Here is a 138252-nt window from a genome sequence, read left to right as displayed (position 1 = left end):
GGAGTTATCCACAGGAGCCTTCCACAGGAGTTATCCACAGGGGCCTTCCACAGGAGCCTTCCACAGGTGCCTTCCACAGGAGTTATCCACAGGTGCCTTCCACAGGAGCCTTCCACAAGGGCCTTCCACAGGAGTTATCCACAGGAGCCTTCCACAGGAGCCTTCCACAGGAGTTATCCACAGGTGCCTTCCACAGGTGCCTTCCACAGGAGCCGTCCACAGGAGTCATCCACAGGTGCCTTCCACAGGTGCCGTCCACGGGAGTCATCCACAGGAGCCGTCCACAGGAGTCAGCCTTCCACAGGAGTTATCCACAGGGGCCTTCCACGGGAACCTTCCACAGGAGCCTTCCACAGGAGACTTCCACGGGAACCTTCCACAGGAGCCTTCCACAGGAGCCGTCCACAGGAGTCATCCACAGGAGTTATCCACAGGAGCCTTCCACAGAAGCCTTCCACGGGAGCCTTCCACAGGAGCCATTCACAGGAGCCTTCCACAGGAGTCATCCACAGGAGTCATCCACAGGAGCCTTCCACAGGAGCCTTCCACAGAAGTCATCCACAGGAGTTATCCACAGGAGTTATCCACAGGAGTCATCCACAGGAGCCTTCCACAAGAGTTATCCACAGGAGTCATCCACGGGAGCCATCCACAGGAGTTATCCACAGGAGCCTTCCACAGGAGTCATCCACAGGAGTTATCCACAGGAGCCTTCCACAGGGGCCTTCCACAGGAGTTATCCACGGGAGTCATCCACAGGAGCCTTCCACAGGAGCCATCCACGGGAGTCATCCACAGGAGCCATCCACAGGAGTCATCCACGGGAGTCATCCACAGGAGCCTTCCACAGGAGTTATCCACAGGAGTCATCCACGGGAGCCATCCACGGGAGCCATCCACGGGAGTCATCCACAGGAGCCTTCCACAGGAGTTATCCACAGGAGTCATCCACGGGAGTCATCCACGGGAGTCATCCACAGGAGCCATCCACAGGAGTCTTCCACAGGAGTTATCCACAGGAGCCATCCACAGGAGTCTTCCACAGGAGTTATCCACAGGAGCCTTCCACGGGAGTTATCCACGGGAGTCATCCACAGGAGCCTTCCACATGAGTTATCCACAGGAGCCTTCCACAGGAGTTATCCACAGGAGTCATCCACGGGAGCCATCCACAGGAGTTATCCACAGGAGCCTTCCACAGGAGTCATCCACAGGAGTTATCCACAGGAGCCTTCAACAGGGGCCTTCCACGGGAGTTGTCCACAGGAGTCACCCACAGGAGTCACCCACAGGAGTCATCCACAGGAGTCACCCACAGGAGTCATCCACAGGAGCCATCCACAGGAGTCTTCCACAGGAGTTATCCACAGGAGCCTTCCACGGGAGTTATCCACGGGAGTCATCCACAGGAGCCTTCCACAGGAGTTATCCACAGGAGCCTTCCACAGGAGTTATCCACAGGAGTCATCCACGGGAGCCATCCACAGGAGTTATCCACAGGAGCCTTCCACAGGAGTCATCCACAGGAGTTATCCACAGGAGCCTTCAACAGGGGCCTTCCACGGGAGTTGTCCACAGGAGTCACCCACAGGAGTCACCCACAGGAGTCATCCACAGGAGCCATCCACAGGAGTCTTCCACAGGAGTTATCCACAGGAGCCTTCCACGGGAGTTATCCACGGGAGTCATCCACAGGAGCCTTCCACAGGAGTTATCCACAGGAGCCTTCCACAGGAGTCATCCACAGGAGTCACCCACAGGAGCCTTCCACAGGGGCCTTCCACGGGAGCCATCCACAGGTGCCAATTACAGGAGCCATTCACAGGAGCCATCCACAGGAGCCATTCACACCCTTCAGATCTAATGTCACTTCTAAAATTACTTTTAATTACTTGTCACGTGAAGCAGAAAATCTTCGGATGAGTCATTGAACAATTTAAAATTTTACCAGATAACTTCCACGTAATTTGCATGCCAACTATATTTGTGCACTGTGTTGGCCGATTTAAGACCGCGATTCTCGTTTGTAATATGCTGACCGATCATGTCTAATCAGCCATTAAAGTGAACTGCACTTTTGGGAGGAAACGTACAAAAATCATGTGATATTGCAGAACTAAGACCCCATCATAGCGCGCGTTGTGGTATAAACAGAATAGATCATAATATGGTGTTTAGTGAGTGTATGGTATGAAGAGAGTGAGTGAGTGAGGTTACACACCCTTTTTACGATCATTCCAGCCATATCGATCGAGGGGGGTGTGGGTGTGTGTGTGTGTGTGTGTGTGTGTGTGTGTGTGTGTACAATTTGTACCGACGTGGGGTACAAGCCAATGCTTTCACAAAGAGGCTACCCAACATTACCCAGTAAGATTCGATTGCAGCTCATGTGGTGGTATAAAAAGAATGGAGCTTTGCTTGAGTGAGTGAGTGAGTGAGTGAGTGAGTGAGTGAGTGTAAGTGTAAGTATATACAAATCCAATACGGCTCGTTTGTCAAGAAACCTAAAACAAGACCATAGGTATTATTAGCAAAAGATGTGGAAGATAAAAGGACACGACCATTGGTATGGGTGATATGACAAAAGTGTCCATTGATGTTGGTGATATGACAATAGTTTTACGACCATTGATGTGGAGGATATGACAGTAGTGTCACGACCATTGATGTGGGTGATATGACAAAAGTGTCACGACCATTAATGTGGGTGATATGACAATAGTCTCATGACCATTGATGTGAGTGATATGACAAAAGTGTCACGACCATTGATATGGGTGATATGACAACAGTGTCACGACCATTGATGCGGGTGATATGACAATAGTGTCTATTGATGTCGGTGATATGACAATAGTGTAACGACCATTGATATGGGTGATATGACAACAGTGTCAGGACCATTGATGTGAGTGATATGACAATAGTGTCACGACCATTGGTGTGAGTGATATGACAACAGTGTCACGACCATTTGTGTGAGTGATATGACAATAGTGTTAGGACCATGGATGTAGGTGATATGACAACAGTGTCACGACCATTGATGTGGGTGATATGAAAATAGTGTCCATTGATGTGGGTGATATGATAAGAGTGTCACGGCCATTGATGTGGGTGATATGAAAATAGTGTTACGACCATTGATGTGGGTGATATGACAATAGTGTTACGACCATTGGTGTGAGTGATATGACAAAAGTAGTGTCACGACCATTGATGTGGGTGATATGACAATAGAGTTACGACCATTGATGTGAGTGATATGAAAATAGTGTCCATTGATGTGGGTGATATGACAATAGTGTCACGACCATTGATGTGGGTGATATGACAATAGTGTCACGACCATTGGTGTGAGTGATATGACAAAAGTGTCACGACCGTTGATGTGGGTGATATGACAATAGTGTCACGACCATTGATGTGGGTGATATGACAATAGTGTTACGACCATTGGTGTGAGTGATATGACAAAAGTAGTGTCACGACCATTGATGTGGGTGATATGACAATAGAGTTACGACCATTGATGTGAGTGATATGAAAATAGTGTCCATTGATGTGGGTGATATGACAATAGTGTCACGACCATTGATGTGGGTGATATGAAAAGTGTCCATGGATGTGGGTGATATGACAATAGTGTCACGACCATTGATATGGGTGATATGACAATAGTGTCGCGACCATTGATGTGGGTGATATGACAATAGTGTCACGACCATTGATGTGGGTGATATGACAATAGTGCCACGACCATTGATGTGGGTGATATGACAATAGTGTCACGACCATTGATGTGGGTGATATGACAATAGTGTCACGACCATTGATGTGGGTGATATGACAATAGTGTCACGACTATTGATGTGGGTGATATGACAATAGTGTTACGATCATCTATTTTTTTTTAACATGAACAATTTCCACTAATGAGCTGTAAGGATTTAGCTTCAAACTTCGTTAATAAACATGGCAAATGTAGCCTGCTCGTTTCACCATTCGTAAACATTGTTGGACACCTGTAGCCAACTTAAATGTTGCTGTCTGCTGTATAGGTATGTAACCTCCACCCAATAAGTATACCACATGACGTGCTACTCAATGTATTACTCTGTAATATCATATACTGAATTGAATAAAAAGAAATATGACAATAGTGTCCATTGATGTGGAGGATATGACAATATTGACCACTGACGTGGATAATATGACAACAGTGCTACGACCATTGACGTGGGTGACATGACAATATTGTAGTGGACGTATATGTAACTTACAGTCTCTTGTTTCTGGGTCGACATTAAGCATTAACCCTTACCCGGACATACTCGAGGCATATCTTGTACCGGAAGTACGCCCAGTTTCGGTAGTCGCGCCGGAAGTCAGCCAGCAGCCAGCAGACTTAACGTCCCCTTGTTATGGACAGTTTGGCTGAGAACTTATAAATATTTAACAGCCAAGTGTGTCTTATGAGTGCCTGTTGATGTACATAAAAACGACACAACCATCTCCATAATCATAAGAAATAGCTGCTGAAGCAGAGTCAGTTGTAGGATGCTGACTATATCATGAGCATGTGTTTATGAATCACTTTCAAATAGTGATGAAACCAGGTGTTCGCGAGAAGGTGAGTGTATCCTGCCCAGTCGGTGGTATTCGTGACATGAATATGCAAAGATAACGGATACTCTCACTCCATTAAAAAAAACTATCCCAAAATACCCCAATGAAAGAAAACATAAACATACACTGCTTACGTGTATCGACTAGGAGGGGGGAGGTTGTTAAACAACATAATTTGGGGACTGATTGATTGTGATTGTTTGTTGTTTAACGCCGCACTCAGCAATATTCCAGATATATGACAACGGTCTGTAAATAATCGTGTGTCGACCAGACAATCCAGTGATAGACACCATGAGCATCGATCCACTCAATTGGAATATGATGACATGCATCAACCATGTCAGCGAGCCTGACCACCCAACCCGTCAGTCGCCTTTTACGACAAGCATGGGTTGCTGAAGACCTATTCTAACCCGGATCTTCACGGGTCAACTTGGGGAGTCACAGACATCAATGTACCAGCGTGAAGGCGTGTTCACAATAATGCCAGAGCCTTGGTCAAGCAACCTCATGGTTCTAAGCATTATCAGCGCTACATTCGGGAAGTAATGATAACAGTCCCTCGACTGTAGTGTGGATTCGAACCCGATTGGAACTCTACTATATATGTTATGAAGAGACGGAGCCCAGTTTAGAATAAGTGTAACCTTTAGCAAGTGTTATTCCTACGCGGAGGCGTCTCATTTTTCGTGACCCAATCACGACCCTTAACATTTATAGTCATCCGAGCGGAGGAGTCAGCTGACATTTCCAACAATGAGGTCGTACGCTGAAATAACTGATGGATATTGATTGTGATGCCGTGTATCTCCAAACTGACGCTCATTAAAGATTTAATGAAACACGAACAATATACGTTCTTCACGTGCAACCCTACACCATCACAGATCGGTCAAGGTCGTATGTAGATCGCCTCACCTCAGTGTCTTGGGGGTCTTTTGATGTGAAATACACTACCGGGCAAAAGAAAGCATACACTTGAAATTGCATTTGACCAAAACATTCATAGTGAGTGAGTGAGTGAGTGAGTATGGTTTTATGCCGCTTTTAGCAATATTCCAGCAATATCACGGCGGGGGACACCACAAATGGGCTTCACACATTGTACCCATGTCGGGAATCGAAACCGGGTATTCGACTGGACGAGCGAACGCTTTAACCACCAGGCTACCCGACCGCCCAAAGCATTCATAGAGTGAGGGCCTACATATGTAACTGTATGAACGGAGTTTGCTTACATGAAGTCCAAGACGTCAAAATGGCCGATGCGATAAACGTGACGGGAGAGATTTCCGAAGTCTCCAAGTCGCTACGGTAGTTTGAATGCGCTTTTCTTCGTTTTGTTTTCTAAGATGAGTTCTAGCGATGATATCCTTGAACGGACATGCAATCAAACACTCTGACTTATCTCAACGTATGCCAAAACGCTGAGTTCAAGATTAAAGGCTCTAAATGATCAGAAACGACGCTTCTGTATGTATGAATGTGGAAGTAGTCCGTCAGTGTTTACGTCATTTCAAAAACACGGTCTCGTAAAAAACGTATGAACGTCAAATTGTGTCGTTCATACACGTATGAACGTCAACTTCGCGGTCATGTGACCGACCTCTCGTCCAATGGTAAAAAACCCTCTATATCGTGTAAACTTCAAATTAAAGAAAATATTTGATTTTAGCCATCTTCAAAAATGGATGTATACTTTCCATTTCCCGACAGTGAATAACAACGAAAGTCGACAAAAGTGAGAGACTTCTATCGAGTGTGGATATATTTGATATCAAAGACATGAAAGTGAGATTCTAATTGTCATCCAAAGTAATTCTTCCAACTTTCTCAGATTGTAAACAGCCTTGATTGTAACAAAGTACAGTAACCAGCTTCAGTAGCAGTGAAATTAGTGATGTTATTTGATTGTGACGTCATAGTGACGATGACGTCACAATGGCCTGCAAAGTATGGTGATGCAAGTTATTGGCTTGGAGGGTCCGTGTTTTATATATAAACTGTGAATGGACACGCATAATCTACATTGTGCGACACGTTTGATAGTTTGAATCATGAAAGCTATTCACAGCAGTTGACTGAATGTTACATATTACTCACATTTTCTTTATTTTGATAGGGGCGGTCGGGTAGCCTAGTGGTTAAAGCGTTCGCTCGTCACGCCAAAGACCCGGGTTCGATTCTCGACATGGGTACAATGTGTGAAGCCCATTTCTGGTGTCCCCCGCCGTGATATTGCTGGAATATTGCTAAAAGCGGCGTAAAACCATACTCACTCACTCACTCAAGATACACTACAACGCAAACGTTTGTTTTCGTGTTGTGCAGTTCATACAATTGCGAATAAACCGTGTAGAAATATGAAAGTATTTAATTTATTACTTGCCGTTGATAAAAAAACCCAAATAAATCGTGTGTTAATAGACGGACATGAACGTGATCCACACCTTATTCCAATTGAATTTACCAGAATAATTAGCACGTCAAATACTTACTAATTTAATACCATAAAACGACCAACCTTTAGAATTCAGGGGAATTCACAGACTTACGACTGTCGTTACGCTGCGAATACCCTTTGACGTTTTTTTGTGAATTTTGTTGCAAGATTCACCGGCGAAACAATGCCATGTGGCGTCATCCTAGCAACAGGGTTGCTGGGGTCATCGAGTGTGCATAAGCTCCTCTCAGTGATCTATCATCTCTACACGCAATGTCATGGAATCATACAGCTGTATATTTATTAACTGATAGATCTCAACACGGTAAAGAAATAAGTTGCAAACAATTTACGAATAATCCGCGAATTTCTGAAAAGCTGATTTATTTGTTAGTAAAGGACAATGACATGGTCGACGCGTGTAGGGCCATGGCAATAATCTCTATTAATATCAGGCAGAAATCTTAAGATATGAAGGTACAATGTGCTGCAAGTTATTCGAGCACCATGCAGAGTATCACAACCAGACAGACGTCCAGTACGGAAGCTAAATGCCTTGTGTTTATTGTTTAATAAACGTGTTATGTACACCAACTGCCCTCAGTGCATCCGAGTAGTTTCCATCACCTGGACATATGCTTTTCACTATCCTGCTTGGTCACATGTGACAACACGCATTGTTATGACTCAGCTACTTGATGAGGATTTGTTTTGTGTATGCAAATATATCTTTCAAGATTTTCCCTATTTGCTGGGCGCCATATGGTGAAGTTCGTTCAATGACTAGACGACCCAGGTCCACAAACAGTCACGAACAAGTGGTTCAATGTGGATAATTCTAGACGGAATTTGAAACCAGGATCGTATCGAAGCTCGTAGGCTAAATCCTGTATTGTTTTAGGTCGTTCATATCACATGACATATTTCATATATTGTCTATTAAGCTGTATACAAAGGTCAGATAAACAATCGGTGTGTTTTCTCTAGATATTAAACAGAACATCCAAGTAATGTTTTCGAGAGCGTGTGGGGTTGTAGGCTAACCTATCAGTTGATGCATTATCTTGTCACGTTAAGATTCGGTTTGATGTCCCATATTAATACAATGTGAACCTGTAATCTGGTGTATTTATTACTTACGAGGGCCTATATTACTATCTCACTCCACCCGTGAAGACCCGGGGTAGAATAGATCTTCAGCAACCGATGCTTGCCGTAAAAGGCGACTATGCTTGTCGTAAGAGGCGACTAACGGGATCGGGTGGTCAGGCTCGCTGACTTGGTTGATGCATGTCATCGTATCCCAATTGCGTGGATCGATGCTCATGATGTCAATCACTGGATTGTCTGGTCCAGACTCGATTATTTACAGACCGCCGTAATATAGCTAGAATATTGCTGAGTGCGGCGTTAAACAAAAAACAAACACTATATAACACAGAAACAAAACGCTGTATGACAAACAGTTTTTAAAAAGAAGTTTAATGTTTAAAATACTCACTTCAGTCTGGCAAAAAACAACACAATGTATATGTACAACCCTAAAACGAAAATAACTGAATATAGGTTTAAGTAACTTTTGAGAGTTTGTTTATGATTATTAATGAACCCAGTTTGATTGTTCTCACGCTTGGTGTTTACGTAAAGTGTATACGAGAATCTTACATAGAGTTATTACACTCTAGTGAACAATCGAAACTTTCGCAATTCCCCGTTTATAAATTTCCATGTTGAGATAAGCCATTGAAGTCGTTTTTGGCTTCAGTTATCATCAGCTTCCTTATTCTGAATATTTGATATCCTACATTTTGCATCGTGTCAGGGTTTGTTACGAATTATGTCGATCATAATCATACGTAACCGAGTTCCACACAAATGCGACAGCAACCTCCATTTACACAGGGGGTTTGGTTTTATCCTGTGTAGAACGTTACACTAAAGGCATTATACTCGTGTACACGGTCATGTTTGGATGCAGGATAGTCCAATTAACATCAGTGAGAGAGTGAGTGAAACGATTCCAGGTGCAATGGTGTGGTATTATCAATAAAACTAAAATAGGAATAGTGAAAAACATTCAAAAGTTAATCATATACCATATTTTAACGACAAGGGATAGAACATGATATCCTCAACGCCTCTTGCACCGACGCCCGAGAACCATAAAAATAATTAGCACCATAAAAGGGGCAATATTATCGCAAATATCCGCGGGTAGTCCGCAGTAGTTCTACATTGTATTTGCGTAGCTGCGCGGGAATTTAAAAGACCTATTGGCAGAGGGGCAGAATGGTTATCTTCAGTACAAGAAGTAGATGGGGTTATTTAAATATTTTAATCTCAGTTGTAAAAAACATGAAATCGGCGAATCTCGAAAAAATCGTGTGTTACATCGGTGCAATAAAGCCTTCGACCGAGTAGATCGAGATTGTCTTTGGTATAAGCTATTCAGACTGAGAGTAAACAGGAAAATTGTTAAACCTAAAATGTGGAATCGATATTGACAAAACCATTATAAGTCTACTGTTGTATGCCGAGGATATCGCTCTTTCAGAAGAAATGGCGGTCATAATTTGGTTCAACCTATTTTATCATATGGTTCGACAATCTGGGATACCAAAGAATTAGATGGATTAACGCTATGCAGAACAGAGCGTGTCGTTTCTTTTTGAAAGCGTACAATAAAACTCTAAATTTGTTAGTAAGGGGTGAAATGGGTTGGTTATCTAGTGTAACAAAACAACAAAGAATTGAAATTTCCCGATATTGGAAAAAAGGTCTGTAGCTGATGAAAACAGGTTAATTAATTTTGTACAACATGGGGCAATATTTATATCTTGGGAGCGTACAGTTGTAAAACATTTTAATAAATTACAGCTAAATATTGTTAATGTTTTACCAGGTTTTTAAAATGTAAACAGTAGACGTGTTAATATAGGTGAGGAGACATGGTTTAGAAAACTGTGGTATGACGTGGGATTTATTAATGGTCTTAAATAAAGACATGTCGATTGTTTAAATCCTCTTTGAGTGTTTTTATGAGTGTAAGAGTACTGACAGTACTCTGGTAACAGTTACATGTGGCACACTACCTCTTAAAATTGAACGCGGTCGTTTCTCAAAGCCAAACACTCCCCCATCAAGACGTTCATGTAAATCCTGTATGCTCAAAATTGAAGACGAAGAGCATTTTCTGCTGAGGTGTAATTACTATTCGGACTTAAGAACATATCATTTGAACCGCGCCTCGTCTATTAACCCAGACTGCCCCCAGGACCAGACTAGGGCTGGGACGGGTAACTCGTTTCCTCGGGGCGGGTGGGTACTGAGATGGACCCGGGTACCCACAGGACTACCCGGACCCGTGGTTAAACACGTGATATATTGTAAATGACAAGAATTATCTAAAACTCTATGGTTACATTACAAGTCAATAAATGTTCGCATTTCTTTCTTACTATGCATCCATTCCTTCTGACTTAAATATGTTTCAATAAAGATAAAACTTCATGCAGTAAACTTCAGTGTTTGCATGACCAGATCGTTTTATACGTGTATCTAAATACATTTTGCCAGGGCAGACTTTTCCCAATCGGACATTTTGTACCTATCTCTTGAGGCCTACAGTAGGTACCCGGGCAGGGTCGAGTAATAGGGGGTTGTATAATGGTGTGTGGCGTATATCGACCATATCATTTGGCGCTGAAAAATGAACTCTCTCTCTCTCTCTCTCTCTCTCTCTCTCTCTCTCTCTCTCACGTTAAATCTCTGACAAACGGAAGTGTTATTTTGTCAAATAAGCCTGAAATGAACTTCTTGGTTGCGACTACAGTAAACTACGGTTATAACGAACACGCTTATAACGAACTAACGGATATAACGAACTAACTTTTAGTCCCGACTATATGTTGTAGTTATGCTGTATATATACTTATAACGAATTACGGTTATAACGAACTAAAATTAGTAGTCCTATTGAGTTCGTTATAACCGTAGTTTACTGTATATCTAATTAACTGGGCACGAGGAGTAGTCACCTGGGGAGCCTTTACTTAATCCAGTAGCATTCTAGGCACCCATCAGGTACAGACCGTATGTAGATGTAGACATGGAGATGTTGAGGGAGGGTTGTTTCTACTGACATTACGAGAAGCCTGTGGTCTCCTGTGGTCTCCTGTGGTCACGGGAGGCTCAGTCGTCTAAGGCGCCAGTGTTCGCTGTGCAGAGATTCGTCCCTTGGGCACGCCCAATATCGTGGGTTCGAATCCTGGTTCGCCCAGATTTTGCTTCTAGATTTGTCAGCATCATACCCATGCTCGTGGGTTTCACCAAAGATGTTAACGTCTGAGACCTGCATCACTTCGGGCTTTCCTCCCACATTAAGCTGACACGCCGCGATATAACTGGAATACTGTTATAAACGACATTAAACCCAAATCACTCCAAGTTGTTCAGTACCGGCTTGTGGACAGCATCAGTGTTACTTTGTCTTCCCAACTCAAAATTATTATTCTTTTCAACGTTTCCTTGTGGCCTTTGATGGTGCAGCTAGAGTCCCACAGATCCAAACAGTATCCAGCCCTCATCAATATGGTTTGGTGATTGACCCTGTCGGGTAAACACTTGGTGACTGCTCCATACTCAGTATTGTCCATGCATAGCTAAAGGGCAGGATACCTAAGAAACGAAATCAATGCTCAACACTGGATTGAAGCACGCCAAGTTGGAAAAAGAGGAATAAAAAAAACAGGTCAATATTAACATATGTAACTCCACTTTTTACAGGGATATTTTTTATCTTTCCATGATACACAGAACTGATTCTTAAAATATTTCAAGTTTAAATATAGTTGATTAAGTGTGTATTTAAATAGGATGACACAGCTGATTATCCCTATCAAAAGTTGAACAGTATATGGAAGTATAGCAACAACCTTGTAATGTCAGGATCAAAGCATTTCAGCTGTTTCAGATGACACGGGTGATCCAGTGATTGATATTTCTTTTGGGGGCACGGGTGATCCAGTGATTGATATTTATGTCAGGGGCACGGGTGATCCAGTGATTGATATTTCTGTCAGGAGCACGGGTGGTCCAGTGATTGATATTTCTGTCGGGGGCATGGGTGATCCGGTCATTGATATTTCTGTCGGGGGCACTGGTGATCCAGTGATTGATATTTCTGTCAGGGGCACGGGTGATCCAGTGATTGATATTTCTGTCGGGGGCATGGGTTGTCCAGTGATTGATATTTCTGTCGGGGGCGTGGGTGGTCCAGTGATTGATATTTCTGTCGGGGGCACTGGTGATCCAGTGATTGATATTTCTGTCGGGGGCATGGGTGATCCGTTGATTGATATTTCTGTCGGGGGCACGGGTTATCCGGTGATTGATATTTCTGTCGGGGGCACGGGTGATCCAGTGATTGATATTTCTGTCGGGGGCATGGGTTGTCCAGTGATTGATATTTCTGTCGGGGGCATGTGTGGTCCAGTGATTGATATATCTGTCAGGGGCATGGATGATCCGGTGATTGATATTTCTGTCAGGGGCACGGGTGATCCGGTGATTGATATTTCTGTCAGGGGCACAGGTGATCCAGTGATTGGTATTTCTGTCAGGGGGACAGGTGATCCAGTGATTAATAATTCTGTCAGGGGAACGGGTGATCCAGTAATTGCAATTTCACTTAGAAGCCCGGATGATCTAGTGATTGATATTTCACTTTAGAGCATGTGTGTGTGGGGGGGGGGGCACCTGTAACTCATCTGGGTAGAATGACATACGACTGGACACTTTTTCCGTCTTCCTTTTCAAACATTAACTTTTTCAAAGTGCTTTCCCAGACACAATCCTATGAATCAATACCACAAGAATGTCAAATCACCCCGATACGAACATTCAGCAGTTTTCCCAACTGTCGACGCTCCCAAAACAATTAATAGCTGTGTCTCTTTGCAAGTTGACACCCGTTGGATATCTGTATTGTGGGTCATCTCAAACCAGTACAGTCCTTGTATACAAATGACTCAAGTGAGTTACTCGAACATTCTTATCTATTGTAAAAGACAGAAGGCGCTCCTGGAATATTGTACTGTCTGTAAACTGATGGTAATCACTGAGTCGGGGCGTCACAGAAATTCTGCCATGTGAGTGAATGTTGTTTAAGGCAACTGTCTGCAATATTTTGTGGGTGCGTGTCTATGTTCGTGCGTGAATGCCTGTCTGACTGTCAGTCAGTCAGTCAGTCACAATGAGTGAGTGAGTATAAGTTAACGCCGCTTTTAGCAATATTCCAGCAATATCAAGCAGGGGACACCAGAGTGAGTGAGTGAGTATGGTTTTACGCCGCTTTTAGCAATATTCCAGCAATATCACGGCGGGGCACACCAGAAATGGGCTTCACACATTGTACCCATGTCGGGATGAACCGGGGGCTCTTCGGCGTGACGAGCGAACGCTTTAACCACTAGGCTACCCGACCGCACCCAGTCAGTCACAAAGCCAGACTTACGCCACAAGCATGAAGTACTGGGGGCTTGCCATAGCATGGAATACCCACCTATCTTTGCAATATCTACAAACCAAAAAACAATTTATATGGATTAATAATATTTATAAAAATATATCTTTTCACATTTTGTTAAACTTTTGTACAAAGATGCAACATTTCATTGATGTACAACTTCGCACCACCCGAGCTTATAAATATAACATTTCATTGCAGCAAAATACAAAATTTAATTCTTTCCAAGTCGTATTCTGACACCACACTCCCTTTCACTTACATTTCACATAAGACGCGAGCATTCAGCACCACGGAAAGAAAAATATAGAAAAGGAGCCTTTTTAAGTCTAGCTCCATCTCCTGCCTAATGGTGAAGGTTAACAGAGCTAGACTTTAGACAGGCTTCTGTGGATGTGTACACCTACTTTTATTAACAATAACAAAGGCTGACATTACCATCTCATCCTACCGGGTACCCATTCACTGCTGGGTGAACAGAGGCATACTCTCGGGAGTCAAACTGCCGACCACGGTCACCCATCCAACTACTCTCCGTAACCAAAGTGTCTTATCTTTGTATGATTTGTGGTCTGTGCGCTATGCAAGGCACCACATGCCACTACATAGTAACAGATTATTTTTAATTTTTTGAAACAGCTATTATTATTATTATTATTATTATTAGAGCATGTTTGCTCTGCACTTTATAACATTCCACAATTCTATGATTCCTTATCTCAGAGGCCACTATGAAACAAAGGTTAAAAAATAACATGTACATGGCAGAACGTTCACATCATAAACAAAACATCAAAACACAATGTCCAAATGCACAAGATTGCTGTTTTGCACTTCTCATGATAGAGATGTGGATTCTTGCACTAAACACAATGTCATCAATCTTAAACATGTCGCAAAACCTTCCTTCCATAATGTTTGAGCATTTGTAATGAAAAATAATAATTATTATCAAAGGTAACTTTTTTAATTGTCTACTCAGAGAAAGAGGGAACCAAGTGAGTGAATATGGGTGGTGCAATAAATCAACCACACTAGGACCAAGGACATCAAGAGGAGAATTGAACCCAGACCACCGGAGCCCATCAAGCTAACAGAGCGTCCCATGAAATCAAATAACCTTATGATAATTCTGCATAGAAGTTCAGCAAGTCGAAGATATGAACAGAACGACTGAGGACCAATTCTACCTCGGAACCCACCGGCTTCCCTTGTAATAACCCACAATTTGTTTACACAGATCTCCATGGATACCGTGCTGCCACCTAACTCTCCTCAGACCTGACGATCATTACCCATTTAGTGAAATGTGGTTAGAATAGGGAATTCCCATAACACGATAATCATTGTAATACTTAAAGAGACTCAATGAAATCCAAGCATTAAGTCACATTTAACATTCATAACCATCAATACCCATTTCTAGCTGTTCCCCCTGCGAGTTTATTCAGCATCAAAGAAGTTATTTACACATGCAGATTGTGAGGCACACATGATTCCCATAAACTCACTGCTCCTGTCACAGAGCGATCAATACCAATTACCTCCCCTTGACTGAGCGATCACAAGCTCCTCACAGCGATAGTACGTTCACGGAGCTCGCGATGTTACCGAGAGTGTAACAAAGGTGTCACGCGCTGGGAAGGAGCTTGGAGCGATCAATACCAATTACCTCCCCTTGATTCCCTGCCTCATTTCCATAGCGAGCTGATGCTCTCGTCTCAGTCAGCTCACAGTGGTGACGATGTCATATCATATGTTTTGCAAAAATAACTCTAAGAGCTGTGTTACAGATAGATCAGCATGTTGACATACAGTGAGTATGATTGAGTGAGTATGGTTTTACGCAGCTTTAGCAATATTACAGCAATATCATGCGGGGGACACCAGAAATGGGCTTCACACATTGTACTCATGTCGGGAATTGAACCCGGGTCTTCGGCGTGACGAGCGAACGCTTTAACCACCAGGCTACCCGACCGCCCCATGTTGACATACAGACAATCTCACCCGAGTGTCTTTTGTATCAAGTATATCAACGTAAGTCGATAAAAGTTTAAACTATTATTAATGAGTATTGATACAATTAATAGCAACAGAAATGAGGTGAGATTCTGTCCATCATCCAAAATCAGTCTTTCAACTTTTAACTTTTAAGAGAAAAAAATTACATAAAAAATTTAAAAAACAAAACAATTTTTTTTAACTTTGTGACCAGTATTAACCAGTGTCTTGAAAGTAAAAAGTAGAGCTGACCAGCTTCAGTGGCAGAGAGATCAGGGATGTGACGTCATGGTAACCGTTGCATCACAATGGTCTGGAAAGCATTGTGATGCCATTTCATTGAAAACCAGAGCCTGATCGCACACAAGCACTATCTCTGGGGTAGCCAGTTTGGGATGATATATAATACATGACAAGAAATGGTTTCAACAAATCTTAAATAATTCCATGAAATTTACAGAAAAATTTCCAGTACACAACACAAATTTCTGTAGAAATAAACCGATTAATATGGTAAGAGCGATGCAATATGTGATACAGAGCGCTGGTTTCTCAAAGGAGATTTCTGGAGTGGTATCATAAGAATATATTGCACCATAACACATGCAGTTTTCACTATTGCTGCTAAACCACATGAAAAACTGCATGAAAACAATTCATTTACAATAACAAATTGTGAAGGCTGCCATAATAACTGGAACTTAGTGTTTAACTCCTTACGGCCTTTCAAAACTATTGGGACGATGGAATATACATAATATACCACTGTTTTATAGCCTCAACCGTATACATCATATTGGGACGATAGAATATACATAATATACCACTGTTTTATAGCCTCTACCTTATACATCATATTGGGACGATAGAATATACATAATATACCACTGTTTTATAGCCTCTACCTTATACATCATATTGGGACAATAGAATATACATAATATACCACTGTTTCAAAGCCTCTACCTTATACATCATATAGTATCCCACACTTTGTCATGCAATACTTACACCTATGTACGAATGATATGTGTTAATGAGTGAGTGAGTGAGTGAATGAGGTATACACTGATATGGACCGTATTTCAGCCATACCAACAATCATGAAGTAATTAGTATTTATTGTTGAATATTTGTGCGGAGTGAGTGAGCATGTTTTTCAAGCTTTTAGCAATATTCCAGCAATATTTAAAAAAAATAATACCAGAGTTCAGAACATAAAGATGCTAAGAAGACGTACAACTTTGTGGATAACAACTTCTGGTTTATTGTCTACAGCGACGTTTCGATGTAGATCTTACACCGTTATCAACTGGAGTGACAACAACCAAGTGATGAGAGGTATCTATGCATGACATGGTGTGATAAGCAGCAGATTAACATTGACAACAACAGGTGATAGATAACAAGTAGCCTACAGATAGCTGGATGAAGCCAAATGTGCAGTCAGAATAACGAACAGAACACAGGTGATGAAGCCAGATGTACAGTAAGAATGACAAACAGAACACAGGTGATTAAGCCAAATGTGCAGTCAGAATAACGAACAGAACACAGGTGATGAAGCCAGATGTACAGTCAGAATAACGAACAGAACACAGGTGATGAAGCCAGATGTACAGTAAGAATGACAAACAGAACACAGGTGATTAAGCCAAATGTGCAGTCAGAATAACGAACAGAACACAGGTGATGAAGCCAGATGTACAGTCAGAATAACGAACAGAACACAGGTGATGAAGCCAGATGTACAGTAAGAATGACAAACAGAACACAGGTGATTAAGCCAAATGTGCAGTCAGAATAACGAACAGAACACAGGTGATGAAGCCAGATGTACAGTCAGAATAACGAACAGAACACAGGTGATGAAGCCAGATGTACAGTAAGAATGACAAACAGAACACAGGTGATTAAGCCAAATGTGCAGTCAGAATAACGAACAGAACACAGGTGATGAAGCCAGATGTACAGTCAGAATAACGAACAGAACACAGGTGATGAAGCCAGATGTACAGTAAGAATGACAAACAGAACACAGGTGATTAAGCCAAATGTGCAGTCAGAATAACGAACAGAACACAGGTGATGAAGCCAGATGTACAGTAAGAATAACGAACAGAACACAGGTGATGAAGCCAGATGTACAGTAAGAATGACAAACAGAACACAGGTGATTAAGCCAAATGTTCAGAAAGGATAGTGAGTGAGTGAGTTGGGTTTAACGCCGCTTTTAACAGTATTCCAGTTATATCATGGCGTGTCAGCTTAATGTGGGAGGAAAGCCCGAAGTGATGCAGGTCTCGGACGTTTACCCCTTCGGTGAAACCCACGACCACGGGTATGGTGCTGACAATCCTAGAAACATAATCAGGGTGAACCGGGATTCGAACCCACAATCATAGGTTTCTGGCATGCCCAAGGGACGCAACTCTGCAGCAAATAGCAGCGCCATAGACGACTGGGCCACCCGTGCCCCCCAGATGTACAGAAAGGATAACAAACAGAACCCAGGCAATGAAGCACACGGGATATGAAGCCAGATGTTCAGAAAGGATAAGGATTAAAAGGATTAAACAGTTGATTGGATACTAACCGTTAATACCGTATTCGACGTAATAAGCGCCCCACTCTGATAAGCGCCCATGGCAATATTTGCTAATATGATGGCTAGTGAACAATCCCAATTAACACCCCTTTGGATTGATCAATGTACACAAAACATTTTTATTCGTGTATAATACGCACTCGTGTGTTATATGCACCCTTAATTATGGCCAATTTAATTCTGGAAAATATATCTATCATGTATAATACGCACAGGCCTTTCTTTTGTATCATTTCAGGCTGTCAGCATAAACCACGAAATTTACAAGCTTTCAACTCTGTTTTTTTTTCAACAAAATAATATTCTAATAAGGGCCCCCTATTTTTAATTTTGTGAGGGCCCTGTGGGCTTATTACGTCGAATACGGTAGTCTATTGCTTGATTAGATCTTCATAGGCAGACAAGTTGTCATACCCTTGATCACTGCTGATCAAAGGTTTGTAGCGGCGAAGTTGTTTTCCATACAGTTGTACGTTTTCTTACCGACTCCCCAACTTCTAGAACGCCAATCAAACAGTTATACAGAATTCTCTCCATAAACTGCATCCATATCATAACATTGATCATTGGTGATATGTGATACACATCTGTACCCAAAGCGTGAGTATTGTTTTATACCACATCAAGATTCTCGCAACACCAAGATGCAATCAACCCGAAGAAGACTTCATACATTGAACCATGTAGGGAATCGAACCCAGGGAGGCAAGACAAGTAAACACTTTAACTACAAGGCTACCCATCTTTAGTTAAACGACAATATAAGATTTATATGCCAGAAAGAGTGAGTGAGTGTGGTTGTACGCCGCTTTTAGCAATATTCCAGCAATATCACAGGGGACAACAGAAATGGGCTTCACACATTGTACCCATGTCGGGATTCGAACCCGGATCTTCAGAGTGACGAGCGAACGCTTTAACCACTGGGCTACCAGACTGCCCCTATGCCAGAAAGAAGAGCTATCGTATTAAAATCAGACCTTAGCGCTGGCTACCGCTAAGCAGAGCACACAAAGTAGAGGCAGCGAGCACTGAGATCTGATGATAATAAGACTGGAAAGACGATTAATCTGTCTCATACAAGGTCCAACAGTAGTTCAACATTCAGCCACAATCCTGTCAGTCCTCTTTCACCAAACAAAATGAAATAAGGCCATTGTATATTAATTACTAGACTCCATCATTTGTCTTGGCTTGTTTCATCACTTGATAACATACACCATATCCGTAGTCCAAGCAAACACTCCTGTGAATCACATACATCCACAATTTATGTACACATTCCTTGAAAGGTTTGCTAAAATAAAATACACCTATTCCTCCATGTCAAACATGTGGATGAAAATCTAATAATACATTTATTGTGGCCAAAGGCATTGGCTGTGGCCTAGGGCGAGTACTGGGAAACACTTATCAAATCAGACAATGCAATGACATTTGACTAGAATAATATATATACACTGATAAGGATATACAACATCTACAACGATATATACATTTATAACACTGATATATACAAGATACGAGTCATGACAAAATGGAGTATATCACAATATGAGTGAGTGAGTGAGTATGGTTTAACGCCGCTTTGAGCAATATTCCAGCAATATCACGGCGGGGTACACCAGAAATAGGCTTCACACGTTGTACCCATGTTGGGAATCGAAATCGGGTCTTCGGCGTGACGAGCGAACACTTTAACCACTAGGCTACCCGACCGCCCCTATCACAATATGAGGCATGACACAAGGTTTAAATACTCCCATGGGTTCACAGATGATCAAATTGTCATATTTAGTGAAACAATTTTAACATAGTGAGGCCTGTTAATCAGGACAGTAAACTGTCCGGAATACTAAGTTTCCCTGGTAACAAAGTGTCTTCTGATATGAAATATATCAATCGATATGAGTTGATAAAAGTTTATAGCCATGAGTGTGAGATTCTATTTATCATTCAAAATCATTCTACCATCTTTCTCAGTCTTAAAACTCAAGAACCTTGAGTGTAAAATGTACGACCAACCAGATTCAGTGATATTAGAGATATGGCAGAGATATTGAGGTGGCATTTGTTTCTGACGTCATGGTCACTAATGACATCACAATGGTCTGCAAGGCATTGTGATGCATTTGAGATATCTCCTGTGAAAGCCAGTTTGGGATGATAAACAGGATTTCAACATGTGTAATATATTAAAATCAATGCAAATATTCATTCAATCAAAAACTTTCAACATAAAAACCTGGTTGTTGTTCCAGCGACCTACTGAACATCTGTGTAGAGATAAACAATAAAATTAATTTTCTTAACACACATTTCATTAACTCTATATTTGACCTTCCGTATAACCACAAAAACTTGTCTTCGAAAAAACCCCGTTGCCTAGCAACATAATTTCTATATTTTTTTTAGGTTTCTTCTGTATAATGTGGTAATATCCCAACAGATGTTAGGAAACAATAGACTAGATACACACTGGTCTTTTTTTATTTATGGATTATAAGAAGGATTCATGTGGATATTATATTCTTTCAGATATCAGAATTTTATAAAAATGATATATTGCCAACATGAAGCGAGTGAAACCATTCTTTATGCAACACAGGCCTTTCAATGTTTCACATACCTTGAAACCTACTCCTCAATTCAAGGAAGTACAGCACATATAAATATACAACAGTAGAGAGCTGTCAGGTTAGATACATCTTCCCGAGCAAGGGATTTAACTGATTGAAAAAGTCCATTGTCCACCCTTGCCGAACTTGCTGGAATTTCTGGGCTCGATCGTAGAGAACAAGTGGCTATTACGAGTATTTCCCTCCTATTGACCAATCAGAATCCACCTCTCCTATCACTTGCAATTGTTTCAAATATAATGGCGTTGATCAGCGAAGACGATCTGATCGATAGTCAAGATCCATATTGTAATCAAAACAGGTCCTATTTCAATTTGGAAACTATCTGTTGATGCTAAGCTGTTGGTGCACATGTTTTGCAAATCCTGCAATTGACCGAAATCTGCACGGCAGTTTATGAACCAGATGTTGATTTTGTTTTGAGATTTTGAGTGGACTATGCATAGACTCATAAGTCCAGCCAAAATGTAAGTCCATAATATCAGCCCAGTTCGGCAAGGGTGGAAGCTGGACTTTACAGTCAGTTAACTCCCTTGCCTTAGGAAGATGGGTTAGATACCCGTCACCAACTTACAACATTGACACAAAACACCGTAATGACGTTAACTTGAAGGAGTTACCTCCCCTGTATATACACAAAACACCTTAATGACATTAAATTGAAGGAGTTACCTCCCCTGTATATACACAAAACTCCTTAATGACATAAACTTGAAGGAGTTACCTCCCCTGTATATACAAACCACCTTAAACATCATGAACATTGGAATACACTGCATCAGGAGTCATTGTTCGGATTACCATCAAATAGTTTCCAAAACCACTTATCCCACATCTTGTTCGTCTTGTATCCTTGCCCAATGTCATACAAGCAAAGATTCCATCGGGACTAGCATGTTACAGGAAACATCTGCGGTACCATGCGATAGATAGGGAGTTATTTATAGTTTCAAAGAAATGGAGTTCTGACCAAATTGTAGAAAGGTTTGTTTGTTGTTAATGCGACAGCAATATTCCAGGTGTGTGACAGCAGCCGGCAAATAACAAGTCAGAAACAATAGCGATTGACATCAAGGACAAAGTCCCCTGTATCGGGGTAGGATGCCATGCATCATCTAGTCCATCCATCTACTTGGTCGTCTTGTAAGACAAGCCGAGTTGCTTGGGAACAATTCTAACCTGGAATCACACAAACAGGGGATCCGCCAGGGTCAACACACGATGGAGCTCCTTTTTCTTCAAGCATAAATAGATTTAAATAGAGTTCCAGTAACACTGTTTCAAATCAAATCTGAAATCCAAATTGCACATTAGATTGCACATGTATTTTGTAAAGCATCCGTTACCATGGTTACTAAAAATTAAAGCAAATATATCAGGATATTTATGTAGCAGGGCGTGGAGTCATCCCACAGATGACATCCTTACCTTGTCAGCTTGGATCAGAAGGTCCGTGGTTCCAATCCACAAAAGATCTCTGTTTTCAATCCTATTACCGGTAAAAACATGTGATGAAGAAAGAACCCATCGGGTTAACTATCATCTCCCGTCATCACACTCCTAGCACCATAGTTAACACCGAAAATCAAAAGAAATGTTATTTACCTGGGTGCCGTTGTACAAAGCGATCTTAGCGCTAAGGTGATCGTAACTCCAATACCTTAACACAGACTTACGACAGTCGTAGCGCTAAGGTTGTTTTGTACAACGGTACCCTGCTACGGAAGTAAACATGGCTTTGTTATGATTATTGCTTGGGTATCAGCAGAGGCTCGGTGTAAATATACTTTAGAAGCAACAGTATTTCAGGGCCTCGTTCCACAAAGCGATCGTAGCGCTATGCCTGTCGTAAGCCTATGATAAAGAATGGGAGTTACGATCATCTTAGCGCTACGATTGCTTTGTGGAACAGGGCCCTGAAGTTGACTGATATAAAACTGAATAACCAGAAAAGCTACTCATTGTCCTGTATTTTCCCTGGGGTAGTATTTGAATCTTGTAGGGATCCGTATTGGAGGCTTAAAGTGTATCACAATATTTTACAATGCACAAGGTCACATTGTGATGTGTATCACGATATATTGCATAATTCTAAATTTGAATTCAGAAGCAGCTTGAAACACCAGTGTATGAATTGAAGTTTATAAATGGAATAAAGCAAAATGCTGTTTACTCATTCACTAAATACGGGTTTTTGGCAAGTTTATACCCTGAAACAAATGATAAAAATTGCTATTTGAAATCACCTAGTATACTAAGCATTATAAAATGATATTGTGACAGGTATCTTGGAAAGAATGAACCTCAATTTACTGACATACCGATATTACCATGCACCCTTATTATCTGGTATGTCGAAGCACACCCTAACACAGTGAGTGAGTTTCTGTTTAACGCCACACTCAGCAATATTCCAGCGTTATGACGGCGGTCTGTAAATAATCGAGTCTGGACCAGACAATCCAGTGATTAACATCATGAGCATCGATCCACACAATTGGGATACGATGACGTGCATCAACCAAGTCAGCTGGCCTGACAACCCGATCACGTTGGTTCTTAAAAACTGACAGTTGACATGGTCTCCATAACACTGACAGGAATATTTGTATCAGAAGTTAAGTACTACATGTTTGTAAAATCATCCAGTTGGATGATTTTGTGACGTTTCTCTCTCATTCTCTGTTTATGTTTCTTGTTCGTTTCCTCTTCTCTGTTTCCTCTCCTCACTGTTCACAGTACGCTGATGTCACCCTTGCAGTGGGCGCAGCAGTTGACGGTCAGGTTGTCGTAGCGAGCGTCGGGATGGAACCTCTGAACACGGGATCCTGTTCCAGGTCCGGGTCCAAACAGGTGCCCTGACACAGACTTCTGTACCGGATCCAACTTGGTTTGTCTTGCAACCAGCTGAAAAAGACAAGCAGGCAAAGATGACATATTTTTCTCTTTATAATTTACATTGATGTAATAAAACAAGAAAAATAAATTTTGTTGTCGAGGAACAAATTATTCTGATTAAGAAAATACAGTTTTTGAGGGTTATCTCCCCTTCCCTAAAAGTTTACAGTTGCTGTGTGGTGAGAGATTGTGCTGTACTTAATGTTACATCAAGATTTTTGTTAATCACGACACGCCAGACTCATAGGGAAAGAAAGACCAGAAGCAGAGTGAGGCTGACCAAAGGGACATAATCAGGTGATGAGAAATAGGGTTTAACATCGCTTGTGCATGTTACATGAATACACCACTGAGACACAATATACTGACTCTCATCAAACCAATAGTATCACAAGAGTGAGTGAGTGAGTGAATGAGTGAGTGAGTGAGTGAGCGAGCGAGCAAGCAAGCGAGGTTTTACGCCACTTTTAGCCACATCAGGATTCTCACAACACCACGATGCAATCAACCAGATTGGGCTTCACACATTGTACCCATGTCAGGAATCGAACCCAGGTCTTTGGCGCGACAAGCAAACGCTTTAACCACAAGGCTACCTGACCACCCGCATGAGTGAGTTGTGTTTAACTCGATGTGGGAGGAAAGCCTGAAGTCGTGCAAGTCTTAGAGTTTACCACTTTTGGTTTAAGCACGGGTATGGTGCTAGCAAACTAGAAACATAATCGGGGCGAACCGGGATTCAAACCCACAATCATAAGTTTCTAGAGTGCCCAGGGGACGCAACTCTGCACAGCGAATTGCGGCCCCTTAGACAACTGGGCCACCCGTGCTCCGTATCGCAATAGTGACACCGAGACATGAGACATCCTGGCTACAGTCCAAGAATGATCCATGTCTCTCGGAGAGCCGTATCCAGACTGACCTGGTGTGCGAAGCTCTCTGCATGTGTCATGGAGTTCTCCAGTTGGTCCTCGATGTTGATGGTGGTCTGGATGCTGAGTTTGCCGGGGAGGAGGCGGTACCGGATTGCCTCCGACAGCTGCTGGGACATCCTGGCCAGGTCGATGACGTTTGTGGACGGCAGGCTTGTCGACTTGTGGGCATTCAGGGGATCGAAGGCCCCTTTCACTTGCTGTAGACACCTGGAGAGAGGAGTGAGTGAGTGAGTGAGTTTGGTTTTACGCCGCTTTTAGCAATATTCCAGCAATATCACGGCGGGGGACACCAGAAATGGGCTTCACACATTGTACCCATGTCGGGAATCGAACCCGGGTCTTCGGCGTGACGAGCGAACGCTTTAACCACTAGGCTACCCGACCGCCCCGGAGAGAGGAGTGAACGAGGTTAGGCACAATTTCAGTCAAATCAGATTTTAGTTCTCACTACCACTGAACAAAGATCTGAGGACATCTCATTACGGGTCAGGCCAGAATGACCTTTCTTTTGACCAATCAGAGCATCGCTTATCAGATCATGAAAGTGACAGTTGGAATGTGATTTTTGATCATGCAACCTCAAAAAAACCCACACAGGGTATTCCGAACGACAGTTATGGGCTTTCTGTCTGTATTCATACAATCTAGACCACCTATTAGCCATTCCAGAATGTTTTTTGTTCAGTTTTTAATTTTTTAATCGAGTATATGTTAAAAAAAACTTGTACCATAAAGCTTGATTAAGCTGCCTTCTGATTGGGCATTGTCGACTTCTTGTTAGTCATTCTATTGGTCGGTCAAAGTTTGCGAAAGGTCGATCTGACGTGACCCGTAAAGGGATGTCCTCAGATCTTTGTTTAGTGGTAGTGAGAACTAAGATCTGATTTTAATGAGATTGGGTTAGGCATAGTGGCATAATGATACAACATACCTCAAATTCGGCATAATTGCGAAAAAGGTACAGAATAACCCACCATTACCCACTTCAGTTTGAGTTGCTTGCATACTTATACAAGGCCTGTCAGGATTCACCGATACCTACAATATCATTGATACTTAGGTACACACGATACTTGAACCATCAGTTTGTGAGATCACGATACACCATAAATACATGAAATAGAACAGGACCTAATAGAGTAACCTACCATAATGGCAGAAGTAGCACAGCGCCACCTGTAAGCAGTTTTTCAGATAAATAAATAAATAAATAAATAAATAAATAAATAAATAAATAAATAAATAAATAAAGAAAATTTAGAGCTGTATTTCAGTGATTTCATCATTTCTTACTATTTGATGTGTATCATGACACCAGCAGTATCATCAGTCTGTATGGTTATATGAATCGTATTGCAAGAAACTTGGCGATACTCAGTTCTTGCAAACTCGCATTTAAACTTTAAAAACTCCACCAGTGTACATGGTATATGAACACTGTGTGTAATTACCCTAAGTAGCACCTGTATTTCTACAAAGATGTCTATTTACAGATTGAATGCAGGCACCACACATGCATGGACATACAAAAGGCGCGACATCTCACTTTCTGTTAATGATGAGACATTTACTGTAAATCAATGCAATTGCTGACCCCTTGCAAAAAATATGACTCAATATCAATGCGACTCCCCCAACCCCATTCCTAGTGGAATGATACATATCCTTACCCTAATCCAATCAAACAGCAAACAGCACCACATATTAGCACTGAGTAGAGCACTCCGTAATAACAATAAACAGTGTTTTCCTAAAAACAACACACAGTTTATGTGTTTACTCTGTTGACTGGCATGAAGGAAGTTCAAAGGCAATTAAATAACAGTTCACTGACTGTATGGTCAGTGATGCCTACAGGTAGTCTGACACAAGAGGGTAGAACTCTTGACCTCAGCAGTGATAACTCACTGGTTGCCTATTGTGTAATTCTTATTCTTTGAATGACAACATTATATACTTAATACAACAGCTAGCTCAATAAACTGTGTTTGCATATATATTTATATTCAAGTTGGTATTTCCGCTATCCAAAGTGTGCAGTGCGTCCGTCTTATTGTTGATAGTCATTTTTGCGACATAAATGCAAAGTTTCATTAATGCGAACAAAGACCACTTGCATTATTCTAATCTAATTCATGCTCACGTTAATTTCAAGATTTACAGTATATCGCAGTTATGATACACAAACAGATATATATATTAGAATTTATCTTAAACAGCATTACTAGCTGAACTATTTTTCAAAAGGGAGTGCTCATTTGTGTATAGTACCTAAAGACTGGCCCCAAGAAAGTAAACATGTACGGAATACCCAGAGAAACTTCTCAATAGCCTATGATAGTAAATACAGCTAAAACAGTCTTCCGGAACCCTGGTACCTCGACAGCGTTGACAATTGCTCATAATATCAACCACTGTCTTGACCCGATTAGACACAGGCAGCTGTCATCTAGCTGAAATATTGCTGAGTGTTAATCAACAAACAACAAAACATTAAAGGGAGATAACTTACTTCATGGCCTCAAGCAAATTTGCTCGTAGCTCATGCCTCTCCGTGAGGAGCTGTTGCAATGCATCCTGGGACTCTTGGTACTGAAGCGAGTAGAATGCTCGGGCACTGGCCAGCTCGTCAATCATCACTCTGGCAAAGAGGAATATTGTGATCAACACATACAGAGTGTACATGATAACTGACCCGCCTTCTACAACACACCTTGATCTGCCCTAGTCTGTCAGTCATCATTACCAGGACTCCTGGCTGTATGTTATTTGATGCTTCAGCCTTACTGAAGCAGCGGTCATCAGAGTGGAGGCCAATCATTACTGATTCAGACAGGACACATTGTAATCATCATCTGACCCACTTCCTGACGGCTTTCTGTGTTTTCGATGTTTCAGATGTCTAAAGTAGGGCTTATCTAGGTGTTCTGAGACAATGTCAGTGTCGATGTTTCATATGTCTAAAGTAGGGCTTATCGAGGTGTTCTGAGACAATGTCTGTGTCGATGTTTCACATGTCTAAAGTAGGGCGTATCTAGGTGTTCTGAGACAATGTCTGTGTCAATGTTTCACATGTCTGTGTCGATGTTTCACATGTCTAAAGTAGGGCTTATCTAGGTGTTCTGAGACAATATCTGTGTCGATGTTTCACATGTCTAAAGTAGGGCGTATCTAGGTGTTCTGAGACAATGTCTGTGTCAATGTTTCATATGTCTGTGTCGATGTTTCACATGTCTAAAGTAGGGCTTATCTAGGTGTTCTGAGACAAATGTCTGTGTCGATGTTTCACATGTCTAAAGTAGGGCTTATCTAGGTGTTCTGAGACAATGTCTGTGTCAATGTTTCACATGTCTGTGTCAATGTTTCACATGTCTAAAGTAGGGCTTATCTAGGTGTTCTGAGACAATGTCAGTGTCGATGTTTCACATGTCTAAAGTAGGGCTTATCTTGGTGTTCTGAGACAATGTCTGTGTCGATGTTTCACATGTCTAAAGTAAGGCTTATCTAGGTGTTCTGAGACAATGTCTGTGTCGATGTTTCACATGTCTGTGTCGATGTTTCACATGTCTAAAGTAGGGCTTATCTAGGTGTTCTGAGACAATGTCTGTGTCAATGTTTCACATGTCTGTGTCGATGTTTCACATGTCTAAAGTAGGGCTTATCTAGGTGTTCTGAGACAATGTCTGTGTCAATGTTTCACATGTCTGTGTCGATGTTTCACATGACTAAAGTAGGGCTTATCTAGGTGTTCTGAGACAATGTCTGTGTCGATGTTGTACATGACTAAAGTAGAGCTTATCTAGGTGTTCTGAGACAAATGTCTGTGTCGATGTTTCACATGTCTAAAGTAGGGCTTATCTAGGTGTTCTGAGACAAATGTCTGTGTCAATGTTTCACATGACTAAAGTAGGGCTTATCTAGGTGTTCTGAGACAAATGTCAGTGTCGATGTTTCACATGTCTAAAGTAGGGCTTATCTAGGTGTTCTGAGACAAATGTCTGTGTCAATGTTTCACATGACTAAAGTAGGGCTTATCTAGGTGTTCTGAGACAATGTCTGTGTCGATGTTTCACATGACTAAAGTAGGGCTTATCTAGGTGTTCTGAGATGTCTGTGTCGATGTTTCACATGTCTAAAGTAGGGCTTATCCAGGTGTTCTGAGACAATGTCTGTGTAGATGTTTCACATGACTAAAGTGGGGCTTATCTAGGTGTTCTGAGACAATGTCTGTGTCAATGTTTCACATGTCTAAAGTAGGGCTTATCTAGGTGTTCTGAGACAAATGTCTGTGTCGATGTTTCATATATCTATAGTAGGGCTTAACTAGGTGTTCTGAGACAATGTCTGTGTCGATGTTTCACATGTCTGTGTCGATGTTTCACATGTCTGTGTCGATGTTTCACATGTCGGTGTCGATGTTTCACATTTCGGTGTTGATGTTTCACATGTCTTAAGTAGGGATTGCCTGTTACATCAGAGCAACACCCTGTAACCATGGTAACACACCTGCTGGCCAGGAACTTGGTGCGCCACATGTCTGCCTGGATAGACACCTTGTCCAGATTCTCGTAGTCCTCCGTCACCTTCCTGGTGTATCCACCGACCTCCATGGACAACTCCGCCTTGTCCCTGCGGACCAGGAAAACACTCCGTTAATACATCTGACACTTTCACCCCAGGTACATTCCCTTGTTGGGGAAGATCACAGATATGATACAGAAAATGAAGCTCGCAGTTCATGTCTGCGTGATGTGAGGTGAAATTGGGCTTTGCGTCGTGTCCAAGATTATTGCACTTATATAGCGATGTGCATGCACGTGTGAGTGTGGCGCTGTTTGTACTAGTCAAGAATAATGCTGCTTAGTGCTAGCCCACTGAGATTCCATGCCGCAGTTTAATATGAATACCCCACTCGGACACAATATATCGACTCCCAACTGACCAGTCCTCGTTTTGGACCCTTAATGCCGAGCACCAGGCAGGGTAACAAGAAGAAACATCTTTTAACATCTTTTGGTGTGATATGCCTGGGAGTCGAACCCCGGACGTCCGCTCTGTGGGCAAGAGGCTCTACCACTAGACCACGGAGGCGTTCGTATGTGTGATGTCTACATCTTAATCCGCAAATAATGATTTGTGAAGACATAAAGGTACGCAATCTGAAAAAGCTACTTTAGATACTTAATTTGATTAATTATAAAGATTTTCCGGTGTGTTTGTATTCCAGCAACTCAAATTAAATTGGGTCATGGCGATTTATTTTGCATATTTGCCTCAAGGAAAGTTCAGGCAGGAACTCCAATGTCAGTGTCCATAGTTTCTAAATATGTATTTTAACCAAATAGTAAAATGGCTCCTTAGAATTGGGTAAATGACACCCTTTTTTAGAAAGTTTGATTTACTTTTATCACTATTCCTATACCATGTATATGTTCTAGTACAGCATATTTTACACTTTCGACTGTTCAAGCCACTCCACTGATACAATAGCCAAGGCGTGGAAGGTTAGATGTGAAAATTCTCAATGTATTGCAGCACTTGGAACGTTAACTTGTGTCCATAGTGGATAATTGGAACATTCATAATAATGATAGATAAAATCTATCATCTTTCACAATGTTGGACTGATTTAGACCGCCATTTTACATGCATCCTGGAGCGTGTTCCAGGCGCCATGCTCTCACCGTGCCAGCCTCTCCACTCGTCTCTCCAGGTCTTCTCCCACAGACGCAATCAGCAGCTTTTTCAGTTCAGTATTCACCTGCAAGAAACACAACACATTCCAGTGATCGATGTTATGAGCAACGATCCACGCCATCGGGGTAGGATGACAAACTATCAACCAAGTCACAGAGATCGATCCATTTATTAGCTACCTCTTGACGACCGTGACCTGGAATTCCCACAGGGAGTACAATATTCATGTCTTTGACGACATGGGAAGTTAGAGTGAGTGAGTGAGTTAGGTTTAACACCGCTTTTAACATTATTCCAGTTATATCATGCCATATCAGCTTAATGTGGGAGGAAAGCCCGAAGTGATGCAGGTCTCAGACGTTTACCACTTCGGTGAAACCCACGAGCATGGGTATGGTGCCGACAAACCTAGAAACATAATTGGGGCGAACCGGGATTCGAACCCACAATCATAGGTTTCTTGCAGGCCCAAGGGACGCAATTCTGCACAGCAAATTGCGCCGCCTTAGATGACTGGGCCACCCATGCTTTTGGGAAGTTAGACATGATTAAAGGCAGTATTGTGGTAATGTCGATGTCATCACGTGGGAGGTCATCTCAAAGTGATGCAGGTCCGACCCTTAGAGACATTACCCCCTTGATGTGAATCTTGGTACAGGAAACTTCCGCAACCTAGGTTTGTTGTAAGAGGCGACTAACGGGATCGGGTGGTCAGGCTGGTTGATGCATGTCATTGTATCCCAATTGCATAGATCGATGCTCATGATGTCAATCAATGAATAGTCTGGTCCAGACTCAATTATTTATAGACCGTCGTCATATAGCTGGAATATTTCTGATTGTTGCGTCAAACACCATACAACGTTATATAAACACACCAGCTTGGTAGCTAACTGATAACATAAGCATTACTCAACATGATCAACGCAATCTCGCATGAACATAAACAGTTGAGATACACAATATCATGAACATTCACGACAATAGCTGTATTGGAAATGTACAATCACTGGTGTATACTAGTCTCAAATAAGGTACTAAGATCAGCTTAGTCTTTGCGAATGTTAAAACCAACCAGTTTAGCATTCAGCAAAAGATTAAAACCAAATACCTTCAAGATATTCCCACATCAGAAACTGAAATACTGTTCAGAGCAGCGTTAAAACCAACTCACTCACCATTGAATACCCCATGACATAAAAACCTTGAACATGTATAAAGTATATTGCCGTGTATAAAGCGACCCCACTTATAAGACGACCCCCCTGTACACGCCTTCAAAATCGACCCCAAATCATATACTTCGTGCATAAAGCGACCTGGAATGAAGCACATCACAAGTGCGCACACAAACCTTATATACGCAATAAAAATATGTTTATCTTGCGTTGTTTTTTCTACAATGATTGGTCGCGTGTGTAACTCCAGCACATGTTGCCATTTTGTGTTTACACGGTACGACACCAAATTGGTGCCCGTAAAATAAAATTAATTTACGAAATGCGAAGTTTCATTCACAAATGCTTGGTTGGCTATTGGACACCGGTTGACATTGCCAGTGGAAGCTGAAAGGGAAACAACTGGAAAAAAATGTGAGATCTTCGACTCTGTGTATAAGACAACCCCCCTTCTTAATCCCCTCATTTTAGGTACGAAAAACTCGCCTTATACACAGCGATATACGGTAAATTACGGACCCAAAAAGTACAGGAAATCTGTTCAACATCATCATGATTATCATGATCACAGTATATATGTATAACTGTCCAAAATTACCAGCATCTAGGCGCACTACACATCTTATGACCATGAACAGCCTGTGACAAAAACTGTTCAATCTACCAGCCCAAGCTAGTCCTTCCTCACGTTGGTAGATTTTACTCCTTTCATGTTTACAGAAATAAAATTTAGCAACATCTACTTGCAAAGCATACAAAAGCTGCAAGCTGTTAAATAATTCAGAAATAAAGTGATGCTCCAACCTTATGTTGTACATCTAGATCCTGTTTCAGATGCTTATTTTCCTGCCTCAGTCGTTCATGTTCATCCTTGCTGGGCCTGACCAATCCTAGTTCCTGTTCCAGTTGGAGAATTGTGGCGGAGGGGTTGGGCACAGGTACGTGACTCTCTCTGGGCTGTGGCGTACATCCCTGCACGGGTGTTATCACCTGTATTGGTTTCTGGGGCAGCTGGATAGTCTGACCTGTACTCTGCACAGCCGGTAACTGTGTGGCTGCACTTACAACTGATACTGGCCTCACAACACCAGCAGTCTTAGTTTTAAAGTCATGCTCGGCAAAATATTGTACTTGTTGTTGGTTGTTAGATGACACGTTTGGCTGAGTTTCTATTGTCTGTGTGGGAGGTGGTAGGGAGCTGACTTGATTCGATTCTGGTTTGGATGTTTGGGGTTTACTTGTTTTTTTGTTGAGTTTTTTTCCTTGGAAATCATACTTGGGTTTTGCATGTCTCAGCAACACAGTTTCTTGTGGGGAGGTCTTCTTTTGGGCAGCTTGCATGTTCCTGTTGAATATCTGGAACAAATGTGTCCGGTAACTGAACATGGTGAAATGTGTGGAAATGGCATTTGAGAATCAGCCACAGGTTCGACTGTTGTCTTTTTTAAATAAGGCTCATCATTACCATGTTAGCTCTGAAATCCTTTGTGTGGATCTAGAAGTACATCAGGGATCCAAGGTCATTCTCTTACTTACTTGTTGAAAACTAAGTAAATATAGTAAATCACTGGCCAAAATGAAATTTAAGTGGCCATGCGAATTGACACTACCTAATATGGGCACATAACTTTAACTATTATCGTGATGAATAAAAGATGATGTTAATTTGAAACCTATTTCTTATTTATTTGTTAATGCCATTTCTTCCTTACCAATACAACATGCAGTATTGAATTTAATCTTCAGTTCATCTACATATTTTTCATCACTTTCGTATCTACTGCATGAAATTTAGCTAAATGATATGGGCGTTTTTTTGTCTGTTGCATAAATTGTAGACTCTAAACTTTTTATGTCTGCGAGATACACCATGCGCTTTAATATTTTCTCAGTTAAACTTCTGACTGCCTTTAACCATGTTAATGAAATCATTATTTCCAGGAATAGATCACAAAACAGTGTGTCTGATGATTTGTGGTATCGCAACCAGTCAAATTCTAGCAACCATGACTCCTTAAATACACATGATGGAGCCTCCTCAACTTTCGGTTTCTTTTCTTGGTAGATAGATTTATAAGTTTCACTTGCATCAACTTGAAAAGATGATGTAATAATTTGTTTCCTTTGGAATTTCCTTTCAAATTGACAGGAGTTGCCATGTTTACGTGTCTGCTATACAAGGGCTTGTGGGAGTCTTTTCATCAATACTATTGAACTACATTGCGAGGTTGGATAACATGAAATCAACTAAAGTTACTTCTCTTAGAAGGATTGATAAACAGGGTATACATCGCTAAAAGTTTTGCCGATAATCATAAGTAACTACATTTCTAACGGAGCTCAAAAATAATTACCGACAGTAATATAACTGATTGCAGTTTTAATTAATGATTTTTCTACACTCACCATGAGACAAGTGTTTTAAAATGCTTTGTTGCATTTCTCAAACTTCACTCGAAAATGCGACCAATTCACTCACAGCTCAGTTTTCATACAGATCTATAGAGAGCAAACTGCAGCACTTTTTGCATGTGTTCTGTATAATATTCACATTTTCAAGGACACTTCAGCATGCTTAGGAAGAATATAAGGTACTTGCTCAAGCCAACCCCCCCCCCCCCCCCCCCCCATGTAATTATGCTAAATATGACAAATTACATATCCATCATCATCATCATCATCATCATCATATTTTTGATAGTTTGCCTATATCAAATTGATCAGCGTACAGCTTATAATCGATCTCTAATAATAAAGACAAAAGCCGAGTCAATTTCGATGATGTTGCTTATGGAGTCTATAAATATTCTGAAAAGAGCAACAGTAGTTGAAGTAGAAAAAGTTTGTGTTTTCTGTTTCATCATGTTCATTAGGCCTACTCTAAACCATGTTAACGTTGATAACAAATCATATCCATATTGAATCATTATCTGGTGTTCTCTGGCATAATCATAATTTTGATTACGATGAGAATCCGTGATAATTATTCAGAAGCTGGGTAATTGACAATCTAGCCAATAAAAAATAAACGAATAATCTACGTTACAACTTTCTTTAGCATGTTTAGTGCTGGAAAACTATCATTTTAGAGTCTGACAGCGATGGTAGAGTTTCGTGTTCACTTCAGAAGGTAAAGGAGACCTCTTATGAAAAGAAAAACTAAGACAAACAGTAATCCTTTATCCTAAAATGATATCCTCACAAAATACCATGGAAATTAATCTTAAGTTTACAACAATAACAAATTCAAGTTTACCTTTACGTGAACCACCCAAATTCCGGAAGTTAAACACCGGATATGACATTCGTATTTCCTTTACAGCAGAGTAACCAATCACGTTTCGCCTTTCAAATGGCAACGACCTGACGTGTTGCTACAACAACGGTAGACGCGGTGATCTGAAGGGATAACTTACAGTTTGACGACGGTCTGCAACGGATTTTGTCTGTGATATTCGGGATAATTATGGTAAGTTGAACATGGAATGTTTGTGTAACGGAAGAAACTCTCACCTGTTTGCATTTTTGCTATCATTTATTCTTCAGTATGAGCGACATTTGCAATTATTTCCAACATGAAACCGCATATTTCCATCAGTATTGCCCACAAGAACACAAACTGGTTGATTACGCTTTGTAACAAACTAAAGAAATATTCATTTGAAGTTTATTAATACTTAAAAGACATTTCATGCCCGTGTGTAACGTGTATAGCAACAGGTGAATGCAATGGTAGCGTTTATTCACACGAACAGACATAGTTGTTATGGAGGGAACATGTCAAAAGGGCCACACACCCTAGTCAAAAGGGTTACACCAAAAAACCAAAAGTGCCACAAACCCTAGTTAGAGTGGCAACAAAAAAAAAAGTCAAAAGGGCCACATGAAAAAATATCTAATGTAAAGTGTATATAGTAATTGTTTCTATTTGTTAGCTCTACTTATTTCATTAATCCAAAGCATTCACAATAAACTTTGATCAATATTGAAGCCTGTGTGTGTTGTCTTTACTAACCTTTGTAATATTGACTGTGTTGACTGACCACACTGATTGGTAAGAGTGATGAGTATAAACATGGCTGTTAAGTGTGTAAAGTCAAAAGGGCCACACGTCAAAACTACAACAAAGACATCAATGGTGAACACAGCCACAAAATAGATAAAAGAGGTCCTACCCAAAACTGTTCTGAAGAATCAGTATGCTCTTGACTCCAGAAAGCAATGGACTCATCAGACCTGCGACACAGGAATGAGCATAGCCTGTCTCACAGTCCCCGACCCGTATTATTTTCCCTTAAGCCCAGTCCTGACTGTAATCATATAGCCCTACGTGAAGCAAGTCTAGATTTTCCTCAGGTTCTGAATCTCCCATCTCACTTAGGCTGTTTTCAATTTAAAGGGAGTTGTTTATTTCTATAAATATTGTAAATTGTCAGGGACTGAGTGTTAGTCCAGAATGAGCAGTGTTCAACAAGTCTTCAACAATGAAGATGTACTTTGTGATGCTGATGTATGCCTTTACTGTTAAATATATTTGTTAGGAAAAATGTGTAGCGTATTTTCATATTTATGTCGATACTTTTGGTTTGTGTCCCTTTTGACATTTTAGTGTGGACCTTTTTTTATCTGTTTTCTGGCTGTATTGACATTGTATTGACTATTGATGTGTTTGTGGCAGTTATGGCGCATGGCCCTTTTGACTATAACCCAGTTTTGACACACAAATAATCCCTAATAGAAAATCGTTCTACAACTTTGTAGAAGATGTACTACCCTGCAAATCGCAAATAAGCTTGCATGTTTACTTCTAATACACTTTTGCATAACTTATATCTTTATCCTTTTAACTCTAGTACATATTTTCTTCATGGGACAACAAACTAGCCTACCTTTAGAATACAGTACCATAAACCTTTCGTGACAATACCCTATGACGTAATTTGTTGTATTTTGTTGTATTCATTGAGTGTGCATGTGCTCCTCCAAGTGATCTATCATCTCTACACACAATGTCATTGAATATACCCAGCGATGTTGAGAGTTTTGAATATTTGTTTACTAAATATATACTGTGGCGGCGCATTTTATAGCAAGCGCTAAATTATGAAAGCACCTTTATTTTTAATATATTTTTTATTTATTTTTTATTTATTTTTATTTGTAATTCAAGTGCCTAAGATGATGATAAATGGGAACTAATATACATATATTTTTTCATTTTATTAATTTTCATTTTTATGCACAGGAATGCAGTTTATTAGGTAAATTGTTTTGGCGCTGAACACATCCAAATAGTGATAGTGCATGTTTGATAACTTCCAAGGTGAGAATGTAATTTACTGTATACCTTCAGCCATTTTGGTAAAGGATGTCAACAAACTCCATAGTATTGGTTGATAAGCTTTTTAAACAGCACAGGTTTTGTCAAAAGCATCGAACAAAGATGGTGGATACATGTCCAGTAAGATGCATGCTTGTGTACTACTTCCTACATTGGTAATACTAGTCAACCCACAGTCAACCCACAATCAACCCACAATCAACCCACAGTCAACCCACAGTCAACCCACAGTCAACCCACAATCAACCAACAATCAACCCACAGTCAACCCACAGTCAACCCACAGTCAACCCACAGTCAACCCACAATGATCCAAATGCTACAAATGAATATTGTTCTTGTTTTCGTCTTTCCCTAGTTGTACTTTATCTAATTCAGAAACATTTGTCTCAGTTAACACAGTTTAGTGTGTTGTGTGTTTCAGGCAGACCAAGACAGGTTTTGTTTCCTGGTGGAGTGGTACGAGGAGCAGGCAGCTCGCATCAGACAGTTTCTCTTCACATACTATGTCAGCACAAAGGGGATTGAAATGGTAAGTCATCCTTTTGCTTATCAATAATTATTGTCCTGTCTGAAATATGCTTGCCGTAAAAGGCGGCTATGCTTGTTGTAAGAGGCGACTAACAGGATCGGGTGGTCAGGTTTGCTGACTTGGTTGATGCATGTCATTGTATCCAAATTATGTGGATAGATCTCATGATATCAATCACTGGATTGTCTGGTCCAGACTTGATTATTTACAGATCGCCATCATATAGCTGGAATATTGCTGAGTGTGGCGTTAAACAAAAAACAAACAAACAAAATAACCCTTTAAATATCTTATTCTTACTCTTGACTCTAAATAGCAGTTTATGCAAAAGACGTTTGCGTCCACTAACCTGAACTTGGCTCTTAGCATTTTTTTCAGTCCATTTTAGTATTATCGTAAGGCATTTTATTAGCTGATCTTATAGCCCCGATGGAATTTTACTAGACTCGGGCTTCGGACGAGTGGCTACGGTTGCACTGAAATAGTGGTCAAAATTAAGGATGTATTCAAGGGTTTTAAAATAAAATAATAAAGACATATTTGAAAACACGAAGAACCATGAGACTGTTTGATTCTACTACTGGTGAACCTAACCCTCCTGGTGTTCCTTGTTCCAAAACATATTTAAGACGTGCTTCTCCAGAGTTTCGACTCCCAGGGGCTAATTATATATTCAAATATAAAAAAAACTCTCTCATTAAAATCAGCTTTTTACTCAGATCTGATAGCTCTCTGCATGAAGATTTGCCAGTCCCTCCATAGGAAGTTGTGAAGTCCGTTACATTAAATTAGCAGTGATGGTTGAGGGGGGTCATCATTTATTGATTGAGGACCACAGTTATCAGAAAGGAAAACCTAACAACTTGCTATACAGAGTTATGTCCCTTTGTTGCCCGAATCCGCTGGTCACAGTACTAAAGGACTTAACAGTCTCAGGACTAAACCTTTGTTTTGTTGACAACACTTATTGATGTTTACTGTTTACTATTTACATCTTAAGTTGGCATCAATGTAATGTCATCAGGTTAGGTCAGTTGTGATACATCAACAGTCTGAGTTATCCCCAAATTGTGTTGTTTTCCCAGTATTGCATCAAGACACGCAAGACTTACCTCAAAACCAGTCTCAAGGATAGCCCCATTGAGCTGACGGACCTGTACATCGGCAGCACGCTCAACATCCTTGGCCGACAGATCGTCATCAAGGACTACGGCGACGTCTACACCAGGAACAGACTCTCCAGCAAGAAGGAGAAGTATGTGTATCTGGGTTTGCTCAGATGCCAACCATTGCACTTTTGGCATAATAATTACGATTTGGGACCTAAAAGTTAAAAACAGTAAATTGTCACATGATGAATTTTATGAATGTAGAGCTTTGACGATGTGTTTCAGTTATGTCTAGGCCGAACGAAAATGTTGAAGTTAAAACCTGCACTTGTTTTTACGGGGCACGGGTTGCCCAGTCGTCTAAGGCACGGTGGTTTGCTGTGCAGAGTTGCGTCCCTTGGGCACGCCAGAAACCTATGATTGTGGGTTCCAATCCTGGTTTGCCCCGATTATGTTTCTAGGTTTGTCAGCACCATACCCGTGCCCGTGGGTTTCACCGAAGTGGTAAACGTCTGATTAAGCTGACACGCCGTGATATAACTGGAAAACTGTTAGAATGGGCGTGAACCCCAACTCACTCACTCACTTGTGTTTACGTGACATACACAGATTACTCCAAAGCTTCGACCAGGGTTGGCATCTCTGGATGTAGGTGAACAGCAGGCATAGTCTTCAAAGATGTTTCATCAAAGTGATAAACAGCTTAGACCTGCATCACCAGGCTGACACCATGATATCACTAAAATACTGTCCCAAGCAGCAGTAAAACCAGTTCACTCACTCACTCTTGAATACCTCTTTCTGATGGAAAACTACAGATCTAAAACCTACAGGAAATCTAGTCTTATCTGTCAATACACAATGCCATTTAGAAAGTGGTTAAATGGTCATATTTGGGATTACAATTTCTTAGTAAAGTACAGATTCTAGTACTTTTTGGGTTGTATCCCATCCAGGATTCGAGCCCACACTGCCGGGGTGAGGCACCTAATCGCCAGCACCCAAAGTCAGCGATCTAACCCACTCAGCCACCGAGGCTTCCACAAAATTAGTCTGACAACTGGTAGTCTAGATCACATACTTTGTGTACCCCTCTGACAAGTGTAATTTTGCACAGCTCCCATGGCCAAAAGCTATGAATACACCTAATCTTTGTGTGCTGGCGATAAGGTGCCTCACTCTGGCAGTGTGGGTTTGAATCCCGGACGGGACTCAACCCAAAAAAGTGTGAGAATCTGGAAGAAAGTGTTATCCCAAATATAACATTTTCTATATTCTTATCTGGAAATGATTTTGTTTCTAAAACACAAAAGGTGTGTATTTATTGGCATCAGTTATATATTTTGTAGTATTTATGATTGAGAGGTTAACAGATTTCAATTTGTTTTCCAAGGACCCTGGGAGTGGTTAAGCCAGATGCTGTCAACAAGGCTGGACAGATTCTAGACAACATCTACCGCAATGGGTTCCAGATCTCACAGATGAAGATGTGTCGACTTGACCGTAACGAGGCATTCGAGTTTTACCAGGAACACAAAGGAAAACCATTTTTAGAGTGAGTATATTGACAGACCAGTTGTGTGCATGTTCCAGACACCAGACACCAGATATGACTACACAGAGGGCACCCATGATACAGCTCTACTGCTGTTGTGTTTTCTCTCTCTAGTCTCAGTGGACTGCCTCCGTGGTCTAGTTGAAGAGCATCCGCCCGCAGAGCGGAAGGTCCGGGGTTTGAGACCCCGGACCTGTCATACCAAAAGACGTTAAGAGATGGTACTTGTTTCCCTGCCTGGCGCTCGGCATTAAAGGACTAAAACAAAGACTGGTCGGCTCGGAGTCAGTATGCTCTGTGGGGTATTCATGTTAAACTGCAGCATGGTATCTCAGTGGGCTGGCACTATAAAATTGGCATTAGTCCAGACTAGTACAAGCAGCCACACACACATGCATGTCGTTTTTAGTGCAATAATCTTGGACGCGACGTTAAACCCCCTCTACTGCTGATATCTTCAATTTACCATATAATGGACAGTTGTTATCGATATGATAAACCTACCCATGAACTCGGTATTACAATCTGATAGGTACCTGTGCAACTGACGTCACCGAGCAAGAACTACTGTTTTCGTGATCATTAAATTATAGTCTGATGTTCCCAATAAGTTCACTCAAACATTGTCATCTTCACGAGGCAAGAGAGTTAAGTCCAGTTTCCACCCTTGCTGAACTATGCTGGAATTCCTGGGCTCGATCGTAGCACCACCAGTGGCTATTATGAGTTATGTCCCTTCTTTGCCTCTCCTATGGACCAATCAGATTCCACCTCTCGTATCATCACTTGTATTTGCTTCAAACAAAATGGTGGCGCCCAGTTAAGGCGATCTGATCGATAATCAAGATCTATATTGTGATAAAAGGGGTCTTACATCGCGAAGTGCATCAAATCACATGGGCACCTTGATTAAAAGCATGAAAAGATTTGGCAAATAGCTGGTGGTGCACATGCTTTGCAAATCCTGCAATTGATAGAAATGTGCATGAACCAGATTTCGATTCTGTTGCGCGATTTTGATTCGACTATGCATAGACTTGTTAATCCAGCCAAAATGTAATTCCATAATTCCAGCCTAGTTCGGCAAAGGTGGAAACTGGACTTTTATAGTCAGTTAACTCTCTTGCCTCGGGAAGATGAAACATTGTGTACATACAGTTTTTAAATATTGGCAAAATCGTCTACGGCGCCGTGATTAGCTGTGTTGTGTTGTGCCTGTTGGGCACGCCAGAAACCTATGATTTTTGTGTTCGAATCCCGGTTAGCCCCGATAATGTTTCTAGGTTTGTCAGCACCCTACCCGTGCTCGTGGGTTGCACCGAAGTTGTAAACGTCTGAGACCTGCATCACTTCGGGCTTTCCTCCCACATTAAGCTGACACGCCATGATATAACTGGAATACTGTTTAAAGCGGCGTTAAACCCAACTCACTCACTGTGATATAACTGGAATACTGTTCAAAGTGGCATTAAACCAAACTACCTCACTCACTGTTTTTCATGTCAACTAACATGTTTATCTCAATGGGTCGCCTGTCAAAAGTTGATATGTTCATGTGTTATATGTTATTAATAATTCAAGTGAAGATCACATGTATGTGCATACAGTAACTAGAACCGTATGTACAGTATGTTTGCCTTGATCACATTCCAGTGCTCTGCTGAACTACGTAACCAGTGGTCCTGTCATCGCCCTAGAGCTGGTGGGGGAGAATGCTATACAGAGATGGAGGGACGCTATCGGACCTACCGACCCCACCGTGGCCCGCAGCGAGGCACCCAACAGCATCAGGTCGCAGTATGGCACAGGTAGGGGAATTGTCAACAGTATCAGGTCGCAGTAGGGCACAGGTAGGGGAATTGTCAACAGTATCAGGTCGCAGTATGGCACAGGTAGGAGAATTTTCAACAGTATCAGGTCGCAGTATGGCACAGGTAGGGGAATTGTCAACAGTATCAGGTCGCAGTATGGCACAGGTAGGGTAATTGTCAACAGTATCAGGTCGCAGTATGGCACAGGTAGGGGAATTGTCAGCAGTATCAGGTCGCAGTATGGCACAGGTAGGAGAATTGTCAACAGGATCAGGTCGCAGTATGGCACAGGTAGGGGAATTGTCAACAGTATCAGGTCGCAGTATGGCACAGGTAGGGTAATTGTCAACAGTATCAGGTCGCAGTATGGCACAGGTAGGGGAATTGTCAGCAGTATCAGGTCGCAGTATGGCACAGGTAGGAGAATTGTCAACAGGATCAGGTCGCAGTATGGCACAGGTAAGAGAATTGTCAACAGCATCAGGTCGCAGTAGGGCACAGGTAGGGGAATTGTCAACAGTATCAGGTCACAGTATGGCACAGGTAGGGGAATTGTCAACAGTATCAGGTCGCAGCATGGCACAGGTAGGGGAATTGTCAACAGTATCAGGTCATGGTATGGCACAGGTAGGGGAATTGTCAACAGTATCAGGTCGCAGTATGGCACAGGTAGGGGAATTGTCAACAGTATCAGGTCGCAGTATGGCACAGGTAGGGGAATTGTCAACAGTATCAGGTCACAGTATGGAACAGGAAGGGGAATTGTCAACAGTATCAGGTCGCAGTATGGCACAGGTATGGGAATTGTCAACAGTATCAGGTATCAGTATGGCACAAGAAGGGGAATTGTCAACATCAGGGGTCAGTATGGCACAGGTAAGGTAATTGTCAACAGTATCAGGTCGCAGTATGGCACAGGTAGGGGAATTGTCAACAGTATCAGGTCGCAGTATGGCACAGGTAGGGTAATTGTCAACAGTATTTGGTCGCATTATCGCACAAGTAGGGGAATTGTCAACAGTATCAGGTGGCAGCATGGCACAGGTAGGGGAATTGTCAACAGTATTAGGTCGCAGGATGGCACAAAGTAGGGGAATTGTCAACAGTATCAGGTATCAGTATACTGATATTGCATGACAGAATTCATGTTTAACTTGTGCTGAGGAAAAACATTAACGGTCAGGTCAAAATGACACACATGCCAAGCTTATAATCTCTTTGTCTGACTGTCTCTAAATCCCTGAGATCATATGTCATGCAATGTCTCTGTTTCAGACAAGACAATGAATGCTTGCCATGGGTCTGACAGTCCCTCATCATCTGCTCGTGAGCTGGAGTTCTTCTTCCCATCGTCCGGCCCCACCCGACGGAACACCGCCGTATTTCAGGACAGCACCTGCTGCATCATCAAGCCCCACGCGGTCAAGTCAGGTACCCACAATCCTGCTGTCAACTCACACGCTATCTGAGGGAGACACACACTTAACCGACGTCATCTCTCAGCAAGTCCTCACATATCAGTCACATGCTCAGCAGCCACAATTATTTTTTCTTCTGACATTTGGGTCAAGAAGTTTCCACGAAAAATATCGCGCTACGTATTATAACGTGACCTATGTATTGTGATACGTATCCTATGGTGACCTTCCTTATGATACAGGAAGGTCACCATGGGATATGAATCACGATACATAGGTCGCAATAGAATACGTACCCCGATACATGTCCTATCATGACCTTCCTGTATCGTTTCACCCCTGGACACAGTCTTAAACCCAACTCACTCTTCCCAATCCTGACTTGCAGGTGTTGCTGGGAAGGTGATCAGTGGCATCACCGATGCAGGGTTTGACGTGACGGCCATCGAGATGTTCCACATGCAGAAGGCGAACGCGGAGGAGTTCTACGAGGTGTACAAGGGTGTTGTCCAGGAGTACAATGGCATGGTGGCCGAGCTGACATCAGGACCCTGCATCGCACTGGAAGTTCGGGCTCAGGATGCAGCCAAAACATTCCGAGAGATGGCTGGACCAGCAGATCCTGTGAGTTGCACCTCGCTTTCTTTCAGTTGAAAATGTTCCTCTCACAGCTTTCACGGTGTGATTGGGATCTAGTTTGTCCCATGAATCTCAAGGAGTGTTCCATACCTTTCAGGGGATGAGATAATTGGTCTAATTCTCTGCCATCAGCTCGAACTAAGTAAGTTCACTGTGTGCAGTCGCTTGTCCTGCTTGTATGCGCCAGAATTCCTTGTTATCATCACCTTCGGCATCTTGAAACATGGATGCAGTCGGTGGGCCAGTCATCTAAGATGCAGCTATGTGCTGTGCCAAGTTGTGTCCCTTCCATATTCCAGGATCCTTTGATCATAGCTTCAAAAGTCCTGATTTGCCTTGATAATATTGATGGTTTGTCAGCCCTATACATATAAATGTCCAAGACCTGGGCCCCATTCCACAAGCGGATCTTAGCGCTCCGACTGTTGTCAGACTATGTTGAAGTATGGGAGTTCTGATCATCTTAGCACTCTGACTGCTATAAGTCTATGTTAAAATATGGGAGTTCTGATCATCTTAGCACTCTGACTGCTGTCAGTCTATGTTAAAGTATGGTAGTTCTGATCATCTGAGCACTCCGGCTGCTGTCAGTCTATGTTAAAGTATGGTAGTTCTGATCATCTGAGCACTCCGGCTGCTGTCAGTCTATGTCAAAGTATGGGAGTTCTGATCATCTTGGCACTCTGACTGCTGTAAGTCTATGTTAAAGTATGGGAGCTCTGATCATCTTGGCACTCCGACTGTTGTAAGTCTATGTCAAAGTATGGGAGTTCTGATCATCTTGGCACTTCGACTGCTGTAAGTCTATGTCAAAGTATGGGAGTTCTGATCATCTTAGCGCTCTGACTGCTGTAAGTCTATGTTAAAATATGGGAGTTCTGATCATCTTAGCGCTCTGACTGCTGTAAGTCTATGTTAAAATATGGGAGTTCTGATCATCTTAGCGCTCTGACTGTTGTCAGTCTATGTTAAAGTATGGGAGTTCTGATCATCTTAGCACTCTGACTGCTGTCAGTCTATGTTAAAGTATGGGAGTTCTGATCATCTTAGCATTCTGACTGTTGTCAGTCTATGTTAAAGTATGGGAGTTCTGATCATCTTAGCACTCTGACTGCTGTCAGTCTATGTTAAAGTATGGGAGTTCTGATCATCTTAGCACTCTGACTGCTGTCAGTCTATGTTAAAGTATGGGAGTTCTGATCATCTTAGCATTCTGACTGTTGTCAGTCTATGTTAAAGTATGGGAGTTCTGATCATCTTAGCACTCTGACTGCTGTCAGTCTATGTTAAAGTATGGGAGTTCTGATCATCTTAGCATTCTGACTGTTGTCAGTCTATGTTAAAGTATGGGAGTTCTGATCATCTTAGCGCTCTGACTGTTGTCAGTCCATGTTAAAGTATGGGAGTTCTGATCATCTTGGCACTCTGACTGCTGTAAGTCTATGTTAAAGTATGGGAGCTCTGATCATCTTAGCACTCCGACTGCTGTAAGTCTATGTTAAAGTATGGGAGTTCTGATCATCTTAGCGCTATGATCGCTTGTGGAACGGGGCCCTGCTCTTTAGCCTCTCCTTCCACATTAAGCTGCTGCTGTTCACATGCCCTACCTACTCAACAGAATATATTTACAGTTTTGAAATTACACACAGTTGGACCAGGTAACAATGATACGATGGAGACCTTCCTGGGTTCTTTCTAGACCTGCTCAGAGGCTGATATTCAGCCCCAAGTCTGAAGCAAATGTCTGTAAAATTTCCCCAATTGGAATTAAATGTTCAAGTCATGTTATAGCTTATGCTTTGGCTCTGCCGAGGTGACTTGCATTTCACTGACAACAGGACCAATAAACAAGAAGATGCTGTAATATTGGTCACGGAATGAAAGATTAAAATTCCCCTGAATTTCACATTTAAGAAAATCCAAATTTTAAACGTAGTTACTTTTTTTCCAAATTTGTCAGCCAAGAGCACTTAGTTTGGTACCTAGATAAATACCTATACAAGATAGTCACGAGCACATCCAGGTAACTCACTGAATGTGTAACACGGTGTCATGTTTTCCCAGGAGATTGCTCGACACCTGCGACCACGGACACTACGGGCGCTGTTTGGGACAGACAAAGTACGCAATGCTGTCCACTGTACAGACTTGCCTGAAGATGGCCTCCTTGAGGTGAGTTGCTTCCAAGTTATTGTTGGATTGAATTCAAGCTGCCATCATCTGAGAGTTGTTCATACAAATAGTATGTGTTACAACATACGTGGGGTTTGTAGGTTAGAATAGGTTCTCGGACCGCCTCTGTGGTCTAGTGTTAGAGCGTCCGCCCAGAGAGCGGAAGGTCTGTGGTTCAATCCCCGGCCGCAGCATACTAAAAGATGTTAAGATGATACTTGTTGTTACCCTGTCTGGCGCTCGGCATTAAAGGGCTAAATCAAGGACTGGTCGGCTCGGAGTCAGTAAACTGTGTCTGAGTGGGGTATTCCTGTTAAACTGCGGCATGGTATCTCAGTGGGCTAGCGCTATAAATCGGCATAAGTCCGGAATAGTACAAGCAGCCACACACACACACACGTGCATGCACGTCCCTATATAAGTGAAATAATCTTGGATGCGACGTTAAACCCAATTTCACCTCACCTAGAATAGGTTCTCAGCAACCTTTACTTGTAGTACAAGATGGCTGAGTTGACGGTGGTCACAGTTGACTCAGTGACCTGGTTGATAGTGTGTCAGTGTGTGCCGATAGGGTGGGTCATTGCTTATAATATAAACTTGATTGTTTGGTCCAGACTTGATTATTTACAGGCTGCCGTCGTATACCTGGAATATTTTGCTGTGGCATTAAACAAATGTGACATCATAAACAGTGATTGTTGTTGCCTACCAGTTGATTGGTTGATAATATTCATCATCAAAGACTGGCTTCCAGGAGAGATCTCTTTGCTGAGATCAAGTGAGATATCACTGCCTTGAAATTCCATTATGATGCTTTGCAGTCCAGTTACCATGATATCACAATCTAATGATATCACTAGTCTTGGCCACTGAAACTGGTTGGCTGTAATTTTGCACTTAAGACATTACGTATAACTGTTATGAATTGAAGAAGTTGCAAGAATGGTTTTGGATGATAAATTAAATCCTACCCTTGTGTCTTTTGATATCAAATTTATCAACACCAGTCAATAAAAGGTTGAAACTTTTATCAACTAATTGTGATATATTTGATATCCAAAGACCCTCGGGTGAAATTCCCGATACTGGTGTGTGCAGTGAAACCCTTTAGTTAGGACACCCGTGGTGAGGTGAGGTGAAATGGGGTTTAACGTCGCGTCCAAGATTATTGCACTTATATAGCGACGTGCAAGTACGTGTGTGTGTTTGTGTGGCTGCTTGTACTAGTCCGGACTGATGCCGATTTATAGTGCTAGCTCACTGAGATACCATGCAGCAGTTTAACATGAATACCCCACTCAGACACAGTATACTGACTCTGAGCCGACCAGTCCTTGTTTTAACCCGTTAATGCCGAGCGCCAGACAGGGTAACAACAAGTACCATCTTTTAACGTCTATTGTTATGACGCGGTCGGGGATCAAACCCCGGACCTTCCGCTCTCCGGGCGGACGCTCTACCACTAGACCACGGAGGCGGTACGTATATTAGTGGTGTGTAAAGAGTCAATGTTATGGACTTAAAATGCAGAAAATAGTTTACAAAGTATTACAAATGTAACATTGTATTTCATCATAAGTAGGTTATTTTTATCTTTCTGACGCTTGTTCTTTTCAGGTGGAATATTTCTTCAAGATCCTGGGCCGTTAATCATCCCATACGATGCCAAAAATCATCCTGAAGAGTTTTGTACATAGACCCTGTGATATATGTTTACTGTGTAATCTCAATGTGTAAATTCATAAATTATTTACATTATTTAGAAACTTGAAATACAAAACATTCAATTCAAGCAGTAGCCTCTTCATCGTTTTAATGTCAGCGTTTTGGAAGTGAATATACCTGAAGGTATTTGACATGTTGGAAACTATGTGATGGACAAGGTATACCTGGTAATCCTCCTGATTGAGACGCTTACCTCTTTCAAACATAGGCTTAGTCATCACATTAACATACTGCTTTTATTTATTGTATATGTATCTGCAGATGTTTTACAATTCCAGGTGTTTTTAGATAAATTTCAACATGAAGTACCTGTACATTTGTAATGAAGACAATACAGAATTTATAGAAAATGTGTGTTTGGTTCTGATTTTGTGGAGTTGGAGTTCAAGGGCATCCCTATACCTTGACCTGTTTGACTTGGGACTATCCCTATCTCTTGACCTGTTTGACTTGGGACTATCACTATCTCTTAACCTGGTTGACTATAGTGCATCCCTATCCATGGACATGCTTGATTCAAGGTCAACCCTTTCCATGGACCTGCTTGACTCAAGGTCACTCCTTTCCCTAGACCTGCTTGACTCAAGGTCATCCCTTTCCATGGACCTGCTTGATTCAATGTCAACCCTTTCCATTGACATGCTTGACTCAAGGTCATCCCTATCCATGGACATGCTTGACTCAAGGTCAACCCTTTCCATGGACATGCTTGACTCAATGTCAGCCCTTTCCATTGGCCTGCTTAATTCAAGGTCAACCCTTTCCATGGACCTGCTTGATTCAATGTCAACCCTTTCCATGGACATGCTTGACTCAATGTCAACCCCTTACATGGACATGCTGGCCCGTGAAGATCCGGGGTAGAATAGGTCTTCAGCAACCCATGCTTGCCGTAAAAGGTGACTATACTTGTCATAAAAGGCGACTAACGGGATCGGGTGGTCAGGCTCACTGACTTGGTTGATGCATGTCATCGTATTCCAATTGCGTGGATCGCTGCTCATGATGTCAGTCACTGGATTGTCTGGTCCAGACTCGATTATTTACAGACCGCCGTCATATAGCTGGAATATTGCTGAGTGCGGCGTTAAACAACAAACCAAAAACCAAAAACATGGACATGCTTGATTCAATGTCAACCCTTTCCCTAGACCTGCTTGATTCAATATCAACCCTTTCCCTAGACCTGCTTGATTCAAGGTACAATGTGTGAAGCCCATTTCTGGTGTCCCCAACCGTGATATTGTTGGAATATTGCTTAAGATCACAATGAGGGACTGATTATGGTTCTACTCCGCTTTTAGCTATCAATGTGATTTTGTATATTTCCAACTTGCTTGGCACTATGTGTGTGAAAGTAACCACATTAAAGAATGTATTGGGGAATTACAAGTTTGTTCAGTGACACACCAAGACGTCTACCAAACCAATGTTATATTGTGCAACGCCGTGATATAACTGAAATAATGTTTAAAGCAGCATTAAACCCTACTCACTCACTGTATTGTGCAAGCAATGCTTCTTTGTGAAGTAATCATGCATTCTGTTGATAAATTATGTTTACCATACTCTAATGATGGCACTTGTGTTCACAATCCCGTTTGGTTACAACTTGAGGAAAATCCCAAGGTTCAGAAGTCATGAAATATGCTGATGAAATGATGTCATTACAGGTGTTTTAGCAAGTTGACAAATGCAGGTCCATCAACACGTATATGGGGGTGCTCAGCTCATATAAACCAGTGTCCAAAAGAAACGATTACAACTTATTTTCAAAATTGTTTTTTACTAAGTGAATTGTCAAGTATGAAAACATGCCAATTCGTATTGCACATCCCAAACACAGCATAGTCGATAAAAAATACTGGGAACACGTGATCACTTCCGGGAAAAAACGTAAATTTCGTGAAAGTGACATTTCCCTCTCTAGCATGTTCTGCACGTGCAGAAAAACTGTATAAAACGGCTGATCAGACACGTTGATATCACAGCAACAAAAAGAACACGTTTGACAGCCATCGAGAGAGAGAGAGCCGTTGGAATGGTCCAACAAGGAGCGTCACACGTCGACGTCGCCAGAAGGTTGGGCTGCGCACGCATCACTATCACCAGGTTGATGCAGCGGTTACGTCAGACAGGTCAGACGTCAGACAGGCCCAGGAGTGGAAGTCCACGAGTAACCACGCCCCGTGGAGATCGTTACATCCGGGTATTACACCTGAGGAACCGCACCGTAACAGCGACGTCCACGGCGGCTACAGCACTGGGACACAGGATCAGTCGACAGACCGTCTACAGGAGACTACGGCAGTATGGTATCCGGCCACGTCATCCCTACCGCGGACCGCTCCTGACGCCTCGACACCGGAACAACAGACTGATCTGGGCCAGGCGAGTTCGACGTTGGAAACGGCGGGACTGGGCACGTGTTATGTTCTCCGATGAGAGCAGATTCCTCATCTTCAGAAACGATGGACGGCAGCTTGTATACCGACGATTTGGTGAACGTTTGGCGCCTAACTGTATCCAATAGGTCCGGCCGTTTGGAGGTGGAGGGTTAATGGTTTGGGGTGGCATATGTGGTGACGTCAAAACGATGCTTGTCGTAATTCGTGGAAACCTGAATGCACAGCGTTATCTTGATGACATCCTACGGCCTGTTGTGGTGCCCTTTATTCAGCAACAGCCTCGTGGACTCCTTTTCCAACATGACAATGCAAGGCCACACACAGCAAGATTGACACAGAACTTCCTTGCCAACGCCAACGTACAGGTTTTGCCATGGCCCGCATGTTCACCGGACATGAATCCCATCGAGCACTTATGGGACCACCTCGATCGGCAAATCCGACGTCGCCGTGTGCCTCCAGTCAACGTCCAGGACTTGGAACGATGTCTCCTCGAGGAATGGCAACGCATCACTCCCAACGTCATCAGACGTTTGACGTCATCAGTCCGTAGGCGTGTTCTGGCATGTATTGATGCTCACGGTGGACATACCCCCTACTGACTTGACTTTGAGACGTGTGGTGTGACATTTCCCGTTGTTTCTGTGATCAGTGCTCTAACGAAATGTTCATTTTTCGACCCCACCCATCTTTCAAGGCTTGTCATATTGGTTGTACAGATTTTATTGAAATGAAACTTTTGTACAGATGTTGCGAAAGGATTTCTCAAAAGCATAACACCAATCCTAAACTTCTGCATTGTTTAGTTTTTCTTTTATGTCGTTGCAAACAGGTGGTATCGTTTCTTTTGGACACTAGTTTATAATGTAATTATCAACGGCAGTTTTAACTTCACTGTGACGACACTTTAAGAAATAATGCGATACTATTACAACACAGGTACCACTAGGTCCGACATATAGGACAATGTTTATCGAGATCATTATTTCAAATTGTTCGAATTTAATAAATGCACAATAACCAAACTCCCAACAACTTGAATTTTCGGTGCCTTACAAACTCCATGTAAATCACTCCCCTTGATGCTTTGTCTTATATTGCATAGTGTCACATTTACAGTTGTTTACTTATCAAGTAATGTATTGTGTTCAATTCCAGATAATATTCATAATATCACATAATAATATGGTAACTTCTTTAAGTAGGATCCTTGTGTTGCCATTATGAAGACACCGATTGGAATAGGTCATCAGCAACCCATGCTTATCGTAAGAGGCTACTAACGGGATCGGGTGGTCAGACTCGCTGAATTGGTTTATGCATGTCATCGTATCCTAATTGCGTAGATAAATGTTCATGATGTCAATCACTGGATTTTCTGGTCAAGACTTGATTATTTGCAGACCGCTGTGATATAAGCTGGAATGTTGGTGAGTGCGGCGTTAAACAACAAACAAACAGTACATATACCCTGCCCATTTTAGACTGTTCTGATTACCTGACACACAGTCACGATGTACCTGGGGCGGTCGGGTGGCCTAGTGGTTTAAGCGTTCGCTCGTCACGCCGAAGACCCGGGTTCGATTCCCGACATGAGTACAATGTGTGAAGCCCATTTCTGGTGTCCCCTGTCGTGATATTGCTGGAATATTGCTAAAAGCGGCGTAAAAACCAAGAAAGACATTGCAGTGGAATTTGACGGAATAACTTAAAATAAACTTAAGTTGCTTGTAATTGGAAAATCTCCGAAACCTCGGTGTTCTAAGAATGTGAGAAGCATGACTACCGTACCAACACAAACGCTTAGATGACAGGTGAAATATCCACTGATTGGATTCGTGATGGCGGACGTTTCCGAGCCAAAACGTATATAATGAACACCGGATATAACGAACTGATTTCTCTGATCCCTTGTAGTTCGCTATATCCATGTTCTACTGTATTGGTAATTCCAATTAATCCGGGAATAATTATACCTACCAGTTTGTGAAGGACGCATCTCGATCATGTCAATCAATAAGAACATAGAAACACGTGTCATAGAACTAGAGTGTGACATGAAGACTTCAAGGTCAAGGACAGCCATCTGGTGTGAGGAACACAATGGTTTTGACGAAAATCCTTAGTCAACAATCAAATTGTCACAGATTCCATTGGATACAGATATTCTTTATTTTCTCCGGTTTATACAGAGTACATGTTATACAATGGTAAGACAACCTTTATGGCATAAATACATTGCTAAAGGTGTAAATAGAAGGACAATTAGCTTCTTTTTTATTTACAGGTGTAAGCTTGCTGACTTGCTAATGTATTGTAGGCATCTTCCTATCTCGTAATAGATGGAAACCTCAGGGTTTTTTTGCTTTTTCCTAGTAAGACCTTGTATGAGGGTTTACCTTTAGAAGTAAGACCTTATGAGCTGAGTAGCAGATGAAATTTGGACTTTCAATGTTCTAAAATTGAAGACAAGAAATGAAACCCTTTCATTATGGATGACAGAATCGGACCTGCAACTTCACATATTGTGTTAAGTTTTGTATCTCACTGTTTTCCCGCCAAGGCAGGTGATGAAATGTTCAATTTTACTTGTCATGACTTAGTTGTGTCCATGCTGCATGTGGTTTTTGCTCCTGCTCTCTTTGATCGAAATTATACCGGACACATGTCATATTTATCATGCTTTCTGTCCATGGATTCACAAAAGTGGTAAACGTCTAAGACCTGCATCACTTGGGTCTTTCCTCCCACACCAGGCCGACAGGTCGTAATATAACTAAAATACTGTTCGGATACTCGGATTGGTCAGTCGATGTGTTTTCAAAGGAAGGTTAGGTTCCTTGTCTGTTCATTTGAGAGCTCGTTGAATGACACCACGTAACCTTGCATTGATGTCCTTATCCTTCACCTCCATCAAGGTCATCTCAACTGTAAATTCCTCACTCTGCTTGACGCCAAATATTGGGAGATGTTGGGCATAGTAGAGGGACTGTGATCTTAGTATCTTCTCCTTGTTGACATCAATGAATGCCACTTTTCCCATCACTGCATCATACACGACCCCATACGTCAGCATCGACATTCCTGGCTTGTTGGCAAATGGCTGATCCAAACATTTATAGTTACCATCTTGTGTGCATATTGTTTTGTGAGTGTTACAGTAGATGACTTGTACTCCACAACCAGAATAATCACATAAACGTTCTCCTCTGTCAGCGTTAGATGGCTCAGAAAATCCAATTTCAAATATACGTGTTCGTATATTTGCTGCCGTTTGTGTTATCTTAGCATGAGTCTGAAAGTAGTACGGATCTGTGGGGTCAGAAGACACGTGGGGATATGAGGGAACCTTGACCTTGGAAGTAGTGACAGGTGCAGAGGTCAGCGTGTAAGGAAGGGTCATTGAGCCGCAAGTTCCGCTGTACTTGTTAAACTTCCTCGTGGTGGATGGCGGGTTGCGAGCAGGGTGGTTGACCATGTGTCTCTCAGTGACTTCAACCAGATCGAAGTTTGCCCGCCCGACATCAAACTTGAGTGGTGGACCTATTAAAAGACAAATTTACTTAACTGCAAATAGCTGTGATTGCTACTGTGGCGTTTGAGATATAAAACTTTCGTTGTGACATGTGCAATACATACAAAAGACGGATTCGTAGGCAATAGCACAACAGTTGAGAACGAAATGAAATATATAATAATTTTAGGAAAAAAGTACTTTGGAATCAGCCATAAAAATATTCATGAGTAAACAGATTCGCCTAAGAGTAATGGTTATAATTGTGTTGAAACAAATACATGTTTATATTCCTAAATCTTTGGCAATAGTCAGGATTACAAGATATACAACACTTCTGGCTCCTATATTATCGCTTTTCGTCAAAGGACAAACATGTAACTACTTTTAATGTCTTTTATGTCAAAACATGTTGGCTACAGATAAGAGATTTGAATTAATTCTTTATTAAGTATATATTAATTAAAATTATGATTGAAACTGACAGGTTGCAATAATCATTTGCCCGACTGACACTCATTGTCTCGCCAAAATGAATTTGAAATATTACAATAGTGGTTTGTTTATGCACGAGCTGACAGAGAGAAAACAGGGTTGGAATAAACCTATTTTGTTCCAGCCAAATGACATCCAATGAATTGCAGCCCTTCGAGAAAAGTTTGTCACTGTTCCCCCTGACATGGCATCAAATAACATAGCCGATATATATCAGCATCTCAACATTATTTCTTTTATTTCTGCCATATAGAAGGCCAGTGTTTATTGACGTAAAAATATACCAAAACCACGCATCAGTACTTCCAAGTTTCGACATTACTCTGAAACCTGAAGACATGTCCATTTCTCTTTTGTCTGGGATTTCACCCCCCCCCCCCCCACACACACACACGCGTACCCGGGTCCTACTCAGTATCCACCCGCCAACCCGGGTACCCACAGGGCTACCCACGCCCGTGGTTAGTCACGTGATAAATTGTTTAATGACAAAAGCTCACTATAGCTCAGTGGTTACACTACAAGTCGCTAATGTTCGCAATTCTTTCTGACGATGCACACATTCCTTTTAACTTGTATATGTTTGAGTAAAGATAAAGCTTCAGTAAACTTCAGTGAATGCATGATCTGATTGTTAGATACATGTATCTAAATACTTTCATCCAGGCCTGCCGTAAAACAATTACCAATCAGACATTTTGTTCCTCTTGAGACTTGCAGTGGGTACCCGGGTAGGGTCGGGTACCCGGGTAGTAAATTTGCACTCGTCCCAGCCCTAGAGCGTCAGACATCAAACAAATATCGATTTTCATTTTGCCAAATGTATGAGTGGCGTTCGCGGGTGTTCGGGTCATGCTTACCCTTTTTGCGAACACCTGGTGTTTTCATTGATTGTCAGTAAACCATTCATATAATTATCATTGCTATTTTGCCTTTCAGCCCAAATGGAATCTGTTTTGGCAGAAAATCGAGACTGGTTATTATCTGGCATTGACGTCTTATGTACGCTGTGATGGTCGTTGTATACTTACAGTTGAGTTTGACAGGCACGCCGGTTCTATACTGACTACTAACTAAGGTCAAGTCACTGGTCAGTCTCACACCTGTAACATATTATCTACTGTTAAATGACAAACATAAGTGATATATCGTTCGTCATTTAATCCATATTGATTGAAACCATAACTATACAATTCGTACTATAATATATTCCATTATTATTAATTAGAAATATATTTTACACACATAAACGGGGCGGTGGGGTAGCCTAGTGGAAGACCCGGGTCCGATTCCATATATGGGTACAATGAGTGAAGCCCATTTCTGCACACACACACACCCACACCCACCCACGTACTGACTATACACATAAACACATGGACACATTCTATTGTAATGATTACTATAGTTTAACAGTCGTTAGGAACAGATCTAGACAATACACTGTTTACACAACAACCTGCTCTTTTCGTCCAAACCAAGACGATAACAAACATTTCTCTTTAAGAATAGTGACTTTAACAAACTATACCAACCTATTTTCTCTGCCAGCTCCTTAAATGTGTCAATTGTTATTTGTTGTGTTTTCCCTTCCTTCTCCAGAGATGTTATCGTCTAAACACACAACAACAATTAGAATGTGATGATGGAAATAACAACTGTAAAATGTCCATGTACGAATTGAGGTTTTTAAAAGTTTAGAATTGGGCGTGTTTTGTGTTCGTTTGTTCGTTCGTTTGCTCGCTCGCTCGTTCGTTCCTTCATTCGTCTTAAAGTGTAAATTAACAGTGACATGTAGGATTGTATCTGACGCTGTTACTGTTATCGTATACTGGTTATTGCTGAGGCGTCAACACGCCTATCCAAGGACCAGTGTTACAGATACTTACATCACTTCTCGCCTGAAGCTGTTTCTTTGCTAGGTCTGAAATATAACCAAAGTACGTCCCAGACAATCGCAAACTCTGTATATATTATTTCTCTTTCATGCCCTATCTAAAATAAAATAATGATAACATGTGTCCTCACAAAATGACAAAATTTGTGAAATATCGAAAGTTTCTCAACTCATGTATTTTGCAGGTATATATTTCAACAATGTCTAAGACAATTCATGATTTGTTGATATTTCAAAACGTCCTTGACATTTCATACTCTGACAACAAAGGTCAGACATATAGCTGATCACGTGCCTCCGATAATTACTCCCTGTTATTGTCCCTGAATGTTCGTAACACTTTCAAAGCATGACTTCCCTCCCGCTATTCTCGATCTTGGGGACTAAATTCAAACACGTAGAGACAGGGTTTTATATTACCTTGTTGTCAGGGGGTGAACACAGGGGAGCAGGCATCTCAACTGATGTTAATTATTTGAAGGCGATATGTGAGAGGTGTTTGTGAAACTAACAACCTGGAATAGGTATATTGCATTTGTTATCCTTACCTTTCTCTTTCACCTCAATCGTTAGCTTTTCTTTCAACACTTTCTCAGTCTGTGAAAATGTAAAATAAATTAAATACTTCAGTAGCCAAGATATAGTACCTCATCATCTAAGAACGCAGATGGATCCGTGACATTCTTAATTTTTATAGGAGAAACTGCTTACAACAACAAACAATATAAATCTTAATTTCTTCTACCTTCCAACAATGACAATTATTAACTGCTAAAAGTGGCTAATGATTTCTTTTTAACCACGAAAAGTATTTTATAACTCCTACACTCACCATCAGTGATCTCTTCTCAAGCTCATGGTACCTTCTCTGCAGATCCCCAATCTCGTTCTGGAGGAAAGCGTACTTTGATGTACCTAAATACAAAACACATGCACATACAATAACAAGGCTCTAAGACAGCTTGCACAGTTTGATTGGACAGACTATAGCCTTTAGTTTTCGTAAGATGCTTCCAGAAACCATCATATACTGTAAACTAGTTCAGCATTCCAGCTTTGTAGTGAACACATATTTGCAGCTGATCGTAGAGATAGTAACACATCAGCAACAAACAACTACTTGTTAATGCAAATTGTATGATTGGTTGTTTTACGACGCACTCAGCAATATTCCAGCTCTATGACGCAGGTCTGTAAATAATCGAGTCTAGACCAAACAATCAAGTGATTGACGTCATTAGCATCGATCCATATGATAACAAGACAAAGACTTACCTTGGTTATCCTGTTGCTGATGGGCCTGAGATTCCTGGTCCAGTGATGTAAGGAAGCAGCCAAAGGAGGCAATGTCAGTCTTGAGACTCTGGAGACCCTCTCTGGAGAACGCAACACCTGCTGCTGCTTCCTGCTGCTTCATGGCAGACACGTGCTCGGAGAGACAGGAGTCCACGCTCTGCATCATGGTGTCCTGGAGCTCCAGGTACTCTAGTGGTGTCAAGGTCAAGGCCTTCTCTATGTAGGCCAGGGAGGTGTTCAGGGACATCTGGGACGTCTCCAGTTCCTGCTGCTTCTCCCTGGTTCCATCTCTGATGTGCTCAAAGCAGGTGCTCAGGTCAAGGTCAAGTTCCTTCTCCCTCTGTTCGACAAGAGACTTCAGTTCAGACATTGTGTGAACCTTTAAAGTTTGCAGGGAACGGCATTTCTCATCAACCTTTTCTTCAATGCTGTTCATCTGTAGAATCGATTCATTTAAGGATTCTTGATGGATCAATAGTTGATTGTGTTTCGTTTTCATTTCAAGTTGCTTGGATTGAAATGCTTCGTCGACTTCTTGAACATCATGACCAGCATGATCGTCACGTGTACACCTTAAACATATCAGAACTCCACATGTCGCATCATAGACGTCAACAGGCCTTTGGTGTGTGGAGCAAACAGCATCCTTGGCTTCTATGGAGACTCCATCTTGTGCCAGTTGGTCGATTGTCTGAACTTTGTGACATTTTGTCATTTTGATATCACTGTGAGCCACTTGACAATTTTCACAAAACAGAGCCTCACACTGTTTACACCACACGACAGCCTGTCCGCCATCTTGTTTGTTAGTGCATTGCAACTCGGATGGACGATGAAGGACAGTTAGATTGAAGATCTCTCTTGCCCTGACTTTGTCCACTGGGAACTTGTGTTCTTCTTTATCAAATTCTTTGTGACAAGACGAGCATTTCAACGTCCCTGTCTCAGCAGCAGAAAGACAGACCTTGCATACAGCATGTAGACATGGCAGCAACCAGGGAGGAGGTCCTTGGTAGCAAAACTGTTGCTTGCAAATGCTGCACTTAGGAAAATGGTCCATATCTTCAACTGTAACTCTAGAAGGTGAAACCCATAACATCGTAACTGTGAGAAGTTGGTGAGTAAATAGTGAGTATGACATGCTTGTGTGGAATGGGAAAAAATCTTTTTTTTGTTTTTTTTACCAACAAGAAATCGAAGACGTTTCAGTTTTTGCACTTGTTGTATACACTTATTGATAATATGTTTTCAGATACTGATAAAAAACCCAGATATTTTGTTTTTAATTTGTGGTTTTCTTTGCAGGCTATTTCTTGCTTTATTTTTTCAACAGTCTAATTATTTTCTTTGTTTACAACATATGGCATGGGTGATTATATAGATATGTCGACAATACGACATCTGTATGACGGCATCATGTTACCCAGTGTGGAGAGTCCCACCAGGGAGACAATCCTGGGACGTTGGAAAATAACTCTGCCTCAGAATCACAACAGGGAGACGATCATGGGGCGTTGGGGAATAACTCTGCCACAGAATCACAACATGGAGACGATCATGGGGCGTTGGGGAATAACTCTGCCACAGAATCACAACATGGAGACAATCATGGGGCGTTGGGGAATAACTTTGCCACAGAATAACAAAAGGGAGACAATCATGGGGCGTTGGTAAATAACTCTGCCACAGAATCAAAACATGGAGACAATCATGGGGCGTTGGGAAAAACTCTGCCACAGAATCACAACACAGGGAGACAATCATGGGTCGTTGAGGAATAACTCTGCCACAGAATCACAACAGGGAGACAATCATGGGGCGTTGGGGAATAACTCTGCCACAGAATCACAAAAGGGAGACAATCATGGGGCGTTGGGCGAAAACTCTGCCACAGTATCACAACATGGAGACAATCATGGGGCTTTTTGGAATAACTCTGCCACATAATCACAAAAGGGAGACAATCATTGGGCGTTGGGGAATAACTCAGCCACAGTATCACAACAGGGAGACAATCATAGGGCGTTGGGAATAACTCTGCCACAGAATCACAAAAGGGAGACAATCATGGGTCGTTGAGGAATAACTCAGCCACAGAATCACAAAATGGAGACAATCTTGGGTCGTTGAGGAATAACTCTGCCACAGAATCACAACATGGAGACAATCATGGGTCGCTGAGGAATAACTCTGCCACAGAATCACAACATGGAGACAATCATGGGTCGTTGAGGAATAACTCTGCCACAGAATCACAACATGGAGACAATCATGGGTCGTTGAGGAATAACTCTTCCTCAGAATCAAAACAGGGAAAAAATCATGGGGCGTTGGGGAATAACTCTGCCACAGAATCACAACATGGAGACAATCAAGGGTCGTTGAGGAATAAATCTGCCACAGAATCACAACAGGGAGACAATCATGGGGCGTTGAGGAATAACTCTGCCACACAATCACAACATGGAGACAATCATGGGTCGTTGAGGAATAAATCTGCCACAGAATCACAAAATGGAGACAATCATGGGTCGTTGAGGAATAACTCTTCCACTGAATCACAACATAGAGACAATCATGGGGCGTTGGGGAATAACTCTGCCACAGAATCACAACATGGAGACAATCATGGGGCGTAGGGGAATAAGTCTTCCACAGAATTACAACATGGAGACAATCATGGGGCGTTGGGGAATAACTCTGCCACAGAATCACAACAGGGAGACAATCATGGGTCGTTGAGGAATAACTCAGGCACAGAATCACAACAGGGAGACAATCATGGGGCGTTGGGAAATAACTCTGCCACAGAATCACAACATGGAGACAATCATGGGGCGTAGGGGAATAAGTCTTCCACAGAATTACAACATGGAGACAATTATGGGGCGTTGGGGAATAACTCTGCCACAGAATCAGAACAGGGAGACAATCATGGGTCGTTGAGGAATAACTCAGGCACAGAATCACAACAGGGAGACAATCATGGGGAGTTGGGGAATAACTCTGCCTCAGAATCACAACATGGAGACAATCATGGGTCGTTGGGGAATAACTCTGCCACAGAATCACAACACGGAGACAATCATGGGTCGTTGAGGAATAACTCAGGCACAGAATCACGACATGGAGACAATCATGGGGCGTTGGGGAATAACTCTGCCTCAGAATCACAACAGGGAGACAATCATGGGGCTTTGGGGAATAACTCTGCCACAGAATCACAACAGGGAGACACTCATGGGTCGTTGAGGAATAACTCTGCCACAGAATCACAAAAGGGAGACAATCATTGGTCGTTGGGGAATAACTCTGCCACAGAATCACAAAAGGGATACAATCATGTGGCGTTGGGAAATAACTCTGCCACAGAATCACAACATGGAGACAATCATGGGGCGTTGAGGAATAACTCTGCCACAGAATCACAACATGGAGACAATCATGGGTCGTTGAGGAATAACTCTGCCACAGAATCACAAAATGGAGACAATCATGGGTCGTTGAGGAATACCTCTGCCACAGAATCACAACATGGAGACAATCATGGGGCGTTGGGAAATAACTCAGCCACAGAATCACAACAGGGAGACAATCATGATGCGTTGGGGAATAATTCTGCCACAGAATCACAAAAGGGAGACAATCATTGGTCGTTGGGGAATAACTCTGCCACAGAATCACAAAAGGGAGACAATCATGGGGCGTTGATAAATAACTCTGCCACAGAATCACAACAGGGAGACAATCATGGGGCGTTGAGGAATAACTCTGCCACAGAATCACAACAGGGAGACAATCATGGGGCGTTGGGGAATAACTCTGCCACAGAATCACATCATGGAGACAATCATGAGGCGTTGGGGAATAACTCTGCCACAGAATCACAACATGGAGACAATCATGGGGCGTTGAGGAATAACTCTGCCACAGAATCACAACATGGAGACAATCATGGGGCGTTGAGGAATAACTCTTCCACAGAATCACAACATGGAGACAATCATGGGGCGTTGGGGAATAACTCTTCCACAGAATCACAACATGGAGACAATCATGGGGCGTTGGGGAATAACTCTTCCTCAGAATCACAACATGGAGACAATCATTGGTCGTTGAGGAATAACTCTTTCTCAGAATCACAACATGGAGACAATCATGGGGCGTTGGGGAATAACTCTTCCACAGAATCACAACATGGAGACAATCATGGGGCGTTTGGAAATAACTCAGCCACAGAATCAGAAAAGGGAGACAATCATGGAGCGTTAGGGAATAACTCTGCCACAGAATCACAAAAGGGAGACAAGCATCTGTCGTTGGGAAATAACTCTGCCACAGAATCACAAAAGGGAGACAATCATGGGGCGTTGGGAAATAACTCTGCCTCAGAATCACAACGTGGAGACAATCATGGGTCGTTGAGGAATAACTCTACCGCAGAATCACAAAAGGGAGACAATCATGGGGCGTTGAGGAATAACTCTGCCACAAAATCACAACATGGAGAAAATCAGGGGGCGTTGGGGAATAACTCTGCCACAGAATCACAACATGGAGACAATCACGGGGCGTTGAGGAATAAATCTGCCACAGAATCACAAAAGGGAGACAGTCTTGGGGCGTTGGGGAATAACTCTGCCACAGAATCAAAACATGGAGACAATCATGGGACGTTGGGGAATAACTCTGCCACAGAATCACAAAAGGGAGACAATCATGGGGCATTGGGGAATAATTCTTCCACAGAGTCACAACAGGGAGACAATCATGGGACGTTGGGGAATAACTCTGCCACAGAATCACAACATGGAGACAATCATGGGGCGTTGGGGAATAACTCTGCCACAGAATCTCTAATGGAGGCTATCTTTCGGAGATGCATGAATTATGAATCACTGCAAAGTTCCTACATATATATACACTGGAATGCGGGCGAGCACGTCCTGCAATGCGGTCACATGACTTCAACACCGACATTTCCGTTACGCTCTGTTAAAGCCTGATTAAGATAGACTTTACCTACCTTTCCTTGTAATTGTACAAAGTTGATGTTTTTGGTTGATAACTGTGGTTAGATTATGTCAGCACTAAAAAGACGGCACTATGTCCTCTTGTTGTAGATGCACGTTGATCGACACAGCGACATGCTGCTTGACGCAGTGCATCTGACAACAGCGTATGTCGTGGTGGCTCAAGGGCCATGCTGATGTCAGTGTGACCTACAGTTGTAAACCGGTTCTCCTGGTGGTACGCGCCTAGTGTTTAGTCAGGGATTGATTATTGACTGTGAATGTGTTCTGTGATGTATGTTGTTGCTATGAGCGTCGGGGTCAGTGTTCATGTATACATTTAATCCTCTAGTGTGCGAGGTGATTGTATCAAATGATCATATAGTTTGACAACTGCTTGAGCGAAAACTCACACGACTCTTACATCGAGACACAACTAACAACAATAGTTGTATCATTGTGTCAAATACTAAAATGTTGTCAGGGTGAATATACTAATAAGGCAGCGACCCTCGAACCACTTGTGTAGCCTGTGGGTTTTTTTATAAAAAGACACTGAATGTGTGTGTGTGTGTGTGTGTGTGTGTGTGTGTGTGTGTGTGTGTGTGTGTGTGTGTGTGTGTGTGTGTGTGTGTGTGTGTGTGTTACCATAACTACTTTTTCTCTCCTACTGAAGCTGATTAGCGATACATTTACCCTCACGACACTTCCTAAGACTGTTTACAAACTGAAACTGTTTGATAGAATGATAAACAGAATCTCTCCATTGTGATTGATATCAAGTATATCAACACGCAACTGTTATCGACCCGTGTTGATATATTTGATATCAAAAGGCACTCGGGTGAGATTCTGTGTGTCATTTATATCCAGTTTCTTTCGAATGTGGTAATATTTGCAAGTAATGCTTCTGATAATACATCCTATTTGATCCCTTTGTTCAAAAATGATTAAAAGCATCGGTCCTTCGGCGATTACTTTGGCGAAAGACACGATTAAACGAACTTGGAGACATAATGAGGAATATAACTCTCCCCCTGACACCAAGCCATAAGGGTCTGGGGACTCTCTTTGTCACAGAATCCCTACTAGCTACATGGGACCTACGTCATTGAATCAATGAATTCAACGAATCGTAAATGACGAATCAACAAGACGCGACACAGGCGAACATGCCCTGCTAGACTAACATCTAGTCTCTGAAATGAACATATCGTACAGAAAAAACAGTTGTTCAGTTATCTTTATAAAAATATAATAAAAGGGAGCTCAGTTACTCTCTTCATTTTCAGATACTGCAGTAATCTGGACTTGCCAAACATTATAGACTTGCATGGGCTGTATTTGATATATATTTGTATCAGGGTCTGTAAGACAGACTAATGTCCTGCATGAAGATAAGATAAACTGAACACCGACATTTCCGTTACGCTGATGATCCTGATGTTATCAGACACCTGCCTTCCACGCTCATGTACACTATCAGTGTGTCTGGTTGTTAGATAGCCCAAGAGTGCTACGGTCAGTGTAACCTTACAGTAGTTATACAATGTCTCCCCTGTTACACACAGCTGAGTGGCCCATTCAGCAGCTATCGGAGAGACAGCTGGAGATGTCAAAGAGCGAAATACTGATCTTGCTCAAAAGCTTTTCAAGCGTTATGCAATTCCCCTATATCTTCCCGTATTTATTCTGGTGAACCCTTACCTTGCCTTTGCATGTGTTTGTGACGGGTGACATCGATAGGACAGGTATAATCACTATTTGATATTGATTCACAAGCACATGCTTATGATATTGCTGGACTCTGTTTTATGCAGATTATTCTATTGAATATGGAAAGGGTTTTGTCGCTTTATTTGATTAGATTAATTATATTGTAAACCTAAAACTGGGTGTTTCAATATATTTTGTGAACTGTTCATTGATCTTGTGTGGTCATTTATTGATTTTAGCTTTAGTTTTGTATGTACCGATTTCTCGGTTATCCTTTTGGTTTCATGTTAGAAAGCACCTCGTAACATTACACAGTTTAATACTTTCTTACACTTACAACTGCTTCAGTAGTCTAGTGGTAGAGCGTCCGCCCGGAGAGCGGAAGGTCCGGGGTTCGATCCCCGGCCGCGTCATACCAAAAGACGATAAAAGATGGTACTTGTTGTTTCCCTGTCTGGCGCTCGGCATTAAGGGGCTAAAACAAGGACTGGTCGGCTCGGAGTCAGTATACTGTGTCTGAATGAGGTATTCATGTTAAACTGCGGCATGGTATCTCAGTGTGCTAGCACTATAAATCGGCATCAGTCCGGACTAGTACAAGCACACACACACACACGCACAAACACACACACACACACACACACACACACACACATACGTGCATGCACGTCGCTATAAGTGCAATAATCTTGGACGCGACGTTAAACCTAATTTCACCTCACCTAGAATAGGTTCTCGGCAACCTATACTTGTAGTACAAGATGGCTGAGTTGACGGTGGTCAGAGTTGACGGTGGTCAGAGGTGTTAGTGTGTTCCGATAGGGTGGGTCGTTGCTCATAATATAGACTTGATTGTCTAGTCCAGACTTGATTATTTACAGGCTGTCGTCATATACCTGGAATATTTTGCTGTGGCATTAAACAAATGTGACATCATAAAAAGTGATTGTTGTTGCCTACCAGTTGATTGGTTGATAATATTCATCATCAAAGACTGGCTTCCAGGCAATATCGCTTTGCTGAGATCAAGTGAGATATCACTGCCATGTAATTCCATTATGATGCTTTGCAGACCAGTTACCATGATATCACAATCTCATGATATCACTAGTCTTGGTCACTGAAACTGGTTGGCTGTAATTTTTGAACTTAAGACATGACGTATAACTGTTATGAACTGAAAAAGTTGTAAGAATGGTTTTGGATTATAAATCAAATCCTACCCTTGTTTCTTTTGATATCAAATTTATCAACACCAGTCAATAAAAGGTTGAAACTTTTATCAACTACTTGTTATATATTTGATATCCAAAGACCCTCGGGTGAGATTCCCAAGACTGGTGTGTACAGTGAAACCCTTTTAGTCAGGACACCCAACTTTCTGGACAAGTCTGTCAGGAATTTCACTATATAATATAGACAGAACTCTGAGATGAGGAATCTTTAATCCAGACAATTTCCTTGGGAACAGTACTGTCCGTAGTAGGAAGGTGTCACTTTAAAGATATTTTCTTGTGAATACCACGTTTCTCTCTGCCAATTCATGTATATTAATGCTGTGTAAAAAGTCAATGTTATGGACTTAAAATGCAGCAAATATTTTACAAAGTATTACAAACGTAACATTGTATTTCATCTGAAGTAGGTTATTTTTATCTTTCTGACGCTTGTTCGTTTCAGGTGGAATATTTCTTTAAGATCCTGGGCCGTTAATCATCCCATACGATGCCAAAATTCATCCTGAAGTGTATTGTACATAGACCCTGTGATATATGTTTACTGTATAATCTCAATGTGTAAATTCATAAATTATTTATATTATTTAGAAACTTGAAATACAAAACATTCATTTCAAGCAGTAGCCTCTTCATCGTTTTAATGTCAGCGTTTTGGAAGTGAATATACCTGAAGGTATTTGACATGTTGGAAACTATATGATGGACAAGGTAAACCTGGTATATTCCTCCTGATTGAGACGCTTACCTCTTTCATACATAGGCTTAGTCATCACATGAACATACTGCTTTTATTTATTGTATATGTATCTGCAGATGTTTTACAATTCCAGGTGTTTTTGAATTAATTTCACCATGAAGTACCTGTACATTTGTAATGAAGACAATACAGACTTTATAGAAAATGTGTGTTTGGTTCTGATTTTGTGCAGTTGAAGTACCTTGACCTGTTGAGAGTGTCTCTGTCATTAAACATACTTGTCTTTAGTGCATCCCTATCCCTCGACCTGCTTGATTCAAGGTCATCCCTTTCCCTAGACATGCTTGATTCAAGGTCATCCCTTTCCATGGACCTGCTTGACTCAAGGTCATCCCCTAACAAGGACCTGCTTGACTCAAGGTCAACCCTTTCCCTAGACCTGCTTGATTCAATGTCAACCCTTTCCCTAGACCTGCTTGATTCAAGGTCAACCCTTTCCATGGACCTGCTTGACTCAATGCCAACCCTTTCCCTAGACCTGCTTGATTCAAGGTCAACCCTTTCCATGGACCTGCTTGATTCAAGGTCAACCCTTTCCATGGACCTGCTTGACTCAATGTCAACCCTTTCCCTAGACCTGCTTGATTCAAGGTCAACCCTTTCCCTAGACCTGCTTGACTCAATATCAACCCTTTCCCTAGACGTGCTTGATTCAAGGTCAACCCTTTCCATGGACCTGCTTGACTCACTGTCAACCCTTTCCCTAGACCTGCTTGATTCAAGGTCAACCCTTTCCATGGACCTGCGGTTGGGTGGCCTAGTGGTTAAGGCATTAGCTCGTCACACTGAAGACCCGGGTTCGATTCCCGACATGGGTACAATGTGTGAAGCCCATTTCTGGTGTCCCCCGCCGTGATATTGTTGGAATATTGCGTAAGATCACAATGAGTGAGTGATTATGGTTCTACGCCGCTTTTAGCTATCCATGTGATTTTGTATATTTCCATCTTGCAGATGTTATATTGTGCAACGCCGTGATATAACTGGAATAATGTTAAAAGCGGCATTTAACCCAACTCACTAACTGTATTGTGCAAGCAATGCTTCTCTGTGCAGTAATTATGCATTCTGTTGATAAATTATGTTTACCATACTCTAATGATGGCACTTGTCTTCACAATCCTGTTTGGTAACAACTTGAGGAAAATCACAAGGTCCAGAAGTCATGAAATATGCTGATGAAATCATGTCATTACAGGTGTTTTAGCAACTTGACAAATGCAGGTTCATCAACACGTATCTGGGGGTGTTCAGCTCATATATAATGTAATTATCGACGGCAGTTTTAACTTCGCTGTGACGACACTTTAAGAAGTAATGCGATACTATTACAACACAGGTACCACTAGGTCTGACATATACTTTGGTTGGTTGGCTTGTTGTTTAATGCCACACTAAGCAATATTCCAGCGGTCTGTAAATTTATCGAGTCTGGACCAGACAATCCAGTGATTGACATCATGAGCATCGATCCCCGCAATTGGGATCGATGAAATGTATCAACCAAGTCAGCAAGCCTGACCACCCGATCCCGTAAGTCGCCTTTTACGACAAGCATAGTCGCCTTTTACAGCAAGTATGGGTTGCTGAAGACCTATTCTACTCCGGAATCTTCACGGGTCCTGACATATAGGACAATGTTTATTGAGATCATTGTTTCAAATTGTTCGAATGTATTATAAATGCACAATAACCAAACTCCCAACAACTTGAATTTTCGGTGCCTTACAAACTCCATGTAAATCAGTCCCCTTGATGCTTTGTCTCATATTGCATACTGTCATATTTACAGTAGTTTACTTATTAAGTAATGTATTGTGTTCAATTCCAGATAATATTCATAATATCCTATAATAATATGGTAACTTCTTTAAGTATGATCCTTGTGTTGTCATTATGAAGACACCGTTTGGAATAGGTCTCCAGCAACCCATGCTTATCGTAAGAGGCAACTAACGGGATCCGGTGGTCAGACTCGCTTACTTAGTTGATGCATGTCATCGTATACTAATTGCGTAGATAAATGTTCATGATGTCAATCACTGGATTATCTGGTCCAGACTTGATTATTTGCAGACCGCTGTGATATAAGCTGGAATGTTGGTGAGTGCAGTGTTAAACAACAAACAGTACATATATATATATACCCTGCCCATTTTGGACTGTTCTCCTGATCACCTGACACACAAAGTCACGATGTACCTAGAATGCTGGTAAAAGCAACAATACACCACTCAGTCGCCATCATTATCCAGAAATATTTTAACACTGACACTGAATACGGTACCTACATGTATCTGACACAGTCACTGAGAAATACATGTAATCTTGTCTGTAAAACAAACATTAAACATATAAATTTTACAAGATTGTGTCAAAGTGTCAGTAAGAGTGGGTGAGTATGGTTTTACGACGCTTTTAGCAATATTGCAACAATATCACGGTGGGGGACACCAGAAATGGGCTTCACACATTGTACCCATGTCGGCATAAAAACCAAGAAGGACATTGCAATGGAATTTGACAGAAGAACTTAAAATAAACTTAAGTTGCTTGTCATTGGAAAATCTCAGAAACCTCGGTGTTTTAAGAATGTGAGAAGCATGCCTACCGTACCAACACAAAAGTTTAGATGACAGGTGAAATACTCACTGATTGGATTCGTGATGGCGGACGTTTCCGAGCGAAAACGTATACAATGAACACCGGATATAACGAACTGATTTCTCTGGTCCCTTGTGGTTCGTTATAGCCATGTTCTACTGTATTGGTAATTCCAATTAATCCGGGAATAATTATACCTACCAGTTTGTGAAGGACTCACCTCGATCATGTCAATCAATAAGAACATAGAAACACGTGTCATGGAACGAGTGTGTGACAAGAAGACTTCAAGGTCAAGGACAGCTATCTGGTGTGAGGAACACATTGGTTTTGACGAAAATCCTTGGTCAATAATCAAATTGTCACAGATACCAGTGGATACAGATATTCTTTATTTTCTCCGGTTTATACAGAGTACATGTTATACAATGGTAAGACAACCTTTATGGCATAAATACATTGCTAAAGGTGTAAATAGAAGGACAATTAGCTTCTTTTGTATTTACAGGTGTAAGCTTGCTGACTTGCTATTGTATTGTAGGCATCTTCCTATCTCGTAATAACCTCAGGGGGTTTTACTTTTTCGTAGTAAGACCTTGTATGAGTGTTTACCTTTAGAAGTAAGACCTTATGAGCTGAGTAGCAGATGAAATTTCGACTTTCAATGTTCTAAAATTGAAGACAAGAAATGAAACCCTTTCATTATTGATGACAGAATCGGACCTGCAACTTCATATATTGTGTTAAGGTTTGTAACTCACTGTTTTCCCACCAAGGCAGGTGATAAAATGTTGTTCAATTTTACATGTCATGACTTAGTTGTGTCCATGCTGCACGTGGGTTTTGCTCTCGCACTCTTTGATCGATATTATACCGCGACACATTGTGTTGTTTCACAAAAGATATCTTGATGTTTTCCTATTTTTGCTGTTATTTCATGATGTAAACGGTTCATACTTTGGATAAAACACTCCATGGTTTGGGTTGTGAATGTAAAATCGCGAGCAACGTTCTACATTATCAACCAGATCCGATAAGTGTTTTATCCTTAACATATTAACTGCATAGTCAATATTTATTATGCTTTCTGTCCATGGATTCACAAAAGTGGTAACGTCTAAGACCTGCATCACTATGGGCTTTCCTCCCACCACCAGGCCGACAGGTCGTAATACAACTGTTCGGATACTCGGATTGGTCAGTCGATGTGTTTTGATAGGCAGGTTAGGTTCCTTGTGTGTTCATTGGAGAGCTCGTTGAATGACACCACGTAACTTTGCACTGATGTCCTTGTCCTTCACCTCCATCAAGGTCATCTCCAATGTAAACTCCTTACTCTGCTTGACGCCAAACATAGGGAGAAGTTGGGCACTCTTGACGGACCGTGATGTTAGTATCATCTCCTTGTTGACATCAATGAATGCCACTTTCCCCCTCACTGCATCATACACGACGCCATACGTCAGCATCGACATTCCTGGCTTGTTGTCAAAAGGCCGATCAAAACAGTCAACACGTTGTGTGCATATTGTTTTGTGAGTGTTACAGTAGCCGACTTGTACTCCACAACTAAAATAACCACATTCTCTTTTATCAGCATGAGATGGCGCAGACAATCCAATTTCAAATATACGTGTTTGTATTTGTGCTGCTGTTTGTACTATCCTAACATGAACCTGAAAGTAGTACGGATCTGTGGGGTCAGAAGACACGTGGGAATATGAGGGAACAAGTTGACCTTGACCTTGGAAGGACCCGGAAGTAGTGACAGGTGCAGAGGACAGCATGTAAGGAAGGGTCATGGAGCCGCAAGTTCCGCTGTACCTGTTAAACTTCCTCGTGGTGAATGGCGGGTTGCGAGCAGGGCGGTTGACCATGTGTCTCTCAGTGACTTCAACTAGACTGAAGTTTGCCTGCAGGACATCAAACTTGAGTGGTGGACCTATTAAAAGACAAATTAACTTAACTGCGAATAGCTGTGATTGCTACTGTGGCGTTTGAGATATATAACTTAATAAATATAATAATTTGAGGAAAAAAGTACTTTGGAATCAGCCATTAAAATATGCATGTGTAAACACATTCGCTGAAGATTAATGGTCATAACTGTGTTGAAGCAAATACAGTAAACTACGGTTATAACGAACACGCTTATAACGAACTGATGGATATAACGAACTTACGTTTTTGGTCCCGACTATTTGCTGTAGTTATGCTGTACATATGCTTTTAACGAACTACGGTTATAACGAACTAAAATTAGTAGTCCCTTTGAGTTCGTTATAACCGTACTTTACTGTACATGTTTATATTCCTAAATCTTTGGCAATAGACAGGATTACATGATATACAACACTTCTGGTTTTATATCATAGCTTTTTTTCAAAGGACAAACACGTAACTACTTTAAGTGTTTTTTATGTCAAAACATGTTGGATAGAGATAAGAGATTTGAATTCATTCTTTATTAAGTACTGTATATATTAATTAAAATTATGATTGAAACTGACAGGTTGCAATAATCATTTGCCCGACTGACACTCATTGTCTCGCCCAGATGAAGTTAAAATATTACAGAAGGGGTTTGTGCACAAACTGACAAAGAGGAAACAGGATTGGAATGAACCCTTTTTGTCCCAGCCAGATGTCATCCAATGAATCACAGCCCTTCGTGAAAAGGTTGTCACTGTTCCCCTGACAAGGCATCAAATAACATAGCCGATATATATCAGCATCTCAACATTATTTGTTTTTATCAAACAATGCAACATAGAAGGCCAGTGTTAACTGAGGAAAAAATATACCAAAACCACGCATCAGTACTTCCAAGTTTCGACATAACTCTGGAACCTGAAGACATGTCCATTCTTCTTTTGTCTTGGATTTCATCCAAAGCTCCCCCCATAGCATCCACCGTACAAAGAAAGCTATATGCTGGATTCAGCAAATTTACCACCAAATCCCTGTCTCAACGATTAACCATAATCCTTTTACACAATCAAGCTTTATATTCACTTCTTTATATTCACAGAGGGCATTTGAGACAAGTGGAATTAATACCATGTGTCTGAATGGGAACAACCCTCTCCGTCCTCCACATGGAGGAGTAAGCATACAGGCCGAAACATTGTGTTCCTCAGAATAAAGAAGTTGACATCCATAAATTCTCTCTTAGTACCATGTGGATTCTCAAAACCCAAAGGATTTGCTTGATATTTTGGAATCTCAGAAAAGAACCAAGTTATATTTTGTGAAACAATTGATCTTTCAACTTGTTCTGCTGTGCAGCGTCAGACATCAAACAAATATCTATTTTTTGCAAAGTGCATGAGTGGCGTTCGCGGGTGTTCGGGTCATGCTTACCCTTTCTGCGAACACCTGATGTTATCACTGATTGTCAGTAAACCAATCATATAATTTTCATTGCTATTTTGCCTTTAACCCTCCATGGAATCTATGATGGTAGAAAATCGAGACTGGTTATTCTCTGGCGTTGACGTTATATATATGCTGTGATGTTCGTTGTATACTTACAGTTGAGTTTGACAGGCACGCCGGTTGTATACTGACTACTGATAAGGGTCAAGTCACTGGTCAGCCTCACACCTGGAACATGTCGTAATCTACTGTTAAATAATACACAAGTGGTATATCGTTGGTGGTCCAGTCTAGACGACAGGCGCCGCGATTCGCTGTGCAGAGTTGCGTCCCTTAGGCACGCCAAAAACCTATGATTGTGCGTTCGATTCACGGTTCGCCCTGATCATGTTTCTAGATTTGTCAGCACCATACCTGTGCATAAGTGGTAAACGTCTGAAACCTGCATCACTTCAGACTTTCCTCCAACATTAAGCTGACACGCTGTGATGTAACTGTAATACTGATAAAATTGGCGTTAAACCAGACTCACTCCGTCATTTACTTCATATTGATTGAAACCATAACTGTACAATTCGTATTACTATATATTCCATTATTATTAAGTATTAATATATTCAACACACATAAACACATGGACACATTCTATCGTAATGATTACAATAGTTTAACAGTCGTTAGGAACACATTTAGACAATACACTGTTATACAACCACCTGCCCTCGTCGTCCGAACAAAGACAAGAAGAAACATTTCTCTTTAAGAAAAGTGACTTTCACAAACCATACCAACCTATTTTCTCTGCCAGCTTCTTAAATGTGTCTATTGCTGTTTGTTGTGTTTCCAGCTCCCTCTCCAGAGATGTTATCGTCTAAACACACAACAATAATTAGGATGGGATTAATGTCATTATGGAAACAACAACCGTAAAAGGTCTATGTACGGATTGAGTTTTAATTTTTTTTTTAATTGGGCGTGTTTTGTTTATGTTCATATCATTAAAGTGTAAGTGTAAATTATCAGTGACATGTAGGACTATATCTGACGCTTTTACTGTTATCGTATACTGGTTATTGTTGAGACGTCAACACGCCCATCCAAGGACCCGTGTTACAGATACTTACATCACTTCTCGCCTGAAGATGTTTATGTGCTAGGTCTGAAATATAACCAAAGTGCGTCAAAGAAAATCCCCAAACTTCGTATAATTGATTTCTGTTTCATGCCCTATCTAACATAAAATAACATGTGTCCATACAAAATGACAAAATTTGTGAAATATCGAAAGTTTCTCAACGCATGTATTTTGGCAGGTATATATTTCAACAATGTCTAAGACAATTAATGATTTGTTGAAAATTCAAAATTTCTGATCGCTTGCCTCCGATAATTACTCCCTGTTATTGTCCCTGAATGTTTGTAACACTTTCAAAGCATGACTTCCCTCCCGCTATTTACGATCTTGGGGACTAAATCCATACACGTAGAGACAGGGTTTTATATTACCTTGTTGTCAGGGGGTGAACACAGGGGAGCTGGCATCTCAACTGATATTAATTATTTGAAGGCGTAATGTGACAGGTGTTTGTGAAACTAACACCCTGGAATAAGTATATTGCATATGTTCTCCATTACCTTTCGCTTTCTCCTCAATCGTTAGCTTTTCTTTCAACATTTTCTCAGTCTGTGAAAATGTGAAATAAATTAAATACTTCAGTAGCCAAGATGTAGTACCTGATCATTTAAGAAATCAGATGGATCCGTGACATTCTTAATTTTTTTAGGAGAAACTGCTTACACCAACAAACAATATAAATCTTAATTTCTTCTACCTTCCAACAATGACAATTATTAACTGCTAAAAGTGGCTAATGATTTCTTTTTAACCGCGAAAGGTATTTTATAACTCCTACTCTCACCATCAGTGATCTCTTCTCAAGCTCATGGTACCTTCTCTGCAGATCCCCAATCTCGTTCTGTAGGAAAGCGTACTTTGATGTACCTAAATACAAAACACATGCACATACAATAACAAGGCTCTAAGGCAGCTTGCACAGTTTGATTGGACAGACTTTAGTTTTCGTAAACCATCATATACTATAAACTAGTTCAGCATTCGAGCTTTCTAGTGAAAACATATTTGCAGCTGATCGTAGAATTAGTAAAACATCAGCAACAAACAACTACTTGTTAATGCAAATTGTATGATTGGTTGTTTTACGCCGCACTCAGCAATATTCCAGCTCTATGACGGCGGTCTGTAAATAATCGAGCCTGGACCAAGCAATCAAGTGATTGACATCATTAGCATCGATCCTATGATAACAAGACGAAGACTTACCTTGGTTATCCTGTTGCTGATTGGCCTGAGATTCCCGGTCCGGTAATGTTAGGAAGCATCCAAAGGAGGCAATGTCAGTCTTGAGATCCCGGAGACCCTGTCTGGAGAACGCAACACCTGCTGCTGCTTCCTGCTGCTTCATGGCAGACATGTGCTCAGAGAGACAGGAGTCCACGCTCTGCATCATGGTGTCCTGGAGCTCCAGGTACTCTACTGGTGTCAAGGTCAAGGCCTTCTCTATGTAGGTCAGGGAGGTGTTCAGGGACATCTGGGACGTCTCCAGTTCCTGCTGCTTCTCCCTGGCTCCATCCCTGATGTGTTCAAAGCAGGTGCTCAGGTCAAGGTCAAGTTCCTTCTCTCTCTGGTCGACTAAAGACTTCAGTTCAGATATTGTGTGAACCTTCAATGTTTGCAGGGAACAGCATTTCTCATCAATCTTTTCTTCAATGCTGTTCATCTGTAGAATCGATTCATTTAAGGATTCTTGATGGATCAACAGTTGATTGTGTTTCGTTTTCATTTCAAGTTGCTTGGATTGAAATGCTTCGTCGACTTCTTGAACGCCATGACCAGCATGATCGCCACGTGTACACCTGGAACATATCAGAACTCCACATGTCGCATCATAGACATCAACAGGCCTTTGGTGTGTGGAGCAAACAGCATCCTTGGCTTCTATGGAGACTCCATCTTGTGCCACTTGGTCGATTGTCTGAACTGTGTGACCTTTTGTGATTTTGAAATCACTGTGAGCCACTTGACAATTTTCACAAAAGAGAGCCTCGCACTGTTTACACCACACGACAGCCTGTCCGCCATCTTGTTTGTTAGTGCATTGCAACTCGGATGGACGATGAAGGACAGTCAGATTGAAGATCTCTCTTACCCTGACCTTGTCTTCTGGGAACTTGTGTTTTTCTTTATCAAATTCTTTGTGACAAGACGAGCATTTCAACGCCCCTGCCTCAGCAGCAGAAAGACAGACCTTGCATACAGCATGTAGACATGGCAGCAACCAGGGAGGTGGTCCTTGGTAGCAAAACTGTTGCTTGCAAATGCTGCACTTAGGGAAATGGTCCATATCTTCAACTGCAACTCTAGAAGGTGAAACACATAACATCGTAACTGTGAGAAGTTGGTGAGTAAATAGTGAATATGACGTGCTTGTGTGGAATGGGAAAAAAGCTTTTTTTGTTTTTGACATTTTTTACAAACAAGAAATCGAAGACGTTTCAGTGTCTGTTGTATACACATATACCGGTAGATAAAATGGGATTTTTGTCAAGATGAGATATGTTTTCAGATACGGATAAAAAAAACAGATATTTTTTATTCAATTTTTGGTTTTCTTGGCAGGCTATTTCTTTCTTAATATTTTCAAAAGTCTTATTACTTTGTTTGTTCATAACATAAGGCATGGATGATTATATAGATATGTCGACAATAGGACATCTGTATGACGGCATCGTGTAACCCCATGTGGAGAATCCCACCAGGAGACAATAACTCTGTCTCAGAATCACAACATGGAGACAATCATGGGGCGTTGGGGAATAACTCTGCCACAAAATCACTAATGGCGGCTGTCCTTGGGAGGTGAGTGAATTATGAATCACTGCAAAGTTACTACATACAATGAGAACATGCGGGCGAGCACGTCCTGCGATACGGTCACATGACTTCAACACCGACATTTCCGTTACGCTCTGTTAAAGCCTGATTAAGATAGACTTTACCTACCTTTCCTTGTAATTTTACAAAGTTGATGTTTTTGGTTGATAGCTGTGGTTAGATTATGTCAGCACTGAAAAGACGGCACTATGTCCTCTTGTTGTAGATGAACGTTGATCGACACAGCGACATGCTTCTTGACGCAGTGCATCTGACAACAGGGTATGTCGTGGTGGCTCAAGGGCAATGCTGAGGTCAATGTGACCTACAGTTGTAAACCGGTTCTCCTGGTGGTACGCGCAGCTAGCTGGCCGCTTCTGTAGATATCTGCTAGACAGGAGCCTAGTGTTTAGTCAGGGATTGTTTTTTGGTTGTGAATGTGTTCTGTGACGTATGGTGTTGCTATGTGTGTTTGAGTCAGAGTTCATGTATACATTTAATCCTCTAGTGTGCGAGGTGATTGTATCAAATGATCATTTAGTTTGACAACTTCTTGACTGTCAACACTGTAAAAAGTGAAAACTCACACGACCTTTACATCCAGACACAGTTACTGAAAACAGTTGTATCATTCTGTCAAATACTAGAATGTTGTCAGGTTCCCTGGGGAACCAGTCGTTGAATATTCTAATGAGGCAGCAACCCTCCAACCACAGGTGTAGCCTGTGTTTTTTTTATAAAAAGACAGTGTGTGTGTGTGTGTGTGTGTGTGTGTGTGTGTGTGTGTGTGTGTGTGTGTGTGTGTGTGTGTGTGTGTGTGTGTGTGTGTGTGTGTGTGTGTGTGTGTGTGTGTGTGTGTGTATCTGTGTTTGTGTGTGTATATCGGTGTTTGTCTAGTGTGCGTTTGTATTTGTGGTGTGTGCGTTTGTATATGTGGTGTGTGTATCTGTATTTGTGGTGTGTGCGTTTGTATATGTGGTGTGTCTGTGATGTGTGTTTGTAGTGTGTCTGTTTGTGTGTGTGTGCGTGTGTGTGTGTGTGTGTGTGTGTATCTGTGTTTGTGGTGCCCGTGTTTGTATATGTGGTGTGTGTGTGTGGTGTATGTTTGTAGTGTATCACTCTGTGTGTGTGTGTGTGTGGTGAGTGTGAGTGTGTGCGGCTATGTATGTGTGTGTGTGGTGTTAGTGTGTGTGTGTGGTGAGTGTATGTGAGTGAGTGAGTGAGTGAGTGAGTGTGTGTGTGTGTGTGTGTGTGTGTGTGTGTGTGTGTGTGTGTTACCATGACTACTCTTTCTCTCTCTAATTAAGCTGGTTAGCGATACATTTACACTCATGACACTTCCTAATACTGTTTACAAACTGAAAATGTTTGATGGGATGATAAATAGAATCTCACCATTGTGTCTTTTGATATTAACTTTATCAACACGCAACTGTTATCGACTCGTGTTGATATAGTTGATATCCAAGGACACTCGGGTGAGATTCTGTGTGTTATTTATATCCAGTTTCTTTCGAATGTGGTAATATTTGCAATTAATGCTTCTGATAATACATCCTATTTGACCCCTCTGTTCAAAAATGATTAGAAGCATCGGTCCTTCCGCGATTACTTTGGCGAAACACACTTGGAGACATAATGAGGAAACCATAAGAGTCTGAGGACTTTCTTTTTGTCACAGAATCCCTACTAGCTACATGGGACCTACGTCATTGAATCAATGAATTCAACGAATCGTAAATGACGAATCAACAAGACACGACACAGGCGTATATGTCCAGCTAGCAGATCAGATAAACTGAACACTGACATTTCCGTTACGCTGATGAGCCTGATGTTATCAGACACCTGCCTACCACGCTCATGTACACTATCAGCGTGTCTGGTTGTTAGATAGCCCAAGAGTGCTACGGTCAGTGTAACCTTACAGTAGTTATACAATGTCTCCTCTATTACACACAGCTGATTGGCCCATTCAGCAGATATCGTAGAGACAGTTGGAGATTTCAGAGAGCGAAATACTGATCTTGCTCAAAAGACTTTCAAGTGTTATGCAATTCCTATTTGTCCCCCTTTTTGTTCAGGTGAACACTTACCTTGCCTTTGCATGTATTTGTGACGGGTGCCATCGATAGGACAGGAAAATCACTATTTGATATTGATTCACAAGCACATGCTTATGATATAGCTGGACTCGGATGGATAGCTTGACAGCTGGATCAGATTAATTATATTGTAAACCTAAAACTGTGTGTTTCAATATATTTTGTGAACTGTTCATTGATCTTGTGTGGTCATTTATTGATTAAAGCTTTATTTTTGTACGTAACGATTTCTCGGTTATCCTTTTGGTTTCATTTTCGAAAGCACGTCGTAACATTACACACTTTAATACTTTCTTACACTTACAACTGCCTCTGTGGTCTAGTGGTAGAGCGTCCGCGCACGCACACACACACACACACACACACACACACACACACACACACACACACACACACACACACACACACACACACACACACACACACACACACACACACACACACACACACACACACACACACACACACACACACACACACACACACACACACACACACGTGCTAAACTTGAATTGGCTAGTCCAGACTTGATCATTTACAGGCTGCCGTGGTATACCTGCAATATTTTGTTGTGGCATTAAACAAATGTGACATCATAAACAGTGCTTATTGTTGCCTACCAGTTGAGAGGTTGTTGGTTGATGATATTCATCATCCAAGACTGGCTTCCAGGCGATATCTCTTTGCTGAGATCAAGTGAGATATCACTGCCATGTAATTCCATTATGATGCTTTGCAGTCCAGGTACCATGATATCACAATCTAATGATATCACTAGTCTTGGCCACTGAAACTGGTTGGCTGTAATTTTTGCACTTTAGACATGACGTATAATAGTTTTGGATGATAAATTATATCCTACCCTTGTGTCTTTTGATATCAAATTTATCAACACCAGTCAATAAAAGTTTGAAACTTTTATCAACTAATTGTGACATATTTGATATCCACCCTCGGGTGAGATTCCCAAGACTGGTGTGTACAGTGAAACCCTTTTAGTCAGGACACCCAACTTTCTGAAAAAGTCTGTCAGGAATTTCACTATATAATATAGACAGAACTCTGAGATGAGGAATCTTTAATCCAGACAATTTCATTGGGAACAGTACTGTCCGTAGTAGGAAGGTGTCACTTTAAAGATATTTTCTTGTGAATACCACGTTTCTCTCTGCCAATTCATGTATATTAATGCTGTGTAAAGAGTCAATGTTATGGACTTAAAATGATGAAAATATTTTACAAAATATTACAAATGTAACAATGTATTTCATCATATGTAGGTTATTTTTATCTTTCTGACGCTTGTTCGTTTCAGGTGGAATATTTCTTCAAGATCCTGGGCCATTAATCATCCCATACGATGCCAAAAATCATCCTGAAGTGTATTGTACAAAGACCCTGTGATATATGTTTACTGTGTAATCTCAATGTGTAAATTCATAAATTATTAACATTATTTAGAAACTTGGAATACAAAACATTCATCTCCAGCAGAAGCCTCTTCAGCGTTTTGGAAGTGAATATACCTGAAGGTATTTGACATGTTGGAAACTATGTGATGGACAAGGTATACCTGGTATATTCCTCCTGATTGAGACGCTTACCTCTTTCATACATAGGCTTTGTCATCACATGAACATACTGCTTTTATTTATTGTATATGTATCTGCAGATGATTTACAATTCCAGGTGTTTTTTAATTAATTTCAACATGAAGTACCTGTACATTTGTAATGAATGACTTATTAGAAAATGCGTGTTTTGTTCTGATTTTGTGGAGTTGGAGTTCAAGGGCATCCCTATTCCTTGACTTGGGATTATCACTATCTCTTAACCTGTTTGACTTGGGGCTATCACTATCTCTTGACCTGTTTGATTTGGAACTATCACCATCTCTTGACCTGTTTGACTTGGGACTATCACTATCTCTTAACCTGTTTGACTTGGGACTATCACCATCTCTTGACCTGTTTGATTTGGAACTATCACCATCTCTTGACCTGTTTGACTTGGGACTATCACTATCTCTTAACCTGTTTGACTTGGGACTATCACCATCTCTTGACCTGTTTGACTTGAGACTATCACTATCCCTTAACCTGGTTGACTATAGTGCATCCCTATCCATGACATGCTTGACTCAAGGTCATCCCTTCCCATGGACCTGCTTGATTCAAGGTCAACCCTTTCCATGGACCTGCTTGACTCAAGGTCAACCCTTTCCATGGGCCTGCTTGATTCAAGGTCAACCCTTTCCATGGACCTGCTTGATTCAAGGTCAACCCTTTCCATGGACCGGCTTGATTCAAGGTCACCCCTTTCCATCGCCCTGCGGCCGGTTGGGTAGCCTAGTGATTAAAGCATTTCCTTGTCACACTGAAGACCGAGGCTCGATTCCTGATATGGGTACAATTTGTGAAGCCCATTTCTGGTGTCCCCTTCCGTGATATTGTTGGAAAATTGCTTAAGATCACAATGAGTGAGAGATTATGGTTCTACGCCGCTTTTAGCTATCCATGTGATTTTGTATATTTCCAACTTGCTTGGCACTATGTGCGTGAAGGTAACCACATAAAGGCATGTATTGGGGAATTACAAGTTTGTTCAATGACACACCAAGACGTCTACCAAACAGATGTTATATTGTGCAACGCCGTGATATAACTGGAATAATGTTAAAAGCAGCATTAAACCCTACTCACTAACTGTATTGTGCAAGCAATGCTTCTTTGTGCAGTAATTATGCATTCTGTTGATAAATTATGTTTGCCATATTCTAATGATGGCACTCGTCTTCACAATCTTGTGAGGTTGCAACTCGGAGAAAATTACAAGGTTCAGGGTCATGAAATAGGCTGATGAAATGATGTCATTACGGGCGTTTTAGCAAGTTGACAAATGCAGGTCCATCAACATGTATCTGGGGGTGTTCAGCTCATATATAATGTAATTATCGACGGCAGTTTTAACTTCACTGTGACGACACTTTAAAAAGTAATGCGATACTATTACAACACAGGTATCACTAGGTCTGAAATACAGGTTGGTTGGTTGGTTTGTTGTTTAACGCCGCACTCAGCAATATTCCAGCTATATAAATAATCGAGTCTGGACCAGACAATCCAGGGATTGACATCATGAGCATCGATCCACACAATTGGGATCGATGACATGTATCAACCAAGTCAGCAAGTCTGACCACCCGATCCCGTAAGTCGCCTTTTGCGACAAGCATAGTCGCCTTTTACAGCAAGTATGGATTGCTGAAGACCTATTTTACCCCGGAATCTTCACGAATCCTGACATATAGGACAATGTTTATTGAGATCATTGTTTCAAATTGTTCAAATGTATTATAAATGCGCAATAACCAAACTCCCAACAACTTGAATGTTTGGTGCCTTACAAACTCCATGTAAATCAGTCCCCTTGATGCTTTGTCTCATATTGCATACTGTCATATTTACACTTGTTTACTTATCAAGTAATGTATTGTGTTCAATTCCAGATAATATTCATAATATCACAGACACTAGAAATGGGCTTCACACATTGTACCCATGTCGACATAAAAACCAAGAAAGACATGGCAATGCAATTTGACAGAATAACTTACAATAAACTTAAGTTGCTTGTCATTGGAAAATATCAGAAACCTCGGTGTTCTAAGAATGTGAGAAGCATGACTACCGTACCAACACAAACGCTTAGATGACAGGTGAAATATCCACTGATTGGATTCGTGATGGCGGACGTTTCCGAGCGAAAACGTATATAATGAACACCGGATATAACGAACTGATTTCTCTGATCCCTTGTAGTTCGTTATATCCATGTTCTACTGTATTGGTAATTCCAATTAATCCGGGAATAATTATACCTACCAGTTTGTGAAGGACTCACCTCGATCATGTCAATCAATAAGAACATAGAAACACGTGTCATGGAACTAGAGTGTGGCGTGAAGACTTAAAGGTCACGGACAGCCAACTGGTGTGAGGAACACATTGGTTTTAGTCAAGAATCAAATTGTCACAGATTCCAGTGGATACAGATATTCTTTATTTTCTCCGTCTATACAGAGTACATGTTATACAATGGTAAGACAACCTTTATGGCATAAATACATTGCTAAAGGTGTAAATAGGACAATTAGCTTCTATTTTATTTACAGGTGTAAGCTTGCTGACTTGCTATTGTATTGTAGGCATCTTCTCGTAATAACCTCATGGTTTTTTACTTTTTCCTAGTAAGACCTTGTATGAGGCTTTACCTTTAGAAGTAAGACCTTATGAGCTGAGCAGCAGATGAAATTTGGACTTTCAATGTTCTAAAATTGAAGACAAGAACTGAAACCCTTTCATTATGGATGACAGAATCGGACCTGCAACTTCACATAAGTTTTGTATCTCACTGTTTTCCCGCCAAGGCAGATGATGAAATGTTGTTCAATTTTACATGTCATGACTTAGTTGTGTCCATGCTGCACGTGGGTTTTGCTCTCGCACTCTTTGATCGATATTATACCGCGACACATTGTGTTGTTTCACAAAAGATATCTTGATGTTTTCCTATTTTTGCTGTTATTTCATGATGTAAACGGTTCATACTTTGGATAAAACACTCCATGGTTTGGGTTGTGAATGTAAAATCGCGAGCAACGTTCTACATTATCAACCAGATCCGATAAGTGTTTTATCCTTAACATATTAACTGCATAGTCAATATTTATCATGCTTTCTGTCCATGGATTCACAAAAGTGGTAACGTCTAAGACCTGCATCACTATGGGCTTTCCTCCCACCACCAGGCCGACAGGTCGTAATACAACTGTTCGGATACTCGGATTGGTCAGTCGATGTGTTTTGATAGGCAGGTTAGGTTCCTTGTGTGTTCATTGGAGAGCTCGTTGAATGACACCACGTAACTTTGCACTGATGTCCTTGTCCTTCACCTCCATCAAGGTCATCTCCAATGTAAACTCCTTACTCTGCTTGACGCCAAACATAGGGAGAAGTTGGGCACTCTTGACGGACCGTGATGTTAGTATCATCTCCTTGTTGACATCAATGAATGCCACTTTCCCCCTCACTGCATCATACACGACGCCATACGTCAGCATCGACATTCCTGGCTTGTTGTCAAAAGGCCGATCAAAACAGTCAACACGTTGTGTGCATATTGTTTTGTGAGTGTTACAGTAGCCGACTTCTACTCCACAACTAAAATAACCACATTCTCTTTTATCAGCATGAGATGGCGCAGACAATCCAATTTCAAATATACGTGTTTGTATTTGTGCTGCTGTTTGTACTATCCTAACATGAACCTGAAAGTAGTACGGATCTGTGGGGTCAGAAGACACGTGGGAATATGAGGGAACAAGTTGACCTTGACCTTGGAAGGACCCGGAAGTAGTGACAGGTGCAGAGGACAGCGTGTAAGGAAGGGTCATGGAGCCGCAAGTTCCGCTGTACCTGTTAAACTTCCTCGTGGTGAATGGCGGGTTGCGAGCAGGGCGGTTGACCATGTGTCTCTCAGTGACTTCAACTAGACTGAAGTTTGCCTGCAGGACATCAAACTTGAGTGGTGGACCTATTAAAAGACAAATTAACTTAACTGCGAATAGCTGTGATTGCTACTGTGGCGTTTGAGATATATAACTTAATAAATATAATAATTTGAGGAAAAAAGTACTTTGGAATCAGCCATTAAAATATTCATGTGTAAACACATTCGCTGAAGATTAATGGTCATAACTGTGTTGAAGCAAATACAGTAAACTACGGTTATAACGAACACGCTTATAACGAACTGATGGATATAACGAACTTACGTTTTTGGTCCCGACTATTTGCTGTAGTTATGCTGTACATATGCTTTTAACGAACTACGGTTATAACGAACTAAAATTAGTAGTCCCTTTGAGTTCGTTATAACCGTACTTTACTGTACATGTTTATATTCCTAAATCTTTGGCAATAGACAGGATTACATGATATACAACACTTCTGGTTTTATATCATAGCTTTTTTTCAAAGGACAAACACGTAACTACTTTAAGTGTTTTTTATGTCAAAACATGTTGGATAGAGATAAGAGATTTGAATTAATTCTTTATTAAGTACTGTATATATTAATTAAAATTATGATTGAAACTGACAGGTTGCAATAATCATTTGCCCGACTGACACTCATTGTCTCGCCCAGATGAAGTTAAAATATTACAGAAGGGGTTTGTGCACAAACTGACAAAGAGGAAACAGGATTGGAATGAACCCATTTTGTCCCAGCCAGATGTCATCCAATGAATCGCAGCCCTTCGTGAAAAGGTTGTCACTGTTCCCCTGACAAGGCATCAAATAACATAGCCGATATATATCAGCATCTCAACATTATTTGTTTTTATCAAACAATGCAACATAGAAGGCCAGTGTTAACTGAGGAAAAAATATACCAAAACCACGCATCAGTACTTCCAAGTTTCGACATAACTCTGCAACCTGAAGACATGTCCATTCCTCTTTTGTCTTGGATTTCATCCAAAGCTCCCCCCATAGCATCCACCGTACAAAGAAAGCTATATGCTGGATTCAGCAAATTTACCACCAAATCCCTGTCTCAACGATTAACCATAATCCTTTTACACAATCAAGCTTTATATTCACTTCTTTATATTCACAGAGGGCATTTGAGACAAGTGGAATTAATACCATGTGTCTGAATGGGAACAACCCTCTCCATCCTCCACATGGAGGAGTAAGCATACAGGCCGAAACATTGTGTTCCTCAGAATAAAGAAGTTGACATCCATAAATTCTCTCTTAGTACCATGTGGATTCTCAAAACCCAAAGGATTTGCTTGATATTTTGGAATCTCAGAAAAGAACCAAGTTATATTTTGTGAAACAATTGATCTTTCAACTTGTTCTGCTGTGCAGCGTCAGACATCAAACAAATATCTATTTTTTGCAAAGTGCATGAGTGGCGTTCGCGGGTGTTCGGGTCATGCTTACCCTTTCTGCGAACACCTGATGTTATCACTGATTGTCAGTAAACCAATCATATAATTTTCATTGCTATTTTGCCTTTAACCCTCCATGGAATCTATGATGGTAGAAAATCGAGACTGGTTATTCTCTGGCGTTGACGTTATATATATGCTGTGATGTTCGTTGTATACTTACAGTTGAGTTTGACAGGCACGCCGGTTGTATACTGACTACTGATAAGGGTCAAGTCACTGGTCAGCCTCACACCTGGAACATGTCGTAATCTACTGTTAAATAATACACAAGTGGTATATCGTTGGTGGTCCAGTCTAGACGACAGGCGCCGCGATTCGCTGTGCAGAGTTGCGTCCCTTAGGCACGCCAAAAACCTATGATTGTGCGTTCGATTCACGGTTCGCCCCGATCATGTTTCTAGATTTGTCAGCACCATACCTGTGCATAAGTGGTAAACGTCTGAAACCTGCATCACTTCAGACTTTCCTCCAACATTAAGCTGACACGCTGTGATGTAACTGTAATACTGATAAAATTGGCGTTAAACCAGACTCACTCCGTCATTTACTTCATATTGATTGAAACCATAACTGTACAATTCGTATTACTATATATTCCATTATTATTAAGTATTAATATATTCAACACACATAAACACATGGACACATTCTATCGTAATGATTACAATAGTTTAACAGTCGTTAGGAACACATTTAGACAATACACTGTTATACAACCACCTGCCCTCGTCGTCCAAACAAAGACAAGAACAAACATTTCTCTTTAAGAAAAGTGACTTTCACAAACCATACCAACCTATTTTCTCTGCCAGCTTCTTAAATGTGTCTATTGCTGTTTGTTGTGTTTCCAGCTCCCTCTCCAGAGATGTTATCGTCTAAACACACAACAATAATTAGGATGGGATTAATGTCATTATGGAAACAACAACCGTAAAAGGTCTATGTACGGATTGAGTTTTAATTTTTTTTTTAATTGGGCGTGTTTTGTTTATGTTCATATCATTAAAGTGTAAGTGTAAATTATCAGTGACATGTAGGACTATAGCTGACGCTTTTACTGTTATCGTATACTGGTTATTGTTGAGACGTCAACACGCCCATCCAAGGACCCGTGTTACAGATACTTACATCACTTCTCGCCTGAAGATGTTTATGTGCTAGGTCTGAAATATAACCAAAGTGCGTCAAAGAAAATCCCCAAACTTCGTATAATTGATTTTTGTTTCATGCCCTATCTAACATAAAATAACATGTGTCCACACAAAATGACAAAATTTGTGAAATATCGAAAGTTTCTCAACGCATGTATTTTGGCAGGTATATATTTCAACAATGTCTAAGACAATTAATGATTTGTTGAAAATTCAAAATTTCTGATCGCTTGCCTCCGATAATTACTCCCTGTTATTGTCCCTGAATGTTCGTAACACTTTCAAAGCATGACTTCCCTCCCGCTATTTACGATCTTGGGGACTAAATCCATACACGTAGAGACAGGGTTTTATATTACCTTGTTGTCAGGGGGTGAACACAGGGGAGCTGGCATCTCAACTGATATTAATTATTTGAAGGCGAAATGTGACAGGTGTTTGTGAAACTAACACCCTGGAATAAGTATATTGCATATGTTCTCCATTACCTTTCTCTTTCTCCTCAATCGTTAGCTTTTCTTTCAACATTTTCTCAGTCTGTGAAAATGTGAAATAAATTAAATACTTCAGTAGCCAAGATGTAGTACCTGATCATTTAAGAAATCAGATGGATCCGTGACATTCTTAATTTTTTTAGGAGAAACTGCTTACACCAACAAACAATATAAATCTTAATTTCTTCTACCTTCCAACAATGACAATTATTAACTGCTAAAAGTGGCTAATGATTTCTTTTTAACCGCGAAAGGTATTTTATAACTCCTACTCTCACCATCAGTGATCTCTTCTCAAGCTCATGGTACCTTCTCTGCAGATCCCCAATCTCGTTCTGTAGGAAAGCGTACTTTGATGTACCTAAATACAAAACACATGCACATACAATAACAAGGCTCTAAGGCAGCTTGCACAGTTTGATTGGACAGACTTTAGTTTTCGTAAACCATCATATACTATAAACTAGTTCAGCATTCGAGCTTTCTAGTGAAAACATATTTGCAGCTGATCGTAGAATTAGTAAAACATCAGCAACAAACAACTACTTGTTAATGCAAATTGTATGATTGGTTGTTTTACGCCGCACTCAGCAATATTCCAGCTCTATGACGGCGGTCTGTAAATAATCGAGCCTGGACCAAGCAATCAAGTGATTGACATCATTAGCATCGATCCTATGATAACAAGACGAAGACTTACCTTGGTTATCCTGTTGCTGATTGGCCTGAGATTCCCGGTCCGGTAATGTTAGGAAGCATCCAAAGGAGGCAATGTCAGTCTTGAGATCCCGGAGACCCTGTCTGGAGAACGCAACACCTGCTGCTGCTTCCTGCTGCTTCATGGCAGACATGTGCTCAGAGAGACAGGAGTCCACGCTCTGCATCATGGTGTCCTGGAGCTCCAGGTACTCTACTGGTGTCAAGGTCAAGGCCTTCTCTATGTAGGTCAGGGAGGTGTTCAGGGACATCTGGGACGTCTCCAGTTCCTGCTGCTTCTCCCTGGCTCCATCCCTGATGTGTTCAAAGCAGGTGCTCAGGTCAAGGTCAAGTTCCTTCTCTCTCTGGTCGACTAAAGACTTCAGTTCAGACATTGTGTGAACCTTGAATGTTTGCAGGGAACAGCATTTCTCATCAATCTTTTCTTCAATGCTGTTCATCTGTAGAATCGATTCATTTAAGGATTCTTGATGGATCAACAGTTGATTGTGTTTCGTTTTCATTTCAAGTTGCTTGGATTGAAATGCTTCGTCGACTTCTTGAACGCCATGACCAGCATGATCGCCACGTGTACACCTGGAACATATCAGAACTCCACATGTCGCATCATAGACATCAACAGGCCTTTGGTGTGTGGAGCAAACAGCATCCTTGGCTTCTATGGAGACTCCATCTTGTGCCACTTGGTCGATTGTCTGAACTGTGTGACCTTTTGTGATTTTGATATCACTGTGAGCCACTTGACAATTTTCACAAAACAGAGCCTCGCACTGTTTACACCACACGACAGCCTGTCCGCCATCTTGTTTGTTAGTGCATTGCAACTCGGATGGACGATGAAGGACAGTCAGATTGAAGATCTCTCTTACCCTGACCTTGTCTTCTGGGAACTTGTGTTTTTCTTTATCAAATTCTTTGTGACAAGACGAGCATTTCAACGCCCCTGCCTCAGCAGCAGAAAGACAGACCTTGCATACAGCATGTAGACATGGCAGCAACCAGGGAGGTGGTCCTTGGTAGCAAAACTGTTGCTTGCAAATGCTGCACTTAGGGAAATGGTCCATATCTTCAACTGCAACTCTAGAAGGTGAAACACATAACATCGTAACTGTGAGAAGTTGGTGAGTAAATAGTGAATATGACGTGCTTGTGTGGAATGGGAAAAAAGCTTTTTTTGTTTTTGACATTTTTACAAACAAGAAATCGAAGACGTTTCAGTTTCTGTTGTATACACATATACCGGTAGATAAAATGGGATTTTTGTCAAGATGAGATATGTTTTCAGATACGGATAAAAAAAACAGATATTTTTTATTCAATTTTTGGTTTTCTTGGCAGGCTATTTCTTTCTTAATATTTTCAAAAGTCTAATTACTTTGTTTGTTCATAACATAAGGCATGGATGATTATATAGATATGTCGACAATAGGACATCTGTATGACGGCATCGTGTAACCCCATGTGGAGAATCCCACCAGGAGACAATAACTCTGTCTCAGAATCACAACATGGAGACAATCATGGGGCGTTGGGGAATAACTCTGCCACAGAATCACTAATGGCGGCTGTCCTTGGGAGGTGAGTGAATTATGAATCACTGCAAAGTTACTACATACAATGAGAACATGCGGGCGAGCACGTCCTGCGATACGGTCACATGACTTCAACACCGACATTTCCGTTACGCTCTGTTAAAGCCTGATTAAGATAGACTTTACCTACCTTTCCTTGTAATTTTACAAAGTTGATGTTTTTGGTTGATAGCTGTGGTTAGATTATGTCAGCACTGAAAAGACGGCACTATGTCCTCTTGTTGTAGATGAACGTTGATCGACACAGCGACATGCTTCTTGACGCAGTGCATCTGACAACAGGGTATGTCGTGGTGGCTCAAGGGCAATGCTGAGGTCAATGTGACCTACAGTTGTAAACCGGTTCTCCTGGTGGTACGCGCAGCTAGCTGGCCGCTTCTGTAGATATCTGCTAGACAGGAGCCTAGTGTTTAGTCAGGGATTGTTTTTTGATTGTGAATGTGTTCTGTGACGTATGGTGTTGCTATGTGTGTTTGAGTCAGAGTTCATGTATTCATTTAATCCTCTAGTGTGCGAGGTGATTGTATCAAATGATCATTTAGTTTGACAACTTCTTGACTGTCAACACTGTAAAAAGTGAAAACTCACACGACCTTTACATCCAGACACAGTTACTGAAAACAGTTGTATCATTCTGTCAAATACTAGAATGTTGTCAGGTTCCCTGGGGAACCAGTCGTTGAATATTCTAATGAGGCAGCAACCCTCCAACCACAGGTGTAGCCTGTGTTTTTTTTATAAAAAGACAGTGTGTGTGTGTGTGTGTGTGTGTGTGTGTGTGTGTGTGTGTGTGTGTGTGTGTGTGTGTGTGTGTGTGTGTGTGTGTGTGTGTGTGTGTGTGTGTGTGTGTGTGTGTGTGTGTGTGTGTGTATCTGTGTTTGTGTGTGTATATCGGTGTTTGTCTAGTGTGCGTTTGTATTTGTGGTGTGTGCGTTTGTATATGTGGTGTGTGTATCTGTATTTGTGGTGTGTGCGTTTGTATATGTGGTGTGTCTGTGATGTGTGTTTGTAGTGTGTCTGTTTGTGTGTGTGTGTGCGTGTGTGTGTGTGTGTGTGTATCTGTGTTTGTGGTGCCCGTGTTTGTATATGTGGTGTGTGTGTGTGGTGTATGTTTGTAGTGTATCACTCTGTGTGTGTGTGTGTGTGGTGAGTGTGAGTGTGTGCGGCTATGTATGTGTGTGTGTGGTGTGAGTGTGTGTGTGTGGTGAGTGTATGTGAGTGAGTGAGTGAGTGTGTGTGTGTGTGTGTGTGTGTGTGTGTGTGTGTTACCATGACTACTCTTTCTCTCTCTAATTAAGCTGGTTAGCGATACATTTACACTCATGACACTTCCTAATACTGTTTACAAACTGAAAATGTTTGATGGGATGATAAATAGAATCTCACCATTGTGTCTTTTGATATTAACTTTATCAACACGCAACTGTTATCGACTCGTGTTGATATAGTTGATATCCAAGGACACTCGGGTGAGATTCTGTGTGTTATTTATATCCAGTTTCTTTCGAATGTGGTAATATTTGCAATTAATGCTTCTGATAATACATCCTATTTGACCCCTCTGTTCAGAAATGATTAGAAGCATCGGTCCTTCCGCGATTACTTTGGCGAAACACACTTGGAGACATAATGAGGAAACCATAAGAGTCTGAGGACTTTCTTTTTGTCACAGAATCCCTACTAGCTACATGGGACCTACGTCATTGAATCAATGAATTCAACGAATCGTAAATGACGAATCAACAAGACACGACACAGGCGTATATGTCCAGCTAGCAGATCAGATAAACTGAACACCGACATTTCCGTTACGCTGATGAGCCTGATGTTATCAGACACCTGCCTACCACGCTCATGTACACTATCAGCGTGTCTGGTTGTTAGATAGCCCAAGAGTGCTACGGTCAGTGTAACCTTACAGTAGTTATACAATGTCTCCTCTATTACACACAGCTGATTGGCCCATTCAGCAGATATCGTAGAGACAGTTGGAGATTTCAGAGAGCGAAATACTGATCTTGCTCAAAAGACTTTCAAGTGTTATGCAATTCCTATTTGTCCCCCTTTTTGTTCAGGTGAACACTTACCTTGCCTTTGCATGTATTTGTGACGGGTGCCATCGATAGGACAGGAAAATCACTATTTGATATTGATTCACAAGCACATGCTTATGATATAGCTGGACTCGGATGGATAGCTTGACAGCTGGATAAGATTAATTATATTGTAAACCTAAAACTGTGTGTTTCAATATATTTTGTGAACTGTTCATTGATCTCGTGTGGTCATTTATTGATTAAAGCTTTATTTTTGTACGTAACGAATTCTCGGTTATCCTTTTGGTTTCATTTTCGAAAGCACGTCGTAACATTACACACTTTAATACTTTCTTACACTTACAACTGCCTCTGTGGTCTAGTGGTAGAGCGTCCGCGCGCGCACACGCACACACACACACACACACACACACACACACACACACACACACACACACACACACACACACACACACGTGCTAAACTTGAATTGGCTAGTCCAGACTTGATCATTTACAGGCTGCCGTGGTATACCTGCAATATTTTGTTGTGGCATTAAACAAATGTGACATCATAAACAGTGCTTATTGTTGCCTACCAGTTGAGAGGTTGTTGGTTGATGATATTCATCATCCAAGACTGGCTTCCAGGCGATATCTCTTTGCTGAGATCAAGTGAGATATCACTGCCATGTAATTCCATTATGATGCTTTGCAGTCCAGGTACCATGATATCACAATCTAATGATATCACTAGTCTTGGCCACTGAAACCGGTTGGCTGTAATTTTTGCACTTTAGACATGACGTATAATAGTTTTGGATGATAAATTATATCCTACCCTTGTGTCTTTTGATATCAAATTTATCAACACCAGTCAATAAAAGTTTGAAACTTTTATCAACTAAATGTGACATATTTGATATCCACCCTCGGGTGAGATTCCCAAGACTGGTGTGTACAGTGAAACCCTTTTAGTCAGGACACCCAACTTTCTGAAAAAGTCTGTCAGGAATTTCACTATATAATATAGAAAGAACTCTGAGATGAGGAATCTTTAATCCAGACAATTTCATTGGGAACAGTACTGTCCGTAGTAGGAAGGTGTCACTTTAAAGATATTTTCTTGTGAATACCACGTTTCTCTCTGCCAATTCATGTTTATTAATGCTGTGTAAAGAGTCAATGTTATGGACTTAAAATGATGAAAATATTTTACAAAATATTACAAATGTAACAATGTATTTCATCATATGTAGGTTATTTTTGTCTTTCTGACGCTTGTTCGTTTCAGGTGGAATATTTCTTCAAGATCCTGGGCCATTAATCATCCCATACGATGCCAAAAATCATCCTGAAGTGTATTGTACAAAGATCCTGTGATATATGTTTACTGTGTAATCTCAATGTGTAAATTCATAAATTATTAACATTATTTAGAAACTTGGAATACAAAACATTCATCTCCAGCAGAAGCCTCTTCATCGTTTTGGAAGTGAATATACCTGAAGGTATTTGACATGTTGGAAACTATGTGATGGACAAGGTATACCTGGTATATTCCTCCTGATTGAGACGCTTACCTCTTTCATACATAGGCTTTGTCATCACATGAACATACTGCTTTTATTTATTGTATATGTATCTGCAGATGATTTACAATTCCAGGTGTTTTTTAATTAATTTCAACATGAAGTACCTGTACATTTGTAATGAATGACTTATTAGAAAATGCGTGTTTTGTTCTGATTTTGTGGAGTTGGAGTTCAAGGGCATCCCTATTCCTTGACTTGGGATTATCACTATCTCTTAACCTGTTTGACTTGGGGCTATCACTATCTCTTGACCTGTTTGATTTGGAACTATCACCATCTCTTGACCTGTTTGACTTGGGACTATCACTATCTCTTAACCTGTTTGACTTGGGACTATCACCATCTCTTGACCTGTTTGATTTGGAACTATCACCATCTCTTGACCTGTTTGACTTGGGACTATCACTATCTCTTAACCTGTTTGACTTGGGACTATCACCATCTCTTGACCTGTTTGACTTGAGACTATCACTATCCCTTAACCTGGTTGACTATAGTGCATCCCTATCCATGACATGCTTGACTCAAGGTCATCCCTTCCCATGGACATGCTTGATTCAAGGTCAACCCTTTCCATGGACCTGCTTGACTCAAGGTCAACCCTTTCCATGGGCCTGCTTGATTCAAGGTCAACCCTTTCCATGGACCTGCTTGACTGAAGGTCAACCCTTTCCATGGGCCTGCTTGATTCAAGGTCAACCCTTTCCATGGACCTGCTTGATTCAAGGTCAACCCTTTCCATGGACCTGCTTGATTCAAGGTCAGCCCTTTCCATGGACCTGCGGCCGGTTGGGTAGCCTAGTGATTAAAGCATTTCCTCGTCACACTGAAGACCCAGGCTCGATTCCTGACATTGGTACAATGTGTGAAGCCCATTTCTGGTGTCCCCTTCCGTGATATTGTTGGAATATTGCTTAAGATCACAATGAGTGAGTGATTATGGTTCTACGCCGTTCTTAGCTATCTATGTGATTTTGTATATTTCCAACTTGCTTGGCACTATGTGTGTGAAGGTAACCACATAAAGGCATGTATTTGGGAATTACGAGTTTGTTCAATGACACACCAAGACATCTACCAAACAGATGTTATATTGTGCAACGCCGTGATATAACTGGAATAATGTTAAAAGCGACATTAAACCCTACTCACTCACTAACTGTATTGTGCAAGCAATTCTTCTTTGTGCAGTAATTATGCATTCTGTTGATAAATCATGTTTGCCATACTCTAATGATGGCACTCGTCTTCACAATCCTGTTTGGTTACAACTTGAGGAAAATCACAAGGTTCAGAAGTCATAAAATATGCTGATGAAATGATGTCATTACAGGCGTTTTAGCAAGTTGACAAATGCAGGTCCATCAACATGTATCTGGGGGTGTTCAGCTCATATATAATGTAATTATCGACGGCAGTCTTAACTTCACTGTCACGACACTTTAAAAAGTAATGTGATACTATTACAACACAGGTACCACTAGGTCTGACATATAGGTTGGTTGGTTGGTTTGTTGTTTAACGCCGCACTCAGCAATATTCCAGATATATGACGGCGTTCTGTAAAATAATCGAGTCTGGACCAGACAATCCAGTGATTGACATCATGAGCATCGATCCACGCAATTGGGATTGATGACATGTATTAACCAAGTCAGCAAGCCTTACCACCCGATCTCGTAAGTCGCATTTTACGACAAGCATAGTCGCCTTTTACAGCAAGTATGGGTTGCTGAAGACCTATTCTACCCCGGAACTTCTTTAAGTATGATCCTTGTGTTGTCATTATGAATACACCGATTGGAATAGGTCTTCAGCAACCCATGCTTATCGTGAGGCGACTAACGGGATCAGGTGGTCAGACTCGCTTACTTAGTTGATGCATGTCATCGTATCCTAATTGCGTAGATAAATGTTCATGATGTCAATCACTGGATTGTCTGGTCCAGACTTGATTATTTGCATACCGCTGTGATATAAGCTGGAATATTGGTGAGTGCAGCGTTAAACAACAAACAAACAGTATATATACCCTGCCCATTTTGGAATGTTCTCCTGATCACCTGACACACAAAGTCACGATGTACCTAGAATGCTGGTTAAAGCAACAATACACCACCCAGTCGCCATCATTATCCAGAAATATTTTAACACTGACACTGAATACGGTACCTACATATATCTGACACAGTCATTGAGAAATACATGTAATCTTGTCTGTAAAACAAACATTAGATATAAATTTTACAAGATTGTGTCAAAGTGTCAGTAAGAGTGAGTGAGTATGGTTTTACGACGCTTTAAGCAATATTCCAACAATATCACGGTGGGGGACACCAGAAATGGGCTTCACACATTGTACCCATGTCGGCATAAAAAACAAGAAGGACATTGCAATGGAATTTGACAGAACAACTTAAAATAAACTTAAGTTGCTTGTCATTGGAAAATCTCAGAAACCTCGGTTTGAGAAGCATGACTACTGTACCAACACAAAAGCTTAGATGACAGGTGAAATATTCACTGATTGGATTCGTGATGGCGGACGTTTCCGAGCGAAAACGTATACAATGAACACCGAATATAACGAACTGATTTCTCTGGTCCCTTGTGGTTCGTTATATCCATGTTCTGCTGTATTGGTAATTCCAATTAATCCGGGAATAATTATACCTACCAGTTTGTGAAGGACTCGATCATGTCAATCAATAAGAACATTGAAACATGTGTCATGGAACTAGTGTGTGACAAGAAGACTTGAAGGTCAAGGACAGCCATCTGGTGTGAGGAACACATTGGTTTTAGTCAAGAATCAAATTGTCACAGATACCAGTGGATACAGATATTCTTTATTTTCTCCGGTTGATACAGAGTACAAGTTATACAATGGTAAGACAACCTTTATGGCATAAATACATTGCTAAAGGTGTATATAGAAGGACAATTAGCTTCTATTTTATTTACAGGTGTAAGCTTGCTGACTTGCTATTGTATTGTTGGCATCTTCCTATCTCGTAATAACCTCAGGGTTTTTTACTTTTTCCTAGTAAGACCTTGTATGAGGGTTTACCTTTAGAAGTAAGACCTTATGAGCTGAGTAGCAGATGAAATTTGGACTTTCAATGTTCTAAAATTGAAGACAAGAAATGAAACCCTTTCATTACGGAAGACAGAATCGGACCTGCAACTTCACATATTGTGTTAAGTTTTGTATCTCACTGTTTTCCCGCCAAGGCAGGTGATGAAATGTTCAATTTTACATGTCATGACTTAGTTGTGTCCATGCTGCATGTGGATTTTGCTCCCGCTCTCTTTGATCGAAATTATACCGCGACAAATTGTGTTGTTTCACAAAAGATATCTTGATGTTTTCTTATTTTTTTGCTGTTGTTTCATGATTTAAACGGTTCATATTTTGGATAAAACACGCCACAGTTTGGGTCATGAATGTAAAATCGCGAGCGACGTTCTACATTTTCAACCAGATCCGATAAGTGTTATCCTTAACATATTAACTGCATAGTCAATATTTATTATGCTTTCTGTCCATGGATTCACAAAAGTGGTAAACGTCTAAGACCTGCATCACTTGGGTCTTTCCTCCCACACCAGGCCGACAGGTCGTAATATAACTATACTACTGTTGTTTTATCCCATGACAGCTTGTTGTCGGCTACTCGGATTGGTCAGTCGATGTGTTTTGATAGGCAGGGTAGGTTCCTTGCGTGTTCATTGGAGAGCTTGTTGAATGACACCACTTCGGATACTCGGATTGGTCAGTCGATGTGTTTTCATAGGCAGGTTAGGTTCCTTGTGTGTTCATTGGAGAGCTTGTTGAATGACACCACGTAACCTTGCACTGATGTCCGTGTCCTTCACCTCCATCAAGGTTATCTCAACTGTAAACCCCTCACTCTTCTGGACGCCAAACATGGGGAGATATTGGGCACGCTTGACGGACATTGATGTTAGTATCTTCTCCTTGTTGACATCAATGAATGCCACTTTTCCCCTCACTGCATCATACACGACGCCATACGTCAGCATCGACAATCCTGGCCTGTTGGCCAATGGCTGATCATAACACGATGCACGATGTGTGCATATTGTTTTGTGAGTGTCACAGAAACCGACTTTTACTCCACGACCGTAATCATTTCTTGTATCAACGTTAGATGGCTCACTCAATACAATTTCAAATATACATGTTTGTATTATTGCTGCTGTTTGTGTTATCTTAGCATGAGCCTGAAAGTAGTACGGATCTGTGGGGTCAGAAGACACGTGGGAATATGAGGGAACATGTTGACCTTGACCTTGGAAGGACCCGGAAGTAGTGACAGGTGCAGAGGTCAGCGTGTAAGGAAGGGTCATGGAGCCGCAAGTTCCGCTGTACCTGTTTAACTTCCTGGTGGTGAATGGCGGGTTGCGAGCAGGGCGGTTGACCATGTGTCTCTCAGTGACTTCAACCAGATTGAAGTTTGCCCGCTCGACATCAAACTTGAGTGGTGGACCTATTAAAAGACAAATTTACTTAACTGCAAATAGCTGTGATTGCTACTGTGGCGTTTGAGATATATAACTCCCTAAAACTTGCATTGTGACGTGTGCAATACATACAAAAGACGGATTCGTAGGCAATAGCAGAACAGTTGAGAACGAAATGAAATATAAAATAATTTTAGGAAAAAAGTTCTTCGTAATCAGCCATAAAAATATTCATGTGTAAACACATTCGCTGAAAATTAATGGTTATAACTGTGTTGAAACAAATACAGTAAACTACGGTTATAACGAACACGCTTATAACGAACTGATGGATATAACGAACTTACGTTTTTGGTCCCGACTATTTGCTGTAGTTATGCTGTATATTTGCTTATAACGAACTACGGTTATAACGAACTAAAATTAGTATTCCCTTTGAGTTCGTTATAACCGTACTTTACTGTACATGCTTATATTCCTAAATCTTTGGCAATAGTCAGGATTATATGACATACAACACTTCTGGTTTTATATCATAGCTTTTCTTCAAAGGACAAACACATAAATACTTTAAGTGTCTTTTATGTCAAAACATGTTGGCTACAGATAAGAGATTTGAATTAATTCTTTATTAGGCATATATTAATTACAATTATGATTGAAACTGACAGGTTGCAATAATCATTTTCCCGATTGACACTCATTGTCTCGCCCAAATGAAGTTCAAATATTACAGTAGTGGTTTGTTTATGCACAAACTGACAAAGAGGAAACAGGGTTGGAATAAACCCCTTTTGTCCCCGCCAGATGTCATCCAATGAAAGGCAGCCTTTCGTGAAAGGTTTGTCACTGTTCCCCCTGACAAGGCATCAAATAACACATAGCCGATATATATCAGCATCTCAACATTATTTCTTTTTATCAAACAATGTCACATAGAGGGCCAGTGTTAACTGAGGAAAACATATACCAAAACCACGCATCAGTACTTCCAAGTTTCGACATAACTCTGAAACCTGAAGACATGTCCATTCCTCTTTTGTCTGGGATTTCATCCAAAGCTCCCCCAATAGTATCCACCATACAAAGAGAGCTATATGCTGGGTTCAGCAAATTTACCACCAAATCCCTGTCCTAACGATTGACCATAATCCTTTTTTACAATCAAGCTCTATATTCACTTCCTTATATTCACAGAGGGCATTTGAGACAAGTGGAATTAATACAATGTGACTGAATGGGAACAACCCCTTTCCGTCCTCCACACGAAGGAGTAAGCATATACCCCGAAACATTGTGTTCCTCAGCATAAAGAAGTTGACATCCATAAATTCTCTCTTAATACCATGTGGATTCTCAAAAACCCAAAGGATTTGCTTGATATTTTGGAATCTCAGAAAGAACCAATTTCAATTTTGTGAAACAATTGAATTTTCAACTTGTTCTACTGTGCAGCGTCATAGGGCTGGGATGTGTAACTCGGGTACCCGGGTCGGATGGATACTGAGTAGGACCCGGGTACCCACAGGACTACCCAGAGCCGTGGTTAGTCACGTGATATATTGTTAAATGACAAAAGCTCACTATAGCTCAGTGGTTACACTACAAGTAACTAATGTTCGCATTTCTTTCTGACGATGCACACATTCCTTTTAACTTGTATATGTTTGAGTAAAGATAATGCTTCAGTAAACTTCAGTGAACGCATGATCTGATTGTTTGATACATGTATCTAAATACTTTCAGCCAGGGCCGTGGTAAAACAATTACCAATCAGACATTTTGTTCCCAACTCTTGAGACCTACAGTGGGTACCCGGGTAGGGTCGGGTAAGAGGGGGTTGGGTACCCGGGTAGTAAATCTGGCCTCGTCCCCGCCCTAAGCGTCAGACTTCAAACAAATATCGATATTTTTTTTTCTTTACCCTTTTCGCGAACACCTGGTGTTTTCACTGATTGTCAGTAAACCATTCATATAATTGTCATTGCTATTTTGCCTTTCAGCCCCAATGGAATCTGTTTTGGCAGAAAATCGAGACTGGTTATTATCTGGCATTGACGTCTTATATATGCTGTGATATTCGTTGTATACTTACAGTTGAGTTTGACAGGCACGCCGGTTGTATACTGACTACTGACTAAGGTCAAGTCACTGGTCAGTCTCACACCTGTAACATATTATCTACTGTTAAATAACAAACATAAGTGATATATCGCTCGTCATTTAATCCATATTGATTGAAACCATAACTATACAAATCGTACTATAATATATTCCATTATTATTAATTAGAAATATATTTTACACAAATAAACGGGGCGATCGGGTAGCCTAGTGGAAGACTTGGGTCCGATTCCATACATGGGTACAATGAGTGAAGCCCATTTCTGTGCACACACACACACACACACACACACACACACACACACACACACACACACACACACACACACACACACACACACACACACACACACACACCAACCCCCGTACAGACTATACACATAAACACATGGACACATTCTATCGTAATGTTTACTATAGTTTAACAGTCGTTAGGAACAGATCTAGACAATACACTCTTATACAACCACCTGCCCTCTTCGTCCAAACCTAGACGATAACAAACATTCCTCTTTAAGAATAGTGACTTTAACAAACCATACCAACCTATTTTCTCTGCCAGCTTCATAAATGTGTCTATTGCTGTTCGTTGTGTTTTCACTTCCTTCTCCAGAGATGTTATGGTCTAAACACACAACAACAATTAGAATGTGATGATGGAAACAACAACCGTAAAATGTCCATGTACGAATTGAGGTTTTTAAAAGTTTAGAATTGGGCGTGTTTTGTGTTCGTTTGTTCGTTCGTTTGCTCGCTCGCTCGTTCGTTCCTTCATTCGCCTGAAAGTGTAAATTAACAGTGGCAGGGAGGATTGTTTCTGACGCTGTTACTGTTATCGTATCCTACTTATTGTTGAGCTGTCAACACGCCTATCCAAGGACTGGTCTTACAGATACTTACATCACTGTTCGCCTGAAGCTGTTTCTGTGCTAGGTCTGAAATATAACCAAAGTGCGTCCCAGACAATCGCAAAATAAAGGGGGACTAAATTCATGCACGTAGAGACAGGGTAACATATTACTCCATACTGAATGAAACCATAACTATACAATTCATATTACAATATATTCAATTATTATTAATTTTTTATATATTTTACACACATAAACACATGGACACATTCTATAGTAATGATTACAATAGTTTAACAGTCGTTAGGAACAGATCTAGACAATACACTGTTTAAACAACCACCTACTCTCTTCGTCCAAACCAAGACGATAACAAACATACCTCTTTAAGAATAGTGACTTTAACAAACCATACCAACCTAATTTCTCTGCCTGCTTCTTAAATATGTGTATCCTTCTTTGTTGTGTTTTCACTTTCTTCTCCAGAGATGTTATCGTCTAAACACACAACAACAATTAGGATGGGATTAAGTCATTATGGAAACAACAAGCGTAAAATGAGTTTTTTTAAATTTTAGAATTGGGTATGTTTTGTTTGTGTTCATACGTTCGTTCGTTCCTTCATTCGTCTAAAAGTGTAAATTAACAGTGATGTAGGATTGTGTCTGACCCTGTTACTGTTATCGTAACACGCCCATCCAAGGACCAGTGTTACAGTTACTTACATCACATCTCGCCTGAAGCTGTTTCTGTGCTAGGTCTGAAATATAACCAAAGTGCGTCAAAGACAATCGCAAACTCCGTATATTTCTGTTTCATGCCCTATCTAAAATAAAATAATAACATATATCCGCATAAAATGAGAGAGGTGTTTGTGAGATGTAACACGTGTTTGTGAAACTAACAACATGGAATAAGTATATTGCATTTGTTATCCTTACATTTCTCTTCCTCCTCAATCGTTAGCTTTTCTTTCAACATTTTCTGTCTGTGAAAATGAGAAATAAAGTAAATTATAATATACTTCAGTGTGAAAGACTGTTTTCTGAAGTTGAGACAAGTGATAACACTTGATATTTTTCTGCTGTGAACATAACACTTGATATTTCACTGCAGTGAACATAACACTTGATATTTGATTACAGTGAACATAACGCTTGATATTTCACAGCAGTGAACATAACACTTGATATTTCATTACAGTTAACATAACACTTGATATTTCACTGCAGTGAACATAACACTTGATATTTCACTACAGTGAACATTACACTTGATATTTCACTGCAGTGAACTTAACACTTGATATTTCATGACAGTGAACATAACACTTGATATTTCACTGCAGTGAACATAACACTTGATATTTCACTGCAGTGAACATAACACTTTATATTTTACTGCAGTGTACATAACTCTTGATATATCACTGCAGTGAAAATAACGTCTGATATTTCATTACAGTGAACATAACACTTGATATTTCATTACAGTGAACATAACACTTGATATTTCACTGCAGTGGACATAACACTTGATATATCACTGCAGTGAAAATAACGCCTGATATTTCACTACAGTGAACATTACACTTCATATTTCACTATTTACAGTGAACATAACGCTTGATATTTAACTGCAGTGAACATAACACTTGATATTTCACTACAGTGAACATTACACTTGATATTTCACTGCAGTGAACTTAACACTTGATATTTCATGACAGTGAACATAACACTTGATATTTCACTGCAGTGAACATAATACTTGATATTTCACTGCAGTGAACATAACACTTTATATTTCACTGCAGTGGACATAACTCTTGATATATCACTGCAGTGAAAATAACGTCTGATATTTCATTACAGTGAACATAACACTTGATATTTCATTACAGTGAACATAACACTTGATATTTGATAACAGTGAACATAACACTTGATATTTTATGACAGTGAACATAACACTTGATATTTCACTGCAGTGGACATAACTCTTGATATATCACTGCAGTGAAAATAACTTCTGATATTTCATTACAGTGAACATAACACTTGATATTTCATTTCAGTGAACATTACACTTGATACTTCACTATTTACAGTGAACATAACACTTGATATTGCACTGCAGTGAACATAACACTTGATATTTCACTGCAGTGAACATTATGCCTGATATTTAACTGCAGTGAACATAACACTTGATATTTCACTGCAGTGAACATTACACTTGATATTTCACTGCAGTGAACTTAACACTTGATATTTCACTGCAGTGAACATAACACTTGATATTTCACTACAGTGATCATAATACTTGATATTTCACTGCAGTGAAATTAACGCCTCATATGTCACTACTGTGAACATTACACTTGATATTTAACTGCAGTGAACATAACACTTGATATTTGATTACAGTGAACATTACACTTGATATTTCATTACAGTGAACATAACACTTGATATTTCACTGCAGTGAACATAACACTTGATTTTTTATTACAGTGAGCATAACACTTGATATTTCACAGCAGTGAACATAACACTTGATATTTGATTACAGTGAACATAATACTTGATATTTCACTACAGTGAACATAACACTTGATATTTCACTACAGTGAACATAACACTTTGAAGGAACAAGTCATGCAGGGGTTGCTCCTCCTTAAATTGTATCCCATTATCGTTAGTGTCTATCCAATACACAAACTGTTGACGTCCTTTTTATATTAGTTCCACATTGACAAGGCAAAATAATGACAGATGGTCATTTATAAAGTTAATATCACTTCTTTCCGTTTGTTTCGTTATTAATTGTAATTTTCTCATTTAACTCGTCAATCAAGACAGTTCGTTTCGCAAAGCGCCATTTTGTTACTTGACAACAGGGGTCCCGTAGTTTTCAAGAATATTTTTTGTTAAAGTTGATTTTGTATGTAATCATATCTAAATGTATGATAAAGAATGTCTGTGACCCTAAATATATTTTTGTTCTTTGTTTATGTTGTTTTAAATTTTGCAAACACGAAAGTCGCAAACGCAAGGGGAGATGAACCGTACGCGTCCCTGTGTTTTTGGTAGGGAGAATTTATGTTTCAAGATTTTACGTTTTGAATGAAATAATTTAATTTTCAGGTAGACAACTACACAGAAAGTATATAATAAATTGGATATTTCATGTCTCGTGAAAAAGCATGTTTCTCTCATAAAACTTCATAAATGAAACTGCTTGTAACAACACAAATCATGAAACATAATCTCTTCCACCTTGATGGCAAGTGGCTTATGATTTCTTTTTTTTTAGCTGGGGAAGGTATTTTGGTTCTGTTACACTCACCATCTCATGCTCATGGTCCTTTCTCTGCAGATATTCCAACTTGTTCTGCAGGAATGTCCCTACATACAAAATATATGCACATGCAAAATTCAATTATGTTGAAACATTTGAGTTTTCAACTTTGTACACTACTATCCCACATGACAAACGTAAGACAAAACTTCATTCTTTGGTTCATTTCTAACTAAACGCAGTGACCATAGATATAGTTACATATCTATTTTCAGAAGTTCAGGACAATTTGTCACAAATGAAAGCAAATGTCATCTGAAGATTATTTACAAAACAATATGTGAAATTTCTGCTGGGATTAGCAAAACAAGGCAAGCTTAACTTTATTGAGCTTCAGGTATAGCGATGATCTGATATCGTTTAATAAAGATCCGGGTTAGAATAGGTCTTCAGCATTCCATGCTTGCCGCAAAAGGTGACTATGCTTGTCTAAGAGGCAACTAATGGGATCGGGTGGTCAGGCTCAAGACTTACCTTGATTATCCTGTTGCTGATTGGCCTGAGATTCCTGGTCCGGTGATGTAAGGAAGCATCCAAAGGAGGCAATGTCAGCCTTGAGACTCTGGAGACCCTGTCTGGAGAACGCAACACCTGCTGCTGCTTCCTGCTGCTTCACGGCAGACACGTGCTCAGAGAGACAGGAGTCCACGCTCTGCATCATGGTGTCCTGGAGCTCCAGGTACTCTACTGGTGTCAAGGTCAAGGCCTTCTCTATGTAGGTCAGGGAGGTGTTCAGGGACATCTGGGACGTCTCCAGTTCCTGCTGCTTCTCCCTGGCTCCATCTCTGATGTGCTCAAAGCAGGTGCTCAGGTCAAGGTCAAGTTCCTTCTCTCTCTGGTCGACTAAAGACTTCAGTTCAGACATTGTGTGAACCTTCAACGTTTGCAGGGAACGGCATTTCTTATCAACCTTATCTTCAATGCTGTTCATCTGTAGAATCGATTCATTTAAGGATTCTTGATGGATCAACAGTTGATTGTGTTTCGTTTTCATTTCAAGTTGCTTGGATTGAAATGCTTCGTCGACTTCTTGAACATCATGACCAGCATGATCGTCACGTGTACACCTTAAACATATCAGAACTCCACATGTCGCATCATAGACGTCAACAGGCTTTTGGTGTGTGGAGCAAATAGCATCCTTGGCTTCAATGGAGACTCCATCTTGTGCCAGTTGGTCGATTGTCTGAACTTTGTGACATTTTGTCATTTTGATATCACTGTGAGCCACTTGACAGTTTTCACAAAAGAGAGCCTCGCACTGTTTACACCACACGACAGCCTGTCCGCCATCTTGTTTGTTAGTGCATTGCAACTCGGATGGACGATGAAGGACAGTCAGATTGAAGATCTCTCTTACCCTGACCTTGTCTTCTGAGAACTTGTGTTTTTCTTTATCAAATTCTCTGTGACAAGACGAGCATTTCAACGCCCCTGTCTCAGCATCAGAAAGACAGACCTTGCATACAGCATGTAGACATGGCAGCAACCAGGGAGGTGGTCCTTGGTAGCAAAACTGTTGCTTGCAAATGCTGCACTTAGGGAAATGGTCCATATCTTCAACTGCAACTCTAGAAGGTGAAACACATAACATCGTAACTGTGAGAAGTTGGTGAGTAAATAGTGAATATGACGTGGAATGGGAAAAAGCTTTTTTTGTTTTTGTCATTTTTTACAAACAAGAAAGACGAAGACGTTTCAGTTTCTGTTGTATACACATATAGATAAAATGGGATTTTTGTCAAGATGAGATATGTTTTCAGATACGGATAAAAAAACAGATATTTTTTATTCAATTTTTGGTTTTCTTGGCAGGCTATTTCTTTCTTTATTTAATCAACAGTCTTATTACTTTGTTTGTTCATAACATATGGCATGGATGATTATATAGATATGTCGACAATAGGACATCTGTATGACGGCATCGTGTTACCCCATGTGGAGAGTCCCACCAGGAGACAATAACTCTGCCTCAGAATCACAACATGGAGACAATCATGGGGCGTTGGGGAATAACTCTGCCACACAGAATCACAACATGGAGACAATCATGGGGCGTTGGGGAATAACTCTGCCTCAGAATCACAACATGGAGACAATCATGGGGCGTTGGGGAATAACTCTGCCACACAGAATCACAACATGGAGACAATCATGGGGCGTTGGGGAATAACTCTGCCACACAGAATCACAACATGGAGACAATCATGGGGCGTTGGGGAATAACTCTGCCTCAGAATCACAACATGGAGACAATCATGGGGCGTTGGGGAATAACTCTGCCACAGAATCACTAATGGAGGCTGTCATTGGGAGGTGAGTGAATTATGAATCACTGCAAAGTTACTACATACATTGAGAACATGCGGGCGAGCACGTCCTGCGATACGGTAACATGACATCAACACCGACATTTCCGTTACGCTCTGTTAAAGCCTGATTAAGATAGACTTTACCTACCTTTCGTTGTAATTTTACAAAGTTGATGTTTTTGGTTGATAGCTGTGGTTAGATGATGTCAGCACTGAAAAGACGGCACTATGTCCTCTTGTTGTAGATGAACGTTGATCGACACAGCGACATGCTGCTTGACGCAGTGCATCTGACAACAGGGTATGGCGTGGTGGCTCAAGGGGCAATGCTGATGTCAATGTGACCTACAGTTGTAAACCGGTTCTCCTAGTGGTACGCGCAGCTAGCTGGCCGCTCCTGTAGACATCTGCTAGACAGGAGCCTAGTGTTTAGTCAGGGATTGATTATTGATAGTGAATGTGTTCTGTGATGTATGTTGTTGCTATGTGTGTCGGGTTCAGTGTTCATGTATACTTTTAATCCTCTAGAGTGCGAGGTGATTGTATCCAATGATCATATAGTTTGGCAACTGCTTGAGTAAAAACTCACACGACTCTTACATCCAGACACAACTAACAAAAACAGTTGTATCATTGTGTCAAATACTAAAATGTTGTCAGGTTGAATATTCTAATAATGCAGCGACCCTCCAACCACTTGTGTAGCCTGTGTTTTTTTTTATGAAAAGACAGTGAGTGTGTGTGTGTGTGCGTGTGCGTGTGTGTGTGTGTGTGTGTGTGTGTGTGCGTGTGTGTGTGTGTGTGTGTGTGTGTGTGTGTGTGTGTGTGTGTGTGTGTGTGTGTGTGTGTGTGTGTGTGTGTTTTGTGTGTGAGTGTGTGTGTGTGTTACCATGACTACTTTTTCTCTCCTGCTGAAGCTGATTAGCGATACATTTACCCTCATGACACTTCCTAAGACTGTTTACAAACTGAAAATGTTTGATAAGATGATAAATAGAATCTCACCATTGTGTCTTTTGATATCAAGTATATCAACACACAGCTGTTATCGACTCATGTTGATATATTTGATATCAAAGGGCACTCAGGTGAGATTCTGTGTGTCATTTATATCCAGTTTCTTTCGAAAGTGGTAATAATTGCAAGTAATGCTTCTGATAATACATCCTATTTGATCCCTCTGTTTAAATATGATTAGAAGCATCGGTCCTTCCGCGATTACTTTGGCGAAACACACGATTAAACAAACTTGGAGAAATAATGAGGAATATACACTTTCCCCCATGACACCGAGCCATAAGGGTCTGGGGACTTTCTTTGTCACAGAATCCCTACTAGCTACATGGGACCTACGTCATTGAATCAATGAATTCAACGAATCGTAAATGACGAATCAACAAGACACGACACAGGCGAACATGTCCTGCTAGACTAACATCTAGTCTCTGAAATGAACATATCGTACAGAAAAAACAGTTGTTCAGTTATCTTAATAAAAATATAATAAAAGGGAGCTCAGTTACTCTCTTCATTTTTAGATACTGCAGTAATCTGTACATGCCAAACATTATAGACTTGCATGGGCTGGATTTGATATACATTGTATCAGGGTCTGTAAGACAGACTAATAGCCTGCTAGAAGATCAGATGAACTGAACACCGACATTTCCGTTACGCTGATGATCCTGATGTTATCGGACACCTGCCTACCACGCTCATGTACACTATCAGTGTGTCTGGTTGTTAGATAGCCCAAGACAACTACGGTCAGTGTAACCTTACAGTAGTTATACAATGTCTCCCCTGTTACGCACAGCTGAGTGGCCCATTCAGCAGATATCGGAGAGACAGTTGGAGATGTCAGAGAGCGAAATACTGATCTTGCTCAAAGCTTTTCAAGCGTTATGCAATTCCTATATGTCCCCCTCTTTATTCTGGTGAACCTTACCTTTCCCTTGCTTGTGTTTGTGACGGGTGCCATCGATAGGACTGGTATAATCACTATTTGATATTGATTCACAAGCACATACTTATGATATAGCTGGATAGCTGGATTATTCTATTGAATATGGAAAGGGTTTTGTCGCTATATTTAATTAGATTAATGATATTGTAGACCTAAAACTGTGTGTTTCAATATATTTTGTGAACTGTTCATTGATCTTGTGTGGTCATTTATTGATTTCAGCTTTAGTTTTGTAAGTACCGATTTCTCGGTTATCCTGTTGGTTTCATTTTCGAAAGCACCTCGTAACATTACACACTTTAATACTTTCTTACACTTACAACTGCCTCTGTGGTCTAGTGGTAGAGCGTCGGCACAGAGAGCGGAAGGTCCGGGGTTCGATCCCCGGCCGCGTCATACCAAAAGACGTTAAAAGATGGTACTTGTTGTTTCCCTGTCTGGCGCTCGGCATGAAGGGGCAAAAACAAGGACTGGTCGGCTCGGAGTCAGTATACTGTGTCTGAATGATGTATTCATGTTAAGCTGCGGCATGGTATCTCAGTGAGCTAGCACTATAAATCAACATCAGTCCGGTCTAGTACAAGCACACACACACACACACACACACACACACACACACCGCATGCACGTAGCTATATAAGTGCAATAATCTTGGACGCAACGTTAAACCCAATTTCACCTCACCTGGAATAGGTTCTCAGCAACCTATACTTGTAGTACAAGATGGCTGAGTTGACGGTGGTCAGAGTTGACGGTGGTCAGAGTTGACGGTGGTCAGAGGTGTTAGTGTGTTCCGATAGGGTGGGTCGTTGCTCAAAATATAGACTTGATTGTCTAGTCCAGACTTGATTATTTACAGGCTGTCGTCGTATACCTGGAATATTTTGCTGTGGCATTAAACAAATGTGACATCATAAACAGTGATTGTTGTTGCCTACCAGTTGATTGGTTGATAATATTCATCTTCAAAGACTGGCTCCCAGGCGATATCTCTTTGCTGAGATCAAGTGAGATATCACTGCCATGTAATTCCATTATGATGCTTTGCAGTCCAGTTACCATGATATCACAATCTAATGATATCACTAGTCTTGGTCACTGAAACTGGTTGGCTGTAATTTTTTAACTTAAGACATGACGTATAACTGTTATGAACTGAAGAAGTTGCAAGAATGGTTTTGGATGATAAATCAAATCCTACCCTTGTGTCTTTTGATATCAAATTCATCAACACTAGTCAATAAAAGGTTGAAACTTGTATCAACTAATTGTTATATATTTGATATCCAAAGACACAAGGGTGAGATTCCCAAGACTGGTGTGTACAGTGAAACCCTTTTAGTCAGGACACCCAACTTTCTGGACAAGTCTGTCAGGAATTTCACTATATAATATAGACAGAACTCTGAGATGAAGAATCTTTAATCCAGACAATTTCATTGGGAAGAGTACTGTCCGTAGTAGGAAGGTGTCACTTTAAAGATATTTTCTTGTTAATACCACGTTTCTCTCTGCCAATTCATGTATATTAATGCTGTGTAAAAAGTCAATGTTATGGACTTAAAATGCAGAAAATATTTTACAAAGTATTACAAATGTAACATTGTATTTCATCTGAAGTGGGTTATTTTTATCTTTCTGACGCGTGTTCGTTTCAGGTGGAATATTTCTTCAAGATCCTGGGCCGTTAATCATCCCATACGATGCCAAAAATCATCCTGAAGTGTATTGTACATAGACCCTGTGATAAATGTTTACTGTGTAATCTCAATGTGTAAATTCATAAATTATTAACATTATTTAGAAACTTGAAATACAAAACATTCATTTCCAGCATTAGCCTCTTCATCGTTTTGATGTCAGCGTTTTGGAAGTGAATATACCTGAAGGTATTTGACATGTTGGAAACTATGTGATGGACAAGGTATACCTGGTATATTCCTCCTGAGTGAGACGCTTACCTCTTTCATACATAGGCTTAGTCATCACATGAACATACTGCTTTTATTTATTGTATATGTATCTGCAGATGTTTTACAATTCCAGGTGTTTTTAAAGTAATTTCAACATGAAGTACCTGTACATTTTTTTATAGAGACAATACAGACTTTATAGAAAAATCGATTTGGTCCGTATTTTGTGCAGTTGGAGTACCTTGACCTGTTGAGAGTGTCTCTGTCATTAAACCTACTTGTCTTTACTGCATCCCTATCCCTCGACCTGCTTGATTCAAGGTCATCCCTTTCCCTCGACCTGCTTGATTCAAGGTCATCCCTTTCCCTCGACCTGCTTGATTCAAGGTCATCCCTTTCCCTTGACCTGCTTGACTCAAGGTCATCCCTTTCCCTCGACCTGCTTGATTTAAGGTCATCCCTTTCCTCGACCTGCTTGATTCAAGGTCATCCCTTTCCCTCAAACTGCTTGATTTAAGGTCATCCCTTTCCTCGACCTGCTTGATTCAAGGTCATCCCTTTCCCTCGACCTGCTTGATTCAAGGTCATCCCTTTCCCTCAAACTGCTTGATTTAAGGTCATCCCTTTCCTCGACCTGCTTGATGTGAGGCCATCCTTTGACCAAGACCCGCTAGATTCAAGGTCAACCCTTTCCTTGGACCTGCTTGATTTAAGGTCATCCCTTTCCATAGACCTGTTGGGCGGTCAGGTAGCCTAGTGGTTAAAACGTTCACTCGTCACACCGAAGACCCGGGTTCGATTCCCGACGTGTGTTTAAAATGTGAAGCCCATTTCTGGTGTCCCCTATCCTGATATTGCTAGAATATTGCTAACGACCACAATGTGTTAGTGATAATGGTTTTACGTCGCTTTTAGCAATATTCCAGCAATATCACTGCAGGGAACACCAGAAATGAGCTTCACACATTGTACCTATATTGGGAATCGAACCTGGGTCTTTGGCGTGCCGAACAAACGTGAATCGCAGAAATAACTAGACATGGATTTTGTATATTTCCAACTTGCTTGGCGCTATGTGTGTAAAAGTAACCACACAAAAGAATGTTTTGAGGAATTACAAGTTCGCTCAATGACACCCAAGACGTCTACCAAGCTGATGTTTTATTGTGCAAGCAATGCTTCTTTGTGCAGTAATTATGCATTCTGTTGATAAATCATGTTTGCCATGTTCTAATGATGGCACTCGTCTTCACAATCTTGTGAGGTTGCAACTTGGAGAAAATCACAAGGTTCAGGGTCATGAAAAAGGCTGATGAAATGATGTCATTACAGGCGTTTTAGCAAGTTGACAAATGCAGGTCCATCAACACGTATCTGGGTGTGTTCAGCTCATATATAATGTAATTATCGACGGCAGTTTTAACTTAACTGTGACGACACTTTAAAACACAGGTACCACTAGGTCTGACATATAGGTTGGTTGGTTGGTTTGTTGTTTAACGCCGCACTCAGCAATATTCCAGATATATGACGGCGGTCTGTAAAAAAATCGAATCTGGACCAGACAATCCAGTGATTGACATCATAAGTATCGATCCACGCAATTGGGATCGATGACATTTATCAACCAAGTCAGCAAGCCTGACCACCTGATCCCGTAAGTCGCCTTTTACGACAAGCATAGTCGCCTTTTACAGCAAGTATGGGTTGCTGAAGACCTATTCTACCCCGGAATCTTCAGGGGTCCTGACATATAGGACAATGTTTATTGAGATCATTGTTACAAATTGTTTGAATGTATTATAAATGCACAATAACCAAACTCCCAACAACTTGTATTTTCGGTGCCTTACAAACTCAATGTAAATCAGTCCCCTTGATGCTTTGTCTCATATTGCATAGTGTCACATCTACAGTTGTTTACTTATTAAGTAATGTATTGTGTTCAATTCCAGATAATATTCATAATATCCTATAATAAAATGGTAACTTCTTTAAGTATGATCCTTGTGTTGTCATTATGAAGACACCGATTGGAATAGGTCTTCAGCAACCATGCTTATCGTAAGAGGCGACTAACGGGATCGGGTGGTCAGACTCGCTGACTTGGTTGATGCATGTCATCGTATCCTAATTGCTTAGATAAATGTTCATGATGTCAATCACTGGATTATCTGGTCCAGACTTGATTATTTGCAGACCGCTGTGATATAAGCTGGAATGTTGGTGAGTGCAGTGTTAAACAACAAACAAACAGTATATATACCCTGCCCATGTTGGACTGTTCTCCTGATCACCTGACACACAAAGTCACGATGTACCTAGAATGCTGGTTAAAGCAACAATACACCACTCAGTCGCCATCATTATCCAGAAATATTTTAACACTGACACTGAATATGGTACCTACATATATCTGACACAGTCATTGAGAAATACACGTAATCTTGTCTGTAAAACAAACATTAAACATATACATTTTACAAGATTGTGTCAAAGTGTCAGTAAGATTGAGTGAGTATGGTTTTACGACGCTTTTAGCAATAGTCCAGCAATATCACGGCGGGGGACACTAGAAATTGGCTTCACACATTGTACCCATGTCGGCATAAAAACCAAGAAAGACATTGCAGTGGAATTTGACAGAATAACTTACAATAAACTTAAGATGCTTGTCTTTGGAAAATCTCAGAAACCTCAGTGTTTTAAGAATGTGAGAAGCATGCCTACCCTACCAACACAAAAGCTTAGATGACAGGTGAAATATTCACTGATTGGATTCGTGATGGCAGACGTTTCCGAGCGAAAACATATACAATGAACACCGGATATAACGAACTGATTTCTCTGATCCCTTGTGGTTCGTTATATCCATGTTCTACTGTATGGGTAATTCCAATTAATCCGGGAATAATTATACCTACCAGTTTGTGAAGGACTCGCCTCGACCATGTCAATCAATAAGAACATAGAAACACGTGTCATAGAACGAGAGTGTGACATGAAGACTTCAAGGTCAAGGACAGCCATCTGGTGTGTGGAACACATTGGTTTTGACGAAAATCCTTGGTCAAGATACAGATATTCTTTATTTTCTCCGGTTTATACAAGTTATACAATGGTAAGAAAACCTTTATGGCATAAATACATTGCTAAAGGTGTAAATAGAAGGACAATTAGCTTATTTTTTATTTACAGGTGTAGGCTTGCTATTGTAGGCATCTTCCTATCTCGTAATAACCTCAGTTTGTTTAAACTTTTTCCTAGTAAGACCTTGTATGAGGCTTTACCTTTAGAAGAAAGACCTTATGAGCTGAGTAGCAGATGAAATTTTGACTTTCAATGTTCTATAAATGAAGACAAGAAATGAAACCCTTTCATTATGGATGACGGGACTCGGACCTGCAACTTCACATAAGCTGTGTATCTCACTGTTTTCCCGCCAAGGCAGGTGATGAAATGTTTTTCAATTTTACATGTCATGACTTAGTTGTGTAAATACTGTTGTTTTATCCCATGACAGCTTGTTAAGTGACACCACTTCGGATACTCGGATTGGTCAGTCGATGTGTTTTCATAGGCAGGTTAGGTTACTTGTGTGTTCATTTGAGAGCTCGTTGAATGACACCACGTAACCTTGCACTGATGTCCTTGTCCTTCACCTCCATCAAGGTCATCTCCACTGTAAACTCCTCACTCTGCTTGACGCCAAACATGGGGAGAAGTTGGGCACCCTTGACGGACTCTGATCCTAGTATCTTCTCCTTGTTGACATCAATGAATGCCACTTTCCCACTCACTGCATCATACACGACGCCATACGTCAGCATCGACAATCCTGGCTTGTTGGCCAATGGCTGATCAAAACAGTCAAAATATTTACTACGTTTTGTGCATATTGTCTTGTGAGTGTTACAGTTGCCGACTTTTACTCCACATCTAGCATAATCACATACAAAATCACATATAAGTTCTCCTCTGTCAGCGTTAGATGGCTCAATCAATACAATTTCAAATATAGGTGTTTCTATTATTGCTGCTGTTTGTGTTATCTTAGCATGAGCCTGAAAGTAGTACGGATCTGTGGGGTCAGAAGACACGTGGGAATATGAGGGAACAAGTTGACCTTGACTTTGGAAGGACCCGGAAGTAGTGACGTGTGCAGAGGACAGCGTGTAAGGAAGGGTCATGGAGCCGCAAGTTCCGCTGTACTTGTTAAACTTCCTCGTGGTGGATGGCGGGTTGCGAGCAGGGTGGTTGACCATGTGTCTCTCAGTGACTTCAACCACACTGAAGTTTGCCCGCTCGACATCAAACTTGAGTGGTGGACCTATTAAAAGACAAATTTACCTAACTGCAAATAGCTGTGATTGCTACTGTGGTGTTTGAGATACATAACTTCCGTTGTGACATGTACAATACATACAAAAGATGGATTCGTAGGCCATAGCACAACAGTTGAGAACGAAATGAAATATATAATAATTTGAGGAAAAAAGTACTTTGGAATCAGCCATAAAAATATTCATGAGTAAACAGATTCGCCTAAGAGTAATGGTTATAACTGTGTTGAAACAAATACATGTTTATATTCCTAAATCTTTGGCAATAGTCAGGATTACAAGATATACAACACTCCTGGCTCCTATATTATCGCTTTTCTTCAAAGGACAAACATGTAACTACTTTTAAGTGTCTTTTATGTCAAAACATGTTAGCTACAGATAAGAGATTTGAATTAATTCTTTATTAAGTACTGTAAATATTAATTAAAATTAGAGTTGAAACTGACAGGTTGCAGCAATCATTTGCCCGACTGTCACTCATTGTCTCGCCCAAATGAAGTTCAAATATTACAGAAGGGGTTTGTGCACAAACTGACAAAGAGGAAACAGGGTTGGAATAAACCCATTTTGTCTCAGCCAGATGTCATCCATTGATTGGCAGCCCTTCGTGAAAGGTTTGTCACTGTTCCCCCTGACAAGGCATCAAATAACAAAGCCGATATATATCAGCATCTCAACATAATTTCTTTTTATCAAACAATGTCACATAGAGGGCCAGTGTTAACTGAGGAAAACATATACCAAAACCACGCATCAGTACTTCCAAGTTTCGACATAACTCTGAAACCTGAAGACATGTCCATTCCTCTTTTGTCTGGGATTTCACCCTAAGCTCCCTCAATAGCATCCACCGTACAAAGAGAGCTATATGCTGGGTTCAGCAAATTTATCACCAAATCCCTGTCTCAACGATTAACCATAATCCTTTTATACACTCAAGCTTTATATTCACTTCCTTATATTAACAGTGCATTTGAGACACGTTGAATTAATACCATGTGATTGAATGGGAACATCCCTCTCCGTCCTCCACATGAAGGAGTAAGCATATAGGCCGAAACATTGTGTTCCTCAGAATAAAGAAGTTGACATCCATAAAATCTCTCTTAATACCATGTGGATTCTCAAAAACCCAAAGGATTTGCTTGATATTTTGGAATCTCAGAAAAGAACCAAGTTCAATTTTGTGAAACAATTGATCTTTCAACTTGTTCTGCTGTGCAGTGTCAGACATCAAACAAATATCTATTTTTTGGAAAGTGCATGAGGGGGTTCGCGGGTGTTCGGGTCATGCTTACCCTTTCGGCGAACACCTGGTGTTATCACTGATTGTCAGTAAACCATTTATATAATTTTCATTGCTATTTTGCCTTCAACCCTCCATGGAATCTATGATGGTAGAAAATCGAGACTGGTTATTCTCTGGCGTTGACGTCTTATATATGCTGTGATATTCGTTGTATACTTACAGTTGAGTTTGACAGGCACGCCGGTTGTATACTGACTACTGACTAAGGTCAGGTCACTGGTCAGCCTCACACCTGGAACATGTCGTTATCTACTGTTAAATAATACAGGAGTGATATAGCGTCCACATTGATTGTGACAATAACTATACAATTCGCATTACAATATATTCCATTATTATCAATTATTAATATATTTTACACACATAAACGGGATGGCCGGATGGCCTACTGGTTACAGCGTTCGCCCGTCACGCCAAAGACCCGGGTTCGATTCCCGACATAGGTACAATGAGCCGTGATATTGCTGGAATATTGCTAAAAGCGGCGTAAATCCATAATCACTCACTCACTTCACACATAAACACATGGACACATTCTATTGTAATGATTACAATAGTTTAACAGTCGTTAGGAACAGATCTAGACAATACACTGTTACACAGCCACCTGCTCTCTTCGTCCAAACCAAGACGATAACAAACATTCCTCTTTAAGAATAGTGACTTTAACAAACCATACCAACCTATGCTTTCTGCCAGCTCCTTAAATGTGTATATTGTTCTTTGTTGTGTTTTCACTTCCTTCTCCAGAATTGTTATCGTCTAAACACACAACAACAATTAGCATGTGTTGATGGAAACAACAACCGTAAAATGTCCATGAACGAATTGAGGTTTTTAAAAGTTTGTTCGTTCGTTTGCTCGCTCGCTCGTTCGTTCCTTCATTCGTCTTAAAGTGTAAATTATCAGTGACATGTAGGACTATATCTGACGCTGTTACTGTTATCGTATACTGGTTATTGTTGAGCCGTCAACACGCCTGTTCAAGGACGAGTGTTACAGATACTTACATCACTTCTCGCCTGAAGCTGTTTCTGTGCTAGGTCTGAAATATAACCAAAGTATGTCCAAGACAATCGCAAACTCCGTATATTTTTTTTCTCTTTCATGCCCTATCTAAAATAAAATAATGATAACATGTGTCCACCCAAAATGACAAAATTTGTGAAATATCGAAAGTTTCTGAACTCATGTATTTTGGGGGTAGAATAGTCTTCAGCAACCCATGCTTGCCGTAAAAGGTGACTATGCTTGTCGTAAGAGGCGACTAACGGGATCGGGTGGTCAGGCTCGCTGGTTTGGTTGATACATGTCATCGATCCCAATTGCGTGGATTGATGCTCATGAAATCAATCATTGGAACGTCTGTTCCAGACACGATTATTTACAGACCGCCGTCATATAGCTGGAATATTGCTGAGTGCTGCGTTAAACAACAAACCAACAAACCAAGCAATTGCGCGGATCGATGTTCATAATATTAATCACTGGATTAAACAACACATCAACCAACCAACCAATGTTATTGTCCCTGAATGTTCGTAACACTTTCAAAGCATGGCTTCCCTGCCGCTATTCGCGATCTGGGGGGGGGGGGGGAACTAAATTCATGCACGTAGAGACAGGGCAACATATTACTTTATACTGATTAAAACCATAACTATATAATTCATATTACAATATATTCAATTATTATTAATTTTTAATATATTTTACACACATATACACATGGACACATTCTATCGTAATGATTACAATAGTTTAACAGTCGTTAGGAACATATCTAGACAATACACTGTTTATAAAACCACCTGCTCTCTTCGTCCACACCAAGACAAGAACGAACATTCCTCTTTAAGAATAGTGACTTTAACAAACCATACCAACCTATTTTCTCTGCCTGCTCCTTAAATGTGTCTATTGCTGTTTGTTGTGTTTTCAGCTCCCTCTCCAGAGATGTTATCGTCTAAACACACAACAACAATTAGGATGGGATTAAGTCATTATGGAAACAACAACCATAAAATGATTTTTTTTAAATTTGTTTGTGTTCAAACGTTCGTTCCTTCCTTCATTCGTCTTAAAGTGTAAATTAACAGTGGCAGGGAGGTCGTTATCTGACGCTGTTACTGTTATCGTAACACGCCCATCCAAGGACGAGTGTTACAGATACTTACATCACTGTTCGCCTGAAGCTGTTTATGTGCTAGGTCTGAAATATAACCAAAGTACGTCCCAGACAATCGCAAACTCCGTATATTTTATTTCTGTTTCATGCCCTATCTAAAATAAAATAATAATAAAATGTGTCCTCACAAAATGACAAAATTTGTGAAAAATCGAAAGTTTCTCAACTCATGTATTTTGGCAGGTATATATTTCAACAATGTCTAAGACAATTCATGATTTGTTGATAGTTCAAACTTTCTTGACATTTTATACTCTGACAACACATGTTTGAGGGCGAGATGTGACAGGTGTTTGTGAAACTAACAACCTGGAATAAGTATATTACATTTGTTCTCCATTACCTTTCTCTTCCTCCCCAGTCGTTAGCTTTTCTTTCAACATTTTCTGTGTCTGTGAAAATGAGAAATAAAATAAATTATAATATACTTCAGTGTGAAAGACTGTTTTCTGAAATTGAGACAAGTGATAACACTTGATATTTCACTGCAGTGAAGAGAACACTTGATATTTCACTGCAGTGAACATAACGCTTGATATTTCACTACAGTGACCATAACGCTTGATATTTCACTTCAGTAAACATAACGCTTGATATTTCACTGCAGTGAAGAGAACACTTGATATTTCACTGCAGTGAACATAACACTTGATATTTCACTACAGTGAACATAACGCTTGATATTTCACTACAGTGACCATAACGCTTGATATTTCACTGCAGTGAACATAACGCTTGATATTTCACGACAGTGACCATAACGCTTGATATTTCACTTCAGTGAACATAACGCTTGATATTTCACTGCAGTGAACATAACGCTTGATATTCCACTGCAGTGAACATTAGACTTGATATTTCACTGCAGTGAACATAACGCTTGATATTTCTCTACAGTGAACATAACACTTGATATTTCACTGCTGAGAACATAACGCTTGATATTTCACTACAATGAACATAACACTTAATATTTCACTTCAGTGAACATGACGCTTGATATTTCACTACAATGAACATTATACTTGATATTTCCCTACAGTGAACATAACACTTGATATTTCACTACAGTGAACATGACACTTGATATTTAACTATGTACAGCCAACATGACACATGATATTTCACTATAGTGAACATAACACTTGATATTTCACTGCAGTGAACATGACGCTTGATATTTCACTGCAGTGAACAATATACTTGATATTTCTCTACAGTGAACATAACACTTGATATTTCACTATAGTGAACATAACACTTGATATTTTACTGCTGAGAACATAATACTTGATATTTCACTACAGTGAACATAACACTTGATATTTCATTACAGTGAACATAACACTTGATATTTCACTACAGTGAACATAACACTTAATATTTCACTGCAGTGAACATTACACGTGATATTTCACTACAGTGAACATAACACTTAATATTTCACTTCAGTGAACATAACGCTTGATATTGCACTACAATGAACATAATACTTGATATTTCTCTACAGTGAACATAACACTTGATATTTCACTACAGTGAACATAACACTTGATATTTCATTACAGTGAACATAACACTTGATATTTCACTACAGTGAACATGACACTTAATATTTCACTGCAGTGAACATTACACGTGATATTTCACTACAGTGAACATAACACTTAATATTTCACTTCAGTGAACATAACGCTTGATATTGCACTACAATGAACATAATACTTGATATTTCTCTACATTGAACATAACACTTGATATTTCACTGCAGTGAACATAATACTTGATATTTCTCTACAGTGAACATAACACTTGATATTTTACTGCAGTGAACATAACACTTGATATTTCACTACAGTGAACATAATACTTGATATTTCTCTACAGTGAACATAACACTTAATATTTCACTGCAGTGAACATTACACGTGATATTTCACTACAGTGAACATAACACTTGATATTTTACTGCAGTGAACATAACACTTGATATTTCACTACAGTGAACATAATACTTGATATTTCTCTACAGTGAACATAACACTTGATATTTCACTGCAGTGAACATAACACTTGATATTTCTCTACAGTGAACATAACACTTGATATTTCACTGCAGTGAACATAACACTTGATATTTCTCTACAGTGAACATAACTCTTGATATTTTACTGCAGTGAACATAACACTTGATATTTCTCTACAGTGAACATAACACTTGACATTTCTCTACAGTGAACATAACACTTGATATTTCTCTACAGTGAACATAACACTTGATATTTCACTACAATGAACATAATACTTGATATTTAACTATAGTGAACATTACACTTGATATTTCACTACAGTGAATATAATACTTGATATTTCACTGCAGTATACATAACGCTTGATATTTCACTACAGTGAACATAACACTTGATATTTCACCGCAGTGAACATAACACTTGATATTTCACTGCAGTGAACATAACACTTGATATTTCTCTATAGTGAACATAACACTTGATATTTCACTACAGTGAACATAACACTTGATATTTCACTACAGTGAACATAACACTTGATATTTCACCGCAGTGAACATAACGCTTGATATTTCACTACAGTGAACATAACACTTGATATTTCACCGCAGTGAACATAATACTTGATATTTCACTACAGTGAACATAACACTTGATATTTCACTACAGTGAACATAACACTTGATATTTCACTTCAGTGAACATAACACTTAATATTTCACTGCGGTGAACATAACACTTGATATTTCACTTCAGTGAACATAACACTTAATATTTCACTGCAGTGAACATTACATGTGATATTTCACTACAGTGAACATAACACTTAATATTTCACTGCAGTGAAGATAACGCTTGATATTTCACCGCAGTGAACATAACACTTGATATTTCTCTACAGTGAACATAACACTTGAAATTTCAGTGCTGAGAACATAACACTTGATATTTCTCTACAGTGAACATAACACTTGATATTTCACTGCAGTGAACATAACACTTGATATTTCACTACAATGAACATAACACATAATGTTTCACTACAGTGAACATAACACTTAATATTTCACTGCAGTGAACATAACACTTGATATTTCACCGCTGTGAACATAACACTTGATATTTCACTACAATGAACATAACACATAATGTTTCACTACAGTGAACATAACACGTAATATTTCACTGCAGTGAACATAACACTTGATATTTCACTGTAGTGAACATAACACTTGATATTTCACCGCTGTGAACATAACACTTGATATTTCACTGCAGTGAAAATAACGCCTGATATTTCACTACAGTGAACATAAGACGTGATATTTCACTACATTGAACATAACACAGGGAGACAATCATGGGGCGTTTGGGAATAACTCTGACACAGAATCACAAAAGGGAGACAATCATGGGGCGTTGGGGAATAACCCTGCCACACTTTGACGGAATTAATGTCATACACGAGTTACCCCTCCTTAAATTGTCTCCCTTTATCGTAAGTGTCTGGCCCATACACAAACTGTTGACGTCCGTTTTACGTTAGTTCCACATTGACAAGGCAAAATAATGACAGATGGTCATTTATTAAGTTAATATCACTTCTTGCTGTTTGTTAATCTCTCGAGATTGTTTCGTTATTAACTGTAATTTTCTCATTTAACTCGTCACTCCAGACAGTTCATTTTGCAAAGTGCCATTTTTGTTACTTGAGAACAGCGGTCTCGTAGTTTTCAAGAATATTTTTTTGTTAAAGTTGATTTTGTATGTAATCATATCTAAATGTATGATAAAGAATGTTTGTGACCCTAAATATATTTTTGTACTTTGTTTATATTGTTTAAAATTTTGCAAACCCGAAAGTTGCAAACGCAAGGGGAGGTGAACCGTGCGCGTCCCTGTGTTTTAGGTAGGGCGAATTTATGTTTCACGATTTTACGTTTTTAATGAAATAATTTAAATGCCCGGCAGACAACTACACAAAAGGTATATAATAAATGGGAATGATATTTCATGTCTCGTGAAATATCACGTTTCCATCATATCGTGACGGGGAAAAGAAGATATTTTCACTCGTTGGTAAGATAGAGCAGCTCATCATTCGAGATCTTTGATGAACACCCGACATTTTAAAACTTCATAAATGAAACTGCTTGTAACAACACAAATCATGAAACATAATCTCTTCCACCTTGATGGCAAGTGGCTAATAATTTCTTCTTTCTAGCTGGGGAAGGTATTTTGATTCCTTTACACTCACCATCTCAAGCTCATGGTTCTTTCTCTGCAAATGTTCAAACTTGTTCTGCAGAAATGTACCTACATACGAAATATATGCACATGCAAAGTTCAATTATGTTAAAACATTTGAGTTTTCAACTTTGTACACTACTATCCCACATGACAAACGTAAGACAAAACTTCATTTGTTGGTTCATTTGTGACTAAATGCGGTGACCATAGATAAAACTACATATCTATTTTCAGAAGTTCAGGACAATTTGTCACAAATGAAAGCAAATGTCATCTGAAGATTATTGAGAAAACAATATGTGAAATTTCTGCTCGGATTAGCAAAACAAGGCAAGCTTAACTTTACTGAGCTTCAGATATAGCGATGATCTGATACCGTACAATAAAGGTCAGAGACCCGTAAAGATCCGGGTTAGAATAGGTCTTCAGCATTGCCATACTTGCCGCAAAAGGTGACTATGCTTGTCTAAGAGGCGACTAATGGGATCGGGTGGTCAGGCTCAAGATTTACCTTGATTATCCTGTTGCTGGTTGGCCTGGGATTCCTGGTCCGGTGATGTAAGGAAGCATCCAAAGGAGGCAATGTCAGCCTTGAGACTCTGGAGACCCTGTCTGGAGAACGCAACACCTTCTGCTGCTTCCTGCTGCTTCATGGCAGACACGTGCTCAGAGAGACAGGAGTCCACGCTCTGCATCATGGTGGCCTGGAGCTCCAGGTACTCTACTGGTGTCAAGGTCAAGGCCTTCTCTATGTAGTCCAGGGGGGTGTTCAGGGACATCTGGGACGTCTCCAGTTCCTGCTGCTTCTCCCTGGCTCCATCTCTGATGTGCTCAAAGCAGGTGCTCAGGTCAAGGTCAAGTTCCTTCTCTCTCTGGTCGACAAGAGACTTCAGTTCAGACATTGTGTGATCTTTCAACGTTTGCAGGGAACGACATTTCTTATCAACCTTTTCTTCAATGCTCTTCATCTGTAGAATCGATTCATTTAAGGATTCTTGATGGATCAACAGTTGATTGTGTTTGTTTTTCATTTCAAGTTGCTTGGATTGAAATGCTTCGTCGACTTCTTGAACATCATGACCAGCATGATCGTCACGTGTACACCTCAAACATATCAGAACTCCACATGTCGCATCATAGAAGTCAACATGCCTTCGGTGTGTGGAGCAAACAGCATCCTTGGCTTCTATGGAGACTCCATCTTGTGCCACTTGGTCGATTGTCTGAACTGTGTGACATTTTGTGATTTTGAAATCACTGTGAGCCACTTGACAATTTTCACAAAAGAGAGCCTCGCACTGTTTACACCACACGACAGCCTGTCCGCCATCTTGTTTGTTAGTGCATTGCAACTCGGATGGACGATGAAGGACAGTCAGATTGAAGATCTCTCTTGCCCTGACTTTGTCCTCTGAGAACTTGTGTTTTTCTTTATCAAATTCTTTGTGACAAGACGAGCATTTCAACGTCCCTGTCTCAGCAGCAGAAAGGCAGATCTTGCATACAGCATGTAGACATGGCAGCAACCAGGGAGGTGGTCCTTGGTAGCAAAACTGTTGCTTGCAAATGCTGCACTTAGGGAAATGGTCCATATCTTCAACTGTAACTCTAGAAGGTGAAACACATAACATCGTAACTGTGAGAAGTTGGTGAGTAAATAGTGAATATGACGTGCTTGTGTGGAATTGGAAAAAAGCTTTTGACATTTTTTACCAACAAAAAATCGAAGACGTTTCAGTTTTTGTTGAATACACATATAGATAAAATGGGATTTTTCTCGAGATGAAAGATACTGATAAAAAGACAGATATTTTTTATTATTTTTTTTTGTTTTCTGGGCAGGCTCTTTCTTTCTTTATTTTTTCAAAAGTCTAATTACTTTGTTTGTTTACAACATATAGCATGGGTCTTTATAAAGATATGTCGACAATAGGACATCTGTATGACGCCATCGTGTAACCCCATGTTGAGAATCCTACCAGGAGACAATCATGGGGCGTTGGGGAATAACTCTGTCATAGAATCAAAACATGGAGACAATCATGGGGCGTTGGGGAATAACTCTGCCTCAGAATCAAAACAGGGAGTCGATCATGGGGCGTTGGGGAATAACTCTGACATAGAATCACAACATGAAGACAATCATGGGGCGTTGGGGAATAACTCTACCACAGAATCAAAACAGGGAGACAATCATGGGGCGTTGGGAAATAACTCTGCCACAGAATCACAACATGGAGACAATCGTGGGGAGTTGGGGAATAACTCTGCCTCAGAATCAAAACAGGGAGACGATCATGGGGCGTTGGGGAATAACTCTGACACAGAATCAAAACAAGGAGACGATCGTGGGGCGTTGGGGAATAACTCTGCCACAGAATCACAACAAGGAGACAATCATGGGGCGTTGGGGAATAACTCTACCACAGAATCACAAAATGGAGACAATCATGGGGCGTTGGGGAATAACTCTGCCTCAAAATCACAACAGGGACACGATCATGGGTCTTTGGGGAATAACTCTTCCTCAGAATCACAAGGAGACGATCATGGGGCGTTGGGGAATAACTCTTCCACAGAATGAGAACAGGGAGACAATCGTGGGGCGTTGGGGAATAACTCTGACACAGAATCACAACATGGAGACAATCATGGGGCGTTGGGGAATAACTCTCCCTCAGAATCACAACAGGGAGAGAATCGTGGGGCGTTGGGGAATAACTCTGACACAGAATAACAACAGGGAGACAATCGTGGGGCGTTGGGGAATAACTCTGCCACAGAATCACAACAGGGAGACAATCATGGGGCGTTGGAGAATAACTCTGCCTCAAAATCAAAACAGGGACACGATCATGGGGCTTTGGGGAATAACTCTTCCTCAGAATCACAAGGAGACGATCATGGGGCGTTGGGGAATAACTCTTCCACAGAATCACGACATGGAGACAATCATAGGGCGTTGGGGAATAACTCTGCCACAGAATCACAACATGGAGACAATCATGGGGCGCTGGGGAATAACTCTGCCACAGAATCACAACAGGGAGACAATCATGGGGCGTTCGGGAATAACTCTGCCACAGAATCACAACAGGGAGACAATCATGGGGCGTTGGTGAATAACTCTGACACAGAATCACAACAGGGAGACAATCATGGGGCGTTCGGGAATAACTCTGCCACAGAATCACAACAAGGAGACAATCATGGGGCGTTGGGGAATAACTCTTCCACAGAATGAGAACAGGGAGACAATCATTGGGCGTTGGGGAATAACTCTGCCTCAGAATCACAACAGGGAGACAATCGTGGGGCGTTGAGGAATAACTCTGCCACAGAATCACAACAGGGAGACAATCATGGGGCGTTGGGGAATAACTCTGACACAGAATCACAACAGGGAGACAATCGTGGGGCGTTGGGGAATAACTCTGCCACAGAATCACAACAGGGAGACAATCATGGGGCGTTGGGGAATAACTCTGCAAAAGAATCACAACAGGGAGACAATCGTGGGGCGTTGGGGATTAACTCTGCAACAGAATCACAACAGGGAGACAATCATGTCTATCTCTTCAGGGGAGTCATGATTCACTGCCGGTCCAATAGTCTCATGTACGTCGTGTCTATCTCTTCAGGGGAGTCATGATTCATTGCCGGTCCAATAGTCTCATGTACGTCATGACAGCATTGCTTATTGCTTGAGCTGCATGGGTTCTGTATTCAATGACAACTGGTTGTGTGTCAACACAATGGAAACTTACGCGACTCGAACATAACTAACAAAAACAGCTATAGCATAGTGTCAAATACCACAACGTTGTCAGGTTGACACGGCAATTTGTATTCAAATGTTCCAACAAGGCAGCAATCATGGATTCGCCCGTGTTAAAGTGGTCTTATAAATAGACAGTGGGTGTGTCAGTGAGTCGGTTTGGTTTAAAGCCAAGTATTTCAGTTACGTCACAGAGTGTCAACGGGTGGCCCAGTCATGTAAGGCGCCACAATTGGCTCGCGTCCTTCAGGCGGACCAGGAACCTATGATTGTCGGTTCGAATCCTTGATCACCCTGAAAATGTTTCTAGGTTTGTCAGGCGTGCGTGAGTGAGTGAGTGAGACAGTGGGTGAGATAGTGGGTGAGTGAGATAGTGAGTGAGATAGTGGGAGAGTGAGATAGTGAGTTAGTGAGTGAGATAGTGGGTTAGTGAGTTAGTGAGTGAGATAGTGGGTGAGTGAGATAGTGAGTTAGTGAGTGAGATAGTGGGTGAGTGAGATAGAGAGTGAGATAATGAGTGAGTTAGATAGTAAGTGAGTGAGTGAGTGAGTGAGTGAGTGTGTGAGTGAGTGAGTGAGTGAGTGAGTGAGTGAGTGAGTGAGTGAGTGAGTGAGTGAGTGAGTGAGTGAGTGAGTGAGTGAGTGAGTTGGGTTAAGTGACGCTTTTTACTGTATTCAAGTTTTATTACGGCGCGTCAGCTTAATGTGGCAGGAAAGCCCAAAGTGATGCAGGCCTTAGAGGTATGCCATTTTGTGAAACACATGAGTGAGTTAGTGGGTGAGTGAGTGAGTGAGTTGAACCATAGTTCAGTCAGAATTCTTTTGAAGTTGTCAACTTCTGCTGGCCTACAGCAAAATTATATTGCAAAATTAAGTTTTCCTACTTTTTCCCAGAATCGGTTAGTGTATATCGCATAAAAAAACATCGGACAATATCATTTTAGTCGAATGCTACACATTGGTCTGTGAGAATTATATTTTACTGAATATTCTAGCCGTGTACAAAATTGCCTCATTAAGAAACTCACTGGCCTGTGGTTATTTCTGTAACTGTCAGTGTAGCCGCAAATAGCTGCAATACTGTTGATGCGCTTTTAAGCAATATTACTCACTCACTCACGGACTGTAATACTTTTGTTTCCAGCTTTCGGACTCATTCATGTTTTCACTTATTATTGGACATTCATGTAGACAATTTCTTTTGTTAAATTATATTGAGCATGTTGAGGGTTTTAATCTAGAGTACATAGGAAAGTGTCACAACGGGAGAGGACTCTACTCTATTCTACATGGGACTTTGTGTTTGTAAATTACATAGCATTTTCAAGCTGAAGTCATAATTTTGCTAAATGCTACTTGGAGAATGAAGAGCATGAAAGAAGCATGATCAAAGGACTACAAACGTGCGCAAGCGCCTTGACCTATGATATTACGCATGCGCACGGACAGCGTCTAAAACGCGAGATCGCGAGAAAATGAAATGTCGCATTCTCGTGAGTGAGTGAGTGAGTTTGGTTTTACGCCGCTTTTAGCAATATTCCAGCAATATCACGGCGGGGGACACCAGAAATGGGCTTCACACATTGTACCCATGTCGGGAATCGAACCCGGGTCTTCGGCGTGACGAGCGAACGCTTTAACCACTAGGCTACCCGACCGCTCCTGTCGCATTCTCGCGTTCTCGCGATTTCGTGTTTTTGTGGTCTAATTTGACAAGTCGAGATTGCGAGATTGCGAGATTGCGAGATTTTGCATCATGTCCAAATGTCGCATTCTCGCGTTGTCGACTTTTGACAAAAAGTGTTATGTACCCAAAACACGAGATTTTGGCCAAATCTCGCGTTCTCGCTTTCTCGTGTTTTGGGCATATTTAGCCCGTTTTCAAAGGTCGAGATCGCGAGAATGCGAGATCGCGAGAATGTCCCTTACAGTATTCCATAGTAAATACTGCTGCGTACTGACTCCGAGCCGACCAGTCCGTGTATGATGACCTTAATGCCCAAGGCTGGCGCTCTATTCACTAAATCATGGAGGCGGTTTTGCTTGTACAATCAGTATGGCGACTCAGAAGCTCGAGTGGTAAGACTCTGTGATTAGTTAATTAAATCACTGCTTAGTGCAGCATTAAATAACAAACAGAAGAAACAAACACATATACAAAAACTTCATAGTTACCATAGTTTTGTCATCCTTGTCAGTGTGAGAGGTGAGGTGAGGTGAAATGGGGTTTAACGTCGCGTCCAAGATTATTGCACTTATATAGCGACGTGCACCGAGTGTCCTTTGATATCAAATATATCAACACGAGTCGATAACAGTTGCGTGTTGATAACTTGATATCAAAAGACACAATGGGGAGATTCTATTTATCATCCCATCAAACATGTTCAGTTGTAAACAGTCTTAGGAAGTGTCATGAGGGTAAATGTATCGCTAATCAGCTTCAGTAGGAGAGAAAAAGTAGTCATGGTAACACACACACACACACACACACACACACACACACACACACACACACACACACACACACACACACACACACACACACACACACACACACGCACGCACGCACGCACGCACGCACGCACGCACGCACACACTCACTCACTCACTCACTAATCAATCTCTGACTAAACACTAGGCTCCTGTCTAACGGGGGCACGGGTGGCCCAATCGTCTAAGGTGCCGCGATTCGCTGTGCAGAGTTGCGTCCCTTGGGCACGCCAGAAACCTATGATTGTGGGTTCGCCCCGATTATGTTTCTAGGTTTGTCAGCACCATACCCGTGCTCGTGGGTTTCACCGATGTGGTAAACGTCTGAGACCTGCATCACTTCGGGCTTTCCTCCCACATTAAGCTGACACGCCGTGATATAACTGGAATAATGTTAAAAGCGGCGTTAAACCCAACTCACTCACTCACTCCTGTCTAACAGACATCTACAGAAGCGGCCAGCTAGCTGCGCGTACCACCAGGAGAACCGGTTTACAACTGTAGGTCACATTGACATCAGCATGGCCTTTGAGGCACCACGACATACGCTGTTATCAGATGCACTGCGTCAAGCAGCATGTCGCTGTGTCGATCAACGTTCATCTACAACAAGAGAACACACTGCCGTCTTTTCAGTGCTGACATAATCTAACCACAGCTATCAACCAAAAACATCAACTTTGTAAAATTACAAGGAAACTGGTAGGTTTTTGTCTATCTAAATCAGGCTTTAACAGAGCGTAATTGAAATGTCGGTGTTGAAGTAATGTGACCGCATATCAGGACGTGCTCGACCGCATGCTTCCACTGTATATATATGTAGTAAGTTTGCAGTGAATAATAATTCATGCATCGGCGAAATATAGCCTCTATTAGTGATTCTGTGGCAGAGTTATTCCCCAACGCCCCATGATTGTCTCCATGTTGTGATTCTGTGGCAGAGTTATTCCCCAACGCCCCATGATTGTCTCCCTGTTTTGATTCTGTGGCAGAGTTATTCACCAACGCCCCATGATTGTCTCCATGTGGTGATTCTGTGGCAGAGTTATTCACCAAAGCCCCATGATTGTTCCCCTGTTTTGATTCTGTGGAAGAGTTATTCCCCAACGCCCAATGATTGTCCCCATGTTGTGATTCTGTGGCAGAGTTATTCCCCAACGCCCAATGATTGTCTCCCTGTTGTGATTCTGTGGAAGAGTTATTCCCCAACGCCCCACGATTGTCTCCCTGTTGTGATTCTGTGGCAGAGTTATTCACCAACGCCCAATGATTGTCTCCCTGATGAGATTATGTGGCAGAGTTATTCACCAACGCCCAATGATTGTCTCCCTGTTGTGATGCTGTGGCAGAGTTATTCACCAACGCCCAATGATTGTCTCCCTGATGTGATTCTGTGGCAGAGTTATTCACCAACGCCCCATGATTGTCTCCCTGTTGTGATTCTGTGGCAGAGTTATTCACCAACGCCCCATGATTGTCTCAATGTCGTGATTCTGTGGCCGAGTTACTCACCAACGCCCCAAGCTTTTGTCTCCCTGATGTGATTCTGTGGCAGAGTTATTCACCAACGCCCCGTGATTGTCTCAATGTCGTGATTCTGTGGCCGAGTTATTCCCCAACGCCCCGTGATTGTCTCCATGTTGTGATGCTGTGGCAGAATTATTCCCCAACGCCCCATGATTGTCTCCATTTTGTGATTCTGTCGCAGAGATCTTCCCCAACGCCCCATGATTGTCTCCATGTTGTTATTCTGTGGCAGAGTGGCTTACATGGCTTACATGAGACTATTGGACCGGGAAGGAATCATGACTCCCCTGAAAAAACAGACATGGCGTACCTGAGACTATTGGACCGGCAAGGAATCATGACTCCCCTGAAGAGATATATGCAGAATCGGTCTCAGCTGAGCTTTCAAGCAGGGGAACAGGTTTATAACTTTAGGTCACATTGACCTCAGCATGGCCCTTGTGCTACCACCACATAAGCTGGTGTCACTTGCACTGTCATGAAGCATGTCTCTGTATCGATCAACGTTCATCTACAACCAGAGGACATAGGGCCGTCTTTTCAGTGCTGGCACAATCTAACCACAGCTATCAACTAAACACACCATCTTTGTACAGTTTACAAGGAAACTGGTAGGTATGTCTGTCGTGATTCACTTGCCGGTCCAATAGTCCCATGTACGCCATGTCTGTCTTTTCAGGGGAGTCATGATTCCTTGCCGGTCCAATAGTCTCATGTACGTCATGTCTGTCTCTTCAGGGGAGTCATGATTCCTTGCCGGTCCAATAGTCTCATGTACGCCATGTCTGTTTTTTCAGGGGAGTCATGATTCCTTCCCGGTCCAATAGTCTCATGTAAGCCATGTCTGTCTTTTCAGGGGAGTCATGATTCACTGCCGGTCCAATAGTCTCATGTACGTCATGTCTATCTCTTCAGGGGAGTCATGATTCCTTGCCGGTCCAATAGTCTCAGGTACGCCATGTCTGTTTTTTCAGGGGAGTCATGATTCAATGCCAGTCCAATAGTCTCATGTAAGCCATGTCTATCTCTTCAGGGGAGTCATGATTCATTGCCGGTCCAATAGTCTCATGTAAGCCATGTCTGTCTTTTCAGGGGAGTCATGATTCACTGCCGGTCCAATAGTCTCATGTAAGCCATGTCTATCTCTTCAGGGGAGTCATGATTCACTGCCGGTCCAATAGTCTCATGTACGTCGTGTCTGTCTCTTCAGGGGAGTCATGATTCCTTGCCGGTCCAATAGTCTCATGTAAGCCATGTCTGTCTTTTCAGGGGAGTCATGATTCACTGCCGGTCCAATAGTCTCATGTACGTCGTGTCTGTCTCTTCAGGGGAGTCATGATTCCTTGCCGGTCCAATAGTCTCAGGTACGCCACGTCTGTTTTTTCAGGGGAGTCATGATTCAATGCCAGTCCAATAGTCTCATGTAAGCCATGTCTATCTCTTCAGGGGAGTCATGATTCATTGCCGGTCCAATAGTCTCATGTAAGCCATGTCTATCTCTTCAGGGGAGTCATGATTCCTTGCCGGTCCAATAGTCTCATGTAAGCCATGTCTGTCTTTTCAGGGGAGTCATGATTCACTGCCGGTCCAATAGTCTCATGTACGTCGTGTCTGTCTCTTCAGGGGAGTCATGATTCCTTGCCGGTCCAATAATCTCATGTACGCCATGTCTGTTTTTTCAGGGGAGTCATGATTCACTGCCGGTCCAATAGTCTCATGTACGTCATGTCTATCTCTTCAGGGGAGTCATGATTCCTTGCCGGTCCAATAGTCTCAGGTACGCCATGTCTGTTTTTTCAGGGGAGTCATGATTCAATGCCAGTCCAATAGTCTCATGTAAGCCATGTCTATCTCTTCAGGGGAGTCATGATTCATTGCCGGTCCAATAGTCTCATGTAAGCCATGTCTATCTCTTCAGGGGAGTCATGATTCATTGCCTGTCCAATAGTCTCATGTACGCCATGTCTGTCTTTTCAAGGGAGTCATGATTCACTGCCGGTGCAATAGTCTCATGTACGCCGTGTCTATCTCTTCAGGGGAGTCTGGGGCAGTGATTCATCAGCCATTCAGTTAAACGAATTGTTATTTGACTTTTCTTGACATGAGTACCCTTGGCAATGACTATTTTATTCTGCAGAGGTATTCATATATTTCTTCATCGTCCTTAGGGTCTATTGAAAACATATATATTAGCCCTTGATTTGCATGCACTGAGCGGTAGATTTTAGGGAAAATAACCTTTCTTCATGCTATCTTCTAATCTTGAATTTTAGCTTGTTTTACAAATAGTGTCTTTTCCCTAGTGTTTAAGTTGTGAATAGCAAGCGACAGACAAGGCAGCATTCACTGGGAAGTTGATAATATTTTCTATACTGATAGAATTACCGTACTAAATATTTGGAAGGTAGTGTTCAGTTCTCTATTTGGGGATAGCACATCACCTGGACACCTGCAGACGATCTGCGAGGAGAAGTAGTATAAATGATGGGGATACTGGACCTACCCGCCCTAGACAATGCTCCCATAAGGGTCTTAAAATTGATTAAATACACGTATGTGATGGCCATCATTGAATCGTCATGTATGGCAATATTTATCAAGATGCCACCCTATATGTGCCAGGATCACCCAAACCTTCTCTGCTTCATTTTACATTCTACTATGTAAATAATATTAATAAGATATGTATTTATAGAGTGCAACAATTCACAAATGTATACGCTCTCTGCCCTTTAGCTACTGTAAGTCTGTTGACACAGAAATGCCTTAAGCAGAGACTTGAAGTGGATATATAGTGGTAGTAGGGTTCAGATTTTCCGGCAGATTGGTCCACAGTACAAGTACAAGGTCTAACCAGGGGAACTATGAATAGATGTTGTTGATGAGATTGGCGAGTTCGTTTAGGAGATTAAGAGTTGACTGATGTAGGCAGGTGCAAGGTTGTAGGCATTGAAGAGGAACGTTTAGTTGACTGGTGTGGCAATAAGCAGCCAGTGGGGCTCCGTTAAATGTTGAGAGACATGATCAAGCTGTGAACATAATCCTGCCAGCTGTATTCATGAGTGAGTGAGTGAGTGAGTATGGTTTTACACCACTTTTAGCAATATTCCAGCAATATCACGGCGGGAGAACACCAGAAATGGGCTTTACACATTGTATCCATGTCGAAATCGAACCCGGGTCTTCGGCATGACGAGCTAACGATGATGGCCTGAAGTATGTTAGTCACCTCATTGGTTACCTTCACCTCTATTTGTTATCATGTGTGTGCCAATTTGGTACAATATAACACCACTATTACATCATGATCGTGTCACTAAAGCGCAACTAATGCGCCATTTTACATGATTTTTTCTCGCCTCTTTTCCCATACCTTCACGGTACTATCACGATACAGTGTTAAATACCTTCTGACATGGAGTGTATATCGCTGGTAGTCCCTGTTGGGATTCTGAGGCAGGTGTATTGGCGAGCGCTTGGAGACTGTGCTCCCTGTGTGATCCATAAATGGAAAAGGGGACTGGTAGATGGGCAGTTATGGTCACCATTAAGTAATGTGTGGTAGTCAACCGGGAAGAACGTCAGATAAAACTTTGGGCATCAGGAAAGTTGTCTAGGCCCACATGGATCTTTCACATTTATATTGTTATGTTGCATTCTTGCTGTAACATATCTGTTACTGCTTTTCCAATCAACTTATATAATGCTGTATGTTGCTATATGTGTGTATACGAACAGGTACAAACACTAAAAAGTATTCAGATCCTGTTGGTTCCAACAAGTCATCATCAAAGAAGAAGCTCCCTACTGAGACTATATATTATGTTTCCACCTTCTAGAGTTTACAATAAAAGATATGGAAAAGTTCCCCAAGTGCAGCATTTGCAAGCAACAGTTTTGCTACCAAGGACCACCTCCCTGGTTGCTGCCATGTCTACATGCTGTATGCAAGGTCTGTCTTTCTGCTGCTGAGACAGGGACGTTGAAATGCTCGTCTTGTCACAAAGAATTTGACAGAGAAGAACACAAGTTCCCAGAGGACAAAGTCAGGGCAAGAGAGATCTTCAATCTGACTGTCCTTCATCGTCCATCCGAGTTGCAATGCACTAACAAACAAGATGGCGGACAGGCTGTCGTGTGGTGTAAACAGTGCGAGGCTATGTTGTGTGAAAACTGTCAAGTGGCTCACAGTGATATCAAAATGACAAGAGGTCACACAGTTCAGACAATCGACCAAGTGGCACAAGATGGAGTCTCCATAGAAGCCAAGGATGCTGTTTGCTCCACACACCAAAGGCCTGTTGACGTCTATGATGCGACATGTGGAGTTCTGATATGTTTGAGGTGTACACGTGACGATCATGCTGGTCATGACGTTCAAGAAGTCGACGAAGCATTTCAATCCAAGCAACTTGAAATGAAAACGAAACACAATCAATTGTTGATCCATCACGAATCCTTAACTGAATCGATTCTACAGATGAACAGCATTGAAGAAAAGGTTGATGACAAATGCAGTTCCCTGCAAACGTTGAAGGTTCACACAATGTCTGAACTGAAGTCTCTTGTCGACCAGAGAGAGAAGGAACTTGACCTTGACCTGAGCACCTGCTTTGAGCACATCAGAGATGGAGCCAGGGAGAAGCAGCAAGAACTGGAGACGTCCCAGATGTCCCTGAACACCTCCCTGACCTACATAGAGAAGGCCTTGACCTTGACACCACTAGAGTACCTGGAACTCCAGGACACCATGATGCAGAGCGTGGACGCCTGTCTCTCTGAGCACGTGTCTGCCGTGAAGCAGCAGGAAGCAGCAGCAGGTGTTGCGTTCTCCAGACAGGGTCTCCAGGGTCTCAAGACTAACATTGCCTCCTTTGGATGCTTCTTTACATCACCGGACCAGGAATCCCAGGCCAACGAGCAACAGGATAATCAAGGTAAGTCTTGAGTGAAGGACCAGGAATCTCATGACAGCCATCAACGGGACGATCCTGGTGAGTCTGAGTTACCCTGATAGTAAGCTGTTTTCCTGCTAACTGATGAGATATTGATGAGATCATCATCCATATTAACCTAAGGGAAGCTTAATTCATTTTTAAAATGGGCCAGATTTCGCTCTCAATATTTAAGCGACCCACAAGAGGTCATCATCCACAGTACCCTGTAAATGTTACAAGACTATGTATGCATGTGTTAATAAGATGTATTTTCATATCCAGTGATGTCAAATTATGAGACCCTGAAAGTCAAATTTGAGGAGCTTGAGAAAAGTAAAGTTGAGCTTGAAAGAGCAGCTGCGGCGGTAACTATTTTCCTGTGTCATTTTTCTTATCTCTTTCCCCGCCATGATATTGCTGGAATATTGCTAAAAGCGGTGTAAAACCAAATTCACTCACTCACTTATCTATTTCCTTTGCTAAATATTAATGTTTTATTTTGTGATTTTGGTGACATATTTTTAATTCTACAATGACATGCATCCCATAAATTGTAGGAAACAAGCCATACGTCTAACCGAATCAGCCTGAGGAACACTCACCAACTTCATGTATTTCTTGTAACATAAGCATTTCGTATACTATGCTTGATGCCAAAGGTGTATGATCCAATACCATTTCTTCAGTCTAAATGTACGACAGTTTTTCTATTTATCTAAATCTGAACTACACTTACGGCATGTTTTTCAGTTCAAAACGTTTTTGGTTTTCTTCAATATATATGTTTTTTTATATTTTTTAGTTGTGCTTGTAAACGACTGACACAAGCTCTAAACATTTCTCCACTTCAGAAAGAAGAAATGTTAAGACACGAACTAAAGAGCAAAGAGGAAAATATCAAGGAGCTGACTCGACAGAAAGGTAACAGTATGCTCTGTCAGATGATTAGGGTATATTTTTATTTTGTTAAATAATAAGAACTATTTTTATATTATGGAAACCTTAGGGATCAGCTGATGCTAGTGTATCAAAAGGCAATAAATTCATTATCAGGGTTACACATCGGTCTGCACCGGTGCAATACATTGGACGTTGTGCCTTCTGTAGATGACATTGTATGCAGCAAAACGGTGTATTGTTTCTTTGTCAACTGAAGGCCGATCGATTTGTCTGTCATGTCTTCCGCAACTTGCCACCTCCATGGGTATCAGAGTTAGATTGTGTAAGGAGCTGCTTGGATCGTCACTTGTCTGTTAAAATAAAAAATTTCAGTGCAGGAGAATAACTTGTCTAGATTAAAACCCAAACAGATTCCATTTAGTGTAAAAGGGCAAAAAGGCTGTGAAAATTATATGAATGGACCACTGAAAATTAGTACTGACACCAGGTATTCGAGAAACTTCAATTTGCATTATCTATTAATTGAGTTGGTAGTTTAGTAGGGTTAAAAAGTACTGTTCAAGTGGTGTTAGACCCAACCTGCTCACTCACACGTCCAACATAGGAAGTCCTTGGACAGAGAACAATCTATCCAGAGTTCGCCACGTTGTTTGAATGGATGCGGACATCTATCGCTCCTTTGTTACCCTTGGCAACTCTGAAGTTAAACTCCAAAGCTTTCAATGGGATCTAGTCCCTGGATTCCAATCCAGAATTCAGAGATAGCCTAAAAAATTGCAGAAATCCTTGCACCTCACCCTAGAAGACCTTGATACATATTGATTATTCTGTGGCGTTGAATTACTCAGAAGAGATGAAGGACTAAAGGCCAAGTGAAAGTTGATATGAATACCCCAATCAGACACATTATTATGCCTCAACGTGAGATTGACCAATCAGAGTGCAGATCTACTGACCCCTCATGAGTCCGTATATCGTCAGTAAAAATCCACGATGGTTGATACTGACCTAATATGAGACCGTACACAGTCAGTAACAGCCATTTTGGGTTTTCAAACACCCACCTCACATATTTCACATTTTCATTCTGGTACCGAAATTCGTTATTTGACACTGTTTTTGTTTTTTTAGTATCATTAATTGTGATGTGCAAGGACATTAATCTGTTTTTGAGATCACGTTCGTGACTTTATTGATAAAGATTACAGTAAAAATTATGAACACGGTTTGGCCTCTAAGGTTTGAAGAGTAGTCTCCCTTTGACCATTCACGTCAACGTACGGTTGTAAGTGTCAAGTTTTCATTTTGACATGATACGTGCGATATGGATACCAGAGAGTGTAAAATTTTCGGCATAATAAATTTGTTATGGTGTCTTTAGTTGTGGTATATACGGTGTCATATTAAGTTAGCAGAAAAATATAGGGCTCGGCTAACCTAATATGACACCGTATACGGCAACTAAAGACACCATATGTAATAGTATACTGACCCCGAGCCGACCAGTCCTTATTTGGGCTCCTAAAATACCATCCTTTAACGACTCTTGGTATGACGTGGCTGGGGATCGAAGCCCCGACCTTCCGCTCTCCTGGCAGACTTTCTATCCACTAGACCACGAGGCGGGCATGTGAATGGTTTTACGCCTCTTTTAGTAATATTCCAGCGGGGACCACCAGAAAGCTGAACTTGTCAGGTGTTTCAGGTGCGCTGTCCTTTGTAGTCAGTGGATCAGTGTAGGACCTTCAGTACGTGTTCTACAATATATGTGATCCCCGCGTAATCCACGCGAACACAACATGAATGAGGGTCTATTTGGAATACACCAGCACAACAAAGAAGTTCGTCATGGCACTTAACGAACTGAATAACAGAACTTTTCATTACTACGTCTGTTGTGCAAAGATGAGGTCACAAGCGTTGGATATCGACATGGGCCCCCCACAGTGATCATTTAGATGTATTCATTTACAAAATACGTGATCTCTTGTCTTCAACCTTCATCTTCTCATCCAAGCATGTGTCAGTGACGGATTCACCTGGTTTTATTTCAGACATGGTGCACAGACAGTTTGCTGAGGAGAGCAATGTAAGTAAAGTGAGTGAGTGAGTACGGTTTCACGCCGCTTTTAGCAATATTCCAGCAATATCACGGAGGGGGACACCAGAAATGGGCTTCACACATTGTACCCATGTCGGGAATCGAACCCGGGTCTTCGGCGTGACGAGCGAACGCTTTAACCACTAGGCTACCCGACCGCCCCCAATGTAAGTATAAGGTGACAGTTATGCTCTTTCTTCTAGGTGGGAACTATGTTTTAGAATTACCTTAAAGCTAAAAGGACAACAATAAATTGGATTGGATTTATTTAGTTTGATGGTCACAATTCTGCAGCTGTTTTACATATACTTTTTAAGCCCTTGAACGACTGAATTATGAAAACCATCCTACATGTAGATTGATCGCATCATAAAGTTCAATACAGTATCTATTGTGGAGCTATCTTGATATGAACTTCTTTTATGAACTTTTATTTAGAAAGTGAAGAGACAACAAACATCAATGGAGAAGTTTCAAAAACTAGCACAGCAGTTAGGTTTGTATCCATCCATCCATCCATCCATCT

General features: G+C 41.0%; 7 protein-coding genes across 14 annotated transcripts in view; 3 read left to right on the top strand and 4 right to left on the bottom strand.

Annotated features, from left to right (window-relative positions):
* LOC125372753 (putative protein FAM47C) overlaps positions 1 to 1864 on the top strand; it is a 2094-nt gene extending 230 nt beyond the window's left edge. The window contains exon 1 of the mRNA XM_048383329.1: positions 1 to 1864. This exon is cut by the window's left edge and continues 230 nt beyond it. Within this exon, the coding sequence (XP_048239286.1) occupies positions 1 to 1864 (1864 nt within the window).
* A 19193-nt stretch (positions 1865 to 21057) lies between these two features.
* Positions 21058 to 34843, bottom strand: LOC124117422 (golgin-45-like). The gene is made up of 7 exons (XM_046479317.2): positions 34817 to 34843; positions 32365 to 32916; positions 30370 to 30446; positions 29192 to 29314; positions 27198 to 27326; positions 24673 to 24892; positions 21058 to 23759 (listed from the first exon to the last, which is right to left on the bottom strand). The coding sequence occupies exons 2-7, from the start codon at positions 32899 to 32901 to the stop codon at positions 23586 to 23588; spliced, it is 1260 nt and encodes a 419-aa protein (XP_046335273.2). The 5' UTR covers positions 32902 to 32916; positions 34817 to 34843; the 3' UTR covers positions 21058 to 23585.
* A 44-nt stretch (positions 34844 to 34887) lies between these two features.
* On the top strand, positions 34888 to 109885 carry LOC124117421 (nucleoside diphosphate kinase 7-like). 2 transcript variants are annotated; one of them, XM_048383339.1, is made up of 9 exons: positions 34888 to 35029; positions 37326 to 37433; positions 38519 to 38688; positions 39936 to 40097; positions 41751 to 41905; positions 43184 to 43339; positions 43715 to 43950; positions 46030 to 46137; positions 109611 to 109885. In XM_048383339.1, exons 1-9 carry the CDS (start codon positions 35027 to 35029, stop codon positions 109641 to 109643), a joined length of 1131 nt encoding a protein of 376 aa, XP_048239296.1. In that variant the 5' UTR covers positions 34888 to 35026; the 3' UTR covers positions 109644 to 109885. The 2 variants fall into 2 exon arrangements, with proteins under 2 accessions (XP_048239296.1, XP_046335272.2); XM_046479316.2 differs by lacking the exon at positions 109611 to 109885 and adding an exon at positions 47758 to 48215.
* On the bottom strand, positions 52427 to 62708 carry LOC124117420. The gene is made up of 8 exons (XM_048383338.1): positions 62502 to 62708; positions 57455 to 58551; positions 57012 to 57094; positions 56728 to 56776; positions 56172 to 56206; positions 55818 to 55896; positions 55314 to 55385; positions 52427 to 53816 (listed from the first exon to the last, which is right to left on the bottom strand). Exons 2-8 carry the CDS (start codon positions 58533 to 58535, stop codon positions 53122 to 53124), a joined length of 2094 nt encoding a protein of 697 aa, XP_048239295.1. The 5' UTR covers positions 58536 to 58551; positions 62502 to 62708; the 3' UTR covers positions 52427 to 53121.
* On the bottom strand, positions 69172 to 76451 carry LOC124128395. The gene is made up of 8 exons (XM_048383337.1): positions 76262 to 76451; positions 74522 to 75618; positions 74100 to 74182; positions 73816 to 73864; positions 73305 to 73339; positions 72973 to 73051; positions 72337 to 72408; positions 69172 to 70744 (listed from the first exon to the last, which is right to left on the bottom strand). Exons 2-8 carry the CDS (start codon positions 75600 to 75602, stop codon positions 70044 to 70046), a joined length of 2100 nt encoding a protein of 699 aa, XP_048239294.1. The 5' UTR covers positions 75603 to 75618; positions 76262 to 76451; the 3' UTR covers positions 69172 to 70043.
* On the bottom strand, positions 82549 to 123611 carry LOC124120546. 7 transcript variants are annotated; one of them, XR_007218222.1, is made up of 12 exons: positions 122503 to 123611; positions 121999 to 122057; positions 118052 to 118100; positions 117698 to 117732; positions 117408 to 117486; positions 101037 to 101071; positions 100731 to 100809; positions 100361 to 100395; positions 100007 to 100085; positions 99432 to 99503; positions 96596 to 97362; positions 95803 to 96517 (listed from the first exon to the last, which is right to left on the bottom strand). XR_007218222.1 is itself a non-coding variant. In XM_048383332.1 (11 exons), the coding sequence occupies exons 1-11, from the start codon at positions 123581 to 123583 to the stop codon at positions 83132 to 83134; spliced, it is 2304 nt and encodes a 767-aa protein (XP_048239289.1). In that variant the 5' UTR covers positions 123584 to 123611; the 3' UTR covers positions 82549 to 83131. The 7 variants fall into 7 exon arrangements, 5 of the variants coding, with proteins under 5 accessions (XP_048239289.1, XP_048239292.1, XP_048239291.1 ...); XM_048383332.1 differs by lacking the exons at positions 95803 to 96517; positions 96596 to 97362; positions 99432 to 99503; positions 100007 to 100085 and adding exons at positions 82549 to 83832; positions 85425 to 85496; positions 86061 to 86139; XM_048383333.1 differs by having other exon boundaries at positions 95803 to 97362.
* Positions 123612 to 130230: 6619 nt separating this feature from the next.
* Positions 130231 to 138252, top strand: part of LOC124128390 (E3 ubiquitin-protein ligase TRIM33-like) — a 13992-nt gene continuing 5970 nt past the window's right edge. The window contains exons 1-6 of the mRNA XM_048383351.1: positions 130231 to 130399; positions 133628 to 134725; positions 135008 to 135090; positions 135577 to 135646; positions 137680 to 137714; positions 138165 to 138222. Coding sequence (XP_048239308.1) covers positions 133645 to 134725; positions 135008 to 135090; positions 135577 to 135646; positions 137680 to 137714; positions 138165 to 138222 — 1327 coding nt within the window. The 5' untranslated portion in view covers positions 130231 to 130399; positions 133628 to 133644. The remainder of the gene's footprint in view (positions 130400 to 133627; positions 134726 to 135007; positions 135091 to 135576; positions 135647 to 137679; positions 137715 to 138164; positions 138223 to 138252) is intronic.

The sequence above is a fragment of the Haliotis rufescens genome, unplaced genomic scaffold (genome assembly GCF_023055435.1).
Source record: "Haliotis rufescens isolate VD_foot unplaced genomic scaffold, xgHalRufe1.0.p SCAF_47, whole genome shotgun sequence".
Classification (NCBI taxonomy): Eukaryota; Metazoa; Mollusca; class Gastropoda; order Lepetellida; family Haliotidae; genus Haliotis; species Haliotis rufescens.
The sequence above is the reverse complement of the archived record's forward strand: the minus strand, read 5'-3'. Positions and strand labels throughout refer to the sequence as shown.

Excerpts from the sequence above, each read along its gene's own strand:
- LOC124117422 (XM_046479317.2), bottom strand. The coding sequence starts at position 32,901 with ATGCAAGCTGCCCAAAAGAAGACCTCCCCACAAGAAACTGTGTTGCTG. Across the intron at positions 30,447-32,364 it reads ATCTAGATGTACAACATAAG|GTGAATACTGAACTGAAAAA; the intron begins GTTGGAGCATCA and ends TGTTTCTTGCAG. Across the intron at positions 24,893-27,197 it reads AATTTGCTTGAGGCCATGAA|GTGTCTACAGCAAGTGAAAG; the intron begins GTAAGTTATCTC and ends TCCTCTCTCCAG.
- LOC124120546 (XM_048383332.1), bottom strand. The coding sequence starts at position 123,583 with ATGGACCATTTCCCTAAGTGCAGCATTTGCAAGCAACAGTTTTGCTAC. Across the intron at positions 122,058-122,502 it reads CCAGCAACAGGATAATCAAG|GTACATTTCTGCAGAACAAG; the intron begins GTAAATCTTGAG and ends TTTCGTATGTAG. Across the intron at positions 83,833-85,424 it reads CGTGCCTGTCAAACTCAACT|GTCCACCACTCAAGTTTGAT; the intron begins GTAAGTATACAA and ends GTCTTTTAATAG.
- LOC124128395 (XM_048383337.1), bottom strand. The coding sequence starts at position 75,602 with ATGGACCATTTCCCTAAGTGCAGCATTTGCAAGCAACAGTTTTGCTAC. Across the intron at positions 74,183-74,521 it reads TCAGCAACAGGATAACCAAG|GTACATCAAAGTACGCTTTC; the intron begins GTAAGTCTTCGT and ends TTTTGTATTTAG. Across the intron at positions 70,745-72,336 it reads CGTGCCTGTCAAACTCAACT|GTCCACCACTCAAGTTTGAT; the intron begins GTAAGTATACAA and ends GTCTTTTAATAG.
- LOC124117420 (XM_048383338.1), bottom strand. The coding sequence starts at position 58,535 with ATGGACCATTTTCCTAAGTGCAGCATTTGCAAGCAACAGTTTTGCTAC. Across the intron at positions 55,897-56,171 it reads AGCTTCAGGCGAGAAGTGAT|ACGATAACATCTCTGGAGAA; the intron begins GTAAGTATCTGT and ends TTGTGTGTTTAG. Across the intron at positions 55,386-55,817 it reads GGAGCTGGCAGAGAAAATAG|GTGTGAGACTGACCAGTGAC; the intron begins GTTGGTATAGTT and ends AATATGTTACAG.
- LOC124117421 (XM_048383339.1), top strand. Across the intron at positions 38,689-39,935 it reads CTCTCCAGCAAGAAGGAGAA|GACCCTGGGAGTGGTTAAGC; the intron begins GTATGTGTATCT and ends TTGTTTTCCAAG. Across the intron at positions 40,098-41,750 it reads AAAGGAAAACCATTTTTAGA|TGCTCTGCTGAACTACGTAA; the intron begins GTGAGTATATTG and ends ATCACATTCCAG.